This window comes from Oncorhynchus tshawytscha, linkage group LG11 (genome assembly GCF_018296145.1).
Source record: "Oncorhynchus tshawytscha isolate Ot180627B linkage group LG11, Otsh_v2.0, whole genome shotgun sequence".
NCBI classification, from domain to species: domain Eukaryota; kingdom Metazoa; phylum Chordata; class Actinopteri; order Salmoniformes; family Salmonidae; genus Oncorhynchus; species Oncorhynchus tshawytscha.
In genome coordinates this window covers 49076421-49220599 of record NC_056439.1, presented here as the reverse complement: position 1 = coordinate 49220599, position 144179 = coordinate 49076421, and the positions used below count along the sequence as shown (strand labels likewise).

General features: G+C 44.5%; 3 protein-coding genes across 7 annotated transcripts; 1 reads left to right on the top strand and 2 right to left on the bottom strand.

The window, feature by feature from the left end:
* Positions 1-8633: 8633 nt before the first annotated feature.
* LOC112262144 (oocyte zinc finger protein XlCOF6.1-like) lies at positions 8634-30041 on the bottom strand. 3 transcript variants are annotated; one of them, XM_042330226.1, is made up of 5 exons: positions 29844-30041; positions 28121-28352; positions 23812-23922; positions 10911-10975; positions 8634-9538 (listed from the first exon to the last, which is right to left on the bottom strand). In XM_042330226.1, the coding sequence occupies exons 2-5, from the start codon at positions 28218-28220 to the stop codon at positions 9419-9421; spliced, it is 396 nt and encodes a 131-aa protein (XP_042186160.1). In that variant the 5' UTR covers positions 28221-28352; positions 29844-30041; the 3' UTR covers positions 8634-9418. The 3 variants fall into 3 exon arrangements, with proteins under 3 accessions (XP_042186160.1, XP_042186158.1, XP_042186159.1); XM_042330224.1 differs by having other exon boundaries at positions 8634-10975; positions 29844-30039; XM_042330225.1 differs by having other exon boundaries at positions 8634-10975; positions 28121-28327; positions 29844-30039.
* Positions 30042-35821: 5780 nt separating this feature from the next.
* Positions 35822-51191, top strand: LOC112262143 (zinc finger protein 585A). Of its 3 annotated transcripts, none has more exons than XM_024437863.2 (4): positions 35822-36251; positions 45988-46670; positions 47516-47705; positions 48358-51191. In XM_024437863.2, exons 2-4 carry the CDS (start codon positions 46257-46259, stop codon positions 51066-51068), a joined length of 3315 nt encoding a protein of 1104 aa, XP_024293631.1. In that variant the 5' UTR covers positions 35822-36251; positions 45988-46256; the 3' UTR covers positions 51069-51191. The 3 variants fall into 3 exon arrangements, with proteins under 3 accessions (XP_024293631.1, XP_024293629.1, XP_024293630.1); XM_024437861.2 differs by having other exon boundaries at positions 45983-46670; XM_024437862.2 differs by lacking the exon at positions 35822-36251 and adding an exon at positions 43480-43519 and having other exon boundaries at positions 45983-46670.
* A 13140-nt stretch (positions 51192-64331) lies between these two features.
* Positions 64332-136488, bottom strand: LOC112262230 (synaptosomal-associated protein 25-B-like). The gene is made up of 8 exons (XM_042330223.1): positions 136382-136488; positions 105207-105340; positions 95147-95188; positions 80735-80783; positions 72633-72750; positions 65566-65685; positions 65318-65462; positions 64332-65165 (listed from the first exon to the last, which is right to left on the bottom strand). The coding sequence occupies exons 2-8, from the start codon at positions 105276-105278 to the stop codon at positions 65103-65105; spliced, it is 609 nt and encodes a 202-aa protein (XP_042186157.1). The 5' UTR covers positions 105279-105340; positions 136382-136488; the 3' UTR covers positions 64332-65102.
* Between the last annotated feature and the right edge of the window lie 7691 nt (positions 136489-144179).

Below are 144179 nucleotides of genomic sequence, written 5' to 3'. Positions count from 1 at the left end.
TTATGTTTCATATGGTATGTATTAAAAAAGCTAGGTGGCTAACGCTAGCAAGAGGGTTAGGTTAAAGGGTTAGCTAACATACTTAGTAGTTGCAATGTAGCTACAAAGTAGAAACTAGTTGAAAAGTTGCTAGTTAGCAAAAATGCTAAAGTTGTCCATGATGAGATTTTAACAAGCAACCTTTGGGTTGCTAGACATTTACATTATACACCCACCCATCTACCACGACCAGACCAACCACTCACCTTTTCTTTTTTGCCTTAAGTAACTTTCTGTCTTGCGTAACTATACTAAACTTAACATGTCATACTAATTTGAGTGACCCAGATTTACATTTACAACGTTACGTCTAGTCTATGAGACCAGGCTAGTCATAAGAGTTGCTTCATGTTCAGATGGCATGTTTTTCATTACACCTGAAATGTTTGGCCTAATTTACTTGAATACTTCAAGTCTTCAATTTACTTGAAATGATATGATACAATGTTGTATTTGAGCAATAAGGCGTGGGTGGGTGTGGTATATGGACAATATACCATGGCTAAGGGCTGTTCTTATGCACGACGTGGTATATTGGCCATATACAGTACCACAAACACCCGGGGTGCCTTATTGCTATTATAAACTGGTTACCAACATAATTAGAGCAGTAAAAATAAAAATGTTTTGTCGTACCCCTGGTATACTATCTGATATAGCAGGGCTTTCAGCCAATCAGCAATCAGGGCTCAAACCATCCAGTTTATAATATTCTATATTAATATTATAATATTACACTGACACATTTTAATAAAGTAGGCTTATCAATGAATGATTAGAAATATATTATTATATAATTCTATATATATAAAATATGAATACAAATAAACAAAAACCCCGCGTGTGCCAGTGGCAGTGAGCCACGCATGATAAATTCCACCTTCAATATTTGAGGAAGTGAAGTCACTTGGAATCTGCAATTGACAATAAATAATAACTCCAAAAGTTATATAAAAACATTAAATTCAAGGCACACTTAAACCGTGTTGATTTCTTCACTATTATTCTACAAAGTAGAAAATAGTAAAATTAAAGAAAAACACTTAAATGAGTAGGTGTGTCCAAACATTTGACTGGTACTGTATATATAGATCAACTCAGGATCTGTGTGGTTAGAGTGTCTGCCCTGAGATTGGAAGGTTGTGAGTTCAATCCCCTGCCGAGTCTTCGCTTGGTACTCAACATTAAGGAGATAATGTAGATTGGAAGGTTGTGAGTTCAATCCCCTGCCGAGTCTTCGCTTGGTACTCAACATTAAGGAGATAATGTAGATTGGAAGGTTGTGAGTTCAATCCCCTGCTGAGTCTTCGCTTGGTACTCAACATTAAGGAGATAATGTAGATTGTAAGAAAGGCCCTGCAATAGGCCAGCGTCCTGTCTAGGCTGTGCACTTGTACATCAAGCTGCCTCATGCTACAGAAACAGGAGATAAGGCAGGAGCCTATATGAGCCGCTCTCCCACAAGCCAAGGCTACATACTAGCATACCTATGCTAACTATGGCCCCTGCTACATTGTTTATGATGAAATGATGTCCATTTACTTTGATGATTTGACTTCCTAAAAACAGCAGTGTGCCTGACTGCTTAGCTACTGAATATGTGATGCTCCATAACATTGGCAATTAACTAACCTGTTCTTGGCAATACTTTCTTCGTTCTCTATTCAGTAAAAAGTGTATGTTATAAATGTCAGTGTCCAGTTGCAGGTGGACATGGACATTAGCCAAAAAACTAAGAATATTTAGAAAGATATTAAATCCACATTTTGTATTGAGTAAGAAATGCCGCTTGCATGTTTGTAGATAGATATCTGTTCCGGTCGCACTGTGTGACAGTTATCACAGCTACAAAATTGGCTATATTGGCTATATCGTAAAAAATCATGAATAAAACATAAAAACTTTTTGGTCTTAATTTAAGGTAAGGCATAAGGTTAGCAGTGTAGTTAAGGTAAGGTTTAAAATCCGATTTTATCAAGATAAAATATAAATAGGCAGGGTTTAGACATTATCATGACTTTGTGGCAGTGGTAACTAGTGATGACCCTGTGTGACACGCTATCATCTACATGTGGTTGCAGGAGTATCGCATAGACATGACTAGTTCCTGCAAAGATGTTGGGAAATGCAAGATGCCAAGCAGCTAAAATCGGAGGGAACTCTTCACTTGATGGAAAACGTTGATTTAATATCTTTCTGAATAATTTCATTTTTTTTTTTTTTGGAGAACCACCTGTAAAAGGACAAGGACATTTATAAAATACACTTGTATTTATTATGGATCCTCATTAGCTGCTGCAGCTACTTCTCCCGGGGTCCAGCAAAATTAAGGAAGTGTATACAATTTTAAAAACATTTACAATACAAGGCAAAGGGTGGTTACTTTGAAGAATCTCAAATATAAAATAATTTGGATTTGTTTAACACTTTTTTTGCTTAATACATGATTCCATGTGTTATTTCATAGTTTTGATGTCTTCACTACTATGCTACAATGTAGAAAATTGTCAAAAATAAAATTTTAAAAACCCTTGAATGAGTAGGTGTGTCCAAACTTCTGACTGATTGTAGGTAGGCTAACTGAAATGTAAATCCTCCTAGCTAGCTGGCTAACGTTAGCTAGCCATTAGCTGGCTCCTGAATGAGTAATGAGGTGTAGTGAGTAACTACCTCTTTCTAACTGAGGTCTTTACTTTGCAACTTCAGCGTAAAACAGGTAGAAAAATGATTTGTTTCCTATAGCTCTAGGTTCTGTGTGCTACAATCCAATTTAAAATGAGCTAGTTGATTCAGCCGCACCAATTATGATTTAACTTTTGTATGGTAATGAAGAAACCTTCAAAATAAAAGCCCGCATTTCAACACATTGTAATTTAAATAACTAATTCAAAATATATTGCATTTTAGTCAGAATCCACTTTTATTGTGCTAATAAAACAATGCAATTAGTAATTGATGAAAAAATGTATATATGGTTTTAAAAACATTTTCTAAGAACAATAATAAAAAATACAATGTTGAGACTGGTATATTGAGATTATTGGGCTATGGAGAAAAACCTTACTACCTGTCTCAGCTACAGTGGGGTGGAAAATACTTGGTAGGGTCTCTACAAATCAAGCATGAACCCGATGTCATGTTAGCCTGTGTTACCTTCTCGACGAATGTTCCCCTAAGAGGAATGTTCCCCTAGAGTCTGTCCAATGATATTGATTTCAGCAGTGCCCACGGGAGATTTGAATTCAGCTTTCTCCAAACTCCTCCTTCTTCTTCCAGCAGCCCGTTTCACTTCCGAGAGAAATATCGAATTCCCCCAAAATAGCCTTGAACACTTTGAATAATCCTAAAAAATAAGATTTGTTGAAATACCATCCTGTATTAGTAAAATAAATACCTCTTAATGCAATATACACGCTCTCTGATGTGTCTTAATCATTATAGGTTTTACATTGGAGCTAAAAATGACAATCAATTTTCTTTGACACGTTAACAATCTTACAGTACTGTATAGTGAGCTGTTTAATGATATTTCATCATTTTACAGTGTAAACCAAACTGAAACACCATCTGATAGGCTCAACCATCAGTATGGGTTTCACATTGTCGATAAAGAGGAAAATCAACCCAAATGGTCTTTGGCACGTTGGGTGTGGCTTCTGCATTGGATTTTTGCTCTCATTTAGTCTATTACAACCCTGCTGTCCACTTGTGTATGAGGACCTCGAGTGGTATACATTGGTACTGTTCCATTCGAAGTTGGCTTGTTCAGTAATTTGAAATTAGAACACAAAAAAACTGATGGGGGAATGAAAACCTTATAGAATATGTACGTCTCCCAAGTCATTATATATTTGGAACTAGGTGATCATAAAAGCATAATAATATCATAAAACACTTTATACTGTTTTGATGTAAATCATTTATCTTAATAAATAGGTTGACAGTTTATCAATATGAATCAATAAAAACGATAGGATGGTTGATCAATAAGACGACACGTCATTTTTAATCAAGCTATTAACTTATAATTCCAGTGACACAAAGTTATTGACGCTAAAATAAAGTGTCATTTAATTAAAATAGTGATTTGTTTCTCAGTAAGCCGTTGAAACACAAAGCAGAGGACAATGTTCAATGTTGTTAAATGTGCAGTGTGTTCAATCAAGCAAGAATGTCTTGACAGAAGAAAACGGGGGAAAAAACAAAAGTATCCAATTGACTGAAGCGTGTAGATCCAGCCATTTCACACGCACTGACGCAATCTCCCTCCGCAACTGTTGAAATCAATATAATTTGACAGACTTCTCCACATAGCCTCCTAGGGGAACATTCGTCGACAAGGAAGCCCAGTGGTCAGAGCGTTGGGCTGGATCGAATCCCCGAGCTGACAAGGTACACATCTGTCGTTCTGCCGCTGAGCAACACTGTTCCCCGGGCACCGAAGACGTGGATGTCGATTATAGCAGACCCACTGCACCTCTCTGATTCAGAAGGGTTGGGTTAAATGCGGAAGACACATTTCTGTTGAATGTATTCAGTTGTGCAACTGACTAGGTATCATTCTTTCCCAGGCTGACACGACAGCTGTCGTCAGTCTTTGACTGATAAAGCGTTATAGCTACAAACTCAAAATGGTGAGTTGTTTGGCGAGCTATCTACACTCTTTTGCGAAACTTCGCTTGATAGCTATTTATTGATTTTAATATGAATTAGACGCACGCTTGCTAGTTGGCTAAATAACAAGTTGGTAAACGTTAGCATTTATTGTGAGCAAAACTATGGGGGACATGCTTCATTATTTATTTTTGTATAAACATAAGGACATTTTTGTTAACAAAACAAAAATATGTAAAGTGTCTGTCACATGTTTCATGAGCTGAAAAAAAAGATCTCCGAAATTTTCCATATGCTCAAAGCTTATTTCTCTCAAATTTGGTGCGCAAATGTGTTTACATCCCTGTTAATGAGCATTTCTCCTTTGCCAAGATAATCCCTCCACCTGACAGGTGTGGCACATCCAGAAGCTGATTTAAACAGCATGATCATTACACAGGTGCACCTTGTGCTGGGGACAAAAGGCCACTCTAAACTGTACAGTTTTGTCACACAATGCCACAGATGTCTTAAGTTTTGAAGCGCGCTGCAATTGGCATGCTGGTTACAGATAATTTAATGTTCATTTCTCTATCATAAATCTCATCCAATGTGCTTTTAGAGAATTTGGCAGTACGTCCAACCGGCCTCAACTGATAAAAGTGAAAGGTTCTTCATGGGGCCATCGCTATGAACAGATATGCACCTCAGTCCATCAGGTAAGGGGTTGTCTATTTTGCAGGCAATGGTAACGTACTTATGTACAAATATTTTAAAGTACTACTTAAGTAATTTTGGGGTATCTGTACTTTACTTTTGTACTCCACTACATTCCTATAGAAAATATACATTTTCCCCGACATCCAAAAGTAAATTTTTATATTTTGAATGCTTAGCAGGACAGGAAAATGGTCCAATTCACACATCCCAGGTCATCCCTACTGCCTCTGATCTGGTGGACTCACTAAACAGAGAACATCCCAGGTTATCCCTACTGCCTCTGATATGGTGGACTCACTAAACAGACATGTTTTATTTGTAAATTATGTCTGAGTGTTGATGTATGCCCCTGGCTATCCATAATTTAAAAAAAATTTAAACAAGAATGGTGTCATCTGGTTTATTACTATAAGAATGTTAAATGATTTATATTTTTAATACGTATGCATATTTTAGCAATTACATTTTACTTTTTTTTTTTTTATACTGAAGTACATTTTAAAACGAAATACTTAGACTTCTACTCAAGTAGTATTTTACTGGGTGACTTTTACTTGAATCATTTTCTATTTGTAACATTCCTACTGATATTGCCCTAAAAAGAAATACTTTACCCAAGTTCCCATTGACATATCATAGTTATTCAGATCCCCTAACAATACAGTTTGCAAGTCCACCTGAACCACGTTATTATGAAATGACACATCCATTCCTGGAACCTGAATCCAAAAGTGAGCCACTGATGGACAGTACCAGAAAATGTCTTTATTGACTTTGTTTTCCTTGTGGCAGTCTGCACAAGGCTGACTGTTCAATGCCCCCAACACACTGAGTGGACAAAACATTAAGGACACCTTTTTAATATTGAGCTGCACCCCCTTTTACCCTCTGAACAGCCTCAGTTCGTCAGGTCATAGACTCTACAAGGTGTCGCAAGCATTTCACGTAGATGCTGGCCCCATGTTGACTCCAATGATTCGCACAGTTATGTCAAGTTGGCTGAATGTCCTTTGGGTGGTGGACCATTCTTGATACACACGGGGAAACTGGTGAGCGTGGAAAAACCCAGCAGTGTTGCAGTTCTTGATACACTCAAACCGGCATGACTGATACCTACTACCATGCCCCATTTCAAAGGCACAAATCTTTTGTCTTGCCCATTCACCCTCTGAATGGCGCACAAGCCATTTCTCAATTGTCTCAAAGGCTTAAAAATCCTTCCTGTCTCCTCCCCTACTTCTACCCTGATTTTGAAATGGATTTAACTGGTGTCATCAATAAGGGATCCTAATTTTCACCTTGTCAGTCTGTCATGGAAACAACAGAAGTTCCTAAATGTTTTGTAACAAGTATGTTATATAATAGCTTAAATTGAAACGGATTGATGTGTCATCTGTTTTCTACGTCCGTTCATAGACCCGATGCCGAGGTATTCGGACATCAAAGACCTGTTCCCAACTCACTTTTACTTCATATGGCATTGTTTTCAAACCTTTTGACTTGAAGTAAAACAAATTATATTTATACTGAATCATTTTCAGCCATTTATGATTTAATGGACTAATTATTTAATTTCTTTAATTGTCTCGAACTTTTGTGGCAGAGCTGCGATGAGTTGGTTATAATTTGGTATTGAGCGTACACCTCCACATACACTGTTAGTTGCTTGTGTGACAATTTTTACCGTCCTTGTTTACAATGTCCTTCATAAATATTATTCCCTTGTACATTTTCTTCCAATAGTTTTTTTTCTTTTCTCTAGCAGTACATTGACGTTGAACCATAATATTTGCTGCAATATTAGAACGGACTTTTCTGGAGGATGGAATTTAACTGTATAGAAAGAATACTTTAAACAGAGATCCATTGTCAATCCACGACAATGTTAGGTTTTAATCTGTAGAAAGGCAAAAAGTCCATGTTGCCCAGCAACAGCCCCAAAACATCACTGCTCTAGAGATCTGCATAGAGGAATGGGCCAAAATACCAGCAACAGTGTGTGAAAACCTTACAGAGAACGTTTGACCTCTGTCATTGCTAACAAAGTATTGAGAAACTTGTTATTGACCAAATACTTATTTTCCACCATAATTTGCAAATAAATTCATTAAAAATCCTACAATGTGATTTTCTGGATTTTTTTTTTTTCTCATTGTCTGTCATAGTTGAAGTGTACCTATGATAAATTAGACCTCATCTTTTTAAGTGGGAGAACTTGCACAATTGGTGGCTGACAATACTTTTTTGCCCCACTGTATTGTTTAAAGGTAACATCTCTTTTCATATTTATGCAAACCTGTCCAAAACACAATTTAAGAATGAGGATACTGTATGTTTAAGGCTAGGCACAAATAACTGAACTGCTCACTTGTGTCTGTACGTATACAGACAAGGAGGCATACAAAGGTATGTCTATTGGTATATTATGCAGATCACATTTACCATCCCTTACCTCTTCAATGACTCCCATAGGCCTCTACACTATGGACAAGGTGAATGAAAACCATAATCGGGACTTTTTTTTTCACCACAAAAACCTATTGTGAAGGCCAGCATCCCGGAGATGCCTCTTCACTGACCTTGAGACTGTTTTGCGGGTACTATTTAATGAAGCTGCCAGTTGGACTTGAGGCGTCTGTTGGTCAAACTAGAAACTCTAATGAACTTGTCCTCTTGCTCAGTTGTGCACCAGGGCCTCACACACTGGTTAGTCAGTTCTCTGAAGGGAGTAGTACACAGCTTTGTAAGATCCTCAGTTTCTTGGTAATTTCTCATTTCTGTACACACCGGGATCTGCTGGCTAGAGCTAGTTTACAATGTATGGACTTCTAGAAAGAATAAGTCCTCAGACATCAAAAAGGAGGACCAAGGCACTTTTCATATACTTCCTCAGAATGCTTTTGAGTACTCCCTGACGAAGGCCATACATTTTTTAAACTTTGTTTCCATTGAACATGCCATACAAAAAGGCATTTTAATTCATTATTTGAATAGTGCCTTAGCGGCACTTCACGTCCTCAAGTGGTCCTCTGCCGACACCACCTCCCATTGCACTATGTATTAACACATTTTAGAACACAAAAGGGAAGGTTTTGGTAGAGCTGTGAACTCGCTCCTTTCATATTGATCTATTTGCATAAATAGTTGATTTACTATTGACCTCCAGTGAGTGTTTTTGAGATTTATCCTAAATCAAAGAGGGATAATTAGATTCAGCATAAAGACAAATTCTTACTCGTAGCCAATAGTTAGGCCTACATACAATAAATATAGGCACAGAATTGACCAAACAGTTCCATATATCTTTAATAGATTGAATTCAAATATGTATCAATACTTGTCATTTTACACATGTTAACGATCTAACCATTGCCTCAAACCAGGTGTTATCCTGGACTGCACCCTCTTTCCACCACATCTGTTGCTGAAACCCAGATCCAAGCATTTATCGTCTCGACTACTGCAACTCACTACGCTCCAAATGGTGGCGAACTCCTCCCCCACACTGACATCACACTCGTTTCCCTTTAAGCCCCTCCCCCTTGGTTTCATGGTTTTGTTTCTTCCACAATGGTAAAAGCGACATTGAAAATAAGTCCCATGTATTATAATAAACAGGGACACTATCAATGTTGTCACCATCCAATGAATATATATATATGGATAAAACATCAAATACATTTAAGTGTTTTTGAAAATAACATACCTGGTTACCTGCATTAAGTACCAACTTCAGTTCTGCAAAACATAAGGCAGATTGTAGTTCTGGACGAGCCTTGTGAACAGAATACACGACAGTATCGTCCACATACAAGTGGAGGTTACAATTTCTTACAAACCAATAGTGTTTATATAGATAGTAAAAAGTACAGGGCCCAAAATCGACCCTGGGGGGCAGGGGCACCTTTAGTACTAAAGGAAACTTTACTTAACACCAGAAGTGTCCTCTCGGGCAGGTTGTTTTCGAACCAAATGCAGGTTGCCTGACCCAGGCCAATTTTTATTTAAGTAGGCAAGTCAGTTAAGAACAAATTCTTATTTTCAATGATGGCCTAGGAACAGTGGGCTAACTGCCTTGTTCGGGGGCAGAACGACAGAATTTTACCTGGTCAGCTCGGGGATTCGATCTGGCAACCTTCCACCTTCCGCCAAAATTGGTCAACACAACCGAAAGACTTCCACAGGTCTATAAAAAGGGCAGCACAATGTAATTGATCAGCAAAGACGTAGCAGATAAGTGTTCATAGCACTATAACTGATTCAATGAGGTGAAGCACTTCTCACAGTCAGTACAAGAGTACGACTTCTCTCCTGTACTTATTCGCTGGTGGTGTTTGACGGTACCCACATTCAGAACATTGATAAGGCTTTTTTTCCTGTGTGCACTCTCTTATGAACGGTTAGATGACTTGGTGAGGTGAAATCCTTCCCCACGTTTAGAGCAGGAGTAAGGTTTTATTCCTGTGTGTTTTACTTGCGAAGGTTCAGGCTGTCCAGATGAGATTCTTCCACACTCGTCAGATCATTAGTAAGGCTTCTCCCCTGTGTGCACTCTGATGAAGTGTTAGATTGCTTGATGTGGTGAAGCATTTCCCGCAGTCAGAGCAGCAGTAAGGCTTCTCGCCAGAATGTTTCCGCAGGTGTCTTTCAAGATATGATGGGAATGGGAAACTCTTCCCACAGTCAGAGCAGGAGTAAGGCTTCTCCCCTGTGTGAGTTATCCGATGAGAGGTTAGATGACTTGATGTGGTGAAGCATTTCCCACAGTCAGAGCAGGAGTACGGTTTCTCTCCAGAATGTTTACGCAGGTGTATTTCAAGATATGATGGGAATGGGAAACTCTTCTCACAGTGAGGACAGTGGTGAGGCTTCTCTCCAGTGTGTGTTCGCTGGTGCACATTCAAGCCACTCAGTTGCGAGAAACTCATCCCACAGACCGAGCAGGAATAAGGCTTCTCTCCAGAATGTTTTCGCATGTGTCTTTCAAGATATGATGGGAATGGGAAACTCTCCTTACACTGAGGACAGTGGTGAGGCTTCTCTCCAGTGTGTGTTCGCTGGTGCACATTCAAGCCACTCAGTTGCGAGAAACTCATCCCACAGTCAGAACAGGAATAAGGCTTCTCTCCAGAATGTTTACGCAGATGTCTTTCAAGATATGATGGGAATGGGAAACTCTCCTCACAGTGAGGACAGTGGTGAGGCTTCTCTCCAGTGTGTGATCGCTGGTGCACATTCAAGCCACTGCGTTGAGAGAAACTCATCCCACAGACAGAGCAGGAATAAGGCTTCTCTCCTGAATGTTTTCGCAGGTGTCTTTCAAGATATGATGGGAATGGGAAACTCTCCTCACAGTGAGGACAGTGGTGAGGCTTCTCTCCAGTGTGTGTTCGCTGGTGCACATTCAAGCCACTCAGTTGGGAGAAACTCATCCCACAGTCAGAGCAAGAGTAAGGCTTCTCTCCGGAATGTTTTCGCACGTGTCTTTCAAGATATGAAAGGAAAGGGAAAATCTTCTCACAGTGGGGACAGTGGTGAGACCTCTTCACTTTACTCACTTTCCGACGATGCTTGACTGAAGCAGGAAATGTCTCAACTTGGTCAGAGGAGTTAGGGGTCTCTCCTGTGTAAAATGACAACAGAACATCAAGTGAGCTGGTGAAACACAAATGCTTAATTTTTGCATCAAATTAAAAGAAAGCAATGTGCCCAATAAAGCAGTCCTGAAATGGGTTACTTACAGTAGGTTTCTCTGCTTTGGAACTAATGAGCAGTCATATTGACTGCAACATTCTAACAGTGTAATTTAATTAATTTCATATATGCTTTCACAATAATAACAACTTGGTTGTGTTTATGAACTTCTAAGGTAACATTAAAATATATTTAACTTTATTTCAAGCACAATAGCATATTCCTTTGTTACTCTGTAATAAACAAAACCACTAAAAACATGTGTTCAATCAATTAAATTCATGGAGCACCCTTTTGTTATGACTATGAAACAGAAAGTGTGTTGGAACAAGGTAAAAGCTTGTTTTTATAACGACAAAAACAACAAAACGCCCAAGATGCGCAGTCAAATGATAAACAATTTCCCCGCTCACACAGTGTACTTTAAGCAGGTTAGAGTAGACTGATAGAACTGCTTGGATGGACTGATATTAGGTTACATACCATTTTGAGATTTTTAAATATAGAAGATGCGCCTAGTTTCCTGAAGCGGGTCACATGTCGCGGGTCACAACTTCACAGGAGAGCTGTTTGAACGTAAACTTTTTTGGGGGGGGTAGAAATTCCTTCTTGAACGTGAACTTTCATGTGACTTATTTTGTACCTAAAGTTGCTGCTAGTCTCTTATGACCAAAAATAACTTCTGGACATCAGACCAGCGATTTCTCACCTCGATCTGGAAGAATAATGTTTCTTTAAAAACAGTCCGACGGGAAGGATATACTGCTTTCTCAGGAACGGGCCCAAATCCCTGTCATTTGCGATGGCGAAAAAAGGGGGCGGAGGTCGGGCTGCCTTCGGAGAATTCGTAGGCGAGTGAGTAAACTCCCACTGCCATCCTTTCTATTGGCCAACGTGCAATCATTGGAAAATAAAATGGATGTCGTACGATCAAGATTACACAACCAATGGGACATTAACAACTGTAATATTTTATATTTCACTGAGTCGTGGCTGAACGACGACACCAATAATATTGAGCTGGCAGGATTTTCTATGCACCGGCAGGACAGAGAAGCTATGTCTGGTAAGACGAGGGGTGTTTGTTTATTTGTCAATAACATCTGGTGTGCGATGTCTAATATTAAATAAGTCTTGAGGTAGAGTACCTTAGGTTGGTCTACAGCTTATCATATCTACCAAGAGTTCTCATCTATATTATTTGTAGCCGTCTATTTACCACCACACACCGATGCTGCCACTAAGACTGCACTCAACCAGCTGTTGAAGGCCATAAACAAACAAGAAAATGCTCATCCAGAAGCGGCGCCCGTAGTGGCCGCGGACTTTAATGCAGGCAAACTTAAATCCACCTCATTTCTACCAGCATGTCACATGTGCAACCAGAGGAGAAAAAAAACTCTAGATAACCTTTACTCCAGACACAGAGATGCACACATCTCTCCCTCACCATCCATTTAACAAATCTGACCATAACTATATCCTCCTCATTCCTGCTTACAGGCAAAAACTAAAGCAGGAACTACCAGTGACTCGCTCAATATGGAAGTGGTCAGATGACGCTGACGCTACACTACAAATGGCATTGAGGAGTATACCGCAGTCAAACCCAGCAGCGAGCTTCCCAGTGACGCGAGCCTACCAGATGAGCTAAATGCCTTTTATGCTCGCTTCGAGGAAAGCAACACTGAAGCATGCATGAGAGCACCAGCTGTTCTTAACAAATGTGTGATAACACTCTCGGTAGCTGATGTGAGCAAGACCTTTAAAACAGGTCAATATTCACAAAGCCACGGGGCCAGATGGATAACCAGGATGTGTACTCAAAGCATGCACGGACCAACTGGCAAGTGTCTTCACTGACATTTTCAACAGCTCCCTGTCCTCTCTCTGTAATACCTACATGTTTCAAGCAGACCACCATAGTCCCTGTAACCAAGAACACTAAGGTAACCTGCCAAAATGATTTTCGCCCCGTAGCACTCACGTCAGTAGCCATGAAGTGCTTTGAAAGGCTGGTCATGGCTCACATCAACAGCATCCTCCCGGATACCCTAAACCTACTCCAATTCGCATACCACTCAAACAGATCCACAGATGACACAATCGCACTCCACACTGCCCTTTCTCACCTCGACAAAAGGAACACCTATGTGAGAATGCTGTTCATTGACTACAGCTCATAGTTCAACACCATAGTGCCCACAAAGCTCATCACTAATCACTTCCAGAGGGACATCAGAGACTGTAACATTCTCTGCTTCACGGAAACATGGCTAACTGGAGAGACGCAATCCGAAGCGGTGCAGCCAGCGGGTTTCTCCACGCATCGCGCCGACAGAAACAAACATCTTTCTGGTAAGAAGAGGGGCGGGGGCGTATGTCTTATGGCCAACGTGACATGGTGTGATGAAAGAAACATACAGGAACTCAAATCCTTCTGTTCACATGATTTAGAATTCCTCACAATCAAATGTAGACCGCATTATCTACCAAGAGAATTCTCTTCGATTATAATCACAGCCGTATATATCCCCCAAGCAGACACATCGATGGCTCTGAACGAACTTTATTTAACTCTCTGCAAACTGGAAACGATTTATCCGGAGGCTGCATTCATTGTAGCTGGGGATTTTAACAAGGCTAATCTGAAAACAAGACTCCCTAAATTTTATCAGCATATCGATTGCGCAACCAGGGGTGGAAAGACCCTGGATCATTGTTACTCTAACTTCCGCGACGCATATAAGGCCCTGCCCCGCCCCCTTTCGGAAAAGCTGACCACGACTCCATTTTGTTGATCCCTGCCTACAGACAGAAACTAAAACAAGAAGCTCCCACGCTGAGGTCTGTCCAACGCTGGTCCGACCAAGCTGACTCCACACTCCAAGACTGCTTCCATCACGTGGACTGGGAGATGTTTCGTATTGCGTCAGACAACAACATTGACGAATACGCTGATACGGTGTGCGAGTTCATTAGAACGTGCGTTGAAGATGTCGTTCCCATAGCAACGATTAAAACATTCCCTAACCAGAAACCGTGGATTGATGGCAGCATTCGTGTGAAACTGAAGGCACGAACCACTGCTTTTAATCAGGGCAAGGTGTCTGGTAACATGGCTGAATACAAACAGTGCAGCTATTCCCTCCGCAAGGCTATCAAACAAGCTAAGCGCCAGTACAGAGACAAAGTAGAATCTCAATTCAACGGCTCAGACACAAGAGGTATGTGGCAGGGTCTACAGTCAATCACGGACTACAGGAAGAAACCCAGCCCAGTCACGGACCAGGATGTCTTGCTCCCAGGCAGACTAAATAACTTTTTTGCCCGCTTTGAGGACAATACAGTGCCACTGACACGGCCTGCAACGGAAACATGCGGTCTCTCCTTCACTGCAGCCGAAGTGAGTAAGACATTTAAACGTGTTAACCCTCGCAAGGCTGCAGGCCCAGACGGCATCCCCAGCCGCGCCCTCAGAGCATGCGCAGACCAGCTGGCCGGTGTGTTTACGGACATATTCAATCAATCCCTATACCAGTCTGCTGTTCCCACATGCTTCAAGAGGGCCACCATTGTTCCTGTTCCCAAGAAAGCTAAGGTAACTGAGCTAAACGACTACCGCCCCGTAGCACTCACATCCGTCATCATGAAGTGCTTTGAGAGACTAGTCAAGGACCATATCACCTCCACCCTACCTGACACCCTTGACCCACTCCAATTTGCTTACCGCCCAAATAGGTCCACAGACGATGCAATCTCAACCACACTGCACACTGCCCTAACCCATCTGGACAAGAGGAATACCTATGTGAGAATGCTGTTCATCGACTACAGCTCGGCATTCAACACCATAGTACCCTCCAAGCTCGTCATCAAGCTCGAGACCCTGGGTCTCGAACCCGCCCTGTGCAACTGGGTACTGGACTTCCTGACGGGCCGCCCCCAGGTGGTGAGGGTAGGCAACAACATCTCCTCCCCGCTGATCCTCAACACTGGGGCCCCACAAGGGTGCGTTCCGAGCCCTCTCCTGTACTCCCTGTTCACCCACGACTGCGTGGCCATGCACGCCTCCAACTCAATCATCAAGTTTGCGGACGACACAACAGTGGTAGGCTTGATTACCAACAACGACGAGACGGCCTACAGGGAGGAGGTGAGGGCCCTCGGAGTGTGGTGTCAGGAAAATAACCTCACACTCAACGTCAACAAAACTAAGGAGATGATTGTGGACTTCAGGAAACAGCAGAGGGAACACCCCCATCCACATCGATGGAACAGTAGTGGAGAGGGTAGCAAGTTTTAAGTTCCTCGGCATACACATCACAGACAAACTGAATTGGTCCACTCACACAGACAGCATCGTGAGGAAGGCGCAGCAGCGCCTCTTCAACCTCAGGAGGCTGAAGAAATTCGGCTTGTCACCAAAAGCACTCACAAACTTCTACAGATGCACAATCGAGAGCATCCTGGCGGGCTGTATCACCGCCTGGTATGGCAACTGCACCGCCCTCAACCGTAAGGCTCTCCAGAGGGTAGTGAGGTCTGCACAACGCATCACCGGGGGCAAACTACTTGCCCTCCAGGACACCTACTGGCTTCACAGTAGGTATGGTGTTCTTTGGATGCAACTCAGCATTCTTTGTCCTCCAAACACGACGAATTGTGTTTTAGAGTTTGAAGTGTGACTGTTTGAGGTTGTGGACAGGTGTCTTTTATACTGATAACAAGTTCAAACAGGTGCCATTAATACAGGTAACGAGTAGAGGACAGAGGAGCCTCTTAAAGAAGAAGTTACAGGTCTGTGAGAGCCAGAAATCTTGCTTGTTTGTAGGTGACCAAATACTTATTTTCCACCATAATTTGCAAATAAATTCATTAAAAATCCTACAATGTGATTTTCTGGATTTTTTTTCTTCTCATTTTGTCTGTCATAGTTGAAGTGTACCTATGATGAAAATTACAGGCCTCATCTTTTTAAATGGGAGAACTTGCACAATTGGTGGCTGACTAAATACATTTGCCCCACTGTATATCCAATAGTTCCTCCCGACTGTATGTAATAAAACCTAATATTTTCTGGGATAACAATGTAAGAAATAACACAAAAAAAATACTGCATAGTTTCCTAGGAACGTGAAGCGAGGCGGCCATCTCTGTCAGCGCCAAGTCTGACCTCCTCCCTATAGGCTGTCTCGTCGTTGATCAGGCCTACTACTGTTGTGTCGTCTGCAAACTTAATGGTGTTGGAGTCGTGCCTGGCCATGCAGTCGTGGGTGAACAGGGAGTACAGGAGAGAACTGAGCACGCACCCCTGCGGGCTCCAGTGTTGAGGATCAGCATGGCAGATGTTTTGCTACCTACCCTTACCACCTGGGGGTGGCCCGTCAGGAAGTCCAGGATCCAGTTGCAGAGGGAGGTGTTTAGTCCCAAGATTCTTAGCTTAGTGATAAGCTTGGAGGGCACTATGGTTTTGAACGTTGAGCTGTAGTCAATGAACAGCATTCTCACGTAGGTGTTCCTTCTGTCCAGGTGGGAAAGGGCAGTGTGGAGTGCAATAGAGATGGCGTCATCTGTGAATCTGTTTGAGCAGTATGCAAATTGGAGTGGGTCTAGGGTTTCTGGGATAATGGAGTTAATGTGAGCCATTACCAGCCTTTCAAAGTACTTCATGGCTACGGACGTGAGTGCTACGGGTCTGTAGTCATTTAGGCAGGTTACCTTAGTCCCTGTGCCCAAGAACACAATGGTGGTCTGCTTGAAGCATGTTGTTATTAGACTCAATCAGGGACATGTTGAAAATGTCAGTGAAGGCACCTGGCAGTTGGTCAGCACATGCCCGGAGAACATGTCCTGGTAATCCGTCTGGCCCCGCAGCCTTGTGTATGTTGACCTGTTTAAAGGTCTTACTCACTTCGGCTACGGAGAGCGTGATCACACAGTCGTCCAGAACAGCTGATGCTCTCATGCATGCCTCCGTGTTGCTTGCCTCAAAGTGATTTGGCTCGTCTGGTAGGCTCGTGTCACTGGGCAGCTCGCGGCTGTGCTTCCCTTTTGTAGTCTGTAATAGTTTGCAAACTCTGTCACATCTGACATGCATTGGAGCCATTGAAGTACGATTCAATCTTAGCCCTGTATTGACGCTTCGCCTGTTTGATGTTTCGTCAGAGGGCATAGCAGGATTTCTTATAAGCTTCCAGGTTAGAGTCCCGCAACTTGAAAGCGCCAACTCTAGCCTTTAGCTCAGCGCAGATGTTGCCTGTAATCCATTGCTTCTGGTTGGGGTATGTACGTAGTCACTGTGGGGACGACATCCTCGATGCACTTATTGATCAAGCCAGTGACTGATGTGGTGTACTCCTCAATGCCATCAGAAGAATCCCAGAACATATTCCAGTCTGTGCTAGCAAAACAGTCTGATTGTATACATAACACCACCTCATCCATTCTTCCAAGATGGCGTAGCAGTAAGTCGTCCTGTCTCGTCGTGTCCCTGTATATATCGTCTATTTTTCGTTTTTTACATATTTTTCTTCAAAAACATTTTGCTAAACCTAAGCTTCCAAATACTCTCCTACAACCCGCCTCACCCAATGTAGCTATTTTTCCTAAAGTATTTATATTTACTTCGGAACCGGAACCCCTCAACTGAAGCTAGCAAGCTAACCACCAGCTATGCTAGCGGTCTTCAGCTAACCGGTCATCAGCTAAGCTAACCTTTAGCTCGGAAAGCTCTCGCCAGCTCGAACAACGCGACTCTAACCAGAGCATAACGGACCTATTTATTTTTTCATCCCCGGACTCATCCCTGGATTCCCACCGCAAACGGAACATTTCAGCTGGATCTTCACAACCAGCTATCTAGCTAAACCGCAACCCCGGATGATTACTCCTGGCTAGTGCTTCCACCCACTTAGCGTGAAGCTAGCCCGGCCAGCGCACCTGTGCTACCACCGTAGCATACTCCTGGGCTACAATACCCGGGCCCACGACCGGTCTATCGATGTCACCGCATGAAGAGGAATAAACAGACTCACCCCATCGCGACGTCCCCTAAAGGCCAACTCTCTAGCCCTCGCTATCTCCCTGCTTGCTAAACTCGGCCTGCTAACTGCTAGCTTGTCTAGCCCCGGTCCGCTAACTGCTACCTTGTTTAGCCCGGGCCTACGAACTGTTAGCTTGTTAGCACAGGCCTGCTAACTGCTAGCTTGTCTAGCCTGGGCCTACGAACTGTTAGCTTGTTAGCACAGGCCTGCTAACTGCTAGCTTGTCTAGCCCGGGCCTACGAACTGTTAGCTTGTTAGCACAGGCCTGCTAACCGTCTGAATCGCCGCGTCCCAAACACTCACCGGACCCATATCTACTTTCTATCTCTTCTTGATTTTTAATCTGTTTATACCTTTCCGGAAACCTGCCTCACCCAATGTGATACGGAATCGCTATTATTTTTAATTTTTAGAACACACTCAAGAACCTCCAGAAGCTAACCAGCTAACTAGCTACAAGCTATTTAGTCATTGTTAACTTTTTTTTTCTCAACCTGGATAACACTCGCCAGTCCAGCTTCCCTGCCCCATCCACCGCTGCCCCCTGGACACTGATCTCTTGGCTACATAGCTGACGCACTCTGGACTGTCCATTAATCACGGTACTCCATTCTGCTTGTTTATGTTTTATCTGTCGGCCCCGTTGCCTAGTCAACGCCATTTTACCTGCTGTTGTTGTGCTAGCTGATTAGCTGTTGTCTCACCTACTGTTTAACTAGCTTTCCCAATTCAACACCTGTGATTACTGTATGCCTCGCTGTATGTCTCTCTCAAATGTCAATATGCCTTGTATACTGTTGCTCAGGTTAGTCATCATTGTTCTAGTTCACAATGGAGCCCCTAGCTCTACTCTTCATACCCCTGATAACTCCTTTGTCCCACCTCCCACACATGCGGTGACCTCACCCATTACAACCAGCATGTCCAGAGACACAACCTCTCTCATCATCACCCAGTGCCTGGGCTTACCCCCGCTGTACCCTCACCCCACCATACCCCGCACTATGCCCTGAATATATTCTACCATGCCCAGAAACCTGCTCCTCTTATTCTCTGTCCCCAACGCTCTAGGCGACCAGTTTTGATAGCCTTTAGCCGCACCCTCATACTACTCCTTCTCTGTTCCGCGGGTGATGTGGAGGTAAACCCAGGCCCTGCATGTCCCCAGGCACCCTCATTTGTTGACTTCTGTGTTCGAAAAAGCCTTGGTTTCATGCATGTCAACATCAGAAGCCTCCTCCCTAAGTTTGTTTTACTCACTGCTCTAGCACACTCTGCTAACCCTGATGTCCTTGCTGTGTCTGAATCCTGGCAGGAAGGCCACCAAAATTCAGAGATTTCCATACCCAACTATAACATCTTCCGTCAAGATAGAACTGCTAAAGGGGGAGGAGTTGCAGTCTACTGCAGAGATAGCCTGCAAAGTAATGTCATACTTTCCAGGTCCATACCCAAACAGTTCGAACTACTAATTTTGAAAATTACTCTCTCCAGAAATAAGTCTCTCACTGTTGCCGCCTGCTACCGACCCCCTCAGCTCTCAGCTGTGCCCTGGACACCATTTGTGAATTGATCGCCCCCATCTAGCCTCAGAGTTTGTTCTGTTAGGTGACCTAAACTGGGATATGCTTAACACCCCGCCAGTCCTACAATCTAAGCTAGATGCCCTCAATCTCACACAAATCATCAAGGAACCCACCAGGTACAACCCTAACTCTGTAAACAAGGGCACCCTCATAGACGTCATCCTGACCAACTGGCCCTCCAAATACACCTCCGCTGTCTTCAACCAGGATCTCAGCGATCACTGCCTCATTGCCTGTATCCGCTACGGAGCCGCAGTCAAACGACCACCCCTCATCACTGTCAAACGCTCCCTAAAACACTTCTGTGAGCAGGCCTTTCTAATCGACCTGGCCCGGGTATCCTGGAAGGACATCGACCTCATCCCGTCAGTTGAGGATGCCTGGTCATTCTTTAAAAGTAACTTCCTTACCATTTTAGATAAGCATGCTCCGTTCAAAAAATGCAGAACTAAGAACAGATACAGCCCTTGGTTCACCCCAGACCTGACTGCCCTCGACCAGCACAAAAACATCCTGTGGCGGACTGCAATAGCATCGAATAGTCCCCGGGATATGCAACTGTTCAGGGAAGTCCGGAACCAATACACGCAGTCAGTCAGGAAAGCTAAGGCCAGCTTCTTCAGGCAGAAGTTTGCATCCTGTAGCTCCAACTCCAAAAAGTTCTGGGACACTGTGAAGTCCATGGAGAACAAGAGCACCTCCTCCCAGCTGCCCACTGCACTGAGGCTAGGTAACACGGTCACCACCGATAAATCCATGATTATCGAAAACTTCAATAAGCATTTCTCAACGGCTGGCCATGCCTTCCGCCTGGCTACCCCAACCTCGGCCAACAGCTCTGCCCCCGGCAGCTCCGCCCAAGCCTCGCCAGGTTCTCCTTTACCCAAATCCAGATAGCAGATGTTCTGAAAGAGCTGCAAAACCTGGACCCGTACAAATCAGCTGGGCTTGACAATCTGGACCCCCTATTTCTGAAACTTTCCGCCGCCATTGTCGCAACCCCTATTACCAGCCTGTTCAACCTCTCTTTCATATCGTCTGAGATCCCCAAGGATTGAAAGCTGCCGCAGTCATCCCCCTCTTCAAAGGGGGAGACACCCTGGACCCAAACTGTTACAGACCTATATCCATCCTGCCCTGCCTATCTAAGGTCTTCGAAAGCCAAGTCAACAAACAGGTCACTGACCATCTCGAATCCCACCGTACCTTCTCCGCTGTGCAATCTGGTTTCCGAGCCGGTCACGGGTGCACCTCAGCAACACTCAAGGTGCTAAACGATATCATAACCGCCATCGATAAAAGACAGTACTGTGCAGCCGTCTTCATTGACCTTGCCAAGGCTTTCGACTCTGTCAATCACCATATTCTTATCGGCAGACTCGGTAGCCTCGGTTTTTCGGATGACTGCCTTGCCTGGTTCACCAATTACTTTGCAGACAGAGTTCAGTGTGTCAAATCGGAGGGCATGCTGTCCGGTCCTCTGGCAGTCTCTATGGGGGTGCCACAGGGTTCAATTCTCGGGCCGACTCTTTTCTCTGTATATATCAATGACGTTGCTCTTGCTGCGGGCGATTCCCTGATCCACCTCTACGCAGACGACACCATTCTATATACTTTCGGCCCGTCATTGGACACTGTGCTATCTAACCTCCAAACAAGCTTCAATGCCATACAACACTCCTTCCGTGGCCTCCAACTGCTCTTAAACGCTAGTAAAACCAAATGCATGCTTTTCAACCGATCGCTGCCTGCACCCGCATGCCCGACTAGCATCACCACCCTGGATGGTTCCGACCTTGAATATGTGGACATTTATAAGTACCTAGGTGTCTGGCTAGACTGCAAACTCTCCTTCCAGACTCATATCAAACATCCCCAATCGAAAATCAAATCAAGAGTCGGCTTTCTATTCCGCAACAAAGCCTCCTTCACTCACGCCGCCAAGCTTACCCTAGTAAAACTGACTATCCTTCCAATCCTCGACTTCGGCGATGTCATCTACAAAATGGCTTCCAACACTCTACTCAGCAAACTGGATGCAGTCTATCACAGTGCCATCCGTTTTGTCACTAAAGCACCTTATACCACCCACCACTGCGACCTGTATGCTCTGGTCGGCTGGCCCTCGTTACATATTCGTCGCCAGACCCACTGGCTCCAGGTCATCTACAAGTCCATGCTAGGTAAAGCTCCGCCTTATCTCAGTTCACTGGTCACGATGGCAACACCCATCCGTAGCACGCGCTCCAGCAGGTGTATCTCACTGATCATCCCTAAAGCCAACACCTCATTTGGCCGCCTTTCGTTCCAGTACTCTGCTGCCTGTGACTGGAACGAATTGCAAAAATCGCTGAAGTTGGAGACTTTTATCTCCCTCACCAACTTCAAACATCAGCTATCTGAGCAGCTAACCGATCGCTGCTGCTGTACATAGTCTATTGGTAAATAGCCCACCCATTTTCACCTACCTCATCCCCATACTGTTTTTATTTATTTACTTGCTCTTTTGCACACCAATATCTCTACCTGTACATGACCATCTGATCATTTATCACTCCAGTGTTAATCTGCAAAATTGTAATTATTCGCCTACCTCCTCATGCCTTTTGCACACATTGTATATAGACTCCCCCCTTTGTTTTCTACTGTGTTATTGACTTGTTAATTGTTTATTCCATGTGTAACTCTGTGTTGTCTGCTCACACTGCTATGCTTTATCTTGGCCAGGTCGCAGTTGCAAATGAGAACTTGTTCTCAACTGGCCTACCTGGTTAAATAAAGGTGAAATAAAAAATAAAATAAAAAATCTATCACTGATAGTGATATTGTTTGTACTGTATATTATTCATATTGAATATCTATTTCTACTATGCAATATTTATAAAATATTTTTATCTGGACACTGTTTAACTGGAATTGTTCCTTATTGTAGGCTACTACTTTTAGTCTTAATCTTTACTACACTACTCACTCTTGAGCACATGACCTCACATGTGAATCCTTAAAGAGATGGGTGGCGCTAAGGCTTAAGGTGTGATTAATGCTGAATGGGTGTCGACAAAGGAGAGCTCTCCAGGAGGTATCAAAGCATTCAAAGGCCATTTTCTCAAAAGTGAGGTTACAAGTTTATCAACTTTCAAAGCATAATTACTTTCCCATTGTTCCTCAACTGTAGTGTATGATATACAATGTTGTAGCTCTACTTTTATCCAATGTAAAAAAATTATTATAATAATCCATTTCAAATGTTGTTTCATAAGACCGATTTGAGCTGGGTCGGTCACATGTACCAATACAATAGAATGGACTATCCTGTTCTTCATTCACAATTGTCGATTCCATAATTATGCATTGTTGACTTTAGCGATTATAGTGTTGAAGACCCACTCCAGCCTCCCTAGAGCCTAATGTAGCACCTGATTTCATTAACAATAGTACCTCAATAGGTGATCCAGGTGGACTTAGCACAAATGTGTGTGTGTGTGGAGTCACATCAGATCTTCTTAAGAGCATATCTAATTTGTAAAAATGTGTAGAAAAATATCTGAATTAGGCTGCGTTTTCGGGCCATTTGTTATCAAGTGGCCACTGGTTGGTGTGGGCAGCAGGTAGCCTAGTGGCTAGAGTGTTGGGCCAGTAACCGAAAGGTTGCTGGATCTAATCCCAGAGCTGGTAAAAATCTATCATTCTACCCCTGAACAAGGCAGTTAACCATCTGTTCCCCGGAAGGCCGCCATTGTAAGAATTTCTTAACTGACTTGCCTAGTTAAATTTTTTAAAAGGCGCAATTGTCCTACATTGCCCCTCTATTGTTCTCGCAAGAAAGAAGGGAAACCGATGATATCAGACCACCTCCTTGACTTGCCAAACTCTTGAATTTTGCAATTGTTGAAAAAAAATCTAATAAAAACTATTTTGCTCAAAACCTCAAATGCACTGCATTTACAAGCATTTCACTACACCCGCAATAACATCTGCTAAACATGTGTATGCGACAAATAAAATGTGATTTGACTTGGAATGTCTTTTTTTTTTTTTTTTTAATAGCTGGAGTGGGACTTTAAACTGTGACGTCAACTAATGTGTTCCTGGATCCTGACGGGCCTAAAAAACTAGATCAAACCTGCTCTTACCATGATCAGATTCCCCAAAGTCATCCTTCTCCTCTTCTTTAAAGGTGACATTCAGCCCCAGTGTTTGACTGCTGTCTGCCACCTTCACTGACGCCATCTCTGGACTCTCTTCTGTGTAAATGAGAACAAGGAAAAGGTTAAACTATGTTAACTTGCATTGAGGAAATAAAATAGATACTAAAACCATGTAGCAAAGTGGTTGGCGAGCAACTAAATAACCCAAGTATGTCCTTTTAAAATGCCTGGTGTCCCAACCCAACGTGTCCTAACCCCAGCCCCACGTGTCCTAACCCCAGGCGTCCTAACCCCAGCCCCACGTGTCCTAACCCCAGGCGTCCTAACCACATCCCCAGGCGTCCTAACCCCATCCCCAGGCGTCCTAACCCCAGGCGTCCTAACCCCATCCCCAGGCGTCCTAACCCCAGGCGTCCTAACCCCAGCCCCAGGCGTCCTATCCCCAGGCCCCAGGCGTCCTAACCCCAGCCCCACGTGTCCTAACCCCAGCCCCACGTGTCCTAACCCCAGCCCCACGTGTCCTAGCCCCAACCCCAGGTGCCCCAACCCCAGGTGCCCCAACCCCAGTTGCCCCAACCCAAGTGTCCTAACCCAAGGCGTCCTAACCCCAACCCCAGGTGTCCCAACCCCAAGCGTCCTAACCCCAAGCCCAAGCGTCCTAACCCCAACCCCAGGTGCCCCAACCCCAGGCGTCCCAACCCCAGGCGTCGCAGCCCCAGGCGTCCTAACCCAAGCCCCAGGTGTCCTAACCCCAGGTGTCCTAACCCCAACCCCAGGCGTCGCAACCCCAGGCGTCCCAACCCCAGGCGTCCCAACCCCAGGCGTCCCAACCCCAGGCGTCCCAACCCCAGGCGTCCCAACCCCAGGCGTCCCAACCCCAGGCGTCCCAACCCCAGCCCCAGGTGTCCTAACCCCAGCCCCAGGTGTCCTAACCCCAGGTGTCCTAACCCCAGGTGTCCTAACCCCAGCCCCAGGTGTCCTAACCCCAGCCCCAGGTGTCCTAACCCCAGCCCCAGGTGTCCTAACCCCAGCCCCAGGTGTCCTAACCCCAGCCCCAGGTGTCCTAACCCCAGCCCCAGGTGTCCTAACCCCAGCCCCAGGTGTCCTAACCCCAGGCCCCAACCCCAGGCCGCAACCCCAGGCGTCGCAACCCCAGGCGTCGCAACCCCAGGCGTCCCAACCCCAGGCGTCCCAACCCCAGGCGTCCCAACCCCAGGCGTCCCAACCCCAGGCGTCCCAGCCCCAGGTGTCCCAACCCCAGGCCCCAGCCCCAGGTGTCCCAACCCCAGGTGTCCTAACCCCAGGTGTCCTAACCCCAGCCCCAGGTGTCCTAACCCCAGGTGTCCTAACCCCAGCCCCAGGTGTCCTAACCCCAGGTGTCCTAACCCCAGGTGTCCTAACCCCAGGTGTCCTAACCCCAGCCCCAGGTGTCCTAACCCCAGCCCCAGGTGTCCTAACCCCAGCCCCAGGTGTCCTAACTCCAACTGTCCTAACTCCACGTGTCCTAACCCCAGGTGTCCTAACCCCAGCCCCAGGTGTCCTAGCCCCAGGTGTCCTAGCCCCAGGTGTCCTAGCCCCAGCTCCAGGCGTCCCTACCCCAGGTGTCCTAACCCCAGGTGTCCTAACCCCCCAGCCCCAGGTGTCCTAACTCCAACTGCCCTAGCCCCAGATGTCCTAACCCCAGCTCCAGGCGTCCCTACCCCAGGTGTCCTAACCCCAGCTCCAGGCGTCCCTACCCCAGGTGTCCTAACCCCAGCCCCAGGCGTCCTAACCCCAGGTGTCCTAACCCCAGCCCCAGGTGTCCTAACCCCAGGTGTCCTAACCCCAGCCCCAGGTGTCCTAACCCCAGGTGTCCTAACCCCAGCCCCAGGTGTCCTAACCCCAGGTGTCCTAACCCCAGGTGTCCTAGCCCCAGGTGTCCTAAGCCCAGGTGTCCTAAGCCCAGGTGTCCTAAGCCCAGGTGTCCTAAGCCCAGGTGTCCTAAGCCCAGGTGTCCTAAGCCCAGGTGTCCTAACCCCAGCCCCAGGTGTCCTAACCCCAGGTGTCCTAACCCCAGCCCCAGGTGTCCTAACCCCAGGTGTCCCCAACCCCAGCCCCAGGTGTCCTAACCCCAGCCCCAGGTGTCCTAACCCCAGGTGTCCTAACCCCGGCCCCAGGTGTCCTAACCCCAGGTGTCCTAACCCCGGCCCCAGGCGTCCCGGCCCCAGGCGTCCCGGCCCCAGGCGTCCCGGCCCCAGGCGTCCCGGCCCCAGGCGTCCCGGCCCCAGGCGTCCCGGCCCCAGGCCCAGGCCCCAGGCGTCCCGGCCCCAGGTGTCCCGGCCCCAGGTGCCCCAGGTGTCCCGGCCCCAGGTGTCCTAAGCCCCCAGCCCCAGGTGTCCTAACCCCAGGTGTCCTAACCCCAGCCCCAGGTGTCCTAACCCCAGGTGTCCTAACCCCAGCCCCAGGTGTCCTAACCCCAGATGTCCTAGCCCCAGCCCCAGGTGTCCTAACCCCAGCCCCAGGTGTCCTAACCCCAGCCCCAGGTGTCCTAACCCCAGGTGTCCTAAACCCCAGCCCCAGGTGTCCTAATCCCAGGTGTCCTAACCCCAGCCCCAGGTGTCCTAACCCCAGGTGTCCTAGCCCCAGCCCCAGGTGTCCTAACCCCAACCCCAGGTGTCCTAACCCCAACCCCAGGTGTCCTAGCCCCAGGTGTCCTAACCCCAGCCCCAGGTGTCCTAATCCCAGACGTCCTAAATGAAAAATAAGATAACATCTTAAAAATAATGTAACCAATCTGTCTCTGACTAAAAGTACAAAAATATGAAAACCAGCAGACACTTTGGCCCTTGAGAACCAGAACAACACTGGAGTAACAGCTGTTGATAGATGGCCGGGTGTAGTCATTAGTGCACGCGGTAGCAAACAGTTTGGCCTGATGCAGATCATTTTGCAATGGAAACCGTTTATTCAAGGAACCAAACGGAAGTAAACAGAAGCAAACGCAACAAAACAGGGAGGGACCTGCCTGAAATGTGTCCAATAGAAACTAATTTACATTGCAGAACGTTTTAGTCATTTTATTTGCCTCTAAAACGTAAAGTTCTGAGCAATTCTTTTTTTACATAAAATATTGTAAAAGCGCCAACAATTCAGCTCCAAGTGATTTTAATTTTGGAAATCTGTTACAAAGAATTCCCACGCATTATAGAGATATACTGTATGTGATTGTATATAAACGTAAGCAAGGTTTTAGTCATATCTGTTTGGGCTTCTTGCGTCAATTTGCGGTCTACAAATTATTTGTAGTTTTGTTTCCCTGGCCATCCGCTCAAGAAAATAAAATTGTCCCACAGCAGACTCTAGTTGATGACCCCTGAAGTAAACGGTTTCCGTTGCAAAACGTTTTGCAACAGACCAAATGTTTTGCTACAGTCTGGGCCGAACGAATACACTCCTGCCGTCCTACCTTGGTTGTAACCACTGTTGATTAAACCCTGCTCTGTCACCTGGGTAATCATCCTATTCCCATGATGAACCCTGCTCTGTTACCTGGGTAATCATCACATTCCCCATGATAAACCCTGCTCTGTTACCTGGGTAATCATCACATTCCCCATGATAAACCCTGCTCTGTTACCTGGGTAATCATCACATTCCCCATGATAAACCCTGCTCTGTTAACGTGTAATCATCACATTCCCATGATAAACCCTACTCTGTTACCTGGGTAATCATCACATTCCCATGATAAACCCTGCTCTGTTACCTGGGTAATCATCACATTCCCATGATAAACCCTGCTCTGTTACCTGGGTAATCATCACATTCCCCATGATAAACCCTGCTCTGTTACCTGGGTAATCATCCTATTCCCATGATCAACCCTACTCTGTTACCTGGTAATCATCCTATCCCCATGATAAATCCTGCTGTTACCTGGGTAATCATCACATTCCCATGATAAACCCTACTCTGTTACCTGGGTAATCATCACATTCCCATGATAAACCCTGCTCTGTTACCTGGGTAATCATCCATTCCCCATGATAAACCCTGCTGTTACCTGGGTAATCATCACATTCCCATGATAAACCCTGCTGTTACCTGGGTAATCATCCTATTCCCATGATAAACCCTGCTCTGTTACCTGGGTAATCATCCTATTCCCATGATAAACCCTGCTCTGTTACCTGGGTAATCATCACATTCCCATGATAAACCCTGCTGTTACCTGGGTAATCATCCTATTCCCATGATAAACCCTGCCGTTACCTGCGTAATCATCCTATTCCCATGATAAACCCTGCTCTGTTACCTGCGTAATCGTCGCATTCCCAAATCTTCACTTCCTCTTCTATATCTTTTGTGATGATATTCAGCCGGAGAGTTTGACTGCTTTCTTTCACTGATGCCATCTCCTCCTGCGGTGCCCAGGGAACTTCTTTGTCACAATCTGGACCCAGTCAGTATAGGCTTGGGCTCAGTGTGGAAGGAGAGCAGCAGGCTGGTTATCCTCGCTGTCCTAAAGTAAAGACCAGATAAACAACCTGTAAAAGGAAAAAATGTCATTTGCTGGCTTGTTATCTAGCTAGCGCACACATTCATTGTTTTCTGAGGTAACAGTCATTTGATCAACGTTGCTATGCTAATTTAGTTTACTGTATGGGGCCTCAGCTGGCTAAACTAAGAAATAAAAAGTCTAAAATTGCAAGGTAGCTAGCTATTATTCGGGTTTGTTTTTTAGCTGAACCAGTATATGGGCAGAGGAGGAGATAATGAATATATGACGAGTCACAACTCTAGCCCAGTTAGGTACCATTTAATTTACTGCCGCCGTGCCCGGAATGTACGTCCCAAAAATGTCTAAATAAACATTTACGAGCGACAGGAAAATAATTGTCTGAAAAGGGGGCATAAACCAAATTCATTTTTTTTTTGGCACCTCCAATAAGCGTTGATAGATTAGGTACATGGCATACTTGGTCTAAAATAACAGATTATTTCCAGACAAGGCTTTTTTTTTTCAGTTACTTGTAAATTTGTATTTAGACCATTTTTGGAAGTACATACCAGGCGTGAAGGTAGTAAATGACACTAGTCGCTCAACGAATGCCAATATTTTGGTAAGTAACAAACGTATATTGACATAACACTTGCAGAGCGGTCTAATGGGAAAATGAATGGTAGCTAACTGGGGACTGAATGGTAGCTAACATGGTGTATATTCATTATGTTTTACAACAGAAGCAGTTTACTGTTACCTGGGTTTACTCAGTTTATTATCCATGCATAGTCATTTTACCTCTGTAAAGTATATTACCTCAATTACCTCGACTAACCAGTGCCCCCGCACATTGACTCTGTACCAGTACCCCCTGTATATAGGCTCACTATTTATTATTTTGTTGCTCCTTAATTGTTTTTCTATTTCTCATTTTTTACTTCGGCTTATTTTAGTAAATACTTTAATTGCATTGTTGGTTAATTAGGGGCTTGTAAGTAAGCTTTTCACTGTAAGGTTGATCATCTGTTGTATTCGACGCTTGTGACAAATACAAATGAGATTTTTGTTTAATTGCCAAATGAACACAGATCAAATCGAGCGAAACGGGTAGGGACCCTAGCTACCGAAATTTGTTCAATGTAAACTCGTTTTCGTTGCAGAACATTTTCCCGTTTTGAGTAAACTGTTTGTTGCAACACGTTTTACAGCAGACGAAACGTGTATCTACCAATCCACGGTATGAATACATTCCCAAGTAAAGAAGCAAAACAAAGCAAACGAAACTGGGAGGGACATAACTGAATTTGTGCAGGTTTTAAGTCACCATTTCCCTCTAACTACAGCACATTTGGTTCAGCTAACGTTAGGTCGTTACATATTTCCCCATTTTGTTATTAGAAAACGTACGTGGTGACCGTTTTTAATGTATTGTTTGTTCACTTTAGCTACGAGTTGAGTTAACATTAGTCCGCTAACTGAAGGCCCTGTCTGGCCATTTGCCCTGCTGAAACACACTTCTCTGTAAGGTTCTTACCTGAGGCCTTGCTTCGCTAAAACGGAATAAAATCAAATTAAAAATGCTTATTTTGAATCAAGTGTTTATTGTTCAACGAATAAATTGTTATTTACGCGTGGATATCTATTCCAAAAGGATCGCACACAAAAGAGATGACAATATGCGCATTTTTCTTTTTCGACAGACTAGGCGTGTTTCAAACTACACAAACGTAGACCGACGGTCGCCACCTGTGTGCTGGAGTGTGAATCACATATAATACTCAGGTTGTGGTCATTTCATTTAGAACAAAATGTGATACTGGATCATTCTCATTCGAAAGTGTGAAGTCCTCAAACTAAACAATATTTTGATTACACATTAAAAGGATTGACTTTAGCCAGAGTATTTCTAACCATCAAGTTCTCTAAGGCTGTGTTAACACAGGTAGCCCAATTTTGCACTAATTGGTCTGTTGACCATCGGATATCTTAGACAGAGGCGATTAAACATGTTTTTGGGCTACTTCTAAATTGCACCTCATTTCATACATAAAATATATGGGGCGGCAGGTAGCCTAGTGGTTAGAGCATTGGGACAGTAACCGAAAGGTTGCTAGATCGAATCCCTGAGCTGCCAAGGTAAAAATGTGTCGTTCTGTCCCTGAACAAGGCAGTTCCTAGGCAGTCATTGTAAATAAGAATTTGTTCTTAACTGACTTGCCTGGTTAAACAGAAATGTGACCATGTTTCTTGGCCCAAGCAAGTCTCTTCTTGTTATTGGTGTACTTTTGTAGTGGTTTCTTTGCATCAATTTGACCGTGAAGGCCTGATTCACACAGTCTCCTCTGAACAGTTGAGATGTGTCTGTTACTTGAACTCTGAAGCATTTATTTGGGCTGCAATTTCTGGAGTCTGGTAACTCTAATGAACTTATCCTCTGCAGCAGAGGTAACTCTGGCTCTTCCTTTCCAGTGAGCGGTCCTCATGCAGCCAGTTTCATCATAGCGCTTGATGGTTTTTGTGACTGCACTGCAAAGTTCTTGACATTAACCGAATTGACTGACCTTCATATCTTAAAGAAATGATGGACTGTCGTTTTTTATTTTATTTGAGCTGTTCATGCCATAATATGGACTTAGTCCTATTTGGTATATGGCCATCTTCTGTATACCACCCCTTCCCTGTCACAACACAACTGATTGATTCAAACGCATTAAAGAAGGAAAGAATTTCCACAAATAAACTTTTTTTTAACAAGGCACACCTGTTAATTGAAATGCATTCCAAGTGACTACCTCATGAAGCTGGTTGAGAGAATGCCAAGATTGTGCAAAGCCCTCATCAAGGCAAAGGGTGACTACCTTGAAGAATCTAAAACATATTTTGATATGTTTAACACTTTTTGGTTACTGGTTACTACATTCCATATGTGTTATTTATAGTTTTGACGTCTTCGCTATTATTATCCAATGTGGAAAATAGTAAAAATAAAGAAAAACCCTTCAATGAGTAGATGTGTCCAAACTTTTGACTGGAACAATACCGTTCAAAAGTTTGGGGTCACTTAGAAATGTCCTTGTTTTTGTCCATTAAAATAACATAAAATTGATTAGAAATACAGTGTAGACATTGTTAATGTTGTAAATGACTATTGTAGCTGGAAACGGATGATTTAAAATAAAAAAATAAATTAATATCTACATAAGCGTACAGAGGCCCATTGTCAGCAACCGTCACTCCTGTGTTCCAATGGCACGTTGTGTAAGCCAGTCCAAGTTTATAATTTTAAAAGGCTAATTGGTCATTAGAAAACACTTTTGCAATTATGTTACAGTAGCACAGCTGAAAACTGTCGTGCTGATTAAAGAAGCAATAAAACTGGCTTTCTTTAGACTAGTTGAGTATCTGGAGCATCAGCATTTGTGGGTTCGATTACAGGCTCAAAATGACCAGAAACAAATAACTTTCTTCTGAAACTCATCAGTCTATTCTTATTCTGAGAAATGAAGGCTATTCCATGCGAGAAATTGCCAAGAAACTGAAGATCTCATACAATGATGTGTACTACTCCCTTCACAGAACAGTGCAAACTGGTTCTAACCAGAATAGAAAGAGGAGTAGGAGGGCCTGGTGTACAACTGAGCAAGAGGACAAGTACATTAGAGTGTCTAGTTTGAGCAACAGACACATCACAAGTCCTGAACTGGCAGCTTCATTAAATAGTACCCGTAAAACACCAGTCTCAACGTCAGCAGTGAAGAGGTGACTCTGGGATGCTGGTCTTCTAGGCAGAGTTGGAAAGGAAAAGCCATATCTCAGACTGGCCAATAAAATTAAAAGATTAAGATGAGCAAAATAACACACAGTGGACAGAGAAACTCTGTCTAGAGGGTCAGCATCACGGAGTCGCCTCTTCACTGTACAGTGCATTTGGAAAGTATTCAGACCCCTTCCCTTTTTCCACATTTTGTTACGTTACAGCCTTATTTTAAAATGGATTAAAACACTTTTTTTCATCAATCAACAAACAATAACCCATAATGACGAAGTGAAAACAGATTTTTAGAATGTTTAGCAAATTTATACAACATAAAAAACAGAAATAACTTATTTACAGAAGTATTCAGACCCTTTGCTGTGAGACCTGAAATTGAGCTCAGGTGCATCCTGTTTCAATTGATTATCCTTGTGATGTTTATACAACTTGATTGGAGTCCAATTCAATTGGAAATTATTTGGAAAGGCACACACCTGTCTATATAAGTTCCCATTCTTGACAGTGCATGTCAGAGCAAAAACCAAGCCATGAGGTCGGGGCACAGATCTGGGGAAGGGTACCAAAACATTTCTACAGCATTTAAGGTCCCCAAGAACACATTTGCCTTCATCTTTCTTAAATGGAAGAAGTTTGTACCCACCAAGACTCTTCCTAGAGCTGGCCACCCGGCCAAACTGCGCAATCGGGGGAGAAGGGCCTTGGTCAGGGAGGTGACCAGGAACCCGATGGTCATTCTGACAGAGCTCCAGAGTTCCTCTGTGGAGATGGGAGAACCTTCCAGAAGGACAACCATCTCTGCAGCACTCCCCCAATCAGGCCTTTATGGTAGAGTGACCAGACGGAAGCCATTCCTCAGTTAAAGGCACATGACAGCCCACTTCGAGTTTGCCAAAAGGCACCTAAAGACTCTCAGACCATGAGAAACAAGATTCTCTGGTCTGATGAAACCAAGATTGAACGTTTTGGCCTGAATGCCAAGTGTCACGTCTGGAGGAAATCTGGCACCATCCCTACGGTGAAGTATGGTGGTGGCAGCATCATGCTGTGGAGGTGTATTTCAGTGGTAGGGACTGGGAGACTAGTCAGGATCGAGGCAGAGATGAAAGGAGCAAAGTACAGAGAAATCTTTGATGAAAAACCTGCTCCAGAGCGCTCAGGACCACAGACTGGGATGAAGGTTCACCTTCCAACAGGACAACGACCCTAAGCACACAGCCAAGACAACGCAGGAGTGGGCTTCGGGACAAGTCTCTGAATGTCCTTGAGCGGCCCAGCCAGAGCCCAGACTTGAACCCGATCAAACATCTCTGGAGAGACCTGAAAATAGCTGTGCAGCAACGCTCCCATCCAACCTGACAGAGCTTGAGAGGTTCTGCAGAGAAGAATGGCAGAAACTCAAAAAATACAGGTGTGTACTTATGTAAATGTAATATTTCACTTTATTTTGTAAATAAATGTGCCAAAATGTTCTAAAACCCTGTTTTTGCTTGGTCATTATGGGGGTATTTATTGTAGATTGATGTGGGGGAAAAAATCTATTTAATCCATTTTAAAATAAGGCTGGAACATAACAAAATGTTGAAAAAGTAATGTGCCATGTGTATGTAGATGGGAGGAGTATTATACAACAGCTGAGCCGAAATTGTGGTGGTGAACATGCACCCGAATTTCTGAAGTGTCCTGTTAGGAGACGTTGAGAAGAGTGGAAGAAAGGAGGGAAGTTGAAGAAGTAATGGTAGTAGAGACACAATATCATATTCCTTGTCAACAGATGGATCCTGTTGCATGTTAAGGTGGACTTTGTTGTGTTTATTTCTTTGGTTATCAACTGCATCGCGCGCAAACGGAGAGAATCTGAGAAATTAAGCATAATTGTGAGTGCTGCTGAGCGTTTTTGGGGACTCGGGAATACTGTTGATGAATGCTCCGTCTGTGTAAGGATGGGATTTGAATGTGACTGAAATGGGATGGTTGTTTGATTTATTTATTTGTATATTTTGCATTATCCCCCCTCCCCTTCAGCAATGGAACACATGATTGTTTGTTTTGTTTCAATAACCCGTAGAGTAGGTGGCGGCAATACACCAATAGGTGTAGTCTGCCATAAAACCTCAAAGAAAGAAGTACTCGGTCAGATCTTTTCAGTGGAGAGAAAGATGGCGGAAGAGGATGCTGAGTTCGAATTAGGCAGCGAATGTTCTGAATGGACAACAGTAGTAACGGAAACTGAATTGAGAAAAACATGGTAATTGTCTACAACTGGAACAGTAAATGATAACGAATCGCTTCTTGAGTAAGGATGCGTTTGTTGTGTACCTCGCTTTGAAGCGTCAAATTGTGAAGTATGCGCTTGGAAAAGTGGAGTCTGTTAGAGGGACCAGGAGTGGTCTTATTTAAATTACTTTTATTTCTGAAGAGCAGAGGAAGATTGCAGTGGGCCTCAAAAGAATCTGGACAACAGAAGTTTTGTGTTTTGAACTTCGGAGTAGAGACACCCATCAAAAGAGTCATCTCAGGGGTGACGACGGATGTTCAGGTTGAATACCTGAAAATAATTCCTGGTGTGGCTGGTGCCCGGAGTCTGACCCGCTGGGTGAATGGAGGAAAAATAATAAAGTATGGCAGTCCTGTTGTTTTTTGATAAAGAGCAAATACCTACGCATGTAAAGCTTGGTTATTGTTATGTTCTGTTAATTGCTGATGTCCCCTTTAAGAATGGCGCAACCTTGGTCATGCGCAGTGTTGTTCTATGTTATTCTGGAACCAACTCGTTTTAGTAAATGTGAAGCTCCAGTTAATTTCTTTGCATTCAGAGTCTTTCTTATTTTATAAATAAGTAATAAGAGCTAAGACACTACAGTTATGTAAGAGCTTTCGTCCCCAGACCACTGCAGTGTAAGAATTGTGAAGGATTTGATCATGTTTCAAGTGTGTGCAGACGAACAGAGTATAATATAAAAGGACGAATGTGTTGCATTTGTGGTGGGGATCATGATCCCAAGTTCCTGGAGTGCCCTGTAAGGGTGAAGGAAATTGAGGGGGCAAAAGTTAGTGGTCAATTGAATCTCTTGTGCGGTTGGTGATTTAAAATAATTGACAAACCAAGTGATGCTAGTGGACACACCACAGCCTGTAGTAAATGTTTGCTGCCAGACAAAATATACCCTGTGTGTTAATTATTTTATTTAACTAGGCAAGTCAGTTAAGAACAAATGACGGCTTACCCCCAGATGACACTGGGCCAATTGTGCGCCGCCCTATGGGACTCCCAATCACGACCGGATGTGATACAGCCTGGATTCAAACCGGGGACTGTAGTGACACCTCTTGCACTGAGATGCAGTGCCATAGACCGCCATAGACCGCCATAGACCGCTGCGCCACGACACTGCATTGCAATCTTAAAAAGCAGCAATTACATTATATGAACACATCTGGCAGTACAATCTCCTTCAGACACACTGCTTGCAAATGACGCACGTCCATCACACAAGGTTCAGGTTTATCAATGATTTAATCAAATCATTTTTCGTTGACATTTTAGAACGCTCCAAAGTAATGAATGTTCCTTACTCTTCTGATTGAGTCCCACACCATCCGTGGGGATATAGCGCCATCTACTGTACACATACTGATATTAAAATGTTTTTTTTTTTTTTGTTGAGTTCATTGCCACGGTTATAAATTGTACGCACAAGTCTCAAATAACTCGAAGAAACTAGATAGTATTGTGGCTGCAGCAGAAAAGTTTTTGCGACTCAAGGATTGTACATCGAAAGACTTGCAAGGGGCACTGGCACCGGAAGACCCGCCCATGTTCCCCTTGAGCATGCGTATGGATCAGACCAGTTTTATTGATTTAGTTTGAACAGAAAAGCTGTTCGATTTATACAAATTTTGTAGTTTTTTGGAAGTTCAGTTTTTTGGGGAATCCTGTTTCCGACCCGCATAGTATGTGGCGGGATGTACAATAAATTGTGTGATCGCCAATATACCAGGCATAGAAGAAGAGGTACTCTAATTTCTTTCTAAAGAAGAAGAAGAAGAAGAAGCAGCTGCTACCGGAAATGAGTATTTGCTTGCGATCAGTTCAATTTGAGCATGGCAATGAGAGCATTTCCACGAGTTCGACTGATTTAAGATTCATACATGCTTAACGTTAATATGGTGAGTTATTCAACTAGCGATATACAGGTTTGTGCAAAAACTACTAGATATGTGTTTATTCGGTATGGATATGATGCACGCTAGCGAGTAGTTAGCTAACGTTAGCATGTCTTGTGAACAAAATGGGGGACGTGCTACTTACTATACATTTTTTTTTGTGTAAATATGAGCACGTTGTCTTAAAATTATGTAGCTTCAAATGACACAGGCCTATTGTTAAAATGATGCTGTAAAGGTATACACCCTAACATCATTCTCAACTCCATGATATGTAGTTCAGTAGGCGTAGCGATGAGTTCTGGCAGTGTCCTATACTTTACCTCCGAATATAAGTCGTCAAACGGGGCGGCAGGGTAGCCTAGTGGTTAGAGCGTTGGACTAGTAACCGCAAGGTTACAAGTTCAAACCCCCGAGCTGACAAGGTACAAATCTGTCGTTCTGCCCCTGAACGGGCAGTTAACCCACTGTTCCTAGGCCGTCATTGAAAATAAGAATTTGTTCTTAACTGACTTGCCTAGTTAAATAAAGGTAAATAAAAAAAAACGACGGGTTGCAGCACCCAAAGAAAATGACGCCTTGTCACAGGACAAACAAAGGTACATCGTATCGAGTTACCGACTCGATCCCAGTATGCAAAGAGAAAAAATGCCTCCCGCTTGCTATTTGTTGTCTCCTTCGCCCAAGGCTATACATTCCTTTTCCTTTAAGACGTGATTTGCGTCAGGCGGGGAACCACCACCCAGAGAACCGTAATAAGGCCTAAACCATAGCCATAAACCAATAAACCATAAACCAATAAGGCCTAAACCATAGCCATGGGTTAAGTTTTTAACTTTGACAACATCGGGCGTCTGTGTATTGGTTTGACTCCCTGAAAATAACCCTACCACAATATATCCGGCTTCACCCAACAACCAAAACTTTCCAGTCCACAAAGGCATATCTATAATCTCCAGCTCTACCAGACCTAAAGTGAAATGTGACCCTCACTATCAAATATTCTGAATCTAATGTTTCTGCACCATATTCCTGCTGTGTCGACAGTGATGGATTTCATGGCAGTCCTCTGGAACTTGGGTATATGGTGCGTTTCGGACAAAAGTTGGATTGAGGTTTATTTGATAGGGAGACATATCACTTTACATCTGGTAAGTAGAGTACCTAGAGATTATACATAAGCCTTTGTTGAAAAGAAATGTTATTTTGGTGAAGCCCGGCTATATTGTGGTAGTTTATATACCACCGCCAGCCACCAGAACGATGCATAACTCAGGGAGGGGGGTTCCAACCAATAGACTCCAGTTGTTTCCCAAAACTAGGTTAATTTGAAACGCGGGTAAGGTATTTCTCTCCATATCGAACTCTGCCACCTTTCAGCTAACTGCTGCAAGCTTTTTGTTTGTTGTGAATTTGATTTATTTGGCCATTTTTCAAAACATACCACACAGGTGGACACAATGAATTTAAAATAATTTGAAGATGACACAGTGATACACCAAATAATTTAGTTAAGAATTATGTATGTGATTTAATCATTATGCCCTTTTAATAGCTTCCATTTTTATTATTGATTTTTATATACTCGGCTATAGTTGAGGCAATACCAACTGTTCCTTACAGGGTGTTGCTTTGTTGAAGAGATGCTACTCCCTAAACAGCCTCACCCACTGGGTAGAAAATGGATCACTGTCATTAAAGCAGAACTGAACTCGAGAACCTACTTGTTGAAAACAGCATGTGACATCGATATTAGTCAGAAACATTTATTCCGGTGTCAAAATTCACTTGAAAGTGCAAGTAGGTTAATTTTGGTCATGAAGTCAGTATCCTCCAAAAGTGATATTTGAGTACGAGAGGTCATCAGGACTTAGTTGAGGGTTGGGTTTTGATTTCAACAATGCCCACTAACACAGCTGTGGATTGCATGATATCCAATCCTACCACAGAACAAAGACAGTTAGCCAGACAACAGGGCTCTACTCTCACTTTAAAAAAATAAAAATTACAAGGAGCACATGTGCACCTAAGTTGAAGATTGTAGGGCCACACAGACATTTAGGAGCACAATGGAAAATATTTCAGGTAATCAAGCTAGAATAATGCTAGGATCTTTACTTTTGTATATAAAAATTCCAGGTCGCACAGCAAAATATTTAGGCGTATATGCAATTAAAATGGTCACGCTTTACACCCCAGGACAGCACATTGTACATTTTTGAACTTGAGTAATACTGAACCAAACATCTTGGCTAGATATAAAATTGTGACTAAAACATCCTTGAAAAATAAACAAGAAACAAGAAATCTGTAATTAATTGACATTATCATATATCCTTTACAAACTGACTTTATGAAATGTCTGTAAAAATAAATAAAAATCAGGACGTTTTTTAAGAACCCAATTCATAGTCCCATAGTTGCCGGCATAGGCCCTACGCTTTTATTCCCTCCCGTGCTCACGCTGGCAAGTTTAGAAGTGAGAGTAAACATGGGCCAATCCCGGGTGGACCCCTATTTAATAAATCCATTGAATATACACCATCCATAAAGAAATCCATGATATAATTCAGTCTCTGGTCTGGCTGTGCCATGAACATAAAAGCCATGGTTATTTTGTTCATTAAACAGACCTCACTTACCTGATCAGTCAACACATGTATTTTATAGTCTAATAATATAACAGGATAAAATACATAATATAGCTGACAACATCTTTAGCTACTTTCTATTATGCGCGGGAATACTTGAACAGATTTCCAAAATTAAAGTCACATGGAGCTAATATGTTGATGTTTTCAGTAGTTTGTTCAACAATAAACATAGAAATAATAATCTAATCATGGGAGGTGGGGAAATTTGTCCAGCAGTGTGCTAGTTGGGGAACCCTGGTCTACAGAGAACAGTCATGTAGTTAGATCAAGTATAAACTGGCCTTGTTGGCAGAATAGATTCAATGCATGATTTAATATAATTCACCAATACATTTCTTGGTAGTCCAACAAATATTGCTGTTAGGTTGTAAATCACAGCTGGCCTGGAACATTGTTTGCTTCCTCCAGCCATTCGGGATGGACTGTTTCAGTTGGGTAAAGCATGCATTGGCACGCCAGCTGTCCTAGCTACGTTTCATTACGGGTGGTACAGAACAACACATTTCCCCAAAACATTCTTGAACAGACTGAGGTACATTTGGTGGGTGTGGTGGGATGTGGCTTGTAGCAGGCAGTGACGTCTTTAAAGGACAACGGCCATGCTGACAGCTACACCCCCGCCATTTTGAACTGGCCGTTGAGAACACCACTGTTTCTGTTCAGTTGAACGCTGCCGTACTTTGTTTCGTACTGAACACAGCTCGTGCACCATACCTCCGCAGACAGGAAGCAGACAAGCAGTTGAAGGGACTGTGTGCAAGCCAACATTGGCATCCATGTTTTGATTTAGCATCTTAACAATTGGATGAAATGATTTCCTGGCCACCGGTAGGCGATGCCACAGACTACAAAAGGGAAAAGCGTTTCTGAACAAGTAGACAGACACGGGTGTCGAACGATGTCTATAGTAGGTGGGCTAATGTTAGGATCTCTGTCTAGCTGTATATCTATCAACCTAGACGGGTCTGTCAACCTAGACGGGTCTCTCCTAGTGATGCACTGATTTGACATTTTTGGCCAATATCCAATATTTTCCTTGCCCCCCCATAAAAGATACCGCTATTTACGATTTTAGCAGCCTTTAAGCATTCTAGTACTGTTAAATAGTAACACACACATGGACACAGCAGTCTAAGGCACTGCATGTCAGTGCAAGAGGTGTCACTACAGTCCCTGGTTCGAATCCAGACTGTATCACATCCGGCTGGAATTGGGAGTCCCATAGGGTGGTGCACAATTGGCCCAGCATCATCTGGGTTTGGCCAGGGTAGGCCATCATTGTAAATACAAATTTGTTCTTAACTGACTTGCCTAGTTAAATAAAGGTTACAACCACACTGACCAAAAGTTATTTTGTTGACATTTACATATGTCCCCATTACCAGTAGAACATAATGAAAACCTGTTTCTTTCACTTATTTGCTGTGCTGTTTTGTTGTTCAGTCGTTTCATTCTCACCCAGGATTTCATCATGTCAAGCAGTGAAGTTTCAGCTCTCTGTCTGTCTGTGGCCCCTCTTCATCGGTGCGCACTGTCACTGTGTCCATTTCCATCTTGTCCAGCTGTGTAGGTAACATTTCACGTAAACCCAGTTTCTTGTCTGCATCGAAGTAGAGGTACTTGCATGGTGGCGACACAGTAAAGGGAGAATGTCACCGAATTCGCTTGTTCACGGTCTGTATCGGCAGCTTTGTTGAGCAGGCGTTTCAGTGCCATGACAGAGAGTATCACGTCTGCTGCAGACACAGTTGATGATCTTATTTCTCAAGTCAGTTGTTCGAATGGCGTTAGGAGTGTGTTCATGTTTCCAAGTTTTAAATATGTTCTCAAATGCCATTGAAATGGCAGCAGCGGTTTGACAACCAGCATATTCATTAGCGATACGACTTCCCTCAGTACGAAATCCTCGACGACCCACTGCTGTCAGACTCAGAATGCTCATGGGGCTGATATTGCTCGTCCAAATGTCAGTCGTGAGGCGAATAGCAGTGACGCTATTACTGTGTAACTTCGGTAGGGCAACATTTTGAAAAGTAGTGCACTTGGTATTAGGGTTGTGTTTTGTGGAAAATTTCTGTGGGAATATATGGGATTTAAAGCAAATTTAATATTAATACCATTTAAATGTAATGTATTTAGCTTTGGATGTATTTACCATTATCATATGGAGACAAACAAACCTTTTTACCCTGTCATAAGAAGACATAATTGACAAATTATTAAATAGAAATAAAATATTTAGTTATGAATTGAACTTTAATTAAATGACTTGACTGTTCACATGATTTCACTGACCAACAAAAGAAAGGGAATATTGAATGATCCCCAATGATCTATCGCATCTCCCAAAAACATTTCCAACGTACATCTGTAAAATGATGTTCAAGAAACTAAAGCTTTGGTTGTCTTCCTCTCAGGCTTCCATGTCTTCTCCCTGGACCTCCTCAATGTCCACCTCTTGAACATCAGACTCTGAGGCCTCATTTTCACTGTCACTTTGTCGTAGACATTTCCTGTATTTACCAAATCATGAGAGCAAACCACACACAAGTCAGTTATCACAAAGTCCATCTTTAATTATATGAGCTCCATCACAACCCTCTGACTCTCAGATCAATTCAATGTCTATCAATGAATTCTCTGAGAGTCCCTTACACATTGGAACTGAGATCCTTTATAGAAAAGACACACATAGCCAGACAGCATTGGCCATAAATTATCGTTCAGCTTTGTCTCCTAAACTATGTTCGTTTCTCGCTCTCAGAACCATAAAACAAATCCTCATATCAACAGGCATATATCAAATCCACCCCTCCTTGACAAGATCACAGAGGCACATTGACTGGCACACAGACATTGTGGAGCCAAGAGATACACGCTTGACCTCTCCCCTCTCTGCGGCCCAAGTAACTTAGTCCTGAGAGAGAACAGATGACTGCAACCCGGCCACAGTATTATACAAAAATAAACATTCTGAGAATTAACTCAGCAGCATATAATGAATATAAAACATCTTACCTATGTTACCAACTAATTCTGATTATTCCCCAACAATTTACCAACCTTGTTGAAGATGGCTCGTTGTCAGGCTCAAAAAGCCTCAAATTTTCCCGACTGGCCACCCATTTTTCAACCCTTGTATTGGTCAGCCTGTTGCATGCTTTGGTGTGTGTGTTCCCTAACAAGGACCAGTTGCGCTCTGAGGCGGCTGATGTTGGTGGGATTTGGAGGATGATTGAGGCAACAGGGGAAAGAGCCTCAGATCCACAAAGTCACTTCCGCCAAGTGGCTGATGAGATATGTTGGCACGACTTCCGTATTGCATCTCCATCCCAAAGCCTTTGCTTGGAAGTGTACTTTGCCAGTTCTGCCAAGAACCTTGCCCTCATCGAGGCCAAGGTGGCGAGACACGGTAGTGAGGACACCATAGGCCTTGTTGATCTCTGCACCAGACAGGATGCTCTTGCCAGCATACTTGGGGTCCAACATGTATGCTGCGGGTTGTATGGGCTTCAGGCAGAAGTCTTCACGCTTTTTGATGTATTTCAGAACTGCAGTTTCCTCTGCTTGGAGCAACAGTGAATTGGGCAGGGCAGTACGGATTTCTTATCTTACATCTGCAAGCAGAGTCTGAACATCAGACAGGATGGCATTGTCTTCCTCAATCTGTGAAATGGCTACTGCTATAGGTTTCAGGCTGCTTACCACTCTCTCCCAAAATACATCAATCCAGGAGGATCCTCTTGATGGGGCTGTCCATATCGGCAGACTGTGATATGGCCATTTCTTGGAGAGACTCCTTTCCCTCCAGGAGACTGTCAAACATCATGATAACACCACCTCGACGGGTGTTGCTGGGCAGCTTCAATGTGGTGCTCTTATTCTTCTCACTTTGCTTGGTGAGGTAGACTGATTCTATAACTTGATGACCCTTCACTTACCTAACCATTTCCTTGCCTCTCTTGTAGAGGGTATCTATTGTTTTCAGTGCCATGATGTCCTTAAGGAGCAGATTCAATCCATGAGCAGCACAGCCAATGGGTGTGATGTGAGGGTAGGACTCCTCCACTTTAGACCAAGCAGCCTTCATGTTCGCAGCATTGTCTGTCACCAGTGCGAATACTTTCTGTGGTCCAAGGTCATTGACTGCCCTCAGCTTATCTGTAATGTAGAGACTGGTGTGTCTGTTGTCCCTTGTCTGTGCTCTTGTAGAATACTGGTTGAGGGGTGGAGATGTAGTTAATTATTCCTTGCCCACAAACATTTGACCACTCATCCGAGATGATTGCAATACAGTCTGCTTTCTCTATGATTTGCTTGACCTTTACTTGAACTCTGCATCCAGCAAATGAGTAGATAAAGCATGTCTGGTTGGCGGGGTGTATGCTGGGCGAAGAACATTCAAGAATCTCTTACAATAAACATTGCCTGTGAGCATCAGAGATGAACCAGTTGCATGCACAGCTCGAGCAAGACATTCATCAGCATTTCTGACTACTTTCCTCCATTGAGTCAAAAAACCTTCTGATTCCAGGAGGACCAGCTGTTGCTATCGATAAGGTGTCTGATTCATCATTTTCACCTCGAATAGAAGTAGAGGGACCGAGGATGCTTGTCGTGAGTGGAACTTTATGCACTTTGCCAGATTCTGCATATTTGTTGCATTCTTCACACATGATTTGGCACAGTATTTGCAAATATACACAGCTTTTCCTTCTACATTAGCTGCAGTGAAATGTCTCCACACGTCAGATAGTGTCCGTGGCATTTTTCTTTAAAGATGAGGAAAAAAGTATAGAATACCATGTACAGAAATAGTTAAGCAGTTAGATTAAACAACTCCTTTGTAAGATAAATGTTTTAAAATGAAACATGTATGGAAACAGGTGAAATAACACTCAGTTAGCAGGCTCAAGCAAGCTAAAAGCCACATGGTAGCAAAAACTAACTTGCTGAAATTGTTAACAAGTTAGAAATTATTTAAACACACTGCTGTAGGCTACTATTTACTAGTTAACAAAACAGTCATATAAAATATTTTTAATCCCACCCAATATTGTAATCAAAATTTGCCAGAAAGCATGTAGTGTGCAAGATCTTGAATCAGCTGTACTGTACTCGATGGAAGAATGCAGAGGGTTGCAATTCCATTGAATTGGGGATAGTTTAACCAAAATATGCCACAAGACCTAGAATTGCCTTGTGTATCCCACAAAAAAGGTTCACCGTTATAAGCAAACTTTTTTAAATTAATTTAACTTCTCTCTGGCGCAACTTCTCTCGACAACGTCAGGTGAAATTGCAGAGCTCAAAATACAGAAATAGTCATAATAAAACATAATAAAAATACAAGTGTTATACATCGGCTTAAAGATTAACTTGTTAATCCAGACGCTTTGTCAGATTTCAAAAAAGGCTTTACGGCGATAGCATACCATGCGATTATCTGAGGACAGCGCCCCGCTTACAAAAGCATTCAAACATTTTCCAACCAAGTAGAGGAGTCACGGAAGTCAGAAATGGGGATAAAATGAATCACCTACCTTTTGACGATCATCTGGTTGCAGTCACAAGAGTCCCAGCTACACACTAAATGTTTGTTTTGTTCGATAAAGTCCCTCTTTATATCCCAAAAACTCAGTTTTGTTGGTGCGTTTTGTTCAGTTATCCACTGGCTCAAAGGAGGTCAAAACAGTAATAATAGTACCGGTAAAGTTCGTCGAAACATGTCAAACGATGTTTATAATTAATCCTCAGGTTGTCAATTGTCGAATCTATCATATTTCAACCGGACAATAGCGTGTTCAATAGAATGGAAAAAGAATGAAGGGCATGCACACAGTCACGTGAAAAAGACTGACATCTAGTGGAAGCCATAGGAACTGCAATCTGGGTCCTAACCCATTAGATACTCAATAGGTATTCAATTGAAATCCACCCACATCAAAAAAAATCCCACTTCCTGGATGGATTTTTCACAGGTTTTTGCCTGCCATATCAGTTCTGTTATATTTACAGACATTATTTTAACAGTTTTGGAATCTTTAGTGTTTTCTATCCAAATCTACCAATTATATGCATATCCTAGCTTCTGGGCCTGAGTAACAAACAGGCAGTTTACTTTGGGTATGCTTGTCATCCAGATGTCAAAATACTGCCACAAGCTCTAAGAAGTTAAGCAAAATTCCCCAAATTCCATGGCTTAACTACCCATGGAAAATTTCCGGATTTTTTTTTGTGTGTACCGGTGCTCGACCAGTCGGTGAAAGCCAACATCACCCACGACAGAGAACGGTTGATTGTCAAGGGCAATGAGTTCTATCTCGGCGTTTTAATGGATTTCGCCTTTGAGTTGTCTCGCTGAAATGTTCTTACTCTTTCAAATGACTGCTGGACTAGTTGACTGCTCGATCCACACAGCAGACATTGTGGGCTAGGTTAGGAATGCTGTGTTGCCCGTGTAGCACAACATTTTACATGGTGTCATTACGTCATGTACCTACGTGATATAGGTTTGCACGTCAGCTTTGACATCGGTTTTGCACATGATAAACTAGACATCGGGCCGATACCGATGTTGGCATTTGCAGATGATATGGTCCGATTTCTGATATGTTCACCAATATATCGTGCATCCCTACTATCAACCTAGATGGCCTATCAACCTAGATTATGGTGAAAATGAGATGGCTTTATGAAGTGATTTCTATCTCTGGCGGGTTGATTTGCATTTGAAAACCCCGCCAGTATAAGCAAGTCTGCTGTCGCACCGCCAGAATCACTTTGGAGGGGCGCCTGCCTGCTGAGATTTCTGGGTATGGTGAAAATGAGATGCATTTAATTTCCCCATTGTAAAGTCTGACTGGTGGCCCACATTAGATGGAATCCACATTAGAATGTACCCTTTTAACCCAAAATTGAATACGTCGAGGGATAGCAGAATTTAAATTTTAAAAAACCTCGTGCTAACATGTTGCTAATCAGTATAATAGTGAATGTTTGAGTGTACTGACTACCTTTTTTTTATAAACTCAGTTGGCTTACATTGAGTTTTCTGTGTGTGTGTGTTCTAATTTTAAGGACAGCGGGACATACTCATCCTGCTCCTCATCCTGATGCTGGAAACAGCACATTGACTGATCTTCATGTGAGCACAGGCGCAGAAGAAAAGCTAGAGCAGACAAGTTTTTGTATCTCTGGCGAGTTGATTTGCATCTAAAAAGCACCAGAATCGCTTTGGCGGGCCTCCTGCCTGCTGAGTGCTAATTGGGGATTGTGAGAAATTTTGAAGAGTAACCAGCTGGCAAGTCATCATTTACCAAACGGACTATTGCCTTGTTTACCACGTGAGAAAATGAGTCCAGAGAGGGAAACATTGTTGGATGACATAGCACTGAGTTTATGGACTTTAACCGAGGATAATTTACGTTATCTATGCGAGCGGTGTGGAATATGTTGCCGAGATGGGTCTGAAGTCAAAGGAGAGAGTAGACGCTCACTGCGTCGTAAAATATTGGAGGAATATTGTGAGAGTGCTGATTTAACAGAATCAGAGGAACAAGGAATGTCTCGGTTACTACAACTGAAAGAAGACATCACCGGAATAGAGGAAGAGGCTAGCGTTGTCCCCACGGGTCCCAGCCAATCAGCGACAGCGGGCAGCTCACAAGCATGTTGCCATGGAGAACAGAATGAAGAGGGAGGGGGTTGGTTTCCCAGCAGGAAGCTGGAGGCAGAGCCAGTTCCACACTGGCTCATTATACCACAGGTGAGAGTGAGGGGGGTTCCGTTTATGAAGACTTGAACATGAACGGCTAGATCTGAATCAGGAAGGTTAACTGGGCCTCTGCAGCGTAGGTCCTAGCACATCAGGTTGAAAAATGGACTGTTAAAGGGAACTGGAACAGAACCAGTGTCTCTGTTTTACCATACAAGTGAACTTGTTCACTCAAAATTTCACACACTAACAAACAGGGTGAGGAAAACGGTGACAACCGACTCCTACCTTGCTGCTAACCTGCTTAACAACCGACTGCTAGCTCGCTGCTTAACAACCGACTGCTAGCTCGCTGCTTAACAACCGACTGCTACCTTGCTGCTTAACAACCTGCTACTGCTTAACAAGCTACCTTGCTGCTTAACAACCGACTGCTAGCTCGCTGCTTAACAACCGACTGCTAGCTCGCTGCTTAACAACCTGCTACCTCGCTGCTTAACAACCGTCTTCTACCTCGCTGCTTAACAACCGACTGCTAGCTCGCTGCTTAACAACCGACTGCTAGCTCGCTGCTTAACAACCGACTGCTAGCTCGCTGCTTAACAACCGACTGCTAGCTCGCTGCTTAACAACCGACTGCTAGCTCGCTGCTTAACAACCGACTGCTAGCTCGCTGCTTAACAACCGACTGCTAGCTCGCTGCTTAACAACCGACTGCTAGCTCGCTGCTTAACAACCGACTGCTAGCTCGCTGCTTAACAACCGACTGCTAGCTCGCTGCTTAACAACCGACTGCTAGCTCGCTGCTTAAAATTTGAGTTCCCCTTCGGTGTGTGTGTGTGTGGTGTTTTTTTTAGAACAGTGAAGATTAACCCAACTCACCTCTTTCTTTCAAGTCTGAGACCAAATGTACAGAGTCACTGGGTCCTGGTTGTGACGGTGGGCAGCAGGCCCCAGAGATGGCGTCTTGGCAGACTCTAAAGAGGTTAACGGTGCTGCTGGAGGACTGCAGGTTTATGCCGGGCCAGAGAGTCAACATCAAAGTAGAAGAGGAGGAGGAGATGATTTCTGTCTTTGCTGATGATGGTATGAACAGAACAGAGTGCATTGAATGTGTTTAGGGCATGTTTTCAGTTTTTTATATATATTTTTTATAAATTATGTATTTGACCCTGAATCCTTGGGTGTCTTGTCCAATCGCTGGAAGGCAACTACAGAGGAGTTGGGAAAACGCATGCTCTACAACATACCCTATCCTAAAGTTATTGAATCCTAGATATAGTAGAACTGTCTGTGGGGTCCCCAAAATACTTAATACAAGTAGTATTTATGCTGTTTTATTCTGTTTAATGACTTTTATTTTTATTTTTTTACATCTACTGCTAAAATGCCAACTATGTTCAACAATTGATATGGTATAACTTTTTTTATACACTTATTTATCCTTTATTTAACTAGGCAAGTCGGTTAAGAACAAATTCTTATTTACAATGACGGCTTAGGAACAGTGGGTTTAACTGCCTTGTTCAGGGGCAGAACGACATATTTTTTACCTTGTCAGCTCGGGGATTCGATCCTGCAACCGTTCGGCTACTAGTCCAACGCTCTAACCACTAGGCTACCTGCCGCCCCCAAAATATTTTAATATCTACTGCTAAAATGCCAACTGTGTTCAATTGATATGGTGTAACTTGTTTCAGCAGCTGACATGTTTTTTTCTCTGTTGTCATTCGTACAGGAAAGGGCTCAAGACCCCAAAAAGAGTCCCCAAGACCCCAAAAAGAGTCCCCAAGACTCCAAAAAAAGAGATCTCACAGTTCTCAATGTGAGAAGAGCTTCACAAAACAATCACGTCTTAAACGGCGCCTGCACTCCGGAGAGACGCCTCCCCACTGTTCGGGTAGCAAAGAAAGTGTCTCTACTGTGACATTGTCGAAGAGACCCAAGACAGTCCATCCTAAAGAGAAGTGTCAGAACTGCTCTGACTGCGGTAGGAGTTTCTCTTCGACAGGATGTATCAGGAAACGCATGCCGTTGTTCCATTCAGGAGAGAAACCCTTCCACTGCCTAGAGTGTAGTAAGAAGTACACTAGATCAGATCATATGAATGATCATATGGTTATATGCTCTGGTGTGAGACCTTACCAATGCCCTGACTGTGAAAAACAATGTCAGGAAGTATCACATGCTGTAGTAAAAAGTTCTGATCCTAATCACGTGTTAGTACATTCTGGAGAGAAATTGTATCAATACCCTAACCATGAGAAGACTTGCACAGCATCAGACCATACTCAACAGCTGTACACACACCCTGGAGAGACGCCTTACCGTTGTTCAGATTGTAATTCATATTTCGTTAATGCATTACAATTTAAGAGACATAAGCAAGAGCACACTGGAGAGAAGCCTCACCTCTGCTCCAAATGTGATCTTTGTTTCTTTATAGAAGAGGACTTAAAAGCACATGAGACGATTCACACAGAGAAGCTTCACCCCTGTTCTGACTGTGGGCAAACATTTTCTACAGCGCGGTATTTAACTAAACACAAGCGGACACATTTAGGGATTAAGCCTTTCCGTTGCACGCAATGTGACAAAGGGTACACCAATTCAGATCAGCTAAAAGTTCATACGATGACGCATACTGGGGAGCGACCGTACCAATGTGGTCAATGTAAGAAGAGTTTTAAAACCAAGCCCCATCTTAAATACCACCTGTTAATTCATGAGGTAGGGATGTTTCACCACTGCCCCGACTGTGATCAAAGGTTCTCCGCTGAGGAAACTTTAAAGGAACACATGCAGTTACACATGGGAGAGAAACCTTTCCACTGTCTGCAATGTGAGAAGAGATACAGTACTTCAGATGGATTGACAGAACATATGATGACTCATACTGATTCTGATGGGTCACCAAGTACCAGAAATGTAGGAGAACAATGTCAGGAAATACATGCCGTCGAAAAAAGTTTAAATATTAATCAACGCCTGCATGAACATTCTGTAGAGAACCCTCACCCTCATCTGTGTCCTCACTGTGAGAAGGGTTTCTCAAAACAATCGTATCTTAAAGAACACTTGCTTTTACATGCTTGCGAGATAACTTCTCGTACCCTGGTAAGGTATCCGACTTCCAGAAGATTAAAAGATCATCAGGCAAAGTCTCATATAGAAAGGCCTTGTATTTGTTCTGACTGTGGAAAGAGCTTTGCTCAACTACGCAGTCTTACTAGGCATCGGCAAATACACACGGGGGAAAAGCCTCACCAGTGCCCCATCTGTGAGAAGAGTTTCTACAGGAAATCTAATCTTCAACAACACTTGGCAGTACATGCTGGCAAGAAACCTTACCAGTGCTCTCATTGTGAGAAGAGTTTCTCAAGACAATTACAACTTAAGATACATATGTACTCGCACACTGGAGAGCAAACTTACCATTGTGCCGATTGTAATTCATATTTCCTTTATGCGTTACAATTCAAGAGACATATGCAAGAGCACACTGGAGAGAAGCCTCACCTCTGCTCTGACTGTGGTCTAACCTTCCTTATCGAAGAGGACTTAAAAGCACATGAAAGGATTCACAGAGGAGAGAAGCCTCATCACTGCTCTGACTGTGGGCGAAATTTCTCCTCGGCGGGATGCTTAAATCAACACAAGCTCTTACATCTGGGACACAAATCTTTCCAATGTGAGCAATGTGATAAGAAGTTCTCAAGATCAATTCAGTTGAAAGTTCATATGTCAAGACATACCGGAGAGAAACCATATCAATGTTCTGAATGTGATAAAAGTTATTGTCTTTCCAACCTCTTACAAAAACATCGGAGTATAACGCACAGGGGAGAAAAACCTTACCTTTGCTCTGACTGTGGAAAGTGTTTTGGTTACCGACACCAACTCATAGTCCACCAGCGAATGCACACTGGGGAAAAGCCCTTTGTCTGCTCTGAGTGTGGGAAACAGTATTCCAATACATGTGGCTTGAAGATACATCAGCGAACACATACTGGAGAGAAACCGTACCAGTGTCCCGACTGTGATCAATGTTTCATCCGGGTAGATTCCCTTAAACACCATCAATCATCAACGCATACAGGGAAGTGGCCTTTCAACTGCATTATTTGCGGAAAAGGTTTTTCGTCAAGCTGTGAGCTAAAAGGCCACATGCGCAGTCATAGTGGCGATAAGCCTTATCAATGCCCCGTCTGTGAGAAGCGTTTCACGCTCGCGGGAACCTGTCGAAAGCACCAGAAAACTCACACCGTGAGAGAGAAACCTCACGCCTGTTCTGAATGCGAAAAGAGTTTTGTAAATGTACAAAGACTAAAGGTACACAAGAGAGTACATACTGGTGAGAAGCCATACCACTGCTCTGACTGTGGGAAGAACTTCACTCAATTGACAAGCTTAAATAGGCACAAGGTCAAACAACACAAAAGGATATAGAAAAAAAAGCAGACTGCCTCCTGAGTGGCGCAGTGGTCTAAGGTACTGCATCGCTGTGTCACTAGATATTCTGGGTTCGAGTCCAGGTTCTGTCGCGACCGGGAGACCCGTTGGCCGAGCGTTGTCCGGGTTAGGGGAGGCTTTAGCCGGCAGGGATATCCTTGTACCATCGTGCACTAGCGACTCCTGTGGCGGGCCTGGCGCAGTGCATGCTGACACGGTTGCCTGGTGTACGGTGTTTCCTCCGACACATTGGTGAGGCTGACTTCTGGGTAACATCTGGGTAATGTGGGCATTGTGTCAAGAAGCAGTGCGGCTCTCGACCTTCGCCTCTCCTGAGTCTGTACGGGAGTTGCAGCGATGAGACAAGACTAACTACCAATTGGGGACAAAAAGGAGTAACAAAAAATGGGGGGAGACTGAACATGGCCAAGGAAAGTATCACTGTACTGCTACCATCCAGTTCCTTCAAAGTCCCGCTCCTTGACTTTTTCCACATTTTGTGTTACAGCCTGAAGTTTTTTTTTTTTTTTAATGGATTTTTTTGACACTGGCTCCATGTCAGTGGAATTATGCTTTGGTAAAATTTTTACATTCATAAAACTTGAAAAGCTAAAATGTCTTGAGTCAATCATATTCAACCCCCTTTTTGTTATGGCAAGTCTAAATAAGTTCAAGAGGAAAAATGTGCTAAAGTTTCCATGGACTCACTTTGTGTGCAATAATAATAGTGTTTAACCTGTTTTTGGAATGACTGCCTCGTCTCTCTCTTCCCCACACATACAATTATCTCTAAGGTCCCTTTGTCGAGCAGTGAATTTCAAACACAAATTCAACTACGAAGACCAGGGAGGTTGATCTATTGATGGATGGGGAAAAAAGCAAGACATTTTGAGTATTCCTTTGAGCATGGTGAAGTATCAGTACACCCAGTCACTATGAAGTGGTAGATGTCCTTCCTAGCTCAGTTGCCGGAGAGGAAGAGAACCGCTCTGGGATTTCACCATGAGGCCAACGGTGACTTTAAAACAGTTACATAGTTTAGTGGCTGTAATAGCAGAAAACTGAGGATGGATCAACATTGTAGTTACTCCACAATACTAACCTAAATGACAGTAAAAGGAAGGAATCCTGTACAGAGTAAAATATATTCCCGAAACATGCATCCTGTTTGCAGCAATGCACTCTAGAAATACTTCCAAAAATGTGGCAAAGCAATTAACATTCTGTCATGTTTTTCAATACGACACATTACTGAGTACCACTCTCCAAGCATAGTGGTGGCTGTATCATGTTATGGGTATGCTTGTAATTGTTAAGGACGGGAGTTTTTCAGGATTAAAAAATAAAAATACGGAATGGAGCTAAGCAAAACCCTTTATGACAACCTGGTTCAGTCTGCTTTCCAACAGACACTGGGAGATGAATTCACCTTTCAGCAGGACAATAACCTAAAACACAAGGCCAAATCTACACTGGAGTTGCTTACCAAGAAGTCGTGAAAATTCCTGACTTAAATCTGACAAGATCTGAAAAATGGTTGTCATGCCATGCTCAACAACCAATTTGACAAGCGCTTGAAGAGTTTTGAGGCAAATGTTGAACAATCCAGGGGTGGAGTTACACAGAACGAGTCTGTTGTAATTGCTGCCAAAGGTACTAATACAAAGTATTGACTCAGGTGTGTGAAATATTTTCTGTAATTTGATATTTTTGTATATCCTTTTTCAGTAAAGTTGCTTGCATTTCCAAAGCCATGTTTTCACCTTCACATTTATGGGGCATTGTGGGGAAAATATATTCAATCCATTTAAAAAATGCAGGCTTTAACAAAATGTGGAATAAGTCATGGGGTAAGAATACTTTCTGAAGGTACTCGATATGGTCTTCTGCTTTGCTACCTTGTTTACCGTACCTTTGGTACTACCTAACCTGCACACCAACTAACTTTTGTATGCTATTGCTCCCATGGTTGACGAGGCTGTATCTGAACTACAGGAAACTTAATTGACCTGAAATTAGTATTGAATGTAGGTCAAACAAAGTATACTGTATGTTCTTCTATAGAGTGCATGCAAATAATTGATTTAAATCATATGTACTTTGGATGGTGCCCATATTGATTGTGTCTCTGCTTACAAATATTGGGGCATCTGGATAAGTGAAAATCTGTCTTTCAATATAAAGCATATTGACGAGTTAAGCTGAGAATATATTTTTTTATAAGTAGGTCATGCCTTTCACTAAATAGTTAGAAATCGTCCAGTCGACGTTCCTACCGGTCCTAGACTATGGCAACATCCTCTATATGAACACAGCTGCCACTTCATTAAAGCCCTTAGATGCAGTTCATCTTAGCACATTGCTTTATTACGGGCGACAGGTTTAGTACTCATCACTGCGTTCTCTACCAGAAAGTAGGTTGGTCCTCTGTGATGTCATCACTGCGTTCTCTACCAGAAAGTAGGTTGGTCCTCTGTGATGTCATCACTGCGTTCTCTACCAGAAAGTAGGTTGGTCCTCTGTGATGTCATCACTGCGTTCTCTACCAGAAAGTATGTTGGCCTCTTTGATGTCACGTAGGTTGATACATTGCTATGTTTTAATTTGTAAAGTCCCATTTTTTACAAAAACAAAAAAGTCCCACTGTGCCAAACACAATTACTAACCTTAAGACCTACAGAGTTACTAAACCCAGTCTCCGGGATGGTTAACTCTGGGCATTCCTTTGGTCTCTACAGCTTTCTGATTTCTATCTAATTTTATTTTATTTCTTTTGCACGGTATTTGTGGATCAATCTTCAAGATGTTAGAAAATGTGATGTTTTGAGGCCTCTGGAAATGCATAAAACTGTTTGAGGACCTTTTTTATTACTGATGAATGTGTGATTTCTGTTATGACCATGTTTTTCTTTCTGTTCGCATTGTTTTGTATTTTCTGTAGTTCTGGGCTCATCTGTAAAAGACACCTTTGGTCTCAGTATGACTTACTTGATTTAAAAAAAAGTGTAGTTAATTAAGGTGAGTTATTCATCACAGTGGAGACGCTGTAGTCTGCATAAAAAAAGGAGACTATGTAATGATTTAAACTACACGATGTAACAACGATTAGCTTCACGACGTAATGATAAGTTACAGGACTCATTTCACCTACAAGCTCGACTGTATTCAGTCTAACCCCTTCAGAACGCAGTCTTTAACTGTTTGGGGTTTTTTCTTCAACTGATAACAACGATTTGACTAAGCTACATTTATTTCCCACCTGTCCTACTGCTACACTAAAGAATGCCAATAAAAGGTAGAGCTTAAATGTAACAAGGTTGTTTTTAGTATAATTATTTGCCTCGTTGTTCTATTTTATAGATTTATTTTATCATTTTGAAGGACTGAAATCTGTTTTGACCCATTTGGAACTTGATTTAATTGTACGTATTCTGTAGCCTGGCTACCAGTCTGCTGTCATGCCACTCGCTGTCATATGCCAAACATGCTAGCAGAAACAGACTGGCACCCAGACTTCATGTTCTGCACTTTAAAAAAAAATTTATGTGTATTTTATGCCGGCCTTATGAACATTTTTAAAACAATTCAGCTACAGATGTGGAATCACTGCATTTTAAAATAAAGATACACTACCGTTCAAAAGTTGAGTCATAAATGTCCTTGGTTTGAAAGACAGTTGTTCAGTTAATAACATAAAATTGATTAGAAATGGTGTAGACATTGTTGTAAATTACTATTGTAGCTGGAAAGGGCAGATTTTTTTTTTTATGGAATATCTACATAGGTGTACAGAGGCCCATTATCAGCAACCAATCCTCCCTGTGTTCCAATGGCACGTTGTGTTAGCTAATCAAAGTTTGTCATTTTAAAATGGCTAATTGATCATTAGAAAACCCTTTTGCAATTATGTTAGCACAGCTGAAAACTGTTCTGATTTAAAGAAGCAATAAAACTGGCCTTCTTTTAGACTAGTTGAGTATCTGGAGCATCAGCATTTGTGGGTTCGATTTACAGACTCAAAATGACCAGAAACAAAGAACTTTCTTCTGAAACTCGTCAGTCTATTCTTGTTCTGAGAAATGAAGGCCATTCGATGCGAGAAATTGCCAAGAAACTGAAGATCTCGTACAACGCTGTGTATTTCTCCCTTCACAGAACAGCTCAAACGGTCTCTAACCAGAATAGAAAGAGTGGGAGGCCCTGGTGCACAACTGAGAAAGAGGACAAGTACATTAGTGTCTAGTTTGAGAAACAGACACCTCACAATTTCTCAACTGGCAGCCTCATTAAATAGTATCTGCAAAAAACCAGTCTCAAAGTCAACAGTGAAGAGGCGACTCCAGGATGCTGGCCTTCTAGGCAGAGTTCCTCTGGCCAGTGTCTGTGTTCTTTTGCCCATCTTAATCTTTTTGTTTTATCGGCTAGATATGGCTTTGTCTTTGCAACTCTGCCTGGAAGGCCAGCATCCCGGAGGAAGTGAATGATTCAGGCTGATTGTAACACAACTACTTCCCCGAGACATGGATTCTGAACAAAGCTACGCTTTATAGTTTGTCATTACCGTATATATTTGGTGCAAGTTGTCATCTCATCTGAGAAGCTTCCCTTGTTTCAGGATGAACAACAACCCATCTCATACCAGAACTACTAGTCTCTGTAAGAGTAGCAGGTAGCCTAGCGGTTAGAGCGTTGGGCCAGGAGCTAAAAGTCACTGGTTCGAATTCCTGAGCCGACAAGGTGAAAAATGTGCCCTTGAGCAAGGCACTTCACCCTAAATTTGCTCTATGGGTGCTGTACTGACCCTGTAAAACAACACATTTTCACATTACCTATCCAGTGTATGTGACAACCTTTTTTTTCTTGCTACTAGATGGCACTGTTGACCCATCCACACAACACATCTCAGATTCAGATTCTGCCTTCCTTGGTCTGTTGAATGTGCTCCAGGGTGGAGGTTGCCCTTAAAGTTAGGGTGAGACACTGGTAAGCTAACCCTGTTTCAATCATGGTGGTTATAAACTGGTCAGATAACCCTGTTTCAATCATGGGGGTTATAAACTGGTCAGATAACCCTGTTTCAATCATGGTGGTTATAAACTGGTCAGATAACCCTGTTTCAATCATGGGGGTTATAAACTGGTCAGTAACCCTGTTTCAATCATGGGGGTTATAAACTGGTCAGTAACCCTGTTTCAAACATGTTGGGGGTTATAAACTGGTCAGCTCACCCTGTTTCAAACATGTTGGGGGTTATAAACTGGTCAGCTCAAGGTCATTAAGTTCATTTGCATAATTAAAATTTGTGTTTTGTAATGGTCAGTTTGTTTATATTGGTCTGTCTCATTGATGCGAGGTCCAGGGATTACCTGTGTGTGTGTTCTTAGTGACGTGATGAGCTCTAATCCACCTTAAAGCCAGGGCCCAAAGAGGTTATCCATCAGTGTAATGTCAGTCCTCTCCTTCCTTCCTGTGGAGTGTAGCCTGTCAGTCCTCTCCTTCCTTCCTGTGGAGTGTAGCCTGAGTGTGTAATGTCAGTCCTCTCCTTCCTTCCTGTGGAGTGTAGCCTGTCAGTCCTCTCCTTCCTTCCTGTGGAGTGTAGCCTGAGTGTGTAATGTCAGTCCTCTCCTTCCTTCCTGTGGAGTGTAGCCTGAGTGTGTAATGTCAGTCCTCTCCTTCCTTCCTGTGGAGTGTAGCCTGTCAGTCCTCTCCTTCCTTCCTGTGGAGTGTAGCCTGAGTGTGTAATGTCAGTAGCCCTCTCCTTCCTTCCTGTGGAGTGTAGCCTGTCAGTCCTCTCCTTCCTTCCTGTGGAGTGTAGCCTGAGTGTGTAATGTCAGTCCTCTCCTTCCTTCCTGTGGAGTGTAGCCTGAGTGTGTAATGTCAGTCCTCTCCTTCCTTCCTGTGGAGTGTAGCCTGTCAGTCCTCTCCTTCCTTCCTGTGGAGTGTAGCCTGAGTGTAATGTCAGTCCTCTCCTTCCTTCCTGTGGAGGGTAGCCTGAGTGTGTAATGTCAGTCCTCTCCTTCCTTCCTGTGGAGGGTAGCCTGAGTGTGTAATGTCAGTCCTCTTCCTTCCTTCCTTCCTGTGGAGTGTAGCCTGTCAGTCCTCTCCTTCCTTCCTGTGGAGTGTAGCCTGAGTGTGTAATGTCAGTCCTCTCCTTCCTTCCTGTGGAGTGTAGCCTGAGTGTGTAATGTCAGTCCTCTCCTTCCTTCCTGTGGAGGGTAGCCTGAGTGTGTAATGTCAGTCCTCTCCTTGCTTCCTGTGGAGGGTAGCCTGAGTGTGTAATGTCAGTCCTCTCCTTCCTTCCTGTGGAGTGTAGCCTGAGTGTGTAATGTCAGTCCTCTCCTTCCTTCCTGTGGAGGGTAGCCTGAGTGTGTAATGTCAGTCCTCTCCTTCCTTCCTGTGGAGTGTAGCCTGTCAGTCCTCTCCTTCCTTCCTGTCAGGAGTGTAGCCTGTCAGTCCTCTCCTTCCTTCCTGTGGAGGGTAGCCTGAGTGTGTAATGTCAGTCCTCTCCTTCCTTCCTGTGGAGGGTAGCCTGAGTGTGTAATGTCAGTAATGTCAGTCCTCTCCTTCCTTCCTGTGGAGGGTAGTCCTCTCCTTCCTTCCTGAGTGTGTAATGTCAGTCCTCTCCTTCCTTCCTGTGGAGGGTAGCCTGAGTGTGTAATGTCAGTCCTCTCCTTCCTTCCTGTGGAGGGTAGCCTGAGTGTGTAATGTCAGTCCTCTCCTTCCTTCCTGTGGAGGGTCAGTCCTCTCCTTCCTTCCTGTAGCCTGAGTGTAATGTCAGTCCTCTCCTTCCTTCCTGTGGAGGGTCAGTCCTCTCCTTCCTTCCTGAGTAGTGTAATGTCAGTCCTCTCCTTCCTTCCTGTGGAGGGTAGCCTGAGTGTGTAATGTCAGCAGTCCTCTCCTTCCTTCCTGAGTGTGTAATGTCAGTCCTCTCCTTCCTTCCTGTGGAGTGTAGCCTGAGTGTGTAATGTCAGTCCTCTCCTTCCTTCCTGTGGAGTGTAGCCTGAGTGTAATGTCAGTCCTCGTCCTTCCTTCCTGTGGAGGGTAGCCTGAGTGTGTAATGTCCTCTCCTTCCTTCCTGTGGAGTCCTCAGTCCTTCCTTCCTGTGGAGTGAAGCCTGAGTGTAATGTCAGTCCTCTCCTTCCTTCCTGTGGAGTGTCAGTCCTCTCCTTCCTTCCCTGAGTGTGTAATGTCAGTCCTCTCCTTCCTTCCTGTGGAGGGTAGCCTGAGTGTGTAATGTCAGTCCTCTCCTTCCTTCCTGTGGAGGGTAGCCTGAGTGTGTAATGTCAGTCCTCTCCTTCCTTCCTGTGGAGTGAAGCCTGGAGTGTAATGTCAGTCCTCTCCTTCCTTGTCAGTCCTCAGTCCTTCCTTCCTGTGGAGTGTAGCCTGTCAGTCCTCTCCTTCCTTCCTGTGGAGTGTAGCCTGTCAGTCCTCTCCTTACTTCCTGTGGAGTGTAGCCTGTCAGTCCTCTCCTTCCTTCCTGTGGAGTGTAGCCTGAGTGTGTAATGTCAGTCCTCTCCTTCCTTCCTGTGGAGTGTAGCCTGTCAGTCCTCTCCTTCCTTCCTGTGGAGTGTAGCCTGAGTGTAATGTCAGTCCTCTCCTTCCTTCCTGTGGAGGGTAGCCTGAGTGTGTAATGTCAGTCCTCTCCTTCCTTCCTGTGGAGTGAAGCCTGAGTGTAATGTCAGTCCTCTCCTTCCTTCCTGTGGAGTGTAGCCTGAGTGTAATGTCAGTCCTCTCCTTCCTTCCTGTGGAGGGTAGCCTGTCAATCCTCTCCTTCCTTCCTGTGGAGTGTAGCCTGAGTCAGTGTAATGTCAGTCCTCTCCTTCCTTCCTGTGGAGTGTAGCCTGAGTGTGTAATGTCAGTCCTCTCCTTCCTTCCTGTGGAGGGTAAGTCAGTCCTCTCCTTCCTTCCTGAGTGTGTAATGTAAGTCCTCTCCTTCCTTCCTGTGGAGGGTAGCCTGAGTGTGTAATGTCAGTCCTCTCCTTCCTTCCTGTGGAGTGTAGTCCTCTCCTTCCTTCCTGAGTGGGTAATGTCAGTCCTCTCCTTCCTTCCTGTGGAGTGTAGCCTGAGTGTGTAATGTCAGTCCTCTCCTTCCTTCCTGTCGAGTGTAGCCTGAGTGTAATGTCAGTCCTCTCCTTCCTTCCTGTGGAGGGTAGTCCTCTCCTTCCTTCCTGAGTGTGTAATGTCAGTCCTCTCCTTCCTTCCTGTGTAGCCTGAGTGTAATGTCAGTCCTCTCCTTCCTTCCTGTGGAGTAATGAAGCCTGAGTCTAATGTCAGTCCTCTCCTTCCTTCCTGTGGAGTGTAGCCTGAGTGTAATGTCAGTCCTCTCCTTCCTTCCTGTGGAGGGTAGCCTGTCAGTCCTCTCCTTCCTTCCCTGTGGAGTGTAACCTGAGTGTGTAATGTCAGTCCTCTCCTTCCTTCCTGTGGAGTGTAGCCTGAGTGTGTAATGTCAGTCCCTCCTTCCTTCCTGTGGAGGGTAGCCTGAGTGTGTAATGTCAGTCCTCTCCTTCCTTCCTGTGGAGTGTAGCCTGTCAGTCCTCTCCTTCCTTCCTGTGGAGTGTAGCCTGTCAGTCCTCTCCTTCCTTCCTGTGGAGTGTAGCCTGTCAGTCCTCTCCTTCCTTCCTGTGGAGTGTAGCCTGAGTGTGTAATGTCAGTCCTCTCCTTCCTTCCTGTGGAGGGTAGCCCTGAGTGTGTAATGTCAGTCCCTCTTCCTTGCTTCCTGTGGAGGTGTAGCCTGAGTGTGTAATGTCAGTCCTCTCCTTCCTTCCTGTGGAGTGTAGCCTGAGTGTGTAATGTCAGTCCTCTCCTTCCTTCCTGTGGAGGGTAGCCTGAGTGTGTAATGTCAGTCCTCTCCTTCCTTCCTGTGGAGTGTAGCCTGAGTGTGTAATGTCAGTCCTCTCCTTCCTTCCTGTAGCCTGTGTGTAGCCTGTCAGTAGCCTCTCCTTCCTTCCTGTGGAGGGTAGCCTGAGTGTGTAATGTCAGTCCTCTCCTTCCTTCCTGTGGAGGGTAGCCTGAGTGTGTAATGTCAGTCCTCTCCTTCCTTCCTGTGGAGGGTAGCCTGAGTGTGTAATGTCAGTCCTCTCCTTCCTTCCTGTGGAGGTGTAGCCTGAGTGTGTAATGTCAGTCCTCTCCTTCCTTCCTGTGGAGGGTAGCCTGAGTGTGTAATGTCAGTCCTCTCCTTCCTTCCTGTGGAGGCCTGTCAGTCCTCTCCTTCCTTCCTGTGGAGGGTCAGCCTGAGTGTGTAATGTCAGTCCTCTCCTTCCTTCCTGTGGAGGGTAGCCTGAGTGTGTAATGTCAGTCCTCTTCCCTTGCTTCCTGTGGAGGGTAGCCTGAGTGTGTAATGTCAGTCCTCTCCTTCCTTCCTGTGGAGGGTAGCCTGAGTGTGTAATGTCAGTCCTCTCCTTCCTTCCTGTGGAGTGTAGCCTGAGTGTGTAATGTCAGTCCTCTCCTTCCTTCCTGTCGAGTGTAGCCTGAGTGTAATGTCAGTCCTCTCCTTCCTTCCTGTGGAGGGTAGCCTGAGTGTGTAATGTCAGTCCTCTCCTTCCTTCCTGTGGAGTGAAGCCTGAGTGTAATGTCAGTCCTCTCCTTCCTTCCTGTGGAGTGTAGCCTGAGTGTGTAATGTCAGTCCTCTCCTTCCTTCCTGTGGAGGGTAGCCTGAGTGTGTAATGTCAGTCCTCTCCTTCCTTCCTGTGGAGGGTAGCCTGAGTGTGTAATGTCAGTCCTCTCCTTCCTTCCTGTGGAGTGAAGCCTGAGTGTAATGTCAGTCCTCTCCTTCCTTCCTGTGGAGTGTAGCCTGAGTGTAATGTCAGTCCTCTCCTTCCTTCCTGTGGAGGGTAGCCTGAGTGTGTAATGTCAGTCCTCTCCTTCCTTCCTGTGGAGTGAAGCCTGAGTGTAATGTCAGTCCTCTCCTTCCTTCCTGTGGAGTGTAGCCTGAGTGTAATGTCAGTCCTCTCCTTCCTTCCTGTGGAGGGTAGCCTGAGTGTGTAATCCTTCAGTAGCCTGAGTGTGTAATGTCTCCTTCCTTCCTGTGGAGTGTAGCCTGTCAGTCCTCTCCTTCCTTCCTGTGGAGTGTAGCCTGTCAGTCCTCTCCTTCCTTCCTGTGGAGGGTAGCCTGAGTGTGTAATGTCAGTCCTCTCCTTCCTTCCTGTGGAGGGTAGCCTGAGTGTGTAATGTCAGTCCTCTCCTTCCTTCCTGTGGAGGGTAGCCTGAGTGTGTAATGTCAGTCCTCTCCTTCCTTCCTGTGGAGGGTAGCCTGAGTGTGTAATGCCAGTCCTCTCCTTCCTTCCTGTGGAGGGTAGCCTGAGTGTGTAATGTCAGTCCTCTCCTTCCTTCCTGTGGAGGGTAGCCTGAGTGTGTAATGTCAGTCCTCTCCTTGCTTCCTGTGGAGGGTAGCCTGAGTGTGTAATGTCAGTCCTCTCCTTCCTTCCTGTGGAGGGTAGCCTGAGTGTGTAATGTCAGTCCTCTCCTTCCTTCCTGTGGAGTGTAGCCTGAGTGTGTAATGTCAGTCCTCTCCTTCCTTCCTGTGGAGGTAGCCTGAGTGTAATGTCAGTCCTCTCCTTCCTGTGGAGGGTAGCCTGAGTGTGTAATGTCAGTCCTCTCCTTCCTTCCTGTGGAGTGAAGCCTGAGTGTAATGTCAGTCCTCTCCTTCCTTCCTGTGGAGTGTAGCCTGAGTGTAATGTCAGTCCTCTCCTTCCTTCCTGTGGAGGGTAGCCTGTCAGTCCTCTCCTTCCTTCCTGTGGAGTGTAGCCTGAGTGTGTAATGTCAGTCCTCTCCTTCCTTCCTGTGGAGTGTAGCCTGTCAGTCCTCTCCTTCCTTCCTGTGGAGTGTAGCCTGAGTGTAATGTCAGTCCTTTTAGTTTTTCCAGTCTAGTGTTGCAGTATGTATACAACTCCCACACAGTCCATCTACATTTTCAATAAATAACGTGTTTTTGTGTTGTTCTACAGTCATGTTTTTAATTGGCATTTTTCCCCACATTATTTTACAATGATCACAGTCTGGAAATGTGTGAACAAAAGAGTGGCACTATTGCAGAGTGGCAGGAAGCAGGGTATCCTCTCAGCTGGGAGTGTCCTACACACTGCTGGGTATGCTGTGTTGGCCATGTTACTTGTTCTAGATGATGATGATGTTGTTCTGTCTGCTGCGGGACACACACAGGGCTACAGTACATCAAAGGGAGTAAGACCGCTGAGCGGTTGAGCCGGACATAACCAGAGGTTGATGAGCCAACCATGAATGGCTGCTACTGCATTGGAGCCCACCTGGGTTACGTAATCAAAGCATTCTGCTCGTTGTTGTTCTCCTACCTCCGCCCGTCTCCAGGTCTGTCTGAGAGGAGGGGTTTAGATACTCTGCCCCTGACAATGAGTTGGTTTGAGCATGGAGCTGCTAAACCCTAGGTTGTGGGTTCAATTCCCTACATGGGACATGTGGGCTCACGTGACTTTAGAAATTACCATTACTGCTAATCACCGGTCAATGATAATGCAAAGTAACGTTGCATTGAAGGCGTGAGCCTGGCTGAAAAATGAGGTGTATCACTGGTTATGTTCCCAGAACAGTTGCACATTGTACCTTTATGGGAGTGTCTGGGAGGAAGATGACAGTGTTTTTGGAAAAGGGACTTCTGACTTGTATGTTTGTTTTACTTTCGTTTAGCATCAAAAACAACATTAACTACAGAGTGTCTATCGTGGACAACACTGTCACACCACTAACACATGGAAGAAACAGCATGTAGTGGAGCATTGTCCTGCTCATGTAAAGCAATAGTAGTCGTGGTATCTGAGTAATGATGTAAATACAGTTTATATAAAAGAAGATGAGCAAGACGGAAACAGAGAACTGCACAGGTGAGCTAAAGCCATCAAAGAAGCACTATATACTTTAGGAGGAGAGACAGAATGGGAAGTAGACGAACAACTAGGAGGAGAGACAGAATGGGAAGTAGACAAACAACTAGGAGGAGAGACAGAATGGGAAGTAGATGAACAACTAGGAGGAGAGACAGAATGGGCAGTAGACGAACAACTAGGAGGAGAGACAGAATGGGAAGTAGATGAACAACTAGGAGGAGAGACAGAATGGGAAGTAGACGAACAACTAGGAGGAGAGACAGAATGGGAAGTAGATGAACAACTAGGAGGAGAGACAGAATGGGAAGTAGACGAACAACTAGGAGGAGAGACAGAATGGGAAGTAGACGAACAACTAGGAGGAGAGACAGAATGGGAAGTAGATGAACAACTAGGAGGAGAGACAGAATGGGAAGTAGATGAACAACTAGGAAGAGAGACAGAATGGGAAGTAGATGAACAACTAGGAAGAGAGACAGAATGGGAAGTAGATGAACAACTAGGAGGAGAGACAGAATGGAGGGTAGAGGAACAACTAGGAGGAGAGACAGAATGGGAAGTAGATGAACAACTAGGAAGAGAGACAGAATGGGAAGTAGATGAACAAATAGGAGGAGAGACAGAATGGGAAGTAGATGAACAACTAGGAGGAGAGACAGAATGGAGGGTAGAGGAACAACTAGGAGGAGAGACAGAATGGGGAGTAGATGAACAACTAGGAAGAGAGACAGAATGGGAAGTAGATGAACAACTAGGAGGAGAGACAGAATGGGAAGTAGACGAACAACTAGGAGGAGAGACAGAATGGGAAGTAGATGAACAACTAGGAGGAGAGACAGAATCGAGGGTAGAGGAACAACTAGGAGGAGAGACAGAATGGGAAGTAGATGAACAACTAGGAAGAGAAACAGAATGGGAAGTAGACAAACAACTAGGAAGAGAGACAGAATGGGAAGTAGATGAACAACTAGGAGGAGAGACAGCATGGGAAGTAGATGAACAACTAGGAGGAGAGACAGAATGGGAAGTAGATGAACAACTAGGAGGAGAGACAGAATGGGAAGTAGATGAACAACTAGGAGGAGAGACAGAATGGGAAGTAGATGAACAACTAGGAGGAGAGACAGAATGGGTAGTAGATGAACAACTAGGAAGAGAGACAGAATGGGAAGTAGATGAACGACTAGGAAGAGAGAATGGGAAGTAGATGAACAACTAGGAGGAGAGACAGAATGGGAAGTAGATGAACAACTAGGAAGAGAGACAGAATGGGAAGTAGACGAACAACTAGGAAGAGAGACAGAATGGGAAGTAGATGAACAACTAGGAGGAGAGACAGAATGGGAAGTAGATGAACAACTAGGAGGAGAGACAGAATGGGAGGTAGAGGAACAACTAGGAAGAGAGACAGAATGGGAAGTAGACGAACAACTAGGAAGAGAGACAGAATGGGAAGTAGACGAACAACTAGGAAGAGAGACAGAATGGGAAGTAGATGAACAACTAGGAAGAGAGACAGAATGGAGGGTAGAGGAACAACTAGGAGAGACAATGGAGGGTAGAGGAACAACTAGGAAGAGAGAGAATGGAGGGTAGAGGAACAACTAGGAGGAGAGAGAATGGAGGGTAGAGGAACAACTAGGAGAGACAATGGAGGGTAGAGGAACAACTAGGAAGGGAGACAGAATGGAGGGTAGAGGAACAACTAGGAGGAGAGGCATAATGGAGGGTAGAGGAACAACTAGGAGGAGAGGCATAATGGAGGGTAGAGGAACAACTAGGAGGAGGCATAATGGAGGGTAGAGGAACAACTAGGAGGAGAGAAAATTGGGTAGAGGAACAACTAGGAGAGACAGAATGGAGGGTAGAGGAACAACTAGGAGGAGAGAGAATGGGGTAGAGGAACAACTAGGAGAGACAGAATGGAGGGTAGAGGAACAACTAGGAGAGACAGAATGGAGGGTAGAGAAACAACTTTAGGAACAGACAGAATGGGGGAGGGGGGTAGAGGACGAGATGACTAACCAGGACTATCATTTTAATAAAAGCCAAAGATAGAAGACAACAGAACAACATTTTACAACAGGAAGAAGAGAAGGAGGAGGGGGCGGGTCTGAGAAAGTGCCATGATAAAAGCATGTTTCGGGGGGGGTTGAAAGCTTGTTGTCGCTGCAGCTTAGCCCAACATCTTTGTGGCACGCTGGTTGGCCTCGTCAATCCTGGTCTTGTTGGAATCAGCCTGAGGAGAGAGGGAGACGTTTGGGATGATGTGAAATTATGCAAGCAATATCAATCAAGATCAAGACTTTAATTGTAGACTGTCAACTCAGCGCATGGCTGACCATCTCTGACACTGAAAATGTATTGATTGTCATCGTTATGATCGGGCACCTTGTCCATGATCCTGTCGATCTGCCGGTTCTGGGTGTCTATCTCGTTGCCCATGTCCAGGGCCATGTGACGCAGGTTACCGATGATCCCGCCCACCTGCTCCAGGTTCTCATCCATCTCATTCTCCCGGGCGTCTTCAGTTACCCTGGAAACGCACATTGGATAGTCCATAAAACTGTCAGTAGATTTCGGCGTGGCAGAGGGAGTCCATATGCACACGTGCACACACGTGCACACCAACTCCTCACCTGCGGATGAACCCTCCACTGATGGCCATCTGTTCACGTTCGTCCACCACACGGGCCCCTGGCTGACTGTTAACCACTCCATCCTGGTTGGCCCCCCATGCCTGCCCTCCCCCCTTTATCCTGCAGGGACACATACCAGTCAGGGGGGTGGAAACTTTCATTTGATGTAATAGATCCAGTATACGACACAAGTAATGTGTAATGACAGCACGGCAGCACACCAACACAGCATGCCAATGGTAGATATCTATCTCTCTATCTATGTATCTATCTAAGGTTCATATATATGTGTTATGTTATACAGTATATGTTAGATCTATCAATCAATAATTGATCCAAGTACTGATCAGTTCAGTTGTAGTGTATTTACTGTCTAAGTGGGGGATAGAAAGTGGTCCTTTACAGACCTGAAGATAGAAGAGACGGACACAAACACACACTAACAGGACATAAAGGAGACAACACAGACAGACGCCAGCGGACAGACAGGGAGACAGGAGGACAAACACGCAGTAATGTGTGTAAAGGACACAATTATACTGGGTGCAAGAAACTCTTCTCTTCTTACGGAGCCACTCCTTAGTTGCCCTGGCTGTGTGTTTCGGGTCGTTGTCATGCTGGAAGACCCAGCCACGACCCATCTTCAATGCTCTTACTGAGGAAAAGAGGTTGTTGGCCAAGATCTCGCGATACATGGCCCCATCCATCCTCCCCTCAATACGGTGCAGTCGTCCTGTCCCCTTTGCAGAAAAGCATCCCCAAAGAATGATGTTTCTACCTCCATGCTTCACGGTTGGGATGGTGTTCTTGGGGTTGTACTCATCCTTTTTCTTCCTCCAAACCCGGCGAGTGGAGTTTAGACCAAAAAGCTCTATTTTTGTCTCATCAGACCACATGACCTTCTCCTATTCCTCCTCTGGATCATCCAGATGGTCATTGGCAAACATCAGACGGGCCTGGACATGCGCTGGCTTGAGCAGGGGGACCTTGCGTGCGCTGCAGGATTTTAATCCATGACGGCGTAATGTGTTACTAATGGTTTTCTTTGAGACTGTGGTCCCAGCTCTCTTCAGGTCATTGACCAGGTCCTGCCGTGTAGTTCTGGGCGGATCCCTCACCTTCCTCATGATCATTGATGCCCCACAAGGTGAGATCTTGCATGGAGCCCCAGACCGAGGGTGATTGACCGTCATCTTGAACTTCTTCCATTTTCTAATAATTACGCCAACAGTTGTTGCCTTGTCACCAAGCTGCTTGCCTATTGTCCTGTAGCCCACCCCAGCCTTGTGTAGGTCTACAATTTTATCCCTGATGCCCTTACACAGCTCTCTAGTCTTGGTCATTGTGGAGAGGTTGGAGTCTGTTTGATTGTGATGTGTGGACAGGTGTCTTTTATACAGGTAACGAGTTCAAACAGGTGCAGTTAATACAGGTAATGAGTTGAGAACAGGAGGGCTTCTTAAAGAAAAACTAACAGGTCTGTGAGAGCCAGAATTCTTACTGGTTGGTAGGTGATCAAATACTTATGTCATTAAATAAAATGCAAATTAATTAATTAAAAATCATACAATGTGATTTTCTGGATTTTTGTTTTAGATTCCGTCTCTCACAGTTGAAGACTGATTCCGTCTCTCACAGAAATTACAGACCTCTACATGCTTTGTAAGTAGGAAAACCTGCACAATCGGCAGTGTATCAAATACTTGTTCACCCCACTGTATATAAAACCTATATAAAGTCTATATAAAACCTATATAAAATCTATATAAAACCCTATATAAAATATATATATATAGTCTATAGAAAACATATATAAACCCTATATGAAACATATATAAAACCTATATAAAATCTATATAAAACCTATATAAAATCTATATAAAACCTATATGAAACCTATATACCCCTATATATAACCTATATAAACCCTAAATATAACCTATATAAACCTCTATATAAAATCTATATTAACCTAAATAAAACCTATTTAAAATCTATATATAATCTATATAAACCCAATATGAAATATGTAAAACCCTATATAAAACCCTGCATAAAATCTATATAAAACCCTATATAAAACCTATATAAAACATATTTCAAATCTATATATAACCTATATAAACCCTACATAAAAACGACATAAAATAAACATAAAATCTATATAAACCCTATATAAAATATATATAAACCCTATATTAAACCTATATAAACCTTATATAAAACCTATTTAAAATCTATATAAACCCAATATGAAATATATAAAAAACTATATGAAACCCAATATAAACCCCTATATAAACCCTATATGAATCCAATATGAAAAATATAAAACCCTATATATATATATAACCTATATAAAACCCAATATAAAACCTATTTAATATCTATATAAAACCTAATTAAACCCTATATAAATATATATATATATATACACGCTATATATAACCTATATAAACCCCTATATAAAACCCTATATAAAACCCTATATAAAACCCTTGTAACGGTTCTCTTTTGGTGAAGGAGAGTTGGACCAAAATGCGGCGTGTAGATTGCAATCCATGTTTAATCAACAAACGTAAAACACGAATCAATACAAAAACTACAAAAAACAACAAACGTGGAAACGTAACGAAAACCGAAATAGCCCTATCTGGTGAATACACAGAGACAGGAACAATGAACACAGTGAAACCCAGGCTACCTAAATATGGTTCCCAATCAGAGACAATGACTAACACCTGCCTCTGATTGAGAACCATATCAGGCCAGACATAGAAATAGACAAACTAGACATGAAACATAGAATGCCCACTCAGCTCACACCCTGACCAACCAAAACATAGAAATATACAAAGTAAACTATGGTCAGGGTGTGACAGTACCCCCCCAAGGTGCGGACTCCGGCCGCAAAACCTGAACCTATAGGGGAGGGTCTGGGTGGGCATCTGTCCACGGTGGCGGCTCTGGTGCTGGACGTGGCCCCCACTTCACCGTAGTCTTCCTCCACCTTGTCCGCTTCCGTGACCTCCTAGCCACGGCAACCCTACTTAATAACACGGGACAGAGGGGCAGCTCGGGACAGAGGGGCAGCTCGGGACAGAGGGGCAGCTCGGGACAGAGGGGCAGCTCGGGACAGAGGGGCAGCTCGGGACAAAGGGACAACTCGGGACAAAGGGACAACTCGGGACAAAGGGACTCTTCAGACTCCGACAGCACAGGAGAGGAGGAAGGCTCTGGCAGATCCTGGCTGACTGGCGGATCTGGAAGAGTCTGGCGGATCTGGCAGACTGGCGGATCTGGAAGGGTCTGGCAGACTGGCGGATCTGGAAGAGTCTGGCAGACTGGCGGATCTGGAAGAGTCTGGCAGACTGGCGGATCTGGAAGAGTCTGGCAGACTGGCGGATCTGGAAGAGTCTGGCAGACTGGCGGATCTGGAAGAGTCTGGCAGACTGGCGGATCTGGAAGAGTCTGGCAGACTGGCGGATCTGGAAGAGTCTGGCTGACTGGCGGATCTGGAAGAGTCTGGCTGACCGGCGGATCCTGGCTGACTGGCGGATCTGGAAGAGTCCGACTGACTGGCGGATCTGGAGAGTCCGGCTGACTGGCGGATCTGGAAGAGTCCGGCTGACTGGCGGATCTGGTAGAGTCCGGCTGACTGGCGGATCTGGAAGAGTCCGGCTGACTGGCGGATCTGGAAGAGTCCGGCTGACTGGCGGATCTGGAAGAGTCCGGCTGACTGGCGGATCTGGAAGAGTCCGGCTGACTGGCGGATCTGGAAGAGTCCGGCTGACTGGCGGATCTGGAAGAGTCCGGCTGACTGGCGGATCTGGAAGAGTCCGGCTGACTGGCGGATCATGGCAGACTGACTGATCTGGCTGCTCCACGCTGACTGGCGGCTCTGGCTGCTCCATATAGGCTGACAGCTCTGGCGGCTTCTTACAGACTGGCAGCTCTGGCGGCTCCGTGCAGACTGGCAGCTCCGTGCAGACTGGCAGCTCCGTGCAGACTGGCAGCTCCGTGCAGACCGACAGCTCCGTGCAGACCGGCAGCTCCTTGCAGACTGGCATCTCCGGCTGCTCCATGCAGACTGACAGCTCCGGCTGCTCCATGCAGACTGACAGCTCCGGCTGCTCCATGCAGACTGACAGCTCCGGCTGCTCCATGCAGGCTGGCAGCTCTGGCTGCTCCATGCAGGCTGGCAGCTCTGGCTGCTCCATGCAGGCTGGCAGCTCTGGCTGCGCTGAACAGACAGGAGACTCCAGCAGCGCTCTAGAGGAGGAAGGCTCTGGCTGCGCTGAACAGGCGGGAGACTCCGACAGCGCTGGAGAGGCGAGGCGCACTGTAGGCCTGATGCGTGGTGCTGGTACTGGTGGTACTGGACCGAGAACACGCACAGGAAGCCTGGTGCGGGGAGCTGCTACCGGAGGGCTGGAGTGTGGAGGTGGTACTGGATAGACCGGACCGTGCAGGTGCACTGGAGCTCTTGAGCACCGAGCCTGCCCAACCTTACCTGGTTGAATGCTCTCGGTTGCCCTGCCAGTGCAGCGAGGTGGAATAGCCCGCACTGGGCTATGCAGGCGAACCGGAGACACCGAGCGCAAGGCTGGTACCATGTAAGCCGGCCCAAGGAGACGCACTGGGGACCAGATGCGTAGAGCCGGCTTCATGGCATTTGGCTCGACGCTCAATCTAGCCCGGCCGATACGGGGAGCTGGAATATACCGCACCGGGCTATGCACCCGCACTGGGGACACCGGTGCGCACCACTGCATAACAGGGTGCCTGCCCGGTCTCTCTAGCCCCCGGTAAGCACAGGGAGTTTGCGCAGGTCTCCTACCTGGCGTAGCCCTACTCCCTGTGAGCCTCCCCCAAGAAATTTTGGGGCTGACTCTCGGGCTTCCTTGCCAACTGTGTTCCCTCATATCGCCGGCTCCTCTCTCCGGCTGCCTCTGCTCTCCTCGCTGCCTCCACCTGTTCCCATGGAAGGCAATCCCTTCCCGCCAGGATCTCCTCCCATGTATAGCAACCCTTGCCATCCAATATATTGTCCCATGTCCAATCCTCATTGCGCCGCTGTTGCTGCCTTTGTTGCTTCTCCTGTGGCTCCTGCCTGTTGACACGCCGCTTGGTCCCGTTGCGGTGGGTGATTCTGTAACGGTTCTCTTTTGGTGAAGGAGAGTCGGACCAAAATGCGGCATGTAGATTGAGATCCATGTTTAATCAACAAACGTAAAACACGAATCAATACAAAAACTACAAAAAACAACAAACGTGGAAACGTAACGAAAACCGAAACAGCCCTATCTGGTGAAAACACAGAGACAGGAACAATCACCCACAAACACACAGTGAAACCCAGGCTACCTAAATATGGTTCCCAATCAGAGACAATGACTAACACCTGCCTCTGATTGAGAACCATATCAGGCCAGACATAGAAATAGACAAACTAGACATGAAACATAGAATGCCCACTCAGCTCACACCCTGACCAACCAAAACATAGAAATATACAAAGTAAACTATGGTCAGGGTGTGACAACCCTATATAAACCCTATATAAAACCTATATAAAACCTAAATATAACCTATATAAAACCTATATAAACCCTATATAAAACCATATATACAACCTATATAAACCCTATTTAAAATCTATATAAAACTCTATATAAACCCTATATAAAACCTATATAAACCCTATATAAAACCTATATAAAACCTATATAAAACCCTATATAAAACCTATATAAACCCTATATAAAACCTATATAAAACCCTATATAAAACCCTATATAAACCCTATATAAACCCTATATAAAACCTATATAAACCCTATATAAAACCTATATAAACCCTACATAAACCCTATATAAAACCCTATATAAACCCTATATAAAACCCTATATAAACCCTATATAAAACCTATATAAAACCCTATATAAACCCTACATAAACCCTATATAAAACCCTATATAAAACCCTATATAAAACCTATATAAAACCTATATAAACCCTATATAAAACCCTATATAAAACCTATATAAAAACCTATATAAAACCTATATAAACCCTTTATAAAACCTATATAAAACCCTATATAAAACCTATATAAAACCTATATAAACCCTATATAAAACCCTATATAAACCCTATATAAACCTATATAAAACCCTATATAAACCCTATATAAACCTATATAAAACCTATATAAACCTATATAAACCTATATAAAACCTATATAAACCCTATATAAAACCCTATATAAACCCTATATAAACCCTATATAAAACCCTATATAAACCCTATATAAACCTGTTTTTACTGTATCTACAGCAGAACAGCAATGATAAAATGCTCAAATACATCTACACAACTTCTGATCATTTTCTTGCCTTCGTACCTGACTTGCTTAACTTAGACCACCTTTTTGCTAAACTTTAAATAAAATGTAATCAGTTAAAACAAATGTAACTTAAGTGTTTTGTTCACCGAATATTAACACATTTGTTTTCATCACAAGAGAACTGTGTGCAATTGTGTTAACTTTTTCCTGTAATCAGTAAACTACTGAATACACTGTGACCTGGATACCTGCTGAAAGAAAAACTCAGGTAGGTAGGTAAGTGTGTGTGTGTGTGTGTGTGTGTGTGTGTGTGTGTGTGTGTGTGTGTGTGTGTGTGTGTGTCTGCCATGCATAGGCAGTATGTTTGTGCATATGTACAAACAACAGCAGTAATCAGGTCACGTTAAATCGTACTGTAGGCCTACTGCCTCATGTTGTAGCATTATGTAACATGCTGATACAAGTATGCCAGGTATGACTGTGATCATTTGAAGGAGAAGGTACAGTGGATTAGCCCAACATGCATCTCTCTCTCTCTCTAAGTGCAGGAGGAAGCAGCATACAAGGCCCTGGGTAAGGTCTGAAGTTGACACGCCATAGTGTTGTACTGGTCACCATGCACTCTACTTTAGGCATTAAAGCAGGCAAGTTGACAGGCAGGCAGACAAACAGACAGGTAGACAGGCAGCAGGCAGTAAGGTAGGCAGGCTGCACCTACTTGTTACAGGGACACGAACAAAGACCACAGAGAGACCCTAGATTGTTCAAATTCTTTTCTGCATCCTTCATGTCCTTATTGATCTGGTCCATCCCCTCCTCGATCCGCTCCAGTTGCTCTGATTGTCAACACAAGTCATTTATCCCCACAGAGAACGAAGGCACGTGACAGAGAACGGGGGAGAAGGAGAGAGGGGAGAACAAAGGAAAGGAGACAAAAAGAGACTGTGACTAAAGAGACAGAGACATTGGACAGCACTACCAACCCAACACAGGCTAGATTCCAGGGCCTGTCGCCACCGGTACCTACTTGGCAACACATGGACATAATTGGCCAAAGCTTTGCCTAGTCAGGTAGCCTAGTGGTTAGAGCGTTGGGCCAGTAACCGAAGGGTTGCTGGATCGAATCCCTGAGTTGACAAGGCAGTTAACTCACTGTTCCCCAGTAGGCTGTCATTGTAAATAAGAATTTGTTCTCAACTGACCTGTCTAGTTAAATAAAGGTTCAATTAAAATATATATATTTCTCGGCCTCCTTCAAGTCTTGATGAACCTTGTTCATGCCATCTTCAAACCAATCCAGTTGTTCTGGTAACAACAAAGGAAATGAGAGCAGTGAAATGAATTGGATTGGCTCTTGTGATGATTGAGGTCTAAGTTACAGCCTATCAAACAACACCCATAATGCAATGCCTTATGGAGCCACACTGACACACTCACAGCCAGTGCAGTGAGAGAGAAAGATTGTCACAGATATACAATGAAGAACACATAAAGGCTGGATTCCAATACAAAATAACCTCCCTCATTGGGCACCTCTTCTGCTAGGGCCTAGGGAAAGGAGCACACCTATGATCACACGATGTTGAAAATACCTGTTCTTATTTTAACCCACTTTTGTATTGGAAACCAGCCAGTGGTGATAGAGAGAGAGAGAGAGATGATAGACAGAGAGAAACAGGATGAGAGTGATAGAGGACTGTAGATGAAGTAAACAAGTGTTGTGAAGCAGTGGATACGGTGAAAAGCATTATGGGACATGTAGTAACATGCAAGCAGAATGTTTGAATGTAAGTTGGGTACAAACAGTGATGACAGTCCAAGAGGTTGCCCTAAACCACTGAAACAGGGTCAGATATTGATTCATTCCCTCAACCACTGATACAGGGTCAGATATTGATTAATTCCCCCAACCACTGAAACAGGGTCAGATATTGGTTCATTCCCTCAACCACTGAAACAGGGTCAGATATTGGTTCATTCCCTAAACCAATGAAACAGGGTCAGATATTGATTCATTCCCTCAACCACTGAAACAGGGTCAGATATTGGTTCATTCCCTCAACCACTGATACAGGGTCAGATATTGATTTATTCCCTCAACCACTGATACAGGGTCAGATATTGATTAATTCCCCAACCACTGAAACAGGGTCAGATATTGGTTCATTCCCTCAACCACTGAAACAGGGTCAGATATTGGTTAATTCCCTAAATGGTGAGTTGGGTTAGTATTGTGAATACTCTGATCCTAGACCTGTAGTTACGGTCATTATCTACCTGGAGTGGGTCCAGGGAGAAGGGAGTGGTCTGGAGTATAGGTAAGGGTAAGGGAATTCATGGCCGTGGTGGCTTGCTTGTTCACGTGTGAACATTTGTAAAATCCCTGGTTTGTGGAGAAAAAAAATCACAATGTTTGTAGACAGATACACTCATCTCTGGTCACGGCTAGCCACTGTACAGTGTTGTTATCCTCACTGACCTCTCTGTTGCCCCTGACAACACTACCCCCACAGATAATTAGCCTCCCCAGGTAATCCCAGGGATCACGAGGGATTGGATAAGAGGTGGAATGTGACAGAGAGAGCATGAGAGAAATCTTATCATCATAGCTCAGTTGGGTGACTCTCTCTGCTTACAGCATGCCTTTTACACACTGAATATGGTGTAATTGCAGACCACAATTCAGGGCGTTTCTTTATGTGGGTGTTCCCTGATATCGGGAAACCCCCGTTGATACATGCCATTGGTCAGTTCCAGTGTTATGAGCCTGAGGGTTGCTCGACACAGAGGATTTGTTCACATAGCAGGTTAGGATAACTAACGTGCCAGGTTAGGATAATGAACGTGGTAGGTTAGGAGACTGAGGTTAAGGTTAGGAAAAGGGTTAGGCTTAGGCTTAGCTACAATGCTACAGTTGTCAGCAACTGTTGTCCCCGACGTGAAAGAAACTGCCATGGACCAATGGAGAGCACCAATGTGTGTAACGCGATATCAGAAAGCACCTCTAATTGCGGTCTGCAATTACACACTTCTCTACACAATCAGAGCGTGAAAGACTGCCCTTGACTGACCAATGGGAACACTTGGGTTAACAGTAGTGTAGCCAATCAGATTACTTCTGAAGTCACTCCACAACTGCTGTTTCCAAGGAGCTCTCATGCATTACCACAAGACACATACATGACTGATCACCCACCAGTGTGTGTGTGTGTGTGTGTGTGTGTGTGTGTGTGTGTGTGTGTGTGTGTGTGTGTGTGTGTGTGTGTGTGTGTGTGTGTGTGTGTGTGTGTGTGTGTGTGTGTGTGCGTGTGCGTGTGTGTGTGTTGAGGTGTGTGAGTGTAGATGTGTGTGTGTGTGTTAGTGAGTATATGCCTGTTGTGGTGGGGGAGGGTTTTGGTGGACTGATGTTCAAATAGACAGAATTTGTAGAGCGTTTTTTTAGATGGTCAATAATCTCAGTATTATTTGATTGGCTGAACCTAGAAGCCGAGAAAGACAACATCCCCATGTCTCGCCAGCGTTCTGACCACAGCGAAGCTCCTTGTCATGTTGGCGAGACCACACCATGGTGTTAGCCACATTCACTGTAATCTCAGCCAACCCGTGACCACACCATGGTGTTAGCCACATTCACTGTAATCTCAGCCAACCCTTGACCACACCATGGTGTTAGCCACATTCACTGTAATCTCAGCCAACACCGTGACCACACCATGGTGTTAGCCACATTCACTGTAATCTCAGCCGACCTGTGCAAATGGAGGTTGCTCTGGTCCTTCCTTCCAGGGCCTGGTGGATGGGGCTGCATTGTGGTGGAGGGAGGGGCAGGGGCCATTTGAATCTGGGAATTGATTGCTCTGTGGCGGTGGTGGCGGTTGCAGCGAGCAGGAAGTCAGCACCATTACTCAGGAAGCAAAGCACTGAATGTTGCAGATAGAAATACCACCGACAGAGTGGATATGATCGTTTGATCTATTTATATTTTTCTGTTGAAACAATCCAGTAAATCCAATTGAACACAGGAGTGGATGTGAATGCTTTATATTTGCCTATTGCTACACCTCACTAACATCATTCTATACCTCACTGACATTATTCTATAGCTCACTGACATTATTCTATACCTCACTGACATTATTCTATAGCTCACTGACATTATTCTATCCCTCACTGACATTATTTTATACCTCACTGACATTATTCTATAGCTCACTGACATTATTTTATACATCACTGACATTCAGTGGTCAGATGCTTCTCAGGGACTGTCTTTCTCACTGCCAGGAAACCATGTGATGTCCATTCAACTGAGGTCTAATTTTTATTTTATTTCACCTTTATTTAACCAGGTAGGCAAGTTGAGAACAAGTTCTCATTTACAATTGTGACCTGGCCAAGATAAAGCAAAGCAGTTCGACACATACAACGACACAGAGTTACACATGGAGTAAAACAAACATACAGTCAATAACACAGTATAAACAAGTCTATATACGATGTGAGCAAATGAGGTGAGATAAGGGAGGTAAAGGCAAAAAAAAAGGCCATGGTGGCGAAGTAAATACAATATAGCAAGTAAAACACTGGAATGGTAGATTTGCAGTGGAAGAATGTGCAAAGTAGAAATAAAAATAATGGGGTGCAAAGGAGCAAAATAAATACAGTAGGGAAAGAGGTAGTTGTTTGGGCTAAATTATAGATGGGCTGTGTACAGGTGCAGTAATCTGTGAGCTGCTGTGACAGCTGGTGCTTAAAGCTAGTGAGGGAGATAATTGTTTCCAGTTTCAGAGATTTTTGTAGTTCGTTCCAGTCATTGGCAGCAGAGAACTGGAAGGAGAGGCGGCCAAAGAAAGAATTGGTTTTGGGGGTGACCAGAGAGATATACCTGCTGGAGCGCGTGCTACAGGTGGGTGATGCTATGGTGACCAGCGAGCTGAGTTAAGGGGGGACTTTACCTAGCAGGGTCTTGTAGATGACATGGAGCCAGTGGGTTTGGCGACGAGTATGAAGCGAGGGCCAGCCAACGGGAGCGTACAGGTCGCAGTGGTGGGTAGTATATGGGGCTTTGTTGACAAAACAGATTGCACTGTGATAGACTGCATCCAATTTGTTGAGTAGGGTATTGGAGGCTATTTTGTAAATGACATCGCCGAAGTCGAGAATTGGAAGGATGGTCAGTTTTACAAGGGTATGTTTGGCAGCATGAGTGAAGGATGCTTTGTTGCGAAATAGGAAGCCAATTCTAGATTTAACTTTGGATTGGAGATGTTTGATGTGGGTCTGGAAGGAGAGTTTACAGTCTAACCAGACACCTAGGTATTTGTAGTTGTCCACGTATTCTAAGTCAGAGCCGTCCAGGGTAGTGATGTTGGACAGGCGGGCAGGTGCAGGCAGCGATCGGTTGAAGAGCATGCATTTAGTTTTACTTGTATTTAAGAGCAATTGGATGCCACGGAAGGAGAGTTGTATGGCATTGAAGCTTGCCTGGAGGGTTGTTAACACAGTGTCCAAAGAAGGGCCAGAAGTATACAGAATGGTGTAGTCTGCATAGAGGTGGATCAGAGACTCACCAGCATCAAGAGCGACATTATTGATGTATACAGAGAAGAGAGTCGGTCCAAGAATTGAACCCTGTGGCACCCCCATAGAGACTGCCAGAGGTCCGGACAGCAGACCCTCCGATTTGACACACTGAACTCTATCAGAGAAGTAGTTGGTGAACCAGGCGAGGCAATCATTTGAGAAACCAAGGCTGTCGAGTCTGCCGATGAGGATGTGGTGATTGACAGAGTCGAAAGCCTTGGCCAGATCAATGAATACGGCTGCACAGTAATGTTTCTTATCGATGGCGGTTAAGATATCGTTTAGGACCTTGAGCGTGGCTGAGGTGCACCCATGACCAGCTCTGAAACCAGATTGCATAGCAGAGAAGGTATGGTGAGATTCGAAATGGTCGTTAATCTGTTTGTTGACTTGGCTTTTGAAGACCTTAGAAAGGCAGGGTAGGATAGATTTAGGTCTGTAACAGTTTGGGTCAAGAGTAGACTTGAAGAGATGTTGTCCATTCAACTGAGAATGTCTATTTAGTTGAACTTCTCAGTCTGCTGCATATTCTGAATGGCAGCTACTGAGGTCTGTTTCTGGTTAGGCTGCTTCTCCTGGCTAACCAACCAGTACAATCAAGCTGCTTCTCCCACCTAACCAACCAGTACTATCAAGCTGCTTCTCCCACCTAACCAACCAGTACTATCAAGCTGCTTCTCCCACCTAACCAACCAGTACTATCAAGCTGCTTCTCCCACCTAACCAACCAGTACTATCAAGCTGCTTCTCCCACCTAACCAACCAGTACTATCAAGCTGCTTCTCCCACCTAACCAACCAGTACTATCAAGCTGCTTCTCCCACCTAACCAACCAGTACTATCAAGCTGCTTCTCCCACCTAACCAACCAGTACTATCAAGCTGCTTCTCCCACCTAACCAACCAGCACTATCAAGCTGCTTCTCCCACCTAACCAACCAGTACAATCAAGCTGCTTCTCCCACCTAACCAACCAGTACTATCAAGCTGCTTCTCCCACCTAACCAACCAGAACAATCAAGCTGCTTCTCCCACCTAACCAACCAGTACTATCAAGCTGCTTCTCCTGGCTAACCAACCAGTACTATCAAGCTGCTTCTCCCACCTAACCAACCAGTACAATCAAACTGCTTCTCCCACCTAACCAACCAGTACTATCAAGCTGCTTCTCCCACCTAACCAACCAGTACTATCAAGCTGCTTCTCCTGGCTAACCAACCAGTACTATCAAGCTGCTTCTCCTGGCTAACCAACCAGTACTATCAAGCTTCCACAAGGATCCATTTCCTTAACCAAAGCCTAAACTCAGGGATTCTACAAATGTGTCCTCTTTGAGTGGAAGTCAATTGCGATGTTTTGTCACTACTACTAGTATAACGGATCAGTGTGTCCTCTCAGTAAAGAGGATGTGCTATCAATCAACAGCTTTCTTCACCTCGATACGACAGGTCATTACTACTGTTTACTGAGAAAATGTACTATACCTCTAATAAAGATACAAGACAGAAAACAGTTCATACACTATATACAGTATTATAGAAATAACAGAACTACAAAACCATGGTGCTTTTAACTTTCTGACTATACTTCGGGAAAGTATTCAGAAAGTATTCAGACCCCTTGATCTTTTCTACATTTTGTTGGGTTACAGCCTTATTCTATAATAGATTCAGAAGTCCCCCCCCCCCGCCATTTATCGACACATAATACAACATAATGGCAAAGCAAAAACAGGTTTTTAGAATTTTTTGCAAATTTATACAAATTAAATAAACTGAAATATCACATTTACATTAGTATTAAGACCCTTTATTTAGTACTTTGTTTAAGCACCTTTGGCAGCGATTACAGCCTTGAGTCTTCTTGGGTTTGACGCTACAAGCTTGGCACACCTGTATTTGGAGAGTTTCTCCCATTCTTCTCTGCAGATCCTCTCAAGCTCTGTCAGGTTGAATTGGGAGCGTTGCTGCTCAGCTATTTTCAGGTCTCTCCAGAGATGTTTGATCGGATTCAAGTCCGGGTTCTGGCTGGGCCACTCAAGGACATTCAGAGACTTGTCCCAAAACCACTGCAGCGTTGTCTTGGTTGTATGCTTAGGGCCGTTGTCCTGTGGGAAGGTGAACCTTCGCCCCAGTCTGAGGTCTTGAGCACTCTGGAGCAGGTGTTCATCAAGGATCTCTCTGTACTTTTCTCCGTTCATCTTTCCCTCGATCCCGACTAGTCTCCCGCTCCCTGAAGCTGAAAAACATCCCCACAGTATGATGCTGCCACCACTATGCTTCACCGTAGGGATAGTGCAAGGTTTCCTCCAGACATGACACTTGGCATTCAGGGCAAAGAGTTCAATCTTGGTTTCATCAGACCAGGGAATCTTTTTAGGGGCCTTTTGGCAAACTCCAAGCATGCTGTTGTGCCTTTTACTGTGGAGTGGCCACTATCATAAAGGCCTGATTGGTGGAGTGCTGCAGAGATGGTTGTCCTTCTGGAAGGTTCTCCCATCTCCACAGAGGAACTCTGAAGCTCTGTCAGAGTAATCATCGGGTTTTGTGTCACCTCCCTGACCAAGGCCCTTCTCCCCCGATTGCTCAGTTTGACTGGCCGGCCAGCACTAAGAAGAGTCTTGGTTCCAAATATCTTCCATTTAAGAATGATGGAGGCCACTGTGTTCTTGGGGACCTTCAATCCGGTCTCGGAGTCCTTTGACATCATGGCGTGGTTTTTGCTCTGACATGCACTGTCAACTGTGCGACCTTATATAGACAAATGTGTGCCTTTCCAAATCATGTCCAATCAATTGAATTTATCACAGGTGGATTCCAACCAAGTTGTAGAAACATCTCAAGGATGATCAATGGAAACAGGATGCACCTTAGCGCAATTTCGAGTCTCATAGCAAAGAGTCTGAATACTTATGTAAATAAGGTATCTGGTTTTTAAAAAAACTTGTTTTGGCTTTGTCATTAAGGTCTATTGTGTGTAGATGGATGAGAATTCGTTTTTAAAAAAATCAATTTTAGAATAAGGCTGTTACATAACAAAATGTGGATAAAGTCAAGGGGTTCTGAATACTTTCCAAACTGTTTTTCCTAAAATCCCGATTTAGAAGATTCCCGGAATAAGGAGAGAATATTAAGCAGGAATTCCGTAATCCTCCAACCAGGATTTCTGGGAAACCTGGGATATTTGGGAAAGTGAACAGAATTTTAGAGTGTAATATTGTGTCTCTATAGGAACTTACCTCCCTGCTCATCCAGCATAACCAAAGTCCTGATACCAGCATCTTTACTCTACAGACCCCGGGCCAGAAAGACAGGGAAGAAGAGAGGGGAAGGAAGAGAAGAAGAGAAGAAGAGGTGAGATAAAACAGGAAGAAGAGAGGGGAAGGAAGAGAAGAAGAGAAGAAGAGGTGAGATAAAACAGGAAGAAGAGAGGGGAAGGAAGAGAAGAAGAGAAGAAGAGGTGAGATAAAACAGGAAGAAGAGAGGGGAAGGAAAGAGGGGAAGGAAGAGAGGAAGAGAAGAAGAGGTGAGATAAAACAGGAAGAAGAGAGGGGAAGGAAGAGAGGAAGAGAAGAAGAGGTGAGATAAAACAGGAAGAAGAGAGGGGAAGGAAGAGAAGAAGAGAGGAAGAGAAGAAGAGGTGAGATAAAACAGGAAGAAGAGAGGGGAAGGAAGAGAGGAAGAGAAGAAGAGGTGAGTTAAAACAGGAAGAAGAGAGGGGAAGGAAGAGAGGAAGAGAAGAAGAGGTGAGATAAAACAGGAAGAAGAGAGGGGAAGGAAGAGAAGAAGAGAAGAAGAGGTGAGATAAAACAGGAAGAAGAGAGGGGAAGGAAGAGAAGAAGAGAAGAAGAGGTGAGATAAAACAGGAAGAAGAGAGGGGAAGGAAGAGAGGAAGAGAAGAAGAGAAGAAGAGGTGAGATAAAACAGTTCAGTGTGAACAGAAGAGAAATATAATATATATATTATCATCATTATTATTAAATGGAGGGACACTGAGTTAATGCGATCAGTTTCTCAACAGGTATTGATCCAGACATGAGATCATATATATGGGACATCAAATCAAATTTTACTGGTCACATACACATGGTTAGCAGATGTTATTGCGAGTGTAGTGAAATGCTTGTGCTTCTAGTTCCGACAGTGTAGCAAAATGTAACATGTAATCTAACAATTCCACAACAACTACCTAATACACACAAATCTAAAGGAACTGATTAAGAATATATACATATAAATATATGGATGAGCAATGACAGAGTGGACGTGGGGTACAGATCAAGTCAGGGCCATGTACGTAGAGAGTTGGGACAACGTTTAGAGTGTTGAATTTGGTTCTCATAGACCCAGTAAAAGGGGTCTGGGGTCAGACGCTACATTGACCAGATTGGCACACATTCAACAAACATTTTTGTTGTTGTGATTATGTTTATTTAACCTTTATTTAACTGATATAACAAAGTGGATATTTGTCAAATCCGTCATGATTTATGTATTGTACCAGACACAAAATGTGGATACTTAAGTCTGATTTGGAAAGAACATGCTGTCCCTTTTCAGGTTTAGAAGAAGTGACTTCTAAATGCCAACTCCTGTCTGTATATTGTTGATTAGCATAGCTAGCATACAGAAATCGGTGGTGGTTGTTAATGTCATTTTTAACTGGAATACAGTTGATTGGTAATGATGACCCGAACATGTGTTGGGGTTGACATCCACACAAGCATTATACTCCCATTATTACCTCAACATAATGTCAAATACACATATAAACAATAGCCTAGATGTAGTCAGATTTTGCTGGGGGGTTGAACCTCCTTTCCCTGATTGGTCACTGACAGAACTGCACTTCCTCAGAGAGGTTCCAACAGCCTGACTATTTTTTTCTTTTACCTTTATTTAACTAGGCAAGTCACTTAAGAACAAATTCTTATTTACAATGACATACTGCACTGGCCAAACCCGGACGACGCTGGGCCAATTGTGCGCCGCCTTATGGGACTCCCAATCACGGCCGGTTGTGATACAGCCTGGATTCGAACTGAGATGCAGTAACTTAGACCGCTGCGCCACTCGGGAGCCCCTCTCATGTGATTTAAATTATTGTTGCTCGCACGCATACCAAGGAATGGAAAGAGACACGCATGCACACACACCACAACCCCTCAGGCATACACTGAATTCCCCGGCCCCATCACACACAGAATACTGGACATATGCTGACACCATTAACAAGCCGACAACAACCTCACAAAACCTCCATTCAATTCCATTGGTGGGTTTATAGGAGTTTCTTAACAAGGAGAGGAACAAAGGTCAAAGGGCTATTAATGTACGGGCCAGCGCCTTGGGATCAGATCGATGCTTGACCTTCTCAGGGCTGTTGGACTCCATATCAATCACCTTTCTGTGGTTCCTGTCATATTATCTCCTCAGCTCCATTTCAACCAATTGATGGATGTTTCCCATCAAGGTTTCTGCCCTTGGACCTTCTTCTCCAATGTGTTTAGAAAAGGAGGTGAGGAAAGAGGATGTGAGGAATCAAGGAAAGATGAACTGAGAACCAGAGAGACGACACAGAAGAAGTGTGTCTTGCCTTTCTTGAACTAACCCTCGCACTAGTATTTTCTTACTAGCGCTTAATAAGTACTTAAGTACTTAATATGCCTGCGATAATGTGGTTGTCCCACCTAGCTATCTGAAGATGAATGTACTGACTGTATGTGGCTCTGGATAAGAGATGACATTCTGTAAATGTAGAGAAACAGGCCCAGTGAGATGACCGATAACATCAATCCAAACTGACTGGTAATATTTCCACATTAACAGCCGAACTATGAAACAGTAAAAAGCAGTGGACATGTGGGGCGACGAGACCGTTGGTTATATATTCTGCGGGTTTGCATTATGGCCTGCACAGCTTGACCTTAAAGTGCTTTTGGAATGAATAGCAAAGAAATGACTTCTTCAACAGAGTCATTAAGATAGAGGCACCAGACATGGGTGATTATTGGCAATAGTGTCACAGGCCACGTTCATGTCTTTTAGAAGGTTGAGACCTTTTTCAAAACACCTTACTCTGCTTGTTATGACTCCCAGGCTTCAGGTTGATAACGGGCTGAATCACCTGCGGTGAGAGACAGCCGTGAGGGGGGACAGAGAGAGCCCTGGGGGGAGACAGAGAGAGCCCTGGGGGAGACAGAGAGAGCCCTGAGGGGGACAGAGAGAGCCCCTGAGGGGGACAGAGAGAGCCCTGGGGGGAGAGAGAGAGCCCTGAGGGGGAGAGAGAGAGCCCTGGGGGAGAGAGAGAGCCCTGGTAGGAGAGAGAGAGAGCCCTGGGAGGAGACAGAGAGAGCCCTGAGGGGAGACAGAGAGCCCCTGGGGGGGAGAGAGAGCCCTGGGAGGAGACAGAGAGAGCCCTGGGGGAGACAGAGAGAGCCCTGAGGGGAGATAGAGAGCCCTGAGGGGGAGAGAGAGCCCTGGGGAGACAGGAGAGCCCTGGGAGGAGACAGAGAGAGCCCTGAGGGGAGACAGAGAGCCCTGAGGGGGAGAGAGAGAGAGAGCCCTGGGAGGAGACAGAGAGAGCCCTGGGGAGAGAGAGAGAGCCCTGGGAGGAGGGAGAGAGAGCCCTGGGGGAGACAGAGAGAGCCCTGGGAGGAGACAGAGAGAGCCCTGAGGGGAGACAGAGAGCCCTGAGGGGGGAGAGAGAGAGAGCCCTGGGAGGAGACAGAGAGAGCCCTGGGAGGAGAGAGAGAGAGCCCTGGGAGGAGAGAGAGAGAGCCCTGGGGGAGACAGAGAGAGCCCTGAGGGGGGGACAGAGAGAGCCCTGGGGGAGACAGAGAGAGAGCCCTGGGAGGAGAGAGAGAGAGCCCTGGGAGAGAGGGAGAGCCCTGGGGGGGAGACAGAGAGAGCCCTGAGGGGGACAGAAAGAGCCCTGGGGGGGACAGAGAGAGCCCTGGGAGGAGACAGAGAGAGCCCTGGGGGAGACAGAGAGAGCCCTGGGAGGAGACAGAGAGAGCCCTGGGGGAGACAGAGAGAGCCCTGGGAGGAGAGAGAGAGAGCCCTGGGAGGAGAGAGAGAGCCCTGGGGGAGACAGAGAGAGCCCTGAGGGGGACAGAAAGAGCCCTGGGGGGGACAGAGAGAGAGCCCTGGGAGGAGACAGAGAGAGCCCTGGGGGGAGACAGAGAGAGCCCTGGGAGGAGACAGAGAGAGCCCTGGGAGGAGACAGAGAGCCCTGGGGGAGACAGAGAGAGCCCTGAGGGGGAGAGAGCCCTGGGGGAGACAGAGAGAGCCCTGAGAGGAGACAGAGAGAGCCCTGGGAGGAGAGAGAGAGCCCTGGGGGAGACAGAGAGAGCCCTGGGGGAGACAGAGAGAGCCCTGGGGGAGACAGAGAGAGCCCTGGGAGGAGACAGAGAGAGCCCTGGGGGAGACAGAGAGAGCCCTGGGAGGAGACAGAGAGAGCCCTGGGAGGAGACAGAGAGAGCCCTGGGGGAGACAGAGAGAGCCCTGGGGGAGAGAGAGCCATGTTGTACGCAGCCCAGGCACTCCAGGGCCATAATTAGATAAGAGGTCAAAAGTTGAATGAAGACCACCGTAATGACATCACACAGCTGGAGATGGGCCGCACCGCTGTCATATAACTTGCAAGGTCAGCTGTTTATGAAATATGAGGCTGAGGCTCATATGCCCTGTCCTCTATGGACAAGGCTAGTTTGACCCTCCTACTAGATACATGGAAAATAGCACTGATTTCTAAATCACAGGAATCTATTCATGCCCTGTTGTGTGGAAGATGAGATGTTTTATAGATCACATCATCTGCACAGTGACTTACTATTGCCTACAGTAATGAACCATCAGGTATATAGCAGAGGGCGGAGCTATAGGAGGATGGACTCATTGGAATCCTACACTAATGGACCATCAGGTATATAGCAGAGGGCGGAGCTATAGGAGGATGGACTCATTGGAATCCTACACTAATGGACCATCAGGTATATAGCAGAGGGCGGAGCTATAGGAGGATGGACTCATTGGAATCCTACACTAATGAACCATCAGGTATATAGCAGAGGGCGGAGCTATAGGAGGATGGACTCATTGGAATCCTACACTAATGAACCATTTGGTATATAGCAGAGGGCGGAGCTATATGAGGATGAGCTCATTGAGAGAGAGAGAGAGAGAGAGATAAATCTTAGTGACTTGGGGAGCAATTGTCATCGATTTTATCGCCGTCTCCTGTACTGACCTTCAGTCGCTATGACAATGACCTCGCCCAGCCCCCCTCCCCTGTATCCCCTCGCTGCTCAGCCATTTGTCAGCCAGAGTCAGTTGCATGACGTATGATATTCATGCCGTGTATGATTTAGTACACGTAATTCCAATACAGCTAGCAAACACACTCATAGATATGAGAAATGAGGAGGAAGTAGGCCTATGAGGCACGGAAATAGACTTGACGGCACCAGATGCTTCTTTTCAACATGTATTATTTATGGATCAATTTTACACAATGACCCAATTACATGGAGACAGTATTACTGTGTGTTAGACAGGCATTGCTACTGTCCCACCAACCATTCAGTAAGGCCAGATTTCAGAAGTGTTTTCACCATAGATGTGTTGTGGATGGTTTGCACCGGGTGCAAAGTTTTCAGCTTTTGTCAATGTCACCTTGTTTGCACACTCAAATATTGGCCACGTTTTTCTAAATTCTACAATCTGGACTATCTTGCTCAAGGTGTGTCTGTCTGTCTGTCCGTCCGTCCGTCTGTCCGTCTGGAGATAGCCACCAACCAGCAGCATTGATTATTTTCCTCTTGCTCTCTCCCTCCACCATTTCCACAGAGTCCTGATATAACAGACTTTATAATAGTCTCTCTCCCTCTACCACTTCCACAGAGTCCTGATATAACAGACTTTATAATAGTCTCTCTCCCTCCACCATTTCCACAGAGTCCTGATATAACAGACTTTATAATAGTCTCTCTCCCTCCACCATTTCCACAGAGTCCTGATATAACAGACTTTATAATAGTCTCTCTCCCTCTACCACTTCCACAGAGTCCTGCTATAACAGACTTTACATTACTGTCTGTCTCCCTCCACCACTTCCACAGAGTCCTGCTATAACAGACTTTATAATAGTCTCTCTCCCTCCACCATTTCCACAGAGTCCTGATATAACAGACTTTATAATAGTCTCTCTCCCTCTACCACTTCCACAGAGTCCTGATATAACAGACTTTATAATAGTCTCTCTCCCTCCACCATTTCCACAGAGTCCTGATATAACAGACTTTATAATAGTCTCTCTCCCTCCACCATTTCCACAGAGTCCTGATATAACAGACTTTATAATAGTCTCTCTCCCTCTACCATTTCCACAGAGTCCTGATATAACAGACTTTATAATAGTCTCTCTCCCTCCACCATTTCCACAGAGTCCTGATATAACAGACTTTATAATAGTCTCTCTCCCTCCACCATTTCCACAGAGTCCTGATATAACATACTTTATAATAATGTCTCTCTCTCGCCACCACTTCCACAGAGTCCTGATATAACAGACTTTATAATACTGTCTGTCTCCCTCCACCACTTCCACAGAGTCCTGCTATAACAGACTTTACATTACTGTCTGTCTCCCTCCACCACTTCCACAGAGTCCTGCTATAACAGACTTTACATTACTGTCTGTCTCTCTCCCCCACTTCCACAGAATCCTGATATAACAGACTTTATAATAGTCTCTCTCCCTCTACCACTTCCACAGAGTCCTGATATAACAGACTTCACATTACTGTCTGTCTCCCTCCACCACTTCCACAGAATCCTGATATAACAGACTTTATAATAGTCTCTCTCCCTCTACCACTTCCACAGAGTCCTGATATAACAGACTTCACATTATTGTCTGTCTCCCTCCACCACTTCCACAGAGTCCTGATATAACAGACTTCACATTACTGTCTGTCTCCCTCCACCACTTCCACAGAATCCTGATATAACAGACTTTATAATAGTCTCTCTCCCTCTACCACTTCCACAGAGTCCTGATATAACAGACTTCACATTACTGTCTGTCTCCCTCCACCACTTCCACAGAGTCCTGCTATAACAGACTTTATAATAGTCTCTCTCCCTCCACCATTTCCACAGAGTCCTGATATAACAGACTTTATAATAGTCTCTCTCCCTCTACCACTTCCACAGAGTCCTGATATAACAGACTTTATAATAGTCTCTCTCCCTCCACCATTTCCACAGAGTCCTGATATAACAGACTTTATAATAGTCTCTCTCCCTCCACCATTTCCACAGAGTCCTGATATAACAGACTTTATAATAGTCTCTCTCCCTCTACCATTTCCACAGAGTCCTGATATAACAGACTTTATAATAGTCTCTCTCCCTCCACCATTTCCACAGAGTCCTGATATAACAGACTTTATAATAGTCTCTCTCCCTCCACCATTTCCACAGAGTCCTGATATAACATACTTTATAATAATGTCTCTCTCTCGCCACCACTTCCACAGAGTCCTGATATAACAGACTTTATAATACTGTCTGTCTCCCTCCACCACTTCCACAGAGTCCTGCTATAACAGACTTTACATTACTGTCTGTCTCTCTCCCCCACTTCCACAGAATCCTGATATAACAGACTTTATAATAGTCTCTCTCCCTCTACCACTTCCACAGAGTCCTGATATAACAGACTTCACATTACTGTCTGTCTCCCTCCACCACTTCCACAGAATCCTGATATAACAGACTTTATAATAGTCTCTCTCCCTCTACCACTTCCACAGAGTCCTGATATAACAGACTTCACATTATTGTCTGTCTCCCTCCACCACTTCCACAGAATCCTGATATAACAGACTTTATAATAGTCTCTCTCCCTCTACCACTTCCACAGAGTCCTGATATAACAGACTTCACATTACTGTCTGTCTCCCTCCACCACTTCCACAGAGTCCTGATATAACAGACTTTACATTACTGTCTGTCTCTCTCCACCACTTCCACAGAGTCCTGCTATAACAGACGTTATATTACTGTCTCTCTCTCCTCATCTTGAACTGCTTAAAGCTTATATGGGGGATAGACCGATAGATTTAACCCCTCCGTCACTGGTTTGTTCTGTGAGGACAGACACTGGGAGACGAGAAGCAAGTACAGGGAGTGAACATTTAATTAGATACGGACATGAAACGAAACAAGGACATCGAAACAAACAAAACAAAACTACATTAATGCAGACACGGGATGAAACTGAGGAAGTGACAGATATAGGGGAGGCAATCAATAAGGTAATAGAGTCCAGGTGAGTCCCATGAAGCGCTGATGCGCGTAACGATGGTGACAGGTGTGCGTAATGACGGGCCGTCTGGCGCCCTGGAGTGCCAGAGAGGGGCAGAAGAAGCAGGCGTGACATGTTCAAATCTTTGGATTGAAATATTCAACTGAAATGTATGCCTGATGCTTCACTGCATGTTAAATAGGTGGTCCCACCGGCATCATCGCCGGTCAAGTGATGTATTTACTGTAGCTACAGATAAAGCTCTTTGATAAATGAGAAAAGCCTCAGGAAAATCTGTCATCTCAGGCAACATTGTTAGAGTTATTCATAACAGGGCAGCTCAGTGGTTAATTCAGTTTATTGGGGCTGAGTAAAGCTAGACTAGAGTGTTATAATGCTTCATAACAGGGCGACAGTGTGTTACTCAGTTTATTGGGGCTGAGTAAAGCTAGACTAGAGTGTTATAATGCTTCATAACAGGGCGGCTCAGTGGGTAACTCAGTTTATTGGGGCTGAGTAAAGCTAGACTAGAGTGTTATAATGCTTCATAACAGGGCGACTCAGTGGGTAACTCAGTTTATTGGGGCTGAGTAAAGCTAGACTATAGGCCAAAGGCAGAGCTGACAACATTACATCAGAGAGATGGATAACCCAACACTAACCACATTCACAACCTCTATAAAACGTAATATCACCCCATCTGTCAAAGAGAGCACTTAAGTCTAGGAGCAAAAGGCTCCTCAAAAGCTTCTACCCCCAAGTCATAAGACTGCTGAACAATTAATAAAATGGCCACTGAACTATTTACATCGATCTTCCTCCCTTTTGTACACTGCTGCTACTCACTGTTTATTATCTATGCATAGTCACTTAACCCCTACATATATATACAAATTACCTCAACTAACCGCACATTGACTCTGTAACGGTACCCTCTGTATATAGCCTCCACATTGACTCTGTACCGGTACCCCCTGTATATAGCCTCCACATTGACTCTGCACCAGTACACCCTGTAGATAGCCTCCACATTGACTCTGTACCGGTACCCTCTGTATATAGCCTCCACATTGATTCTGTACTGGTACCCCTGTAGATAGCCTCCACATTGACTCTGTACCGGTACCCTCTGTATATAGCCTCCACATTGACTCTGTACCCCTGTATATAGCCTCCACATTGACTCTGTACCGGTACCCTCTGTATATAGCCTCCACATTGACTCTGTATAGGTACCCCTGTATATAGCCTCCACATTGACTCAGTACCGTAACACCCTGTATATAGCCTCCACATTGACTCTGCACCGGTACCCCTGTATATAGCCTCCACATTGACTCTGCACCGGTACCCCTGTATATAGCCTCCACATTGATTGTGTACCGGTACCTCCTGTATATAGCCTCCACATTGACTCTGTACCGGTACCCCTGTATATAGCCTCCACATTGACTCTGTAACGGTACCCCCTGTATATAGCCTCCACATTGACTCTGTACTGGTACCCCTGTATATAGCCTCAACATTGACTGTGTACCGGTACCTCCTGTATATAGCCTCCACATTGACTCTGCACCGGTACCCCTGTATATAGCCTCCACATTGACTCTGTACCGGTACCCTCTGTATATAGCCTCCACATTGACTCTGTACCGGTACCCCTGTATATACCCTCCACATTGACTTGGTACCGGTACCCCTGTATATAGATTCCACATTGACTCAGTACCGTAACACCCTGTATATAGCCTCCACATTGACTCTGCACCGGTACCCCCTGTATATAGCCTCCACATTGACTGTGTACCGGTACCTCCTGTATATAGCCTCCACATTGACTCTGCACCGGTACCCGCTGTATATAACCTCCACATTGACTCTGTACCGGTACCTCCTGTATATAGTCTCCACATTGACTCTGCACCGGTACCCCTGTATATAGCCTCCACCTTGACTCTGTACCGTTACCCCTGTATATAGCCTCCACATTGACTCTGTACCGGTACCCCTGTATATAGCCTCCACATTGACTCTGTACCGGTACCCCTGTATATAGCCTCCACATTGACTCTGTACCGGTACCCTCTGTATATAGCCTCCATATTGACTCTGTATAGGTACCCCCTGTATGTAGCCTCCACATTGACTCAGTACCGTAACACCCTGTATATAGCCTCCACATTGACTCTGCACCGGTACCCCCTGTATATAGCCTCCACATTGACTCTGCACCGGTACCCCCTGTATATAGCCTCCACATTGACTGTGTACCGGTACCTCCTGTATATAGCCTCCACATTGACTCTGCACCGGTACCCGCTGTATATAGCCTCCACATTGACTGTGTACCGGTACCTCCTGTATATAGCCTCCACATTGACTCTGCACCGGTACCCCCTGTATATAGCCTCCACATTGACTGTGTACCGGTACCCCCTGTATATAGCCTCCACATTGACTCTGTACCGGTACCCCTGTATATAGCCTCCACATTGACTCTGTACCGGTACCCCTGTATATAGCCTCCACATTGACTCTGTACCGGTACCTCCTGTATATAGCCTCCACATTGACTCTGCACCGGTACCCCTGTATATAGCCTCCACCTTGACTCTGTACCGTTACCCCTGTATATAGCCTCCACATTGACTCTGTACCGGTACCCCCTGTATATAGCCTCCACATTGACTCTGTACCGGTACCCCTGTATATAGCCTCCACATTGACTCTGTACCGGTACCCCCTGTATATAGCCTCCACATTGACTCTGTACCGGTACCCTCTGTATATAGCCTCCACATTGACTCTGTACCGGTACCCCCTGTATATACCCTCCACATTGACTTGGTACCGGTACCCCTGTATATAGCCTCCACATTGACTCTGTACCGGTGCCCCTGTATTTAGCCACCACATTGACTCTGTACCGGTACCCCTGTATATAGCCTCCACATTGACTCTGTACCGGTACCCCTGTATATAGCCTCCACATTGACTCTGTACCGGTACCCTCTGTATATAGCCTCCACATTGACTCTGTACCGGTAACCCCTGTATATAGCCTCCACATTGACTCTGTACCGCTACCCCCTGTATATAGCCTCCACATTGACTCTGTACCGGTACCCCCTGTATATAGCCTCCACATTGACTCTGTACCTGTGCCGCCTGTATATAACCTCTACATTGACTTGGTACCGGTACCCCCTGTATATAGCCTCCACATTGACTCTGTATAGCGGTACCCCCTCTATATAGCCTCCACATTGACTCTGTACCAGTACCCCCTGTATATAGCCTCCACATTGACTCTGTACCGGTGCCCCCTGTATATAGACTCATTATTCTTATTCTTATTGTGTTACTTTTTATTATTTAAAAAAAAACTTTACTCTAATTGGTAAATTTTTTCTTAACTCTTCTTGAACTGTTGGTTAAGGGCTTGTAAGTAAACAATTCACGGTAAGGTCTACACACGGTAAGGTCAACACACGGTAAGGTCTACACACGGTAAGATTTACACACGGTAAGGTCAACACACGGTAACGTCAACACACGGTAAGGTCAACACACGGTTAGGTTTACACACGGTAAGGTCTACACACGGTAAGGTTTACACACGGTAAGGTCTACACACGGTAAGGTCAACACACGGTTAGGTCAACACACGGTTAGGTCAACACACGGTTAGGTCAACACACGGTTAGGTCTACACACGGTTAGGTCAACACACGTTAAGGTCTACACACGTTAAGGTCTACACACGTTAAGGTCTACACACGGTAAGATTTACACACGGTAAGGTCAACACACGGTAAGGTCAACACACGGTAAGGTTTACACACGGTAAGGTCTACACACGGTAAGGTCTACACACGGTAAGGTCTACACACGGTAAGGTCAACACACGGTTAGGTCAACACACGGTTAGGTCTACACACGGTTAGGTCTACACACGGTTAGGTTTACACACGGTAAGGTCAACACACGGTAAGGTCAACACACGGTAAGGTCAACACACGGTAAGGTTTACACACGGTGAGGTTTACACACGGTAAGGTTTACACACGGTAAGGTCAACACACGGTAAGGTCAACACACGGTAAGGTCAACACACGGTTAGGTTTACACACGGTAAGGTCTACACACGGTAAGGTTTACACACGGTAAGGTCAACACACGGTAAGGTCTACACACGGTAAGGTCAACACACGGTAAGGTCAACACACGGTAAGGTTTACACACGGTGAGGTTTACACACGGTAAGGTTTACACATGGTTAGGTCAACACATGGTTAGGTCAACACACGGTAAGGTCAACACACGGTAAGGTCAACACACGGTTAGGTTTACACACGGTAAGGTCAACACACGGTTAGGTCTACACACGGTAAGGTTTACACACGGTTAGGTTTACACACGGTAAGGTTTACACATGGTTAGGTCAACACATGGTTAGGTCAACACACGGTAAGGTCAACACACGGTTAGGTCAACACACGGTAAGGTCAACACACGGTAAGGTCAACACACGGTTAGGTCAACACACGGTTAGGTCTACACACGGTATGGTCTATGTGACAAATAAAGTTTGATTTGATTTGAACAGCGCTGAACAGATACTCTCCCTGCACCGATACTCTTGCCTGATTGTATTAGCCTTGTGTTGAAGATTTCCCACACAACATAGGGAGAGCACTTGTTCAACTCTCACTCTGTTAGTGCTCCTGTTCTACAGAGGATAATTGGAAAAGTATTGACCTGGGTGGGTGGGACGGGTTTCTCAATGCCTCGGTAAGTAATATGTTATTTATCTCCACAACCCAGCCTCATAGCCGTGAAAGAGTTACAATTATAAAAGTGATGTTTTGATGTCAATCTTCAATGTGTGAATGAACATTAATATTGGAAGAAACAACACACTATTCTCGGATTTGGAATAACAAATCAAATCAAAACATTTTTTTGTCACATGCGCCGAATACAACAGATGTAGACCTTACAGTGAAATTGTAACGGTTTTCGTCGTCGGAAGATGAGGAATCATCGGACCAAAGCGCAGCGTGGTAAGTGGTAAGGAATCACCGAAACAGTCCTGAAAGGTGCAAAACACTAAACAGAAATGAACTACCAACAAAAACCCTGTGGGAAAAATCTACCTAAGTATGGTTCCCAATCAGAGACAACAATAGACAGCTGTCCCTGATTGAGAACCATACCCCCCAAAAAACAAAGAAATACAAAAACATAGAAAAAGGAACATAGAATGCCCACCCAAATCACACCCTGACCAAACCAAAATAGAGACATAAAAAGATCTAAGGTCAGGGCGTGACAGAAATGCTTACTTACAGGCTCTAGCCAATAATGCAAAAAAAAAAATGTATTAGGTGAACAATAGGTAAGTAAAGAACTAAAAACAATAGTAAAAAGACAGGCTATATACAGTAGAGAGGCTATATACAGTAGAGAGGCTAAATACAGACACCGGTTAGTCAGGCTGATTGAGGTAGTATGTACATGTAGATATGGTTAAAGTGACTATGCATATATGATATACTACTTATGCACATAGTCCTTTGATAAACCCCCACCCTTCCCTCATCAGGGCTTTAGCTGGTGGAGCGTTACCATATTAATTTAACTAGGCAAGTCAGTTAAGAACAAATTCTTATTTACAATGATGGTCTAAACCCCCGGGCCAAACCCGGACGGCGCTGGGCCAAGTGTGTGCCTCCCTATTGGACTCCCAATCACGGCCGGATGCGATACAGCTCCAAGCTATTGGTGAAGAAGCTCAACATACTATATCTAAGAAGATATGTTCACAATGACGGCCACACATATTCAATCTATAGAGAGGCCAAGGATTATAGACTGTGTTGGCTGTCCATGGTCCAGCTCTACTTTACAGACAGACAGGGTGATGTATGTTCCTATATCCCCTAGATGAGACCATCTGGGGAGTCACATTGAGAGCTACTCATGCATAATACATGCTGGGATATTGGCCCTTCATCCTCTGTCAGTCTATACCGTTTAAAGCACTCAGGAAACAGATACAGCCACAGATTGACAGTACATTTAAAAATCACTACTCAGCCATTTGTCTTCCGGCAAGTAGGAGTGATGCTAGTCCCTCAACTGGACAGAGTCACGCTCTATGATGTGAGGAGATGTGCTATGTCATGTATAATTCATGTAATCAAACCCGGACCAAACTCTCCATTCACCTTAAAAGGAAATACAGCCGCTTACATTCTATCAGGAAATTAGATCTGTCTCTCAATTTGAATAATAAAACTGTGTGGTGTGTGTAATGTTAAGATGACCTTACCTCCTCCACCATGGCCAGCATACGCCGAGTGCTCTCCAGTGACTGTGAAGAGAAAAGACTCATATTAGAGAGTTGTCAGATAAATCTCTTCTCTACTACTGTACTGTACCACACACCTGGTGATGAACACACCTGGTGATGAACACACCTGGTGATGAACACACCTGGTGATGAATACACCTGGTGATGAACACACCTGGTGATGAACACACCTGGTGATGAACACACCTGGTGATGAATACACCTGGTGGGGAATACACCTGGTGATGAATACACCTGGTGATGGACACACCTGGTGATGAATACACCTGGTGATGAATACACCTGCTGATGAACACACCTGGTGATGAACACACCTGGTGATGAACACACCTGGTGATGAACACACCTGGTGATGAATACACCTGGTGATGAATACACCTGGTGATGAATACACCTGGTGATGAATACACCTGGTGATGAACACACCTGGTGATGAACACACCTGGTGATGAACACACCTGGTGATGAACACACCTGGTGATGAACACACCTGGTGATGAACACACCTGGTGATGAACACACCTGGTGAAGAACACACCTGGTGATGAATACACCTGGTGATGAACACACCTGGTGAAGAACACACCTGGTGATGAATACACCTGGTGATGAACAAACCTGGTGATGAACACACCTGGTGATGAACACACCTGGTGATGAATACACCTGTAACCAGTGCTGGTGTCAACTCTATTGGAACTCCATTTTCATTCAGTGAACCCATTTCATAAACAAAATAATCATTATATAATACAAACATTAAATAATAATCGGATCACCTCCTATATTGACAGGGTTAGTATTTCGGCTCTGCACTCCAGCACTTTGGATTTGAAATGATACAATGACTACGAGGTTAATGTGCAGAACTTTGAGGGTATTTTCATCCATATTGGGTGAACCGTTTAGAAATTGCAATGCTGGTGTACAGAGCCAAAACAACAATAATTGAGTCACTGTGCCAATATTTGGAGCTCCCGGTCTATAGGAGGATGTATCATTAACAGGGATACAGTGAGCTACCAAGTCTTTACATTCCCACTGAATTTATCACATGTTCTCTTCACTCTTCCCTCCCTCCTTTTCCAACAATCTGCTTTTACATAACAATCTCTCCCTCTAAATGTCTCCCTTCCTATCTACCGTGCCCCTCCTCAATCTCTCCCTCCCCTCTCTCTCCCCTCTCTCTCCCTCCCTCCCTCCCTCCCTCCCTCCCTCCCTCCCTCCCTCCCTCCCTCCCTCCCTCCCTCCCTCCCTCCCTCCCTCCCTCCCTCCCTCCCTCCCTCCCTCCCTCCCTCCCTCTTGCCATTTCTCTAATCTCTCCCCCACTCCCATCTCCCTCCCTCTCCAGAGCCTGTCTGGATTACATGATCTCTTCATGAATGTTTAATAGGTCCATTTGAGCTATTCTACTATTCTAGCGATCTGAATTAAAGGCTGCGTCCCCACTCCATAGGAAAGGACAGGCCAGAGAGATGTACAGTTAACACTGTCTATAACCTCACCCACAGCAAAACCACAGGGACATAGACACAGTAGGACACATAACAGTGATAGTTAGTTTATGGCAAATATAATTTATGGCTGACTAAGGGTAGTTGAAAAGCAGGGCTCAATGACAGAGGAGAATAGTGAGAGAATAACAGTGACGTGGATAGCAAGACAAACGAGCCAGGGATTATTAATGTGAGATTATTAAAGTGAGAATTCTAACGCATTGTCAATCTGTGATCAAATGAACCCAAAGACAGTGGGCTACATGCGACAGTTGTGGAGTAAGGGTGAGATATTAGACAATGCCTTCTGTTACCGACCTCAGATGCCACACGTTCACCCTGCGGGGCGACAGACGGGGTAATTATAATAACGCATCATATTACACTTTTCTCAAAAGACACATGTAGGTCACGAGACAGGAGATTTATCTTTGTTGATGTGTGATTATATCATATGTTGTCATCTTTTTGACTACCAACCCAGACCAGACCGACGGCCATTTTGGAAAGACTCCTTCCTGTGCCGTGCCAGGTTTTTTTCCCCCACACTAGCAGGCCCAAATACTCAAAGTGGGATTTGTCTGAGAAATCGGTCCATGGCTGGTTGTCTGTTATTTTTGACCCCTGACAGGAAGTCCTAGTCCTGGCTCTACCTCAAAGAATCAACAAAGGTCCTTTCGTAATCTATAAAAAAGATGAGATCTCTTTCTCTCCATGGAAGCCAAATGGGTATACTGTTAGACAGTGTTCAATTAATACAGTTAAATACATATGGATCAGCCTCAATGAGCTTTATATAAAAAAAAAAAAGAAGTTATATTGCGATTTACATACACAGATTTGATCTCTTTCTATCCTTGGAAACCAAAACACAGTGCTCAATATAAGGCCAAAGCTGATTGACATATTGAGTGACCAAGCTGTGTAAACACAGCAGGGTCTGGTTGACTCAGCTTAGCTTAGAGCAATACAGCCTATTTATAGTCAAACAGCACTCAAACGTAGTTCTAATTCAAGACTTGCAAATCCCCATATAGGCTATCTCCCGTTAGGTATGTATTACAGTGTAGCTAAAGTGGGACAAAATAGTTGAAGGAGCTCTGATACGGAACAGATGTCTAGTTGAAGGAGCTCTGAATGTGGAATAGATGTCTAGTTGAAGGAGCTCTGAATGTGGAATAGATGTCTAGTTGAAGGAGCTCTGATACGGAACAGATGTCTAGTTGATAGAGCTCTGATACGGAACAGATGTCTAGTTGAAGGAGCTCTGAATGTGGAATAGATGTCTAGTTGAAGGAGCTCTGAATGTGGAATAGATGTCTAGTTGAAGAGCTCTGATACGGAACAGATGTCTAGTTGAAGGAGCTCTGATACGGAACAGATGTCTAGTTGATAGAGCTCTGATACGGAACAGATGTCTAGTTGAAGGAGCTCTGATACGGAACAGATGTCTAGTTGAAGGAGCTCTGAATGTGGAATAGATGTCTAGTTGAAGGAGCTCTGATACGGAACATATGTCTAGTTGAAGGAGCTCTGATACGGAACAGATGTCTAGTTGAAGGAGCTCTGAATGTGGAATAGATGTCTAGTTGAAGGAGCTCTGAATGTGGAATAGATGTCTAGTTGAAGGAGCTCTGATACGGAACAGATGTCAGTTGATAGAGCTCTGATACGGAACAGATGTCTAGTTGAAGGAGCTCTGAATGTGGAATAGATGTCTAGTTGAAGGAGCTCTGAATGTGGAATAGATGTCTAGTTGAAGGAGCTCTGATACGGAACAGATGTCTAGTTGAAGGAGCTCTGATACGGAACAGATGTCTAGTTGATGGAGCTCTGAATGTGGAATAGATGTCTAGTTGATGGAGCTCTGATACGGAACAGATGTCTAGTTGATAGAGCTCTGATACAGAACAGATGTCTAGTTGATAGAGCTCTGATACGGAACAGATGTCTAGTTGATAGAGCTCTGATACAGAACAGATGTCTAGTTGATAGAGCTCTGATACGGAACAGATGAGTTGATAGAGCTCTGATACAGAACAGATGTCTAGTTGATGGAGCTCTGATACGGAACAGATGTCTAGTTGATGGAGCTCTGATACAGAACAGATGTCTAGTTGATAGAGCTCTGATACGGAACAGATGTCTAGTTGAAGGAGCTCTGATACGGAACAGATGTCTAGTTGAAGGAGCTCTGAATGTGGAATAGATGTCTAGTTGAAGGAGCTCTGATACGGAACATATGTCTAGTTGAAGGAGCTCTGATACGGAACAGATGTCTAGTTGAAGGAGCTCTGATACGGAACAGATGTCTAGTTGATGGAGCTCTGATACGGAACAGATGTCTAGTTGATGGAGCTCTGATACGGAACAGATGTCTAGTTGATGGAGTTCTGATACGGAACAGATGTCTAGTTGATGGAGCTCTGATACGGAACAGATGTCTAGTTGATGGAGCTCTGATACGGAACAGATGTCTAGTTGATGGAGCTCTGATACGGAACAGATGTCTAGTTGAAGGAGCTCTGATACGGAACAGATGTCTAGTTGAAGGAGCTCTGAATGTGGAATAGATGTCTAGTTGAAGGAGCTCTGATACGGAACATATGTCTAGTTGAAGGAGCTCTGATACGGAACAGATGTCTAGTTGAAGGAGCTCTGATACGGAACAGATGTCTAGTTGATGGAGCTCTGATACGGAACAGATGTCTAGTTGATGGAGCTCTGATACGGAACAGATGTCTAGTTGATGGAGTTCTGATACGGAACAGATGTCTAGTTGATGGAGCTCTGATACGGAACAGATGTCTAGTTGATGGAGCTCTGATACGGAACAGATGTCTAGTTGATGGAGCTCTGATACGGAACAGATGTCTAGTTGAAGGAGCTCTGATACGGAACAGTTGTCTAGTTGAAGGAGCTCTGATACGGAACAGATGTCTAGTTGAAGGAGCTCTGATACGGAACAGATGTCTAGTTGATGGAGCTCTGATACGGAACAGATGTCTAGTTGATGGAGCTCTGATACGGAACAGATGTCTAGTTGATGGAGCTCTGATACGGAACAGATGTCTAGTTGAAGGAGCTCTGATACGGAACAGATGTCTAGTTGATGGAGCTCTGATACGGAACAGATGTCTAGTTGAAGGAGCTCTGATACGGAACAGATGTCTAGTTGATGGAGCTCTGATACGGAACAGATGTCTAGTTGATGGAGCTCTGATACGGAACAGATGTCTAGTTGATGGAGCTCTGATACGGAACAGATGTCTAGTTGATGGAGCTCTGATACGGAACAGATGTCTAGTTGAAGGAGCTCTGATACGGAACAGATGTCTAGTTGATGGAGCTCTGATACGGAACAGATGTCTAGTTGAAGGAGCTCTGATACGGAACATATGTCTAGTTGAAGGAGCTCTGATACGGAACAGATGTCTAGTTGAAGGAGCTCTGATATGGAACAGATGTCTAGTTGATGGAGCTCTGATACGGAACAGATGTCTAGTTGATGGAGCCCTGATACGGAACAGATGTCTAGTTGATGGAGCTCTGATACGGAACAGATGTCTAGTTGATGGAGCTCTGATACGGAACAGATGTCTAGTTGATGGAGCTCTGATACGGAACAGATGTCTAGTTGATGGAGCTCTGATATGGAACAGATGTCTAGTTGAAGGAGCTCTGATACGGAACAGATGTCTAGTTGAAGGAGCTCTGATACGGAACAGATGTCTAGTTGAAGGAGCTCTGATACGGAACAGATGTCTAGTTGAAGGAGCTCTGATACGGAACAGATGTCTAGTTGAAGGAGCTCTGACACGGAACAGATGTCTAGTTGAAGGAGCTCTGATACGGAACAGATGTCTAGTTGAAGGAGCTCTGATACGGAACAGATGTCTAGTTGAAGGAGCTCTGAATGTGGAATAGATGTCTAGTTGAAGGACCTCTGATACGGAACAGATGTCTAGTTGAAGGAGCTCTGAATGTGGAATAGATGTCTAGTTGATGGAGCTCTGAATGTGGAATAGATGTCTAGTTGAAGGAGCTCTTAATGTGGAATAGATGTCTAGTTGATGGAGCTCTGAATGTGGAATAGATGTCTAGTTGAAGGAGCTCTGATGTGGAACAGATGTCTAGTTGAAGGAGCTCTGAATGTGGAACAGATGTCTAGTTGATGGAGCTCTGAATGTGGAATAGATGTCTCGTTGAACAGATGTCTAGTTGAAGGAGCTCTGAATGTGGAATAGATGTCTAGTTGAAGGAGCTCTGAATGTGGAACAGATGTCTAGTTGAAGGAGCTCTGAATGTGGAACAGATGTCTAGTTGAAGGAGCTCTGAATGTGGAACAGATGTCTAGTTGAAGGAGCTCTGAATGTGGAACAGATGTCTAGTTGAAGGAGCTCTGAATGTGGAATAGATGTCTAGTTGAAGGAGCTCTGAATGTGGAACATATGTCTAGTTGAAGGAGCTCTGAATGTGGAACAGATGTCTAGTTGAAGGAGCTCTGAATGTGGAACAGATGTCTAGTTGAAGGAGCTCTGAATGTGGAACAGATGTCTAGTTGAAGGAGCTCTGAATGTGGAATAGATGTCTAGTTGAAGGAGCTCTGAATGTGGAACAGATGTCTAGTTGAAGGAGCTCTGAATGTGGAACAGATGTCTAGTTGAAGGAGCTCTGAATGTGGAACAGATGTCTAGTTGAAGGAGCTCTGAATGTGGAATAGATGTCTAGTTGAAGGAGCTCTGAATGTGGAACAGATGTCTAGTTGAAGGAGCTCTGATACGGAACAGATGTCTAGTTGATAGAGCTCTGATACGGAACAGATGTCTAGTTGAAGGAGCTCTGATACGGAACAGATGTCTAGTTGAAGGAGCTCTGAATGTGGAATAGATGTCTAGTTGAAGGAGCTCTGATACGGAACATATGTCTAGTTGAAGGAGCTCTGATACGGAACAGATGTCTAGTTGAAGGAGCTCTGAATGTGGAATAGATGTCTAGTTGAAGGAGCTCTGAATGTGGAATAGATGTCTAGTTGAAGGAGCTCTGATACGGAACAGATGTCTAGTTGATAGAGCTCTGATACGGAACAGATGTCTAGTTGAAGGAGCTCTGAATGTGGAATAGATGTCTAGTTGAAGGAGCTCTGAATGTGGAATAGATGTCTAGTTGAAGGAGCTCTGATACGGAACAGATGTCTAGTTGAAGGAGCTCTGATACGGAACAGATGTCTAGTTGATGGAGCTCTGAATGTGGAATAGATGTCTAGTTGATGGAGCTCTGATACGGAACAGATGTCTAGTTGATAGAGCTCTGATACAGAACAGATGTCTAGTTGATAGAGCTCTGATACGGAACAGATGTCTAGTTGATAGAGCTCTGATACAGAACAGATGTCTAGTTGATAGAGCTCTGATACGGAACAGATGTCTAGTTGATAGAGCTCTGATACAGAACAGATGTCTAGTTGATGGAGCTCTGATACGGAACAGATGTCTAGTTGATGGAGCTCTGATACAGAACAGATGTCTAGTTGATAGAGCTCTGATACGGAACAGATGTCTAGTTGAAGGAGCTCTGATACGGAACAGATGTCTAGTTGAAGGAGCTCTGAATGTGGAATAGATGTCTAGTTGAAGGAGCTCTGATACGGAACATATGTCTAGTTGAAGGAGCTCTGATACGGAACAGATGTCTAGTTGAAGGAGCTCTGATACGGAACAGATGTCTAGTTGATGGAGCTCTGATACGGAACAGATGTCTAGTTGATGGAGCTCTGATACGGAACAGATGTCTAGTTGATGGAGTTCTGATACGGAACAGATGTCTAGTTGATGGAGCTCTGATACGGAACAGATGTCTAGTTGATGGAGCTCTGATACGGAACAGATGTCTAGTTGATGGAGCTCTGATACGGAACAGATGTCTAGTTGAAGGAGCTCTGATACGGAACAGATGTCTAGTTGAAGGAGCTCTGAATGTGGAATAGATGTCTAGTTGAAGGAGCTCTGATACGGAACATATGTCTAGTTGAAGGAGCTCTGATACGGAACAGATGTCTAGTTGATGGAGCTCTGATACGGAACAGTTGTCTAGTTGAAGGAGCTCTGATACGGAACAGATGTCTAGTTGAAGGAGCTCTGATACGGAACAGATGTCTAGTTGATGGAGCTCTGATACGGAACAGATGTCTAGTTGATGGAGCTCTGATACGGAACAGATGTCTAGTTGATGGAGCTCTGATACGGAACAGATGTCTAGTTGAAGGAGCTCTGATACGGAACAGATGTCAGTTGATGGAGCTCTGATACGGAACAGATGTCTAGTTGATGGAGCTCTGATACGGAACAGATGTCTAGTTGATGGAGCTCTGATACGGAACAGATGTCTAGTTGATGGAGCTCTGATACGGAACAGATGTCTAGTTGATGGAGCTCTGATACGGAACAGATGTCTAGTTGATGGAGCTCTGATACGGAACAGATGTCTAGTTGAAGGAGCTCTGATACGGAACAGATGTCTAGTTGATGGAGCTCTGATACGGAACAGATGTCTAGTTGAAGGAGCTCTGATACGGAACATATGTCTAGTTGAAGGAGCTCTGATACGGAACAGATGTCTAGTTGAAGGATGATATGGAACAGATGTCTAGTTGATGGAGATGAACAGATGTCTAGTTGATGGAGCCCTGATACGGAACAGATGTCTAGTTGATGGAGCTCTGATACGGAACAGATGTCTAGTTGATGGAGCTCTGATACGGAACAGATGTCTAGTTGATGGAGCTCTGATACGGAACAGATGTCTAGTTGATGGAGCTCTGATACGGAACAGATGTCTAGTTGAAGGAGCTCTGATACGGAACAGATGTCTAGTTGAAGGAGCTCTGATACGGAACAGATGTCTAGTTGAAGGAGCTCTGATACGGAACAGATGTCTAGTTGAAGGAGCTCTGATACGGAACAGATGTCTAGTTGAAGGAGCTCTGACACGGAACAGATGTCTAGTTGAAGGAGCTCTGATACGGAACAGATGTCTAGTTGAAGGAGCTCTGATACGGAACAGATGTCTAGTTGAAGGAGCTCTGAATGTGGAATAGATGTCTAGTTGAAGGACCTCTGATACGGAACAGATGTCTAGTTGAAGGAGCTCTGAATGTGGAATAGATGTCTAGTTGATGGAGCTCTGAATGTGGAATAGATGTCTAGTTGAAGGAGCTCTAATGTGGAATAGATGTCTAGTTGATGGAGCTCTGAATGTGGAATAGATGTCTAGTTGAAGGAGCTCTGATGTGGAACAGATGTCTAGTTGAAGGAGCTCTGAATGTGGAACAGATGTCTAGTTGATGGAGCTCTGAATGTGGAATAGATGTCTCGTTGAACAGATGTCTAGTTGAAGGAGCTCTGAATGTGGAATAGATGTCTAGTTGAAGGAGCTCTGAATGTGGAACAGATGTCTAGTTGAAGGAGCTCTGAATGTGGAACAGATGTCTAGTTGAAGGAGCTCTGAATGTGGAACAGATGTCTAGTTGAAGGAGCTCTGAATGTGGAACAGATGTCTAGTTGAAGGAGCTCTGAATGTGGAATAGATGTCTAGTTGAAGGAGCTCTGAATGTGGAACATATGTCTAGTTGAAGGAGCTCTGAATGTGGAACAGATGTCTAGTTGAAGGAGCTCTGAATGTGGAACAGATGTCTAGTTGAAGGAGCTCTGAATGTGGAACAGATGTCTAGTTGAAGGAGCTCTGAATGTGGAATAGATGTCTAGTTGAAGGAGCTCTGAATGTGGAACAGATGTCTAGTTGAAGGAGCTCTGAATGTGGAACAGATGTCTAGTTGAAGGAGCTCTGAATGTGGAACAGATGTCTAGTTGAAGGAGCTCTGAATGTGGAATAGATGTCTAGTTGAAGGAGCTCTGAATGTGGAACAGATGTCTAGTTGAAGGAGCTCTGAATGTGGAACAGATGTCTAGTTGAAGGAGCTCTGAATGTGGAACAGATGTCTAGTTGAAGGAGCTCTGAATGTGGAATAGATGTCTAGTTGAAGGAGTGTTGATGTGGAACAGATGTCTAGTTGAAGGAGTGTTGATGTGGAACAGATGTCTAGTTGTATGCTTTTGTCTCAGGTGTTCCAAAAAGCATATCAGAGTAGAAATGCTGATATAGGATCAGGTGCCCCCCTGTCCGTATAATCGTATTCATTTTGATCTTAAATACAATACTGTTCCTAGATCAGCAGTCTTACTCTAAGATGCTTTTCAGACATGAGCCCTGATGTGGATCTCATGTGTGTGAATGAAAGGATGACGGTCTACTGTGAGCCGTCACTCACGTGTGAGGTTCGTGTGTGAGGTTTGTGTGAGGAGTGTGCGAGGTTTGTGTGAGGTTCGTACGTGAGGTTTGTGTGAGGAGTGTGCGAGAGGTTTGTGTGAGGAGTGTGTGAGGTTCGTATGTGAGGTTTGTGTGAGGGGTGTGTGAGATGTGTGAGAGGTTTGTGTGAGGGGTGTGTGAGGTGTGTGTGTGTTTACCTCATCGGCTATCTGATCTGCCTTCGCCTGCAGGTTTTCCAGCTCATTGCGCATGTCCGCTTCATCTGCCATGGCTTCTAGGTAGTGAGAAAACCAAACCACGAGAAGACTGGCTGCTACTGCTACTGCTAAGACTGAGGAGAGAGAGAGAGAGAGAGAGAGAGAGAGAGAGAGAGAGAGAGAGAGAGAGAGAGAGAGAGATAGAGAAAAAAAGATAAGTATCAAAGTATCACGTTAGTGCATTATGGCGATGAACAGAATATTTGTTATCCCTTTAGAGTCGCTGCTTAGTGGGGATATGAGAGATCCCAAACAAGTCAAGCTGCATACGGTATGCAATTCAGATATGGTAGAACAGGACAATTCTTTGATAATGAATCTAGTCTACATAGCATTGTGGATGGCTCAGAGTTCTCAGAGTTGTCGGAGTTGTCGGAGTTCTCAGAGTTCTCATAGTTCTCAGAGTTGTCGGAGTTGTCGGAGTTGAGTTCTCCTAGTTCTGAGTCAAACGAGTTTGCAACCACCTTCACTGAAGCATGGTCTAGATTAGACAGACATACAGAAACAGCAGACAAAATCCCTCAAGGTTAGAGTCCTTCCCTATCTCTTTTCTCCTTCTGAACATCTCAAAGAACAATCTGGCCTTAATGGCCATGTACTCACATAGAACTGGCCACCCCTCCGAGCCTGGTTCCTCTCTAGGTTTCTTCCTAGGTTCCTACCTTTCTAGGGAGTTTTTCCTAGGCACCGTGCTTCTACATCTGCATTACTTGCTGTTTGGGGTTTTAGGCTGGGTTTCTGTTCAGCACATTGTGACATCTGCTGATGTAAAAAGGGCTTTATAAATACAGATGAAGTCGGAAGTTTACATACACCTTAGCCAAATACATTTAAACTCAGTTTTTCACAATTCCTGACATTTAATCCTAGGTAATTTAGGATCACCACTTTATTTTAAGAATGTGAAATGTCAGAATAATAGTAGATCATTATTTATTTATGCTTTTATTTCTTTCATCACATTCACAGTGGGTCAGAAGTTTACATACACACAATTAGTATTTGGTACCATTGCCTTTAAATTGTTTAACTTGGGTCAAACATTTCGGTTAGCCTTCCACAAGCTTCACACAATAAGTTGGGTGAATTTTGGACCATTCCTCCTGACAGAGCTGGTGTAACTGAGTCAGGTTTGTGGGCCTCCTTGCTTGCACACACTTTTTCAGTTCTGACCACACATTTTCTATGGGATTGAGGTCAGGGCTTTGTGATGGCCACTTCAATACCTTGACTTTGTTGTTCTTAAGCCATTTTGCCACAACTTTGGAAGTATGCTTGGGGTTATTGTCCATTTGGAAGATCCCTTTGCGACCAAGCTTTAACTGATTGCTTCAATATATCCACAATTTTCCTCACTCATGAAGCCATCTATTTTTTGAAGTGCATCAGTCCCTCCTGCAGCACAGCACTCTCACAAACATGATGCTGTCACCCCCGTGCTTCACGGTTGGGATGGTGTTCTTCGGCTTGCAAGCATCCCCCTTTTTCCTCCAAACATAACTATGGTCATTATGGCCAGTTATATTTTTGTTTCGTCAGATCAGAGGATATTTCTCCAAAAAGTACGATCTTTGTCCCCATGTGCAGTTGCAAACCGTATTCTGGCTTTTTCATGGCGGTTTTGGAGCAGCGGCTTCTTCTTTGCTGAGAGGCCTTTCAGGTTATGTCGATATAGGACTCGTTTTACTGTGAATATAGATACGTTTGTACCTGTTTCCTCCAGGATCTTCACAAGGTCCTTTGCTGTTGTTCTGGGATTGATTTGCACTTTTTGCACAAAATACGTTCATCTCTAGGAGACAGAACGCGTCTCCTTCCTAAGCGGTATGACAGCTGCGTGGTCCCATGGTGTTTATACTTGCGTACTATTGATTGTACAGATGAACAGATACCTTCAGGCATTTGGAAATTGCTCACAAGGATGAACCAGACTTGTGGAGGTATACATTTTTTTCTGAGGTCTTTGCTTATTTCTTTAGATTTTCCCGTAATGTCAAGCAAAGAGGCACTGAGTTTGAAGGTATGCCTTTAAATACATCCACAGGTACACCTCCAATCCACAGGTACACCTCCAACAGGTACACCTCCAATATGCCAATTAGCCTGTCAGAAGCTTCTAAAGCCATGACATCATTTTCCAAGCTGTTTAAAGGCACTGTCAACTTAGTGCACGTAAACTTCTGACCCACTGGAATTGTGATACAGTAAATTATAAGTGAAATGAGGGAGAGAGGAAGGGAGGGAGAGAGGAAGGGAGGGAGAGGGGTAATGAGGGAGAGGGGTAATGAGGGAGAGAGGAAGGGAGGGAGAGGGGTAATGAGGGAGAGGGGTAATGAGGGAGAGGGGTAGGGAAGGAGAGGGGTAGGGAGGGAGAGGGGTAGGGAGGGAGAGGGGTAGGGAGGAGAGCTTGATGTCTACGATATCGTCTCTATTTCTGTACACTTGGGATTCAGTCGGCAAGACGTGGGAACTCATGTTCTTTTTATCCAAATCAACAAATTAAAGTTATTTTCAGGTGAGGGGGAGGCTCAGGTCCCACTGTGCACGGACATCAATTCAACATCTATTCTACGTTGGTTCAACGTAATTTCCTTGAAACGATGTGGAAACAAGGTTGATTGAACCAGTGTGTGCACATTGGTGTGATCCTATGTTTTAATGTCAGATAAGGTCTTCTCACTCCCTCTCTTTCTCTCCCATTCTCACTTCCTCTCTTTCTCTCCCATTCACTCCCTCTCTTTCTCTCCCATTCATTCCCTCTTCCCCTCCCTCTCTCTTTCTCTCCCATTCACTCCCTCTTCCCACTCCCCCTCTATTTCTCTCCCATTCACTCCCTCTCTTTCTCTCCCATTCACTCCCTCTTCCCACTCTCTCTCTATTTCTCTCCCATTCACTCCCTCCTTTCTCTCCCCACTCCCTCTTCTCCCTCTCTATTTCTCTCCCATTCACTCCCTCTCTTTCTCTCCCATTCACTCCCTCTTCCCACTCCCTCCCTCTTCCCACTCCCTCTTCTACTCCCTCTTTCTCTCCCATTCACTCCCTCTCTTTCTCTCCCATTCACTCCCTCTTCCCTTCCCTCTCTCTCCCGAGTAGTCAGTAGGTCTTTTAATAATTGAGTATCGGCTCTGAAAGGAACAGCAGCCCACAGTACAGGACAGTCAGACTCTTGAAAGCCTCCCTCCTTTCTCTCTTGTGTTGTTGTATTCCCCTCAAGCTCCCTTTCTCTGTCTTTCTTTTTTGTATTTCTTTTTCATTTCACTGTGAGGGATATTGTCTTCTCCTCATTGTTTGTTTTCAGTACTCTGATTTTCCCTCCTGCTCTTTCCTCCTGTCATCAGTAATGTCTCTCCAGTTGATTACCCCTCCCTCTATTAAATTTATCCATTCTATCTCCTCCTCCTCCTCCTCCCCTTCCCCCCCCCCCCTCCTCCTCCCCTCATCCCCTCCCCCTCCCCCTCCTCCTCCTCCTCCTCATCCACCTCCTCCCTCCCCTCATCCACCTCCCTCCTCCCCTCCTCCTCCTCCTCCATCTCCTCCTCCTCCTCCTCCTCCTCCTCCCCCTCCTCCTCCTCCTCCTCCTCCTCGCTTCTTTCATGTCCACGACTCTCACATTCACCCCCTTCCCAGGCGAAAGGTTGTTATCACAGCTGGATAGAGACAGCTGATAGGCCTCTAGGTGTTGAATAGTGTCCAGCATTACTATATAACAACATCATAACTTCCTCTTTCAAGTGCCTTTTCCATTCCGTCTTTCGGATGGGACGTTAAACGGGTGTCCTGACTCTCTGAGGTCATTAAAGATCCCATGGCACTTATCGTAAGAGTAGGGGTGTTAACCCCGGTGTCCTGGCTAAATTCCAATCTGGCCCTCAAACCATCACGGTCACCTAATAATCCCCAGTTTGGCTCATTAATCCCCCTCCTCTCCCCTGTAACTATTCCCCAGGTCGTTGCTGTAAATGAGAACGTGTTCTCAGTTAACTTACCTGGTAAAATAACGGATAAATAAATAAAATAAATAAAGTTTGAAATGGACTGGATTCGCTACCAAAGGAGGCTGCATACTGTAACAACACAACAGATCCCAGGCTGTTGGTGAACCGTCTATCAGTTTGTCTCCAGTGATCCCAGGCTGTTGGTGAGCAGTCTATCAGTTTGCCTCCAGTGATCCCATGCTGTTGGTGAACAGTCTATCAGTTTGTCTCCAGTGATCGTATGCTGTTGGTAAACCGTCTATCAGTTTGCCTCCAGTGATCCCATGCTGTTGGTGAACCGTCTATCAGTTTGTCTCCAGTGATCCCAGGCTGTTGGTGAGCAGTCTATCAGTTTGTCTCCAGTGATCCCAGGCTGTTGGTGAACCGTCTATCAGTTTGTCTCCAGTGATCCCAGGCTGTTGGTGAGCAGTCTATCAGTTTGCCTCCAGTGATCCCATGCTGTTGGTGAACAGTCTATCAGTTTGTCTCCAGTGATCGTATGCTGTTGGTAAACCGTCTATCAGTTTGCCTCCAGTGATCCTAGGCTGTTGGTGAACAGTCTATCAGTTTGTCTCCAGTGATCGTAGGCTGTTGGTGAACCGTCTATCAGTTTGCCTCCAGTGATCCTAGGCTGTTGGTGAACAGTCTATCAGTTTGTCTCCAGTGATCCCAGGCTGTTGGTGAACAGTCTATCAGTTTGCCTCCAGTGATCCTAGGCTGTTGGTGAACAGTCTATCAGTTTGTCTCCAGTGATCCTAGGCTGTTGGTGAACAGTCTATCAGTTTGCCTCCAGTGATCCCAGGCTTTTGGCGAACAGTCTATCAGACAAATGTTCCCCTTCCAGTTCCCTTTTAGGACTGACTGACGAAACAGAGACCAAATGCCCAATTGTTATCATGCTATACCTTTTTTAAACATTTCAGTCAGATCACAACAGATTAGCCTCAGAAACAGTAAGTACTGCAGTGAGTGAACAGACCATGGTAACAGACCAGCCGTTTTCTGTTATCAACTAAAAACCTCTGCCTTTTGTGGCATTTAGAGTTGACCTTCAGCATGGGGTACAGTACACAGACAGACAGACAGACAGACAGACAGACAGACAGACAGACAGACAGACAGACAGACAGACAGACACGATCAATCCCACTCTCTCTCACACACACACACTTCCTGTCTTTTACCCAACACAGACCTGGTAAGGTCTAACCTTGCTCCATGCAGGGAAAACTTCAAAAACAGAACTTCTCTGGTGCAGAAGTCATGTGTTTTAGTACAAGGTCTTTCTCAATTCAGAATCGGTAGAGGCTCAGTCTCAATTAATCTTTTCTCGATCCTCTCCCTCATCCTCCCTCTCAACAGGAGAGGTCAGAGAGGAACAGTCTATCAGAGAGGAACAGTCTACCAAGGGACCTTGGACCTCCTCCAATACTGTTGAGAAGAAGATTGTGGAAAGATGCATTGAGATTGAGTGGATCTAGGCTACTAGGGCTCTATGTGTCGCTAAGTTCCGCCTCCCCAACCCCCTCCACATGACACGCTGCTGTCACTTCGTTTGATTGACGACATTCGTAAGGCCTCAGCCAGAACAGAGCCGAGGGAGGGTTTAAAAACGCCAGGGTAAAAAGGATTTACTCACCACTGTTTTCTCTCTCTCTCTCTCTCTCTCTCTCTCTCTCTCTCTCTCTCTCTCTCTCTCTCTCTCTTTCTTCACGCTAATCACAAACCCTATCTGCAAGAGCCTTTCCAATAAAGCACATTTAGGTGACAGACTGTAGCGAAGAAAAGTGTAGTGGCGGCAGGATGAGGGAGGAAGAGGCAGTGGCAGTGGCGGCCCATCGAGGCAGGATGAGGGAGGGAGGGCCAGTGGCGGCCCATCGAGGCAGGATGAGGGAGGGAGGGCCAGTGGCGGCCCATCGAGGCAGGATGAGGGAGGGAGAGGCAGTGTTGGCCCCCCGAGGCAGAATAAGGGGAGGGCGGGGCAGTGGCAGCCCATTGAGGGAGGGGATTAGGCTTGTCATCTTCTGACATGATTAACACAGTACCATTCTCCCCATAAACCAGGGATCCAACTGGTTGCTATTTTAAGCAACAACAACATTGACAAAAATCCTGTTTAAACCCAGGAATGGAAAATTCCATTCTCAATTCCATAAACCATTTACAGCGATGAGTTACGATTTCTACAATGTACGTTGTCTTGAGCTCGTCTGGTAGGCTTATGTCACTGGGCAGCTCTTGGCTGTGCTTCCCTTCGTAGTCTGTGATGGTTTGTAAGCCCTGCCACATCCGACGAGTGTTAAAGCCGGTGTAGTACGATTCGATCTTAGTCCTGCATCCTTAGTCCGATGCACTTATTGATTAAGCCAATGACTGATGTGGTGTACTCCTCAATGCCATCGGAGGAATCCTGGAACATATTCCAGTCTGTGCAAAACAGTTCTGTAGCTTAGCATCTGCTTCATCTGATCACTTTTTTATTGATCTCGTCACTGGTGCTTCCTGCTTTAATTTTTGCTTGTAAGCAGGAATCAGGAGGATAGAATTATGGTCAGATTTGCCAAATGGAGGGTGAGGGGAGAGCTTTGTACGTGTCTCTGTGTGTGGAGTAAAGGTGGTCCAGAGTTGTTTTCCCCTCTGGTTGCACATTTAACATGCTGATAGAAATTGGAAAGACGGATTTAAGTTTCCCTGCATTAAAGTCCCCGGCCACTAGGAGCGCCGCCACTAGGTGAGCGTTTTCCTGTTTGTTAACGGCGGAATACAGCTCATTGAGTGCTGTCTTAGTGCCAACATCAGTCTGTGGTGGTATGTAGATAGCTACGAAAATACAGATGAAAAACTCTCTAGGTAGATAGTGCGGTCTACATCTTATAAGATACTCTGACTCAGGCGAGCAAAACCTCAAGAATTCCTTAGATATCAAGCACCAGCTGCTGTTGACAAAAATACATAGTCCACCGCCCCTTGTCTTACCAGAAGCTGCTGTTCTATCTTGCCAATACAGTGTTTATAACCAGCCAGCTGTTGATAATGTCATCTTTCAGCCACGACTCCGTGAAGCATAAGATATTACAGTTTTGAATGTCCCGTTGGTAGTGTCATCTTCTGCATAGGTTTATTATTTATTATTATTTTCCAAAGATTGCATGTATGCTAGCAGAATGGAAGGCAGTGTACGTTTATTAGATCTCTTATGAATTCCCAGAAGGCAGCCCCCGGCCCCTTTTTTCTCCGCCTCCTCTTCACGCAAATGATGGGGATCTGGGCCTGTGCCTGGGAAAGCAGTACATCATTCACGTTGGACTCAATAAAGGACAAAAAGGATTCTGCCAGTCCGTGGTGAGTAATCGCAGTTCTGATGTCCAGAAGTTATTTTCGGTCATAAGAGAGGGCATATGTAATCATGTGATGAAGAGAGGCTAGGAGAAATGACAGTAATGTTTTTAATCTACTTATAGCTCTCAACACTGAGCTCTATTAGAAACAGCTCAATGCTGAGCTCTATTAGAAACAACTCAACACTGAGCTCCATTAGAAACAGCTCAACACTGAGCTCTATTAGACAACTCGACACTGAGCTCCTTTAGAAACAGCTCAACGCTGAGCTCTATTAAAAACAACTCAACACTGAGCTCTATTAGAAACAGCTCAATGCTGGAGCTATAGGAGGATGGACTCATTGGAATCCTACAGTAATGAACCATCAGGTATATAGCAGAGGGCGGAGCTATAGGAGGATGGACTCATTGGAATCATACACTAATGAACCATCAGGTATATAGCAGAGGGCGGAGCTATATGAGGATGGACTCATTGGAATCCTACACTAATGAACCATCAGGTATATAGCAGAGGGCGGAGCTATAGGAGGATGGACTCATTGGAATCCTACACTAATGAACCATCAGGTATATAGCAGAGGCGGAGCTATAGGAGGATGGACTCATTGGAATCATACACTAATGAACCATCAGGTATATAGCAGAGGCGGAGCTATAGGAGGATGGACTCATTGGAATCATACACTAATGAACCATCAGGTATATAGCAGAGGGCGGAGCTATAGGAGGATGGACTCATTGGAATCCTACACTAATGAACCATCAGGTATATAGCAGTATATAACAAAGAGATGTCCTAGTGTCAGACAACAGGCTGGTAACAATGAGATGCTGTCCTAGTGTCAAGCAACAGGCTGGTAACAATGAGATGCTGTCCTACTGTCAAGCAACAGGCTGGTAACAATGAGATGCTGTCCTACTGTCAAGCAACAGGCTGGTAACAATGAGATGCTGTCCTAGTGTCAAACAGCAGGCTAGTCACAATGAGATGCTGTCCTAGTGTCAAACAACAGGCTGGTAACAATGAGATGCTGTCCTACTGTCAAGCAACAGGCTGGTAACAATGAGATTCTGTCCTACTGTCAAGCAACAGGCTAGTAACAATGAGATGCTGTCCTAGTGTCAAACAGCAGGCTGGTAACAATGAGATGCTGTCCTAATGTCAAATAGCAGGCTGGTAACAATGAGATGCTGTCCTACTGTCAGGCTGGTAACAGTGAGATGCTGTCCTGCTGTCAAACAGCAAGCTGGTAACAATGAGATGCTGTCCTAATGTCAAACAGCAAACTGGTAACAATGAGATGCTGTCCTACTGTCAAACAGCAAGCTGGTAACAATGAGATGCTGTCCTAGTGTCAAACAGCAGGCTGGTAACACACTGTCAGCTGCCAGTGATGACCCGTTTCTGCAATAAATCAGACTCCATGTTCAGCTCAGTTAAACAACATTTCCCCAGGAAATAGGGGACGTTTCAGAGCTGAGCCCATCACACCACAGTCCGTGTGGTTCTGAGGAAACCAGGTCACTAGACTGCTGTAGCTCAGGTAACAATGGAGAGCTTGGGCTAAACCACATCTCATAGAGATGTACAGTAGATATGAAGATGTTGTGTCTGTCTGTCTGTCTGTCTGTCTGTCTGTCTGTCTGTCTGTCTGTCTGTCTGTCTCTGTCTGTCTGTCTGTCTGTCTGTCTGTCTGTCTGTCTGTCTGTCTGTCTGTCTGTCTGTCTGTTTTCTTCTCCATCTTATTCATGTATCTCTGACACAGGCGTTTCATTTTGAAGCTAGAACGTTCCATTGTGTTAATCATTCAAAGCCTATATAACCTACAGTACAATGGTATGCTAACCTGTTTCTCATGCAGCTGACTGCCAGTAGCCCTAAAATAAAGTTACAGCGTTCACCGATGTTTCATTACGAGCCACGGAGCAGCCCAGTGCCCATACGTTGCCCTCTACCCCAGCTTTCAGGAGACCAAGGCTCCATATTTGATAATTAAACACGACCACATTAAATAACTGTGTCAAGGACAAGGAGAGGGGAGGGGGGCGCCGCCATTTTAACATGTCACATCTGTCTCCTTCACATCAAAGACAAGACGTGCTCCATTATTCACAGGTTGTTACCAGGGCAACATTATTAATGCAGGAGCTTCCATCTCTATCTGTGTGTGTGTGTGTGTGTGTGTGTGTGTGTGTGTGTGTGTGTGTGTGTTGTGTGTGTGTGTGTCTGTCTGAGGCTGGATACACAGATAAACCTAGGATGTTTACATTACAAGGTTACTAAAGACTAGCTATCTGTAAATGACCTCTGTAAAAAATATATATATATATATATATACAGTTGAAGTCTGAAGTTTACATACACGTAGGTTGCAGTCATTAAAACTTGTTTTTCAACCACTCCACAAATTTCTTGTTAAAGAAACTATAGTTTTGGGAAGTCAGCTACTTTTGCATGACACAAGTAATTTTTCCAACAATTGTTTACAGACAGATTATTTAACTTATAATTCACTGTATCACAATACCAGTGGGTCAGAAGTTTACATACACTAAGTTGACTGTGCCTTTAAACAGCTTGGAAAATTCCAGAAAATGATGCCATGGCTTTAGAAGCTTCTGATAGGCTAATTGGAGACTTGCAAGCCGAAGAGCACCATCCCAATCATGAAACATGGGGATGGCAGTATCATGTTGTGGGGGTGCTGTGCTGCAGGAGGGACTGGTGCACTTCAAAAAATAGAATGGCATCATGAGGAAGGAAAATTATGTGGATATATTGAAGCAACATCTCAGGACATCAGTCAGGAAGTTAAAGCAGTCGCAAATGGGTCTTCCAAATGGACAATGACCCCAAGCATACTTCGAAAGTTGTGGCAAAATGGCTTAAGGACAACAAAGTCAATGTATTGGAGTGGCCATCACAAAACACTGACCTCAATCCCACAGAAATTTTGTGGGCAGAACTGAAAAAGTGTGTGCAAGCAAGGAGGCCTACAAACCTGACTCAGTTACACCAGCTCTGTCAGGAGGAATGGGCCAAAATTCACCTAGCTTATTCTGGGAAGCTTGTGGAAGGCTACCGAAACGTTTCACCCAAGATAAACAATTTAAAGGCAATGCTACCAAATACTAACTGAGTGTATGTAAACTTCTGACCCACTGGGAATGTGATGAAAGAAATAAAAGCTCAAATAAATCACTCTACTATTATTCTGACATTTCACATTCTTAAAATAAAGTGAGTGATCCTAACTGACCTAAGACAGGGAATTTTTACTAGGATTAAATGTCAGGAATTGTGAAAAACAGAGTTTAAATGTATTTGGCTAAGGTGTATGTAAACTTCCGACATCAACTGTATATAATTCTCATCAATCAGCCGCTCTCCTCTCCACTGCAACTCTTCCATGGTTGCTGGTCGAGCTGACAATGTGTTTAAAGGGCATTCTGCAGTTCGAATAATAACAAAGTGGACACCCACCACTGTTCTCGTAAACAGGGGAGAGATAGAGCTGGAGAAATGTAACCAATCTCAAATTCATAGACAGAGCTATGGATACAAGGACTGATTATCCAGGATATCAACATTGCAGTTCTAACCATGTATTGAGGCTTTAAAGCTTATATTTTGGGTTCTGGGGGGTGTGACAGCTGAACTAAGCTCATGAAGCATCTATAAATGATATTCTTTAACAATCAATTGAAATAAACTGAGTGTACAAAACATTAAAGACACCTGTTTTTCCATGACATTTTTTCCATGACATAGACTGACCAGGTGAATGCAGGTGAAAGCTATGATCCTTATTGGTGTCACCTGTTAAATGTTTTGTTCAGTGTATATTATTAATTATTATTAATTTCAACTTTTTAAAATTGATGTAGCAATCACAGATTGTCCCTTTTTAAATACTGAAACCAATAACAAAACTCCAGAGATAATATTATATGAGAATGTTATTTTTACTGTTAACGTGACCTGGTGAGAGACAGAAAATAAATTCCCTTTTGGTTATGCATGAAGCACTTTGTATTTAGACCCAGTAGATCTGTAGCTATGGTATGTGTTCTATAATCTGGTAGAGGAATGATTTAGGCCTGTTGATTGTCTATGGGTGGAACTGAAGGGATATTCCTGTTTCCTACAGTGTTACAGTCTATAGATATACCGCTCCAGGGTCAGGGCCATCTGCTCTCTACACACACACACACACACACACACACACAAACACACACACACACACACACACACACACACACACACACACACACACACACACACACACACACACACACACACACACACACACACACACCACACCACACCACACCACACACCACACCACACCACACCACACACACACAATCAGAGGATCTTTCCTCCAGCACATAGCATGCCTTCCGGCTTAACTCCACCAAAGCCTGATCCTGAAGTCAGGGAGACTCCCATATGGTCTGCACCGGAGCAATGGAGACAAGGACCACACACACACACACACACACACACACACACACACACACACACACACACACCACACACCACACACCACACACCCACACACCACACACACACACACACACACACACACACACACACACACACACACACACACACACACACACACACACACGCACTGTAATGTAGTTCATAGTCATAACTCATCACCAACTCAGGACCCTGAGACTGAACACTTCCCCTTTCAACTGGATCCTGGACTTTCTGACGGGCCGACCCCAGGTGGTGGGGATAGGCAACATCACCTCCGCCACACTGACCCTCAACACGGGGGACCCTCAGGGGTGTGTGCTTAGTCCCCTCCCTGTACTCCCAGTTCAACCACAACTCTGGCAACGCACGACTCCAACACGATCATCAAGTTTGCTGAAGACACGACAGTGTTATGCCTGATCACCGACGATGATGAGACAAGCCTATAGCAGTGGTCACCAATCGGTCGATTGCGATTGACTGGTCGATCTCTACACATTTCTGTTAAAAGAAAATGATGATAAAGCCTTGGTTGCCTATATATCCTGCTCAAAAAATAAAAGGGAACCCTTAAACAACACAATGTAACTCCAAGTCAATCACACTTCTGTGAAATCAAACTGTCCACTTAGAAACACTGATTGACAATAAATCTGCTCCCTCCATGCTCCCTCCCTCCGTTCTCCCTCCCTTCGTTCTCCCTCCCTCGCATTTCTGTTCAGAATTTTGTATCAAGACTGCCCAAATGTGCCTAATTTGTTTATTAATAACTTTTCATGTTCAAAATTGTGCACTCTCCTCAAACAATAGCATGGTATTATTTCACTGTAATAGTTACAGAAAATTGGACAGTGCAGTTAGATTAACAAAATTTAAGCTTTCTGCCAATATCAGATATGTCTATGTCCTGTGAAATTTTCTTGTTACTTACAATCTCATGCTAATCACATTAGCCTACATTAACTCAGCCTTCCCGTGGAAGGAACACCAGTTGCAAAAGTGACTAGTGTTCCATTATCAAAGTGACCAGTGATTCCATGTCTAGGTATATAGGGCAGCAGCCTCTAAGATGCAAGGTTGAGTAGCCCGGTGGTAGCTGGCTAGTGATGGCTATTTAACAAATCTAATGGCCCTGAGATAGAATCTGTTTTCAGTCTCTTGGTCCCAGCTTTGATGCACCTGTACTGACATCGCCTTCTGGATGATAGCGGGGTGAACAGGCCATGGCTCGGGTGGTTGATGTCCTTGATAATCTTTTTGGCTTTCCTGTGGCATCGGGTGCTGTAGGTGTCCTGGAGGTCAGGTAGTTTTCCCCTGGTGATGCTTTGGGCAGACTGTACCACCCTCTAGAGAGCCCTGCACTTGTGGGTGGTGCAGTTGCCATACCAGGTGGTGATGCAGCCCAACAGGTTGCTCTCAATGGTGCATCTGTAGAAATTTGTGAGGGTCTTAAGTTCCAAGACAAATTTCTTCAGCCTCTGGCGCTGTTGCATCTTCTTCACCACACTGTCTGTGTGGGTGGACCATTTCAGATTGTCAGTGATGTTTGCGTAGAGAACTTGAAGTTTTCTACCTTCTCCACCCTGGTCCCATCGATGGGGATAGGAGCGTGCTCTCTCTGCTGTTTCCTGAAGACCACAATCAGCTCCCTCGTTTTTTGTTGAGGAGAGGTTATTTTCCTGGTACCACTCCGCCAGGGCCCTCACCTCTTCCCTTTAGGATGTCTCGTCATTGTTGATAATCAGGCCTACCACTGTTGTGTAGTCTGCAAACTTGATGATTGAGCTGGAGACGTGGGTGGCCACGCAGTTATGGGTGAACAGGGAGTACAGGAGGCGGCTGAATACATACCCTTGTGGGGCCCCAGTGATGTTGTTTCCTACCTTCACCATCTAGGGGCGGACCGTCAGGAAGTCCAGGAACCAGTGTGGGTTCAGACAAAGGGGCAGAGCTCATTGATGAGCTTGGAGGGTACTATGGTGTTGAAGGCTGAGCTAAAGTCAATGAACAGCATTCTGACGTAGGTATTCCTCTTGTCCAGGAGGGATCCAGTAGTGTGCAGTGCAATTGCATCGTCTGTGGATCTATTGGGGCAGTAAGCAAATTGAAGTGGGTCTCGGGTGGCAGGTAAGGTAGAGGTGATATGATCCTTAACCAGCCTCTCAAAGCACTTCTTAATGACAGAAGTGAGTGCTACGGTACGATAGTAATTTAGTTCAGCTACCTTTGCTTTCTTGGGTACAGGAACAATGGTGGGCATCTTAAAGCAAGTGGGTACAGCAGACTGGGATAGAGAGAGATTGAATATGTCCGTAAACACCCCAGCCAGCTGGTTTGCGCATGCTCTAAGGACATGGCCAACAATGCCGCCTGGGCTGGCAGCCTTGCGAGGGTTAACACACTTAAATCTCTTACTCAGTTCGGCCACAGAGAGAAGAGAGCCCACAGTCCTTGAGAATGAGCCCCGTCACTGGCACTGTGTTATCCTCAAGCGGGTGAAGAAGGTGTTTAGCTTGTCTGGGAGCAAGATGTCGGTGCCTGCGCGTGGCTGGTTTTCCTTTGTTATCCGTGATTGCCTGTAGACCCTGCCACAATTATCTCATGTTTGAGCCGTTGAGTTGCGACTACACTTTGTCTCTGTACTGACGTTTTGCCTTTTGATTGCCTTACGAAGGGAATAACTACGGTTTCTGGTTTGGGCAGGTTTTAATAGTCACAGTGGGAACAACATCCCTATACACGTCAATGTTATTCTCAGAGGCTACCAGAACATATCCCAGTCGGCATGATCAAAATAATCTTGAAGCATGGATTCCGATTGGTCAGACCAGCATGGAATAGACTTTATCACGGGTACTTCCTGTTTGAGTTTCTGGGATAAGTTCAATTGCCCTGGGGGTACTAACAAAATATCAATTTGGGAAAGTTGTATTCTTAGTCGTAATGCTGGTGAGTTACCACCTCTCTGATATCCAAAAGTTATTTCTGGCTGTCCTGTATGTAATAACATAAAAACATTCTGGTCTGAAAATGTAAGAAATAACACACAAAAAAGTTAAGCTACGTGCTTGAAACAGAGCTGCTATATCGGCGTCATCTTACTTACTTACTGTAGGCCACTGTATGTAGGCCACTGTATGTAGGCCACTGTATGTAGGCCCTGTATGTAGGCCACTGTATGTAGGCCACTGTATGTAGGCCACTGTATGTAGGCCACTGTATGTGTAGGCCACTGTATTTAGGCCACTGTATGTAGGCCACTGTATGTAGGCCACTGTATTTAGGCCACTGTATGTAGGCCACTGTATGTAGGTCACTGTAGGCCACTGTATGTAGGCCACTAGGCCACTGTATGTAGGCCACTGTATGTAGGCCAGTATTTGCCATTAGGCCACTGTATGTACTGTATGTAGGCCACTGTATGTAGGTCACCACTGTATGTAGGCCACTGTATGTAGGCCATTTAGGCCACCAAGCCTTGCTATGAGCCACTCTGTGACTCTGATGCCTTCCAATGTTTGATTTTGCGCCTAGGCCCACCTGAGACAGTCCTGTTTCTGGGCCTAGGCCAGACACTTAAGATGACTGTATGAGAGAACCCGAACACAACTCGCTGATGCCTCAGCCCTGAGACACCCCTGAACACAACGCTACTCAGCCCTACCCCTGGACTACTTAAAGTGGCCCTCCAGTCTCCTTTTCACCTCAGTTAATAACACATTATTCACTTAACAAAAAGGCAAATCTCAATAACTAGTCCAGGTAAGTCTTGACATGGCACAAGTGGGAGGGGCCTTTCCTCTTTATTCTCTATTGATCCTCAAGCATGGAGGCTGATGACATCACAAATGCCCTCCCGCTTTGGGCTGGACGTGTCAATGTGTAGTTCATGCATGCATAATCTATGAGTAAAATTACTGTTTTTTTACCTCAATTAGCCATGAAATCTGCAGCTGTGCTGCGCCATATTTCTCTACATTTTCTCCCATCTGGCAGCTGTGCTGCATATTTTCTCACCCACCTAGCAATTTGTGTTCTAGCCAATGCCTAGTTTGCTACTTCTGGGGAACTCTTTTGGATCGTGAGCGCTACTTTCAGAACTACTGGCTAAAAAGTACACAAAAGTACCAGAGAATCTCTTTAATGGTGGGTAATTGATTCCTGGTAACAGTCAGTAGATTTGGATCATTACCATGCATCTGTTGGTCAATTTCCTCAACAAATGAGCAGGTCTATATAATTATCAAACATACATTAGTAATGGAAGGAAACACAGACTCTTTGTTTAAGTATTAAAATACTCCTTTAGTAAAAACAATTGTAGGCAGAAGTTGGTACAGAGTACAGTATAACAATATATAATAGTTCTCCACAAGTTCTGCAAAATGTCTAAGACATCTTGTAACATCCTGTAACTCATACAGTCTCTCCCAGTCCTCAGTCCTGTGCGTGAGTTTCCATGGCAACAACATTTTAATACATCTGACCTCCTCCTGACAGAAGTAACCATCTTATCAGCAATTAAAAGTTCAGAAGTGGGTTTGACCAAAACTTGACCTTTCATCACAAGTATAGGGTCAAAACAAGGTGAACGAGCATAAGCATCTTCTGACAGCTGGCTGGTTAAATCAGGTCTTTGGCAGCCTTGTGTTCTCAGAAACCCAGATAACAACGGTGGGATCCAGACAGGAGGAGTCTGAATGTAGACGCCTTCTGATAGTGTCTGAAGGTCAGAACACTCAAAAACAGGTTTTAACACACACCCACACAGAGGTCTCCTGAAGAGGAGACCTTACAGTTCATCATAACACAATTGATCATAACCCTTTAAAGGTATAAGGCCTTGGTTTAACCCTCTTCATAACTAGTGTGTGTGTGTGTGTGTGTGTGTGTGTGTGTGTGTGTGTGTGTGTGTGTGTGTGTGTGTGTGTGTGTGTGGAACCCTGACAGATTGTGTAGACACGTGAAACATTATACAACCCACCCCGACAAACAACACAACTCACACACTCACAACACACTGTAACACCCTGCTAGCACCAACACACTGTAACCCACTGCTAGCACAAACACACTGTAACCCACTCTGCTAGCACAAACACACTGTAACCCACTGCTAGCACAAACCCTGTAACTGCTGACCCACTGTAACCCACTGCTAGCACAAACCACTGTAACCCACTGCTAGCGCCAACACACTGTAACACACTGTAACCCACTGCTAGCACCAACACACTATGTAACCCACTGCTAGCACACACACTGTAACAATGTAACCCACTGCTAGCACAACACACACTGTGACCCACTGCTAGCACCACACACACTATAACACTGCTGTAACCCTGCTAGCACCAACACACTATAACACACTGTAACCACTGCTGCTAGCACCAACACACTGTAACCCACTGCTAGCACCAACACACTGTAACACACTGCTAGCACCATTACACTGTAACACACTGTAACCCACTGTAACTAACCCACTGTAACACACTGTAACCACTGCTAGCACAAACACAATGTAACACACTGCTAGCACCAACACACTGTAACACACTGCTAGCGCCATTACACACTATAACACACTGTAACCCACTGGTAGCGCCAACACACACACTATAACACACTGTAACCCACTGCTAGCACCAACACACTGTAACACACTGCTAGCACCAACACACTATGTAACACTGCTAGCACCAACACACTGTACACACTGTAACCCACTGCTAGCACCAACACACTATAACACACTGTAAACACACTGTAACTGCTAGCACCAACACACTGTAACACACTGCTAGCACCACACACTGTAACACTGCTAGCACCATTACACTGTAACACACTGCTAGCACACACTGTAACCCACTGCTAGCAACACACTGTAACACACTGCTAGCACCATTACACTGTAACACACTGTAACGCCCAGCACACACTATAACTCGCTACTAGCACCAACACACTGTAACCACTGCTAACACACACAAACACTGCTAGTAACCACTGCTAGCACAAACACACTGTAACCCACTGCTAGTACCAACACACAATGTAACTGTAACTGCTAGCACAAACACACTGTAACCACTGCTAGCACCATCAACACTAATAACCCTGCTACCACCAACACACTATAACACACTGTAACCCACTGCTAGCACCAACACACTGTAACACACTGTAACCCACTGCTAACACAAACACACTGTAACCCACTGCTAACACAAACACACTGTAACCACTGCTAGCACAAACACTATAACACACTGTAACCCTGCTAGCATCAACACTATCACACTGTAACCCACTGCTAGCACAACACACTGTAACCCTGCTAACACTAACACACAACCACACTGTAACACACTGTAACCCACTGCTAGCACCAACACACTGTAGCACCACACTGTAACCCACTGCTAGCACCAACACTGTAATAACACACTGTAACCACTGCTAGCACCATTACAAACTGTAACCCACTGCCAACACCAACACACTGTAACCCACTGCTAGCACAAACACACTGTAACCCACTGCTAGCACAAACACACTGTAACCCACTGCTAGCACAAACACTGTAACCCACTGCTAGCACAAACACCACTGTAACCCACTGCTAGCGCCATCACACACTGCTAACCAGCACAATGTAAACACTGTAACCCACTGCTAGCACCATCACACAATAACACACTGTAACCCACTGCTAGCACCAACACAATGTAACCCACTGCTAGCACAAACACACTGTAACACACTGCTAGCACCAACACACTGTAACACACTGTAACCCACTGCTAGCACCAACACACTATAACACACTGTAACCCACTGCTAGCACCAACACACTGTAACCCACTGCTAGCACCAACACACTGTAACCCACTGCTAGCACAAACACACTGTAACCCACTGCTAGCACAAACACACTGTAACCCACTGCTAGCACAAACCCACTGTAACCCACCAGCACACTGTAACCCACTGCTAGCACCAACACACTGTAACACACTGTAACCCTGCTAGCACTAACACACTGTAACCCACTGCTAGCACCAACACACTGTAACCCACTGCTAGCACCAGCACACTGTAACCACTGCTAGTGCCAACACACTGTAACCCACTGCTAGCACCAACACACTATAACACACTGTAACCCACTGCTAGCACTAACACACTGTAACCCACTGCTAGCACCAACACACTGTAACCACTGCTATCACCAACACACTGTAACCCACTGCTAGTACCAACACACTGTAACCCACTGCTAGCACCAACACACTGTAACACACTGCTAGCACCAACACACTGTAACACACTGTAACTACTGCTAGCACTAACACACTGTAACCCACTGCTAGCACCAACACACTGTAACACACTGCTAGCACCAGCACACTGCTAACCCACTGCTAGTGCCAACACACTGTAACCCACTGCTAGCACCACCACACTGTAACCCACTGTAACAAACTGTAACCCACTGCTAGCGCCAACACACTGTAACCCACTGCTAGCACCAACACACTGTAACACACTGTAACAAACTGTAACCCACTGCTAGCGCCAACACACTGTAACCCACTGCTAGCACCAACACACTGTAACCCACTGCTAGTGCCAACACACTGTAACCCACTGCTAGTGCCAACACACTGTAACCCACTGCTAGTGCCAACACACTGTAACCCACTGCTAGCACCAACACACTGTAACACACTGTGACCCACTGCTAGCGCCAACACACTGTAACCCACTGCTGGCACCAACACACTGTAACCCACTGCTAGCACCAAACACACTGTAACCCACTGCTAGTACCAACACACTGTAACCCACTGCTAGCACCAACACATTGTAACACACTGCTAGCACCAACACACTGTAACACACTGCTAGCACCAGCACACTGTAACCCACTGCCAGCACCAGCACACTGTAACCCACTGCTAGCACGAGCACACTGTAACCCACTGCTAGTGCCAACACACTGTAACCCACTGCTAGCACAAACACACTGTAACACACTGCTAGCACCAGCACTCTGTAACCCACTGCTAGTGCCAACACACTGTAACACACTGTAACCCACTGCTAACACCAACACACTGTAACACACTGTAACCCACTGCTAGCACCAACACACTGTAACCCACTGCTAGCACCAACACACTGTAACACATTGTAACCCACTGCTAGCGCTAACACACTGTAACCCACTGCTAGTAACAACACACTGTAACCCACTGCTAGTACCAGCACACTGTAACCCACTGCTAGTGCCAACACACTGTAACCCACTGCTAGCACCAACACACTGTAACACACTGTGACCCACTGCTAGCGCTAACACACTGTAACCCACTGCTATCACCAACACACTGTAACCCACTGCTAGTACCAACACACTGTAACCACTGCTAGCACCAACACACTGTAACACACTGCTAGCACCAACACACTGCAACACACTGTAACCCACTGCTAGTGCTAACATACTGTAACCCACTGCTAGCACCAACACACTGTAACACACTGCTAGCACCAGCACACTGTTACCCACTGCCAGCACCAGCACACTGTAACCCACTGCTAGCACCAGCACACTGTAACCCACTGCTCGTGCCAACACACTGTAACCCACTGCTAGCACAAACACACTGTAACACACTGCTAGCACCAGCACACTGTAACCCACTGCTAGTGCTAACATACTGTAACCCACTGCTAGTGCTAACATACTGTAACCCACTGCTAGTGCTCACATCATGGAATATTACGGATCCTTGTTGAGACACTGAAGCAAATCGGGACAGAAACCTGCTCTGAAGAGCAGGGAAGAGTTCCTCAGTAATCAGAGATTCTACAGAAAACTGTCAGCTAGGTTCTGTATTAGTAACAGACACAGAGGCAATATCTGAATATAATTAGCCTTCAAACATGTTCACCACGGTGATGCCACTTTCCTTATTATACAACTGTTAGTGTGTACATGTGCATGATTTTGTGTGTGTACATGCATGCGGGTAGTGGTACGGCCTGTGATGGCAACGCAGTATTCAGGAGATTCGAAGCAATCATCTTTCCCAGAGGGGATTATGGGACTAAAGCCAGAGCGTCCCATTCGGAGAGGATAAAACCTACAGTATTAATCTAGTGGAATAGGCCTGTTCACAGCCCCTCCCCCTTTCTCTCCCTCCCTCCACCCCCACGCCTCCTCACCATTACCAGGCAGAGCACCCACCCACACCCTCCCTCCACCCCCACGCCTCCTCACCATTACCAAGCAGAGCACCCACAGACCCACCCACCCACCCCCCACCCGCCCTCCACCAACCCCCACGCCTCCGCACCATTACCAGGCAGATAGCAGACAGAACACCCATCTCATACACTTGCATAACACATAGTCTCTCTTTCACTTTTCAGTGAAGTTAGGAACCAATATACACAGGCAGTTAGAAAAGCTAAGGCTTTTTCAAGCAGAAATGTTCCTCCTGTAGCACTAAGTTCTGGGACACTGTAAAGTCCACCTCCTCCCAGCTGCCCACTGCACTGAGGCTAGGAAAAACGGTCACCACCGATAAATCCACTATAATTGAGAATTTAAATAAGCATTTTTCTACGGCTGACCATGCTTTCCACCTGGCCACCCCTACCCCAGTCAACAGCCCTGCACCCTCCATAGCAACTCGCCCAAGCCTCCTCCTGCCCGCATCTGCCTGCCCGTCCAGCATCACTACTCTGGACGGTACTGACTTAGAATATGTGGACAACTACAAATACCTAGGTGTCTGGTTAGACTGTAAACTCTCCTTCAGACTCACATTAAGCATCTCTAATCCAAAATTAAATCTAGAATTGGCTTCCTATTTCGCAACAAAGCATCCTTTACTCATGCTGCCAAACATGCCTCGTAAAACTGACTATCCTACTGATCCTCGACTTCGGCAATGTCATTTACAAAATAGCCTCCAACACTCTACTCAACAAATTGGATGCAGTCTATCACAGTGCCATCCGTTTTGTCACCAAAGCCCCATATACTACCCACCACTGCGACATGTATGCTCTCGATGGCTAGCCCTCGCTACTCGTCGCCAAACCCACTGGCTCCAGGTCATCTACAAGTCTCTGCTAGGTAAAGTCCCGCCTTATCTCAGCTCACTGGTCACCATAGCAGCACCCACCTGTAGCACGCACTCCAGCAGGTATATCTCACTGGTCATCCCCAAAGCCAATTCCTACTTTGGACACCTTTCCTTCAGTTCTCTGCTGCCAATGACTGGAACGAACTGCAAAAATCCCTGAAGCTGGAGACACATATCTCCCTCACTAGCTTTAAGCACCAGTTGTCAGAGCAGCTCACAGATCACTGCACCTGTACATAGCCCATATGTAAATAGCCCATCCAACTACCTCATCCCCATACTGTATTTATTTATTTATCTTGCTCCTTTGCACTCCAGTATCTCTAAATGCACATTCATCTTCTGCACATCTACTATTCCAGTGTTTAATTGCTAGATTGTAATTACTTCGCAACCATGGCCTATTTATTGCCTTACCTCCCTTATGTTACCTCATTTGCACACATTGTTTATAGACTTTTTCTACTGTATTATTGACTGTAAGTTTGTTTATTCCATGTGTAACTCTGTTGTTGTATGTGTCGAACTGCTGTGCTTTATCTTGGCCAGGTCGCAGTTGTAAATGAGAACTTGTTCTCAACTAGCCTACCTAGTTAAATAAAGGTGAAATAAAAAATAAATAAATACCCATCCTCCACAGAGCTCTATGTTGTTCATACCCATCCTCCACAGAGCTCTATGTTGTTCATACCCATCCTCCACAGAGCTCTATGCTGTTCATACCCATCCTCCATAGAGCTCTATGTTGTTCATACCCATCCTCCACAGAGCTCTATGTTGTTCACACCCATCCTCCACAGAGCTGTAAACATGGCTATCCTCCACAGAGCTCTATGCTGTTCATACCCATTCTCCACAGAGCTGTAAACATACCTATCCTCCTCCACAGAGCTGTAAACATATATCCTCCACAGAGCTGTCCTCCACAGAGCTCTATGCTGTTCATACCCATCCTCCACAGAGCTGTAAACATACCTATCCTCCACAGAGCTGTAAACATACCTATCCTCCACAGAGCTGTAAACATACCTATCCTCCACAGAGCTGTAAACATACCTATCCTCCACAGAGCTCTATGTTGTTCAGTATCCTCCACAGAGCTCTATGTTGTTCATACCTATCCTCCACAGAGCTGTAAACATACCTATCCTCCACAGAGCTGTAAACATCCTCCACAGAGCTGTAAACATACCTCCTCCACAGATCTATCCTCTCCACAGAGCTCTAGTTGTAAACATACCTATCCTCCACAGAGCTGTAAACATACCTATCCTCCACAGAGCTGTAATACATACCTATCCTCCACAGAGCTGTAAACATACCTATCCTCCACAGAGCTGTAAACATACCTATCCTCCACAGAGCTGTCTACCTATCCTCCACAGAGTGTCATACCTATCCTCCACAGAGCTCTATGTTGTTCATACCTATCCTCCACAGAGCTGTAAACATACCTATCCTCCACAGAGCTGTATACATACCTATCCTCCACAGAGCTGTACATACCATACCTATCCTCCACAGAGCTGTAAACATACCTATCCTCCACAGAGCTGTATACATACCTATCCTCCACAGAGCTGTAAACATCCTCCACCTATCCTCCACAGAGCTGTATACATACCTATCCTCCACAGAGCTGTAGCTGTAAACATACCTATCCTCCACAGAGCTCTGCTGTTGTTCCTCCACAGAGCTCTGTTGTTCATACCTATCCTCCACAGAGCTCTATGTTGTTCATACCTATCCTCCACAGAGCTGTAAACATACAGTGGCAAGAAAAAGTATGTGAACCTTTTTTAAATACCTGGATTTCTGCATAAATTTGTCATAAAATTTGATCTTATCTTCATCTAGGTCCCAACAATAGACAAACACAGTCTGCTTAAACTAATAACACACAAACAATTATATGTTTTCATGTCTTTATTGAACACACTGTGTAAACAGTCACAGAGCAGGGTGGTAAAAGTATGTGAACCCTTGGATTTAATAACTGGTTGACCCTCCTTTGGCAGCAATAACCTCAACCAAACGTTTTCTGTAGTTATGGATCAGACCTGCACAACGGTCAGGAGGAATTTTGGACAATTCCTCTTTACAAAACTGTTTCAGTTCAGCAATATTCTTGGGATGTAGGGTGTGAACTGCTCTCTTGAGGTCAGGACTCTGACTGGGCCACTCCAGAAGGTGTATTTTCTTCTGTTGAAGCCATTCTGTTGTTGATTTACTTCTGTGTTTTGGGTCGTTGTCCTGTTGCATCAATCAACTTCTGTTGAGCTTCAATTGGCGGAGAGAGAGCCTAACATTCTCCTGCAAAATGTCTTGATAAACTTTGGAATTCATTTTTGCGTCGATGATAGCAAGCTGTCCAGGCCCTGAGGCAGCAAAGCAACCCCAAACCATGATGCTCCCTCCACCATTCTTTACAGTTGGGATTAGGTTTTGATGTTGGTGTGTTGTGCCTTTTTTCTCCACACATGGTGTTGTGTGTTCCTTCCAAACAACTCAACTGTAGTTTCATTTGTCCACAGAATATTTTGCCTGTAGCGCTGTGGAACATCCAGGTGCACTTTTGCAAACTTCAGATGTGCAGCAATGGTTTTTTTCGGACAGCAGTGGCTTCTTCCGTGGTGTCCTCCCATGAACACCATTCCTGTTTAGGGTTTTACGTATTGTAGACTAGTCAACAGAGATGTTACCATGTTCCAGAGATTTCTGAAAGTCTTCAGCTGATACTCTAAGATTCTTCTTAACCTCATTGAACATTCTCCTCTGGGCTCTTGCAGTGATTTTGCAGGATGGCCACTCCTAGGGAGAGTAGCAACAGTGCTGAACTTTCTCCATTTATAGACAATTTGTCTTACCGTGGACTGATGAGCATCAAGACTTTTAGAGATACTTTTGTAACCCTTTCCAGCTTTATACAAGTCAACCATTCTAAATCTTAGGTCTTCTGAGATCTGTTTTGTTCGAGGCATGGTTCACATCAGGCAATGCTTCTTGTGATTAGCAAACTCAAATTTAGTGAGTGTTTTTTATAGGGCAGGGCAGCTCAGCTCTAACCAACATCTCCAATCTCGTCTCATTGATTGGACTCCAGGTTAGCTGACTCCTGACTCCAATGAGCTTTTGGAGAAGTCATTAGCCTAGGGGTTCACAAACTTTTTTCAACCTACACTGTGAATGTTTAAATGATGTATTCAATATAGACAAGAAAAATACAATAATTTGTGTGTTATTAGTTTAAGCACACTTTGTTTGTCTATTGTTGTGACTTAGATGAAGATCAGATCAAATTTGATGACCAATTTATGCAGAAATCCAGGTAATTCCAAAGGGTTCACATACTTTTTCTTGCCACTGTACACATCTTCCACAGAGCTGTAAACATGCTCATTCTCCACAGAGCTGTGCTGTTCATATCCATCCTCCACAGAGCTGCTGTTCATATCCATCCTCCACAGAGCTGTGTTGTTCATATCCATCCTCCACAGCGCTGTAAATATACCCATCCTCCACAGAGCTGTAAACATACCTTGCTCTGTGGTGACTTCAAAGTGACAGGACTCCTGTGCCCAGATGTGCAACGTGCCTCTGCTCTACTGTAAAGGCGTCTGAAAGCTTCCCAGCCGAAACAGTTCGGAAGAGATTGTGCATCTATGATGATGACATTTTGTGATGTTTTGGTCTTCGGTGAGGGTTTTTTCAGCTGTTCAGGCACACAACATTTTTTTCTGGAGGCAAGCCGAAGTTCGGGGGCCGATGTCTACGCTACCTTCGTCGATAATTGGTCAACAGTAGAGGTTCTTCAATAAAGTCTTTGTTGTCATTCAACGAGAGACAACTCGTTTTTCATTTAAAAAAAACATTAGTTAGATGTAAAATTGTGGGACTAAGATCTCCTTAGAAAAAACTTCAAAATTAATTGACAGATTTCTTGAGTTATCTTAGATTCATTCTGACTATTTTGAGGAAGTGTATATTGGCTAAGGCGTCTCAAAATGGACAAACAGTACTAGTCGCCGCTTTTTTCTCGTTTATCAAGTGAAGGTTTTTTAAGGGTGTATGCGAGCACACTTAGCTGAGTTCTGCTAGCATGCTGACACCTTAACTCCCAGCCACACAGATGGTGGATTCATTAGGAACACTGTCTAGGCTGGGGCAGTTGTGTCTATGTTAGTTAGTTAGTGAGTTAGTTAGTCTGACAGGCTCCACAGTTCTGATGGATGACAGTATCACCATGCCCAGCTTGCCCTTGCTTTGAGGTGACTTTGAGTGTGTGTTTGTGTGTGCATGCATCCGTGCGTGTCAGGGGGGGTTCGGGTTACTGCAAATATGCACTCTCATTCAGATCAAATAGGCATTCCCAGATCAGATTCCAAGAGGTTTCAGAAACGATCTGTATACAGTGTCATAGAACTATAGAACCGTCATAGAACTGATATGTATACAGTGTCATAGAACCGTCATAGAACTGATATGTATACAGTGTCATAGAACCATAGAACCGTCATAGAACCGATATGTATACAGTGTCATAGAACCATAGAACCGTCATAGAACCGCTATGTATACAGTGTCATAGAACCATAGAACCGTCATAGAACCGATATGTATACAGTGTCATAGAGCCATAGAACCGTCATAGAACCGCTATGTATACAGTGTCATAGAACCATAGAACCGTCATAGAACCGATATGTATACAGTGTCATAGAGCCATAGAACCGTCATAGAACCGATATGTATACAGTGTCAGAACCATAGAACCGTCATAGAACCGATATGTATACAGTGGCATAGAACCATAGAACCGTCATAGAACCGATATGTATACAGTGTCATAGAAGGGTACTAACGGCGTGGTATCTGCTTCAGGATACTTGTATTCATCATTATGCAAACACTGTATTGACGTGAACTAACTTCGCATCAATATAGTTACATGATGCCTCATAGACCGGTATTGGGAATGTTGACTCTTAATATGATGACTGGCAACACCCAAGATTCTGGACGTTTTTCCCGTTCAAGTATTTTTCTAAATGAAAAATCATTCGTAAAAATGTAAATTCAGATGATGAACATACTGTGTTTTTCATACTTTCATACTAGTCTGCACAAAGCCATTTGGATGTGAATTTATTCTGACCTATTTCTTACTAAATAAAAAATAAAAAAATAAATGTTTTATTGCCACATATACTGGATAGGCTCAGTGAAATGTGTTGTTTTACAGGGTCAGCCATAGTAGTATGGCACCCATGGAGCAAATTATGGTTAAGTGCCTTACTCAAGAGCACATTGACAGATTTTATCCTTGTCGGCTCAGGTATTCAAACCACTGACCTTTTGGTTACTGGGCCAACGCTCTAACCTGCTAAACTACCTGCCCACAGCCCAACAGCCTACACAGGGGTTTTCAAATCTTACCCTACGAAGTCCGGACTACTGCTGCTTTTCCGTTCTACTTGATAATTTATGGCACCCATCTGCTGTCCCTAGTCTAAGTCAGTCCCTGATTAGGGGAACAATTTTAAAAAGCAGTGGAACTGGCTTCCGGGTCCAGAGTTGAGTTTGAGAGCTATGAAGACATGATCAGTACAGTAGAACAGATATAATTCTCCTAACTCTGATATACTGTTAGTCATCAGTTGTCATGCAGGTGGAAGTCAACAACATCTCTCTTCTGCCGTGTACAGTAATTCGTGGATGACTCTTCCCCCTGAACTATACCCCCCACAGACCTAATTAAGGGGCTTTCACACCAAATGCTTGTGTCCCCCCCCCGTACTCTGGTGCGTTTCTCCCCTTAGTTCGGTTCGTCTGGACTGGTGTGAACATCATTCATACTCAGATGCTCACACTAAATGACGCACAGCCGTTTCAATTTGTCCCATGGTGCAGTTCGCTGCAGGTGAGAACGAGGTCCGGACCAAACACAGGAAAAGAACCAGGCGCACAATATTATTGGTTGTTTGACTGAAGAGGATGTGATGAAATGCACAAGGTATGTAATGAAATCACGTATGGTATGTGATGAAATCACGAGGTATGTATGTGATGAAATGCAAGAGGTATTGATGAAATTGATGAAATGCACAAGGTATGTGAGGAAATTCACGAGGTCTGTGAGGAAATGCACGAGGTATGTGAGGAAATGCACGAGGTCTGTGAGGAAATGCACGAGGTGCACGAGGTCTGTGAGGAAATGCACGAGGTATGTGAGGAAATTCACGAGGTATGTGAGGAAATGCATGAGGTATGTGATGAAATGCAAGAGGTATTGATGAAATGCACGAGGTATGTGAGGAAAATCACGAGGTATGTGAGGAAATTCACGAGGTCTGTGAGGAAATGCACGAGGTATGTGAGGAAATGCACAAGGTATGTGAGGAAAAATGCACAAGGTATGTGAGGAAATGCACGAGGTATGTGAGGAAATGCACAAGGTATGTGAGGAATGCACAAGGTATGTGAGGAAATGCACAAGGTCTGTGAGGGAATGCCCGAGGTATGTGAGGGAATGCCCGAGGTATGTGATGAAATTCCAGAGGTATGTGTTGAAATGCACGAGGTACGCAATGAAATGCACGAGGTATGTGAGTAGCAGTGCATTTATGAGCGCAGTCAATGCAGATTGGGGAAGACGGGTTTATAGTCCTATCAGGGATATAGACTACTGAATATAGACTATTCATGGTTAGGGAGATGGGGTTATAGTCCTATCAGGGATATAGACTACTGAATATAGACTATTCACATTGCAGTTAGAGCGGCTATTGTAAGCTGATCCTAGATCTGTTCATAAGGTCATATGTGGCTATTGTGCGGTTTCCTCCCACATGTTGTTGGAAGACAACCAATGGTTAAGGTTAGTATTTGGGGACAATAAGCTGATCCTAGATCTGTTCATAAGGTCATATTTTACATGGAGCCAGCCCTTAGGCTACCACTTTGGAAAACCACTCCATTCTGTGTGTTAGTGAGTGATCCTTATAGCCCAACTCAGCCACCAAGCCAACTACTGTTCTGTTCTGTTGTCACCCTGCTTGGCCGAACCCAGGCTCCCTAACCCTTATCACAGCCAGGGACAACAAGGAAAATACCAACACTCCACGTGTAAATACACTACTCATGTGAACAACTTCAACATACTGCTATGTAGCCTACACAGCATCTCAATAATGTGTCTGTCAGACGTTCCCTGCTTCCATTAAAACTAGAGCAGAGATAATCTAGTGCTCCTGTCTCATTATCCTGAGTTAGAACAGTGAATGGGAGAGATCGAGGTGAGTTGGTGAAGTTCTAGACACTCATCATTGAAGCGAATCAACTGGGAAATCAGTTTGGATGTCAGGCTACTGAAGTTCTGCCTACACACTGTACCCAAGGAAGATATGAGGGAACAGTATAAACGTCAGTCTGACAGACCCTGCTTCCAAATAAACTAGATCTATAGTGCAAAGATAGTCAAGTGCTTCAACATCATTATCCTAACTTTGCCCATTGAATAGAAGTGATCTGGGTGAGTCTCTGAAGCTCTCTTTGAGCAGCTTTCCTTCACCAATTGTTTGTCTGACTGGGTCAAGAGTGCCGGCTTCCTCTTCACGGGTCAAAACCCTGGAGAATAACATAGAATCCTGTGTATTAAAGCAGCAGCACTATACAGGCCAATGGTAGACCACACAGTCACTGATACAGAAACAAATACGTTTTGATCTGCCTACCTATTTATCCCATATACTCCCTTCCGCCATTGTACCCTTGAGCACGGCACTTTGCTCCAGGGGGCGTTGCTCGGCAGTGTGTCAGGTTGGGTACTATGACAGCAATAAATAAAGCATATCCATGCAAATGGACCAACAAAGCAAATATTGTATTGTATTCTAACTCAATGTGGATCCCTCTACCTCAGATTGAGCAGGTTGTCTCCCCTGACACATTTATACAGATCTAAATACCCAGAACTCCCAGGGTTAAAGCACTGGGCCTTGAGGCTCAATGTAAGCTATTAAGAAGTGTGAAGGAGGGATATCCCCTTGGCAGCGAATCTGGCAACCCCACCCACAGCTCCTCTCCCACCGGGAACTCTGCCTACACATAGTGTATTAGCTAGGCTATATCATAATCACGTCTTATCCCTGTGTTGGCTGACGGAACTGTGACTACTTTAATGTGTGGTTTAAGCTACACCTCTTTGAACCGAAGAAAGAGACACATGTTCACATCCAGCGACGCGAATGAGCTTTTGGCAGAGGCTGTAGGTGGGCACGAATAGCATGATACATCGCCATAGTCGCTTTGGCTTGAGAAATACTTGACATAACACAGCCACGTGTCTCAAAAAAAAACTGTCTTGACTTTTCGCTCCATAAAACCGAACATTTGAACCTAAATTATGACCAAAAAAAAGGTCAATGACAATATCGCAACATCTTACCAATTACGTTTAAACAGCGGGGAAACAACATTTGTTTCTCCGAGAAATACCTTAAGGAGCTACTGTATTGCCTTGTCGAGGCTACTGAATGACCCATTTCTGTGACAAATGATGAAGTCTAGCTTGCGAATGCCACAATTGGAGAACATCTCTCTTACTCTTTCAATGCTGACCTCTTAATACAAAACACGGAGTTTTTTCAAAACAAATTACACTGTTGAACTCTTTTTTTTTTACAGCGTTTCTACAAACAAACTTTAAAATCTCTCAACGTTTCTGTGTTGTTTTTGTCGGGATGTTGCCTGTTTGTAGAATGAGCGCCCCAGCGCTGTCCAGGGTTCTGAAACCGACCACACGTAACGCGCGCTCATTAGAACAGGTAACAGAGTCGGTAAGCGGCTTTATCACTGAGTTAAAACGGGACGTTTCCCGAAGCTAAATATTTACTCTGTCTTAAAAACAATATAATGTGAATTGATACCGACGTAAAAGTGAATTTATGTTGACCAAACTACAGAATACTGCATTGGAAGTGATTAAGATAGATTTTACAAACCTATATTTACAACCACATTGTTTAATATTTTCATCCGAAACTCGGCTCGGTCGTCAGACATAAACACTTATTTTAATTAATTGAATAACATAGCATTTATCTAAACTGAATTAAATCGTTCAGCAACCTACCTGAAGTTGTTTTTAGAGGACCGTTGTCGGTTCAGGACTGGAAAATATCAGCTTTTAGTTCCTACTGTCGCCTCGTTTCAAACGGACTGCCCTCTGAGGAATCTCACAGCCACGCCCCGCCCATTAATGCTATATGGGATCCTTGGGACGTCACTACCTAAACTCTAATTCTGACTTTAACCCCTACCATAAGCCTAACCACAACCCTTACATAACCCTAACCTTAACCCTTACCTGTACAATTTTAAATGTCAACTTCAATGGGGTGGCGTTAGAGTTGGGACATCCCAAGGATCCAATTTTAGATGCGAAATTTATTTTTTAAATTTTTTAATTTGACCTTTATTTAACCAGGTAGGCAAGTTGAGAACAAGTTCTCATTTACAATTGCGACCTGGCCAAGATAAAGCAAAGCAGTTTGACAGATACAACGACACAGAGTTACACATAGAGTAAAACAAACATACAGTCAATAATACAGTATAAACAAGTCTATATACAATGTGAGCAAATGATGTCAGAAGGGAGGTAAAGGCAAAAAAGGCCATGGTGGCAAAGTAAATACAATATAGCAAGTAAAACACTGGAATGGTAGTTTTGCAATGGAAGAATGTGCAAAGTAGAAATAAAAATAATGGGGTGCAAAGGAGCAAAATAAATAAATAAATAAAAATTAAATACAGTTGGGAAAGAGGTAGTTGTTTGGGCTAAATTATAGGTGGGCTATGTACAGGTGCAGTAATCTGTGAGCTGCTCTGACAGTTGGTGCTTAAAGCTAGTGAGGGAGATAAGTGTTTCCAGTTTCAGAGATTTTTGTAGTTCGTTCCAGTCATTGGCAGCAGAGAACTGGAAGGAGATGTATTTCCGTCGAATACCCGGAGGCAAATGCCACGTTCAGAACAACTGAGAACTTGGAAACGTCAGATTTCCGACTTCTGCGTGTTCAAGACAACTGAGTCCTCGGGGAAAAAAACTATCCTTGACTGAGAAAACTCGTTTTGAACGGTCATCCAACTCGAATTCCAACTCGCGATCTCGGGTCTCTTTCTAGATCTCCAACTTTCCGACCTGAATATCCCTGAAGTCATGACTTGACCTCATATTTTTCAGAATTCCAAGTTGTCTTGAACACACCATATGTGATTAATTTCAATTTGGGTGATTGGCTGAGGGATGTTGGGTGCGTGACGTCCCTCTTAGCCCTTACCAAAACACAAAAGGTGGCGGTCAATTTCTCTCGCCTCGAGCTGGTCGTCAGTAGATACCACAACCAGAAAGTCATAAACCAGGCCTATTTTTTTTACAATTGCTCTTCTTAAAATGTGATTTTTTCAACCTAAACCCATCCTTAACCACACTATTTTTTTTCTTCACAAATCTTTATGATATAGTCCATTTTGACTTTGTGGTAACTAGTGGAAACCGTTGGATCTGAGACCAGTAGCTTCAATCAATCAACTTTATTTCTAAAGCCCTTCTTACATCAGCTGATGTCACAAAGTGCTGTGCAGAAACCAAGCCTAAGATCCAAACAGCAAGCAATACAGGTGTAGAAGCACGTGGCTAGGAAAAACTGCCTAGAACCTAGGAAGAAACCTATTGAGGAACCAGGCTACGAGGGTGGCCAGTCCTCTTCTGGAGATCATAACAGAACATGGCCAAGATGTTCAAATCTTCATAGATGACCAGCCGGGTCATATAATAATAATCACAGTGGTTGTAGAGGGTGCAACAGGTCAGCACGTCAGGAGTAAATGTCAGTTGGCTTTTCATAGCCGATCATTCAGAGTATCTCTTCCGCTCCTGCTGTCTCTAGAGAGTTGAAAACAGCAGGTCTGGGACAAGGTAGCACGTCCGGTGAACAGGTTAGGGTTCCATAGCCGCAGACAGAACAGTTAAAACTGGAGCAGCAGCACGACCAGGTGGACTGGGGACAGCAAGGAGTCATCAGGCCAGATAGAGAGAGAGAGAGAGAGAGAGAGCATACTTAAATTCACACAGGACACTGGATAAGACAGGATAAATACTCCAGATATAACAGACTGACCCTAGTCCCCCGCCACCTGAACTATTGCAGCATAAACACTGGAGGCTGAGACAGGAAGGGCTGGGAAACACTGTGGCCCATCCGACGATACCCCCGGACAGGGCCAAACAGGCAGGGTATAACCCCACCCACTTTGCCAGGGTGCCAACCCGGACAGGAAGATCAAGTCAGTGACTCAACCCACTCAAGTGATGCACCCCTCCTAGGGACGGAATGGAAGAGCACCAGTAAGCCAGTGACTCAGCCCTGTAGTAGGGTTAGAGGCAGAGAATCGCAGTGGAAAGAGGGGAACCGGCCAGGCAGAGACATCAAGGGCGGTTCGTTGCTCCAGAGCCTTTCCGTTCACCTTCCCACTCCTGGGCCAGACTACACTCAATCATATGACCCACTGAAGAGATGAGTCTTCAATAAAGACTTAAAGGTCGAGACCGAGTTTGCGTCTCTCAGATGGGTAGGAAGACCATTCCATAAAAATGGAGCTCTATAGGAGAAAGCCCTGCCTCCAGCTGTTTGCTTAGAATTTCTATGGACAGTAAGGAGGCCTGTGTCTTGTGACCGTGGCGTACGTGTAGGTATGTACTGCAGGACCAAATCGGAAATATACAGTTGAAGTCGGAAGTTTACATACACTTAGGTTGGAGTCTTTAAAATGAGTTTTTCAACGACTCCACAAATTTCTTGTTAACAAACTATAGTTTGGGCAAGTCAGTTACAGACACATGATTTAACTTATAATTCACTGTATCACAATTCCAGTGGGTCAGAAGTTTATATACACTAAGTTGACTGTGCCTTTAAACAGCTTGGAAAATTCCAGAAAATGATGTCATGGCTATAAATGCTTCTGATAGGCTAATTGACATAATTTGAGTCAATTGGAGGTGTACCTGTGGATGCGTTTCAAGGCCTACCTTCAAATTCAGTGCCTCTTTGCTTGACATCCTGGGAAAATCAAAAGAAATCAGCCAAGACCTCAGAAAAAAATGGAACACCTCCACAAGTCTGGTTCATCCTTGGGAGCAATTTCCAAAAGCCTGAAGGTACCATGTTCATCTGTACACACAATAGTACGCAAGTATAAACACCATGGGACCACGCAGCCGTCACTCCGCTCAGAAAGGAGACACGTTCTGTCTCCTAGAGATGAACGTACTTTGGTGCGAAAAGTGCAAATCAATCCCAGAACAACGGCAAAGGACCTTGTGAAGATGCTGGAGGAAACAGGTACAAAAGTATCTATATCCACAGTAAAACGAGTCCAATATCGACGTAACCCGAAAGGCCGCTCAGCAAGGAAGAAGCCACTGCTCCAAAACCGCCATAAATATGCCAGACTACGGTTTGCAACTGCACATGGGGGGCAAAGATTGTACTTTTTGTTGAAATGTCCTCTGGTCTGATGAAACTAAAATATACTGTTTCGCCATAATGACCATCTTTATGTTTGGTGGAAAGAGGACTTCCAAAGTTGTGGCAAAATGGCTTAAAGACAACAAAGTCAAGGTATTGGAGTGGCCATCACAAAGCCCGACCTCAATCCTATAGAAACTTTGTGGGCAGAATTGAAATAGGGTGTGTGATCAAGGAGGCCTACAAACCTGACTCAGTTACACCAGCTCTGTCAGGAGGAATGGGCCAAAAATCACCCAACTTATTTTGGGAAGCTTGTGGAGGGCTACCCAAAATGTTTGACCGAAGATAAACAATTTAAAGGCAATGCTACCAAATACTAACTGAATGTTTGTAAACTTGTAACCCACTGGAAATGTGATGAAAGAAATAAAAGCTGAAATAAATAATTCTCTCTACTATTAATCTGACATTTCACATTCTTAAAATAAAGTGGTGATCCTAACTGACCTAAAACAGGGAATGTTTACTAGGATTAAATGTCAGGAATTGTGAAAAACAGAGTTAAAATTTATTTGGCTAAGGTGTATGTAAACTTCCGAAATCAACTGTATATAATTCTCATCAATCAGCCGCTCTCCTCTCCACAGCGCTCTCCTCTCCACTCCTCTCCACTCAGCCCTAGCCTTAACAGGAAGCCAGTGTAGGCAGGATAGCACTGGAGTAATATGATCACATTTTTTGGTTCTAGTCAGAATTCTAGCAGCCATGTTTAGCACTAACTGAAGTTAATTCAGTGCTTTATCCGGGTAGCCAGGAAGTTGAGCATTGCGGAAGTCTAACCTAGAAGTGACAAAATAATGGATTCATTTTTGGACAGAAAGTTTCTCATTTTTGCAATGTTACGTAGATGGGAAAAAATATGTCCTTGAAACAGTCTTGATATGTTCGTCAAAAGAGAGATCAGGGTCAAGAGTAACGCAGAGGTATTTCACAGTTCTTTTTGAGACGACTATGCAACCATCAAGATGAATTGTCAGATCCGACAGCAGATCTCTTTGTTACTTGGGACCTAGAACTAGCATCTATGTTTTGCCCGAGTTTAAAAGTAGAACATTTGCCACCATCCACTTCGTTATGTCTGAAACACAGGCTTCAGGGAGGGCAATTTTGGAGCTTCACCACGTTTCATTGAAATGTACAGCTGTGTGTCATCCGCGTAGCTGCGAACGTTAACATTATGCTTCCGAATGACATCACCAAGCGGTAAAATATATAGTGAAAACAATAGTGGTTCTAAAACGGAGCTTTGAGGAACACTGACATTTACAGTTGATTTGTCAGAGGACAAATCATCTACAGAGACAAACTGATATCTTTCCGACAGATAAGCTCTAAACCAGGCCAGAACTTGTCCGTGTAGACCAATTTAGGTTTCCAATCTCTCCAAAGAATGTGGTGAACAATGGTATCAAAAGCAGCACTAAGGTCTAGGAGCACGAGGACAGATGCAGTGCCTTGGTCTGACGCAATTAAAAGGTAATTTACCACCTTCACAAGTGCCGTCTCAGTGCAATGATGGTGTCTAAAACCAGACTGAATTATTTTGTATACATTGTTTGTCTTTAGGAAGGCAGTGAGTTGCTGCCTTCCTTTTCAAAACCCTTTGAGAGGAATGGAAGATTCGATATAGGCCAATAGTTTTTAAAATATTTTCTGGATCAAGGTTTGGCTTTTTGAGAGAGGCTTTATTACTTCCACTTTAAGTGAGTTTGGTCCACATCCGGTGGATAGAGAGCCATTTATTATGTTCAACATAGGAGGGCCAAGCACAGGAAGCAGCTCTTTCAGTAGTTTAGTTGGAATAGGTTCCAGTATGCAGCTTGAAGGTTTAGAGGTCATGATTATTTTCATCAATGTGTCAAGAGATATAGTATTAAAAAACTTGAGTGTCTCTCTTGATCCTAGGTCCTGGCAGAGTTGTACAGACTCGGGACAACTGAGCTTTGGAGGAAAACTCAGATTCAAAGAGGATACCATAATTTGCTTTCTAATGATCATGATCTTTTCGTTAAAGAAGTTCATGAATGTATCACTGCTGAAGTGAAAGCCATCCTCTCTTGGGGAATGCTTCTTTTTAGTTAACTTTGTGACAGTATCAAAAATACATTTGGATTGTTCTTATTTTCCTCAATTAAGTTGAAAAAATAGGATGATCGAGCAGCATTGAGGGCTCTTCGATACTGTACGGTACTGTGTTTCCAAGCTAGTCGGAAGACTTCCAGTTTGGTGTAGTGCGATTTTTGTTCCAATTTTCTGGAAGCTTGCTTCAGGGCTCAGGTATTTTCTGTATACCAGGGAGCTAGTTTCTTATGACAAATGTGTTTTGTTTTTAGGGGTGCAACTGCGTCTAGGGTATTACGCAAGGTTACATTTACATCCCCCGTTAGGTGGTTAACTGATTTTTGTACTCTGACGTCCTTGGGTAGGTGGAGGGAGTCTGGAAGGGCATCTAGGAATCTTTGGGTTGTCTGAGAATTTATAGCACGGCTTTTGATGATCCTTGGTTGGGGTCTGAGCAGATTATTTGTTGCGATTGCAAACATAATAAAATGGTGGTCTGATATTCCAGGATTATTCCAGGATTATGAGGAAAAACATTAAGATCCACAACATTTATTCCACGGGACAATACTAGGTCCAGAGTATGACTGTGGCAGTGAGTAGGTCCGTAGACATGTTGGACAAAACCCACTGAGTCGATGATGGCTCCGAAAGCCTTTTGGAGTGGGTCTGTGGACTTTTCCATGTGAACATTAAAGTCACCAAAAATGTGAATATTATCTGCCATCACTATAAAGTCCAATAGGATTTCAGGGAACTCAGCGAAGAATGCTATATATGGCCCAGGATGCCTGGAAACAGTAGCTATAAAAAGTGATTGAGTGTGCTCCATAGATTTCATGACTAGAAGCTCAAAAAACGAAAACGCAGTCGATTTTTTGTGGGGGAAATTGAAATTTGCTATTGTGAATGTTAACAACACCTCCGCCTTTGCGGGATGCGTGGGGGATGTGGTCACTAGTGTAACCAGGAGGTTGGGCCTCATTTAACACAGTCAATTCATCAGGCTTAGTAACCACCAACTTCAATGAAAATTAACATAAAATGTAAATACGAATGTGACATTCCTGCACCCAAATAACCTTAACCTAATTCTCCTAACTTGCTACGTTAATTCTCCTAACCTGCTGCTTAAATTCTCCTATCCTGCTACGAAAAGTCAAATCGGACATTCATTTGGCAAAAGCTGGATTCCATAACCCTTCCACCCTCATCCAAGATGGCCACGCCCTATGACATCACAATACCTTTATTAAAGGAGAGTCTCATGTGGTGCTTTTATTGCCGCATTCACGTTCTAGTCGGAACTAGGAAACTCAGAAATGTTCGACTTGCTAACTGGTTGAACGCAGCACGTGTATAACTACAACCAGTTAGTTAGCAAGTCAGAAATGTCAGAGTTTCCTAGTTCTGACTAGCACTTGAACTCAGTATAGGACAACTGGGAACTCTGGAAACGAGGTCAAATCATGACGTCAGTCGTCTTCGGGTTGGAAAGTCTGAGCTCTAGAAAGAGGCCAGAGTTCCCGACTTGGAATTCCAAGTTGGATGACTGTTCAACATTTTTTTCCCCCAGTCGGAGCTTGTTTTTTCCAGAGTTCCCAGTTGTCTTGAACGCACTGATGTTGGAAGTCAGAGATTTCCGAGTTCCGAGTTATTATAAACACGGCAATAGAGTGAGTTTTAGTCTGTTGTTAGTGGTTACCGATAAGCAGGCGAAAAGAGGAATGGGAGATGACTGCTTTATCACGGGGAGCAGCTTTGATGGTCCAACTAGTAGGGTTGTTTAGAAGAAATAATAAAATATGATTTGAAGCTACTTGAGTTCCTGTGAGTACCTGTGACCTATAGGCTGGAGTGTCAGCAATGACAATGCTACTACATCTGCGTGGAAATGTTAACTGAACCTGGTTTTCAAAACTGTCCTTGCTTACATTGCATCACATCATGTTGACCACCCACTGGGGACTGGCTCTGTGGTGCTGTCGTCCTCTAGCAAGGTGTTCTAGGTCTCCATGAAGAGAACTAGGTCTCTGTGGCATAATGCTGGAGAGTTAGTTAGAGAGTAAAGAAATGGAGAGGCTACTCACCCTCCCTCTCTCTCTCTCTCTCTCTCTCGATCTCTTCCTTTTTCTCTCTCTCTCTCTCTCTCTCTCTCTCACTCTCTCCCTCTCTCCCTCTCTCTCTCTCTCTCTCTCTCTCTCTGTCTCTCTCTCTCTCTCTCTCTCTCTCTCTCTCTCTCTCTCTCTCTCTCTCTCTCTCTCTCTCTCTCTCTCT

What these genes read in the sequence shown, in the direction of transcription:
- LOC112262144 (XM_042330224.1), bottom strand. Translation starts at nt 28,220, where the DNA reads ATGGCATCAGTGAAAGAAAGCAGTCAAACTCTCCGGCTGAATATCATC. An exon ending in GGAATGCGACGATTACGCAG is followed by an intron (nt 23,923 to 28,120) that starts GTAACAGAGCAG and finishes TCATTTACACAG; the next exon opens with AAGAGAGTCCAGAGATGGCG. An exon ending in CTTTGGGGAATCTGATCATG is followed by an intron (nt 10,976 to 23,811) that starts GTAAGAGCAGGT and finishes CATTTTACACAG; the next exon opens with GAGAGACCCCTAACTCCTCT.
- LOC112262143 (XM_024437863.2), top strand. Translation starts at nt 46,257, where the DNA reads ATGAGTCCAGAGAGGGAAACATTGTTGGATGACATAGCACTGAGTTTA. An exon ending in ACTGGCTCATTATACCACAG is followed by an intron (nt 46,671 to 47,515) that starts GTGAGAGTGAGG and finishes CTTTCTTTCAAG; the next exon opens with TCTGAGACCAAATGTACAGA. An exon ending in TTCTGTCTTTGCTGATGATG is followed by an intron (nt 47,706 to 48,357) that starts GTATGAACAGAA and finishes TCATTCGTACAG; the next exon opens with GAAAGGGCTCAAGACCCCAA.
- LOC112262230 (XM_042330223.1), bottom strand. Translation starts at nt 105,278, where the DNA reads ATGGCAGATGAAGCGGACATGCGCAATGAGCTGGAAAACCTGCAGGCG. An exon ending in AGTGGAGGGTTCATCCGCAG is followed by an intron (nt 65,463 to 65,565) that starts GTGAGGAGTTGG and finishes GTGCGTTTCCAG; the next exon opens with GGTAACTGAAGACGCCCGGG. An exon ending in TCGACAGGATCATGGACAAG is followed by an intron (nt 65,166 to 65,317) that starts GTGCCCGATCAT and finishes CTCTCTCCTCAG; the next exon opens with GCTGATTCCAACAAGACCAG.